At 44.7% G+C, this 142,122-nt stretch overlaps 7 protein-coding genes and 1 long non-coding RNA gene across 13 annotated transcripts; 4 read left to right on the plus strand and 4 right to left on the minus strand.

Moving 5' to 3' along the window:
• Positions 1-4,944: 4,944 nt before the first annotated feature.
• On the plus strand, positions 4,945-16,522 carry adra1ab (adrenoceptor alpha 1Ab). Its single transcript, XM_057019356.1, has 3 exons — positions 4,945-5,087; positions 8,629-9,876; positions 13,805-16,522. Exons 2-3 carry the CDS (start codon positions 8,958-8,960, stop codon positions 14,248-14,250), a joined length of 1,365 nt encoding a protein of 454 aa, XP_056875336.1. The 5' UTR covers positions 4,945-5,087; positions 8,629-8,957; the 3' UTR covers positions 14,251-16,522.
• A 6,113-nt stretch (positions 16,523-22,635) lies between these two features.
• dpysl2b (dihydropyrimidinase like 2b) lies at positions 22,636-45,589 on the minus strand. Of its 3 annotated transcripts, XM_057018868.1 has the most exons (15): positions 45,390-45,589; positions 44,763-45,036; positions 36,229-36,317; positions 35,323-35,507; positions 30,824-30,988; positions 30,618-30,679; positions 29,638-29,718; positions 29,482-29,550; positions 29,028-29,148; positions 28,759-28,915; positions 28,521-28,662; positions 28,114-28,284; positions 26,479-26,658; positions 26,218-26,383; positions 22,636-25,682 (listed from the first exon to the last, which is right to left on the minus strand). In XM_057018868.1, exons 2-15 carry the CDS (start codon positions 45,027-45,029, stop codon positions 25,591-25,593), a joined length of 1,947 nt encoding a protein of 648 aa, XP_056874848.1. In that variant the 5' UTR covers positions 45,030-45,036; positions 45,390-45,589; the 3' UTR covers positions 22,636-25,590. The 3 variants fall into 3 exon arrangements, with proteins under 3 accessions (XP_056874848.1, XP_056874847.1, XP_056874849.1); XM_057018867.1 differs by lacking the exon at positions 45,390-45,589 and having other exon boundaries at positions 44,763-45,315; XM_057018869.1 differs by lacking the exons at positions 44,763-45,036; positions 45,390-45,589 and adding an exon at positions 42,544-42,851.
• Positions 45,590-46,468: 879 nt separating this feature from the next.
• LOC130517169 (uncharacterized) lies at positions 46,469-47,603 on the plus strand. The gene is made up of 4 exons (XR_008947650.1): positions 46,469-46,545; positions 46,736-47,371; positions 47,443-47,471; positions 47,550-47,603. It is a non-coding gene; the product is annotated as an uncharacterized LOC130517169 (long non-coding RNA).
• Positions 47,604-49,944: 2,341 nt separating this feature from the next.
• bnip3lb (BCL2 interacting protein 3 like b) lies at positions 49,945-58,509 on the minus strand. The gene is made up of 6 exons (XM_057019854.1): positions 58,213-58,509; positions 54,754-54,985; positions 53,380-53,458; positions 53,082-53,185; positions 52,706-52,855; positions 49,945-52,078 (listed from the first exon to the last, which is right to left on the minus strand). The coding sequence occupies exons 1-6, from the start codon at positions 58,265-58,267 to the stop codon at positions 52,030-52,032; spliced, it is 669 nt and encodes a 222-aa protein (XP_056875834.1). The 5' UTR covers positions 58,268-58,509; the 3' UTR covers positions 49,945-52,029.
• Positions 58,510-58,873: 364 nt separating this feature from the next.
• ppp2r2ab (protein phosphatase 2, regulatory subunit B, alpha b) lies at positions 58,874-68,698 on the minus strand. Its single transcript, XM_057019851.1, has 10 exons — positions 68,406-68,698; positions 66,715-66,783; positions 64,908-65,005; positions 64,647-64,812; positions 64,343-64,455; positions 62,887-63,064; positions 62,469-62,633; positions 62,175-62,344; positions 61,457-61,548; positions 58,874-60,361 (listed from the first exon to the last, which is right to left on the minus strand). The coding sequence occupies exons 1-10, from the start codon at positions 68,410-68,412 to the stop codon at positions 60,082-60,084; spliced, it is 1,338 nt and encodes a 445-aa protein (XP_056875831.1). The 5' UTR covers positions 68,413-68,698; the 3' UTR covers positions 58,874-60,081.
• A 661-nt stretch (positions 68,699-69,359) lies between these two features.
• gsna (gelsolin a) lies at positions 69,360-81,305 on the plus strand. Of its 3 annotated transcripts, XM_057019848.1 has the most exons (17): positions 69,360-69,553; positions 73,544-73,744; positions 74,171-74,325; positions 74,430-74,591; positions 74,681-74,830; positions 74,900-74,989; positions 75,509-75,641; positions 75,739-76,043; positions 76,137-76,270; positions 76,397-76,487; positions 76,641-76,667; positions 77,716-77,886; positions 78,228-78,402; positions 79,863-79,984; positions 80,301-80,378; positions 80,466-80,526; positions 80,746-81,305. In XM_057019848.1, exons 2-17 carry the CDS (start codon positions 73,549-73,551, stop codon positions 80,913-80,915), a joined length of 2,220 nt encoding a protein of 739 aa, XP_056875828.1. In that variant the 5' UTR covers positions 69,360-69,553; positions 73,544-73,548; the 3' UTR covers positions 80,916-81,305. The 3 variants fall into 3 exon arrangements, with proteins under 3 accessions (XP_056875828.1, XP_056875830.1, XP_056875827.1); XM_057019850.1 differs by lacking the exon at positions 76,641-76,667; XM_057019847.1 differs by lacking the exon at positions 76,641-76,667 and having other exon boundaries at positions 80,301-80,526.
• A 51-nt stretch (positions 81,306-81,356) lies between these two features.
• Positions 81,357-88,500, minus strand: stom (stomatin). 2 transcript variants are annotated; one of them, XM_057019852.1, is made up of 8 exons: positions 88,283-88,500; positions 87,626-87,655; positions 86,482-86,591; positions 85,995-86,067; positions 84,411-84,493; positions 84,108-84,311; positions 82,893-83,027; positions 81,357-82,807 (listed from the first exon to the last, which is right to left on the minus strand). In XM_057019852.1, exons 1-8 carry the CDS (start codon positions 88,341-88,343, stop codon positions 82,619-82,621), a joined length of 885 nt encoding a protein of 294 aa, XP_056875832.1. In that variant the 5' UTR covers positions 88,344-88,500; the 3' UTR covers positions 81,357-82,618. The 2 variants fall into 2 exon arrangements, with proteins under 2 accessions (XP_056875832.1, XP_056875833.1); XM_057019853.1 differs by lacking the exon at positions 87,626-87,655 and having other exon boundaries at positions 88,283-88,489.
• Positions 88,501-116,606: 28,106 nt separating this feature from the next.
• On the plus strand, positions 116,607-122,117 carry barhl1b (BarH-like homeobox 1b). The gene is made up of 3 exons (XM_057019355.1): positions 116,607-117,827; positions 119,649-119,871; positions 120,634-122,117. The coding sequence occupies exons 1-3, from the start codon at positions 117,377-117,379 to the stop codon at positions 120,935-120,937; spliced, it is 978 nt and encodes a 325-aa protein (XP_056875335.1). The 5' UTR covers positions 116,607-117,376; the 3' UTR covers positions 120,938-122,117.
• Positions 122,118-142,122: the final 20,005 nt, after the last annotated feature.

Below are 142,122 nucleotides of genomic sequence, written 5' to 3' on the forward strand. Positions count from 1 at the left end.
CTATGGGGTCAGAGTGTAGCGTGTCAGCTGAACTAGATCCAAAAGGAAGCAACTGCAGCTGGTCATCAAGAGAGGTCAGTGGCTCTCCTCATTCCCAAGCCTTGTAGAGTTCTGCTGGAGCCAACTCAGGTCAAACCCTCCCACCCACACACTCTCTTTTCACCACTCTTCTATCTGGCAGACTCAGAATCATGTGAGCCTGCACCAACAGACTTATGAACACCCCCCCTATCCCCCAAGGACAGCTACAAGCAGCCTAGAAGGTAGAGTTGAAAGAGGAGTATTAGCAGATGACGGGATTTCACAATACATTGAAAACTGGGCGTCAAAAGTGTAAACCTGACTGAATTTCCCAAAACATGTAAACTGTTGCTTTTATTTGTGAAGAGGTTAGTGGATAGAGCCATAAGCATTAGTCTTTTCATTGCTGCAAATTCATGCATCAAGCAGCTCACTAAGTAGATCATAGTGACCTTGAGCTCGTCTGGTCTGACTCATGTGTGATCAATTTAAAAGGATTACAACTGTTTAATTGTAAAAGTAAAATCAAAGGTCTGCCTCCCTAATCACAGGAAGATCTTAATCAAATTTCACCCTCTTTTAATGAACGCTAGGCTGGGATCCAACCCAGAACTTTGTTGTAATTAGGCGATTGTGCCAGCTTAACCACACCACAGAGTGTTTGCAGGACAGAAAATGTAGCAAGTGTTGAGTAGTTTGAGGGGGTTTTAACCAAGTCACGTCCAAACTGTGATAATCTTATGGTGTTTACTGCAGCCAGCCACTAGAGGGAAGTCAATACTTTTAAGGACGTTATTACTGAAAGGCTTCATAAATTCGGTTTTGTAGAGGCACAATGTGAACTGAACAAGCGTGCTGAGTTCCTTGATAAGAATGTAAGATGAATTCCTGTGAAAGCTCTGCAAGATAACAGTGTTTTCTTAATTGCCAATAAAATGTTATTGGGTTTATCTTGCTGCCTAGCCACTGGTTGCCATGATACCATGTTGATGTTTAATTTTCTTTTAATTTCCCTAAGTTTCATTGATGTAAAATGTACAAAAAGACTGTCTATAGATTGCAAGTGTTGTGCCTCTTTTATAACATTATTGTAGAGCATACCCATGATGCTGGTGTTTAGCCATCCTCACTTTTGACTCCAAAACAGCCGAGCCTTTGAACAATAAGGCATGCTAATCTCAGGATGGCAAGCCTTTACCTCCCCATAAATAATTTATTGTTAAACCAACTCAAGCTGATGAAGTATTTCCCTCAGCCAAGCAGAGGCCGGAGCCGTGCTTCAGTCGTATACCTCTGGCTGTGGAAGGAAATCAGGGTTTAACCTAAAAGTGTAATCAGTTTTATGTTTAAAGTTTGTGACGTGGGACAACATCAGGAAGGGCGACAGAGAGCGATATTTGCCCAAAGCAAAGACCCAGCCTTTAAACCTTTGTTTTTGGAGAAAAAAAATAATGGGGTAAATAAGAAAAGCTGCAGGCAGAATTGCAGTGTTACATGAGAAAACAGCCCGAAGTATGATACTGGGAGATCAAATCCAGGTCAGACACTTTTTTTCTGTGTGAAATTTTAAAACCAAAAATGACTCCTCAGATCAGTGGATGATGGCACCCGGTGACAAGAACAAGAGCCACTTCTTGCTGTGAGGGCTAAAGAGAGACAGATTTGGAGGGTGAGTCCTTCGCTAACATTTGAAGGCAACTGTTGGGTTAATATTTCATGACAGCATTGGGAGATTTCTCAGCAAAACTCCTCCAAATCTGTGGCTGAACTTTGTATGGCCTTCACAAAACAGTGGACGGCTTCAGAATCTGGATATAAGGAATTTTCCCCATATTTCTCTTCTTACATCTTCATATACGGAATAAGTAGATAGCTACAGAATTTGAAGCATTTTGAGGTCAGCTTTTTATAGAAGACGTGATTCTGTACTGCAGTTGTAATAATTATTGATTCAGCTTCTAATTTTTAATTATGACTTTATTTTTATGATGTAAAATTAATCCTGCTCTGCATTAAATGTGCTCTCTTTAAGGACAATGCTTATTATTATAGGGTTTCTATTATTTAGGGTTTAAAGGATAAAAATACTTGAATAAATCCTTGAATGCACCCCACACACACAAACATTTTCTCCTGATTATTTTGGCCCGTTATCCATATGTTTACAGCAGTAAGTGTCACAAAAAGGGCAATTAAAAATGTTCATTGCATTTCAGATAGTGTGAACCTCATAGCTGACACGTTTGCCTCATTCTTCACGGAGAAGGTTGCAGCTACCATCTGCTGGTTGTCTGAGAATCCCAAGAGTCAAACATGTTGCCATCTACTGCATGCTCTCAGCCTTCTTCCCCTCCTTCCCTACATTCATCCCTCTCACATAGAGAGGTATCTAAACTCTTGACACGTAGCCGACTACATCATCACTAGACTCCAACCCAACCACTCTCCTACAGAGAGTAGCTGCCACCGTCACCCCAGTGATCATTCGCATGATCAACTCTTGTTTTCATTTTGCTGGACTCATCAGCTGCATTATACTTTCCTGGGCCTACGTGGGCGTCATTCAGGATGTCATGGCAAGGTCAGTTTTTGGCTCGTTACCAGCTCTCCACTTGGGTCCCCAACATCACTGCTAGGGGCAATTGCTCTTTGCCATATTCACAACCTCACTGGGACTGATCATCAAGTTGCATGGATTTTCGTACCCTTGCTATGCAGATGACACCCAGATATACCTGTCTTTTCCCCCAGATGAACCTTCAATCTCAAACCGTCTCTTGGGCATATCCGCATGGATGCAGAATCATTACCTCCAACTTAAAATTGGTAAAACCGAGCTCCTGCTTTTCCTGGCTAACCAATCCATTCATCACAACATTGAGACCTTGTCTCTTGCCAAGGTTGTTCAAAGTCTTGGAATCATGATTGATGATCAACTGTCTTTTTCTGATCATATAGCCTCAGGCTCCTAGTCATGCTGCTTTGCCTCACTCAACACCCAAAAAAATCAGACTATTTTCATATCTTGTTCCCCAAAGGTGAAAAGACCCCACAAGCTCTGTCAGATTAGGGGCGACCATCTCTTCCTTCAATAAGCTTTTGAAGCCACAGCTCTTCAGAGAGAACCTGCTCTCTTAACAGCACTTATTTCTTCTCACTGCCTCTCTCCTCTCCTGTTTATACCCTATTCACTCATTCTCTATAATTCTTAAATCTTAATATCACATCCAAGCGATGTTTCCATGTGGGTTAAGTGACCATCCATTTATGTAAAGCTGTGGAGAACAGTGAACTAACTACCTTTCAAGTGGCGATACATTGAGAGAACTTTTAAGGATTTAGCATTAAGAGATGAATCTTAAATTGTTACTGTCTGTTTACTTTTCACAGACAGAAACCCAAAAGAATCTTCAAGCAAAAAACTTGGAAAAGGATGAAAACAAAAGAAACATTTTAAAGGCATTACAAAGCCAATTTTTAACAATGGATGTAAATTCGGCTGTAGAAAACAAGACAGGCTGAGGACAAGTCCTCAAAGTTGCAATTTAAACTCATGGACTGAAAAAATCCATACGATGGATCGATACGCCCGGCGGCATCAGACTTATGAGATGGCTCTCTTGTCTGAAGATGAATGCGTCACCCCGGCATTTGAGACAGATTTGAGAAAAGTATAAAGTGGACGCAGCTGCCAGGGCCCTGAGCAGCATCTGACACCCGTGTGGTCAGGTTACCGAACCACCGCTTGAGTCATAAATAACTCAACTTGAGACAATAACCTGAAAAAGCCTATTTGTCATTGCCAGAGTTTGCAGCGTTACGGGAAATATCCTAAAGAAATTTTTCCCAGATGTAAAAGTTAATTAAAAAGTTATGAAACAAAGTGAACAACTGTTCAAGTTGAGAACTATGTCCTCTTTCAACATTCAAATTTCAAACTGGTGTTAATGTGGGGCAACTAAAACATTATGTTTGATCCTGGAGATGACGAACGTGACATTTTTCTGTCACCTGATTCTTTACAGCTTTAAAGATTACATATCTGACTGTGGCTTTATGTCTCTGTGGAGTGGTTTCTGAATGTTTGTGATGCTGTACAAATGAATAAGTGCCTGATGCTTTCCACTGAGGTGAAGCAGTCAGGAAAATGATGTCGAGATTTAGTGGAACCTGCCGTGTCACCTTGCAACTATCATCAAACGTGAACTGAGCTGATTGGACCAAAGCAAAACTTCAAAGTTTGATGCAACGCCTGATCTCACCTCAACATGGTGATGTGAAATTGTAGCTTCAGTCCCTACAGACTGCTGAAGGTATTTTTCTTCTCTGGGCAGTCACTTTACTGCGTAGTGATGTAAATCGCTGCTGACTTGACTTGTAATGTTTGTCAATACCATTTATGGTATATTTTCTATTTTTTTAAGGTGACTCAGTATTGCATGCATCACTGATATGTTTTTTTCTTCCTAAAATTAAATTTAGAAACAGGACAAAGAAGGTAATGGAAAAGGTTATCAGCACTTAATCTAAACAGACATTAATGGCAGTAATTTAAATGTCTTACAAACCTTTTGTGGGTTTGTAGATGCACGGAAGATAAAAAATATTCCTTTTGTCAACAAAACTCCAAATGAGAATGAAGGTGGTTTTGACCAACCTCCTGTAGACATTTAAAGTACAAAACTAATGGATTTTTGCTCACCTTAGTGGCAAACCTGCACTCGAACACAAAGAAGTGCAGTTTTGCTGTTGTTGACCTATTGTTATTAATGGCCTAATCAGTCAGCTTACACCAGGTGATGCTGTAAATTAATGGCTCGTGACCATCCCTTAATTACAGGGTCCATGCTGTCGGGGGGCGGTGAACGGGGGGTGGGCGGGGCCTGGCTGGAGCAGTTCGGACAGTCCTCAGTGTGACTTTCCTGCTCCGGCAGCTGGAGGAAAAAAGGAAGGAGAGGATGTCCGTCCTCAGTCTCTGTAGAGGAGAGAAGAATGACTGCCTGAGGAGCAAATAAGCCCCGCTCTTATCTCCTGCCTGAATGTTTATGAAGGGGCTTTGGGACAAGGTAGGTGTCTCCTCATCTCCTCTTCTAGCCATCTCAGAAGCATCCTTTTTGAGGCTGATTGACTTCTAATTTTCATAAAGGATCACTCTGGCTATTTTTGATCCACTCTAATTAGTTGCACTGTTGTTCCCTCTCACGGATCACTGTGAGATGCCAGCAGCAAAACATGGTGTTGTGTGCATCATCAGCTTGGATGTGAAGCAAATAGAGAGCAGAGTCTTATTCATATTTTCATTTCTCACCCAGCAGCTAGCTGCCCTGAATCTGAAGTAACCCAGAGAATATACAAATGCTAATAGAAAGAATGTGGATATAAATGTGAAGAACACATTAGAGTTAATGCAGCATTAAAAGGGCACAGGGTTTTCAACCTGCGATGTATGCTAAAATTACTCGAACGAGGAAGTGAAATCGTTCCAGGCTAATTTCGGTAATAAAGAAATAGGAATGTCAGGCAATTTTTTTCTAATGGAAAGTGCAGCCTACACAAAATGGTCCTTAAACATTCACTGGAGCATTGATCCAAAGAAACAGAGGAAAGTTGCTCATATTATAGTTTTCATGCATGATTTCTGCCGTGCTTTGCAGCAGAACATAATATCATGATGACAGGGGGAGGAGGGTGTTGAATGGACGTTGTGCTGCATATGTGGCTCAAAGAGGCCAATATCATTTCAAACCAGAGTTTATCAGAGTTGGATCCTATCACGCAATGCATGTTTTCAGTTGTTTTGCACATACCGACAAAGCTGGAAAATGTTCTCATATATTTGGGGGATCTCTGCTATTTATCCTACCCAAATGATGCTAAATGAGCTAATTCATTCGAATGTACTAGCACTTCAATGCTAAAGAGTCAGCACGATCAGAGGCATTAACTCAATTAGCCTCGTCTTTAAGAAGTGACTGAAGTCAACAACCCCAAAGTTCAAGGAAATTCAAGGAGATATTTTCAGTCTAGACCTCTCAGTGCTGAAGCCTGTATTTATTAAATCAAGCACACAGTCGTAGAGGGAGTGATGCTGTCGCTCCATTCATGAGGCTACATTAGGCATTTAATATGCTCGCTAATTAATCGCTTTCCTGAAACAAAATCATAATGAGTCCAATTAGAGTTCTGATTGGCTGACTTGCTCTAAGACTATAATGGACCCTCGGGCTGAGAGAATGACATCAGTAAGCTCCTTCAAGGACACGACACCATCTTTGTAGATCTAACGATGATGAGTGCTGCACCTTTGCAATTCAGATGTAAAATGGACTGCCGATTTGTTCCCTGATAGATTTTATTCGAGCAGCTTCACGGGGAGAAAGGAGGGATCGTGTGATCTCAGATGTAATACGCTGCCTCTTTTTATTGTCTTTCTGACTGATTTGCATGGCGTGAAACCTCAAGGCATTACATGAGAGGAATGGTATCGAGCTGAAATGATAATTTGAAGGAATATATCTGAGATAGTCCATTTGAAGTCATAAACATTCACAGCTTTCGGGAAAATCCTCTATCCAAGGAGGAGGAAATTATGATAAATAGAAACAAAAACACACAGGCTTTCTGGAGGGAGGGTGTGCATTCATAACATCTGCCTGAGATGACATTTAACGCATTATGCACTAGCAAATCATCATTTTATCTCAGCTCTTCCATCAGCCGCCCCTTCCATAATAATGCAGCCATGAATGAGACATAAAGTGAAAGGACAGGCTGTGGACTTTTAATTTTATGGCACACTCTGGGTTATGAGCCTGGAGCCAAGCACCAACCTCGCACATACGAATGAAGTGTGGGGTGTCAGACAAGCAGGTTCTGAACATAAAACTGTCACGTGTCCCAGTCTCGCTGGGTTTTAATTTCAGGAGGTTGATTTGCAGGTCAGAAAGGCAGCAATGAGAAATCTCAGACCCTCCATCAATAAACTAATTCTGGATTATACTTCTGGTTTAAGGCATCATTTTTTAATTCTGTGCCTCCTTCCAGAGGAAAGCTTGCCGAGCAGGTGAGTCTGGGATGGAAGCGATTGTGGAATCTTCCTCAATCTGGGGAGATAAGGCGGGCTGGCAGGAGGAGAGGCAGAGAGGGAGAGCAATTGTTTTTCGCCTGACCTTATCTCCCTTTGCAGCTTCTTCTGAACCGCCGCTGTAAATCCAGCATACCAGACAGTGATGAAATATGCCGACGTGCTCTTGATGTTCCGGCAGAGGAAGGTCGCTGCCAGCCTGGAACTGCGCCGGCAAGGGCCACTCGCTCGAGTCTGCGCGTCGTGTAGACTGTCAAAACAAAAGAGAGCGCTGAACCAAAACTGATTGTCAAGAGCTCAGAAGTCTGACAATCCTCTGTCCCACTTGGAGCACATTCAATCAAAGCCTGACTGGATTTAACAAGAGAAAACCAGCCAGAAAGCAGTTCTTGAAGTTTCCTGACTGGGGCTCGGACAAGCCTCGGTAAAAGTCATTCAGCACGTTTGCCTCCTCAGATGATGTGACGGATGCGAGATACACATAAAGACCCTTTAAGAAGAGCTCCAGATTCCCAGCCAGGTCCCCATTGTTGAACCTTCAGGAACCCCTTTTTGACTGACACCAACACAAATAATAGGCTAAAGTTATGCCAAGAAAGGGTCTGTCTAAAGAAATATAATCATCAACCACAGTTGGCCAGTGCATTCATCCTTACAAAATCTCCGAAAGAGCTCTGCATACTGCATCATGCTGCTTTTGAATCCTATCTCCAGCAACTATTTCCTTATTATTTCAACTCTCTTCATAGCTACTGATCCTGATGCGTTTGAAGCAGTGTTTGCTTTGGCAAATTTTGTTCCCCCTCGCCGTGGGACACGCGAGCAATCGCAAGCGTTTGATCCCACGTGAACGCGTGACAGGCATGACCGCTCTTCGGAGGCTTTATCTCTTTTATTCTTTTTCATCCTAGCCCATGTTTATCTCCCCACGCTGATATCCCGGATCTCCAACACGTACACCGTGAGTGGCGGTGAGTGGGACTATCAGGCAGAGGCAATTCGAGGTTCAATTCCCGGCCTGTCATCTAACAATTTGAGTTCAGCACAGCTTACAGACACAAAAACCTTAAAGGAAGTCATCATGAGCTCTGGCGGAATGTCATTTCTCAAGGAAAATGACCAATGCTTTCATTTATCTCCGTAATCCCTGCACGGCTGACTGCTTTTTCTCATAATGTCATAGCATTTTGCCTTTGCCCTGAATAAATTCACCATTAGATGAGAGCTGCATCCCCTCACAGTTTCTGGATATTGATTTTTTCTTTTCTTCAATTGATCTGCCCATGAAGATCTGTTACATGAAGGAGAACCAAAACCGGGTGTTTTCCTGTGATTGCAGTTGTGAGAGCCGACAACCATCTACCACCAGTGTGCTCTGATGCGTCTGTAATCAAAGACTGGTCAGAGGGCTTTGGAAATGAGGCTGAGCAATTTTCCCAGTGCGGCCACGCTTGTTATCATGTATTCCACGTGAGATGTTTTCTTCGGTCTATCTTAAATTGTTTTTTTTATTGTGTTTGCAGACCTCCAGCGGTAAACCTTCCGACATGGCTGACATCACTACCATCCAACAGCGACTGCCAGTTGCAATATGAATATGGAATGATGCCAGACTCCGCATGACACACTGTACGGCAGCGCTCTCTGTGGAAATAACGTTCTGTCAAGGAGCTCGGGCCATATGATTGGTGGAGTGCTGGCAAGAGTTACTGCATCAACAAATTGACTTTAAGGGCTACTTATGCGGCAGGAAAAGCTTTTCATGCCGTGCATTGAGGGGAGCAGAGAGGAGTTATTGCAGTTTGAGGAAGGGATGATGTATGATCCTCTGGGAGACTAGCACTCGCACAAAATGATGTTTCCTGCTGAGAACGTGAGCATATCCTCTGTGGAGGAACGCTGTCTCAACTGCAGCTCCACCGCCCACCCAGAGGTGGACGTCGTAAAGGCAGTGCTTCTGGGGCTGGTCCTGCTGGTGTTCGTGATCTTTGGGGTCTTTGGTAACATCCTGGTGATCCTGTCGGTGTTGTTCCACCACCACTGGCGCTCTGTGACGCACTACTTCATCGCCAACCTGGCGGCGGCGGACCTGCTGCTCAGCTCGGCGGTCCTGCCCTTCTCCGCGACCTCGGAAGCTCTGGGACGGTGGGTGTTTGGCCGACCCTTCTGCAGCGTCTGGGCCGCCCTGGACGTCCTGTGCTGCACCGCCTCCATCCTCAGCCTGTGCGTTATCTCGATCGACCGGTACTTGGCTGTCAGTTACCCGCTGCGCTACTCCGCAATCGCAACAGGGAGGCGAGGCTTGGCGGCGGTGGCAGCTCTCTGGGGTCTCTCGGCCGCCATATCCGTAGGCCCCCTGTTTGGCTGGAAGGAGCCAGACCCAGAAGATGAGTCGGTGTGTCGAATAACAGAGGAACCCGGCTATGCTTTGTTTTCAGCACTGGGGTCATTTTATATCCCGCTGGTCATCATCCTGGCCATGTACTGCCGCGTGTACACCGTGGCGAGGAGGGAGACCGCGACACTCAGAAAGGGCAATAAGGGAGATGGGGTTGAGACCGAAGGGGTGATGCTGAGGGTGCACAGAGGGAACGCCGCTCAAGCGGAGAAGCAGCAGGATGATAACATTAGCATGGGTCATAAACGCACCACCTTTTCCCTGCCAAGGCTGCTGAAGTTCACCAAAGAGGAAAAGGCAGCCAAGACTCTGGGTATTGTTGTTGGATGCTTCATTCTGTGCTGGCTTCCCTTTTTCCTAGTTTTACCCATTGGTACGTACCTGCTAACCTCTTTTACATTTTTAGGATTAATCTCACAGGACAATTATGTCTGCAGTACAATTAGATGATATGTAACGAGTGAAATTAATCAAAAAAATAAAATGACAGTTAATGAAGGATTTAACACCATATAGTGTTGTAAAGGTATTATAGCGCAATTGAGGCAAATTATATGAAGCAGAATTTATCCATTAATATACACAACTTTTTGTTCTCACCTTTTTAAATTATCAAGCAATACTGACTTTAAATCGTTGCTCTGTGAGTTTATGGCCATTTTGTGAGTTTTGTACCAATCACAAATTCTCTCATTAGAAACCCCCATAAAGGAGTGATGTACCTGCCAATTCCCAAAATAATGATAGCTAAGCAACCATAGACAACAATAAAATAAAAGGGAATGCAAAAGTGCAGGGAAATGTGCTATATGAATGTTAAGAGCTGTCAAATCTCAATAGCAGGACAGACTGTGCACCATTACTTTCTGATTTCAGGCTAAAGCCACATCCCAGATTTCTCAAGAGGTGAACAATGAGCTCAAAATGTAAAATTCCAAAATCATTTGGGGACTCTTCACGGCATCATAAATTAAGGGTTTCAGAAAACATTTATATCAAATGTTCATCTGCATGGGTCCTCAATTAATTAGGCTAGTTAGACAAAATCAAACATTAAGATCATGAAACAAGCTAATGTATACAGTGGAACCTCTACTTAAGAATGTCTCTACATGCGAAATTTTCAGGTTACGAAACGTCTCAACGGGAAAATATTTTCTCTTGTTACGAAAGAAATTTCAGGATACGAAAGGCAAAAATACGCTACCGCTGCTACTCGCAGCTCGCGGAGTTTAGCGAACGTAAACATGCTTGTAGCTGCTCTGCCATTGGCTATCGCCTAGCATCTTAGATGGCGGTGTTACAACAAGTGTTAACGTTCGTTGCTAGTAATGATGGCTAATGTAAGATTAGCCTGTAATAAAGTTCATTTTGTTCCTGGAGAAGCCTTGCACTGAATTCCTACATTTATTGTGCGGTAATTTAATTGTAACATGTATTTGTTACATGTTTTGATGCATTTTTATGATTTATAAAAAAAATAGGGCCGAATTTTTGGGGGCTTGGAACGAATTAGGGCATTTACATGGAAAACGCTTCTCTACTTTCGTAATTTTCAGGTTACGAAACAACTTCCAGAACCAATTAATTTCATAAGTAGAGGTCCCACTGTATTATGTTTACTTGTAATGATATTCTTATTTCTTGTTCCTTTTCATTGTCTAGAAATGTCCACAGGACTGAAGGAACGGTAGAAACAAATGAGGTCTGTTTGAATTTCTGTGGCGTTTTAGCTGAAAGAAAGCCAAATGTACGTGAATCAATTTTCTGCTGCTGTAGTCAAAACATCAACCTAGTGACAAGATTCAGAAAAATGAGCTGCTCAAAGCTCGATAAAATCCAGTCACACACATACGTATATTGGATCCTCATAGCTGATAAACTTCATCTACAGATTGTGATAACTGTTGTCAGGCCTGATCTTCAATCTTATTTGCTTTTGAAAAAACTCTTGTTGCATGTGAGTGCATGTAAATGTTGACTTGTGTATATTTTAGACGTATGCCAGCAGTCAGTGAAGATCAGATGGTGAGATTACGACCGAAAGGCCTGTTTGATTCCACAAACTCATTTTATTGAGGTCACAGAGCACCACGAAGTCGCGATAGGTGAAATATCCGTGCAGGTGTTGTCTTTCCTCTCTATTGTTCATATGTGGACATTAATAACCAGCTTTACTGAACAGTACAAAGGGTAATCCCTGCATAAACACAACGGTGCCTGTGAAATCCTCGCAGCTGTTGGCTGATTTTTATTGTTTTTAAGGTCTTTTGTTACAGGGATTCAAAAAGCAAAGTGGCAACAATCTTTTTAGTTGTAAATCTAACACAAACAATGACCCAAATTGACACTTTCTCCCAGTTTCCATCACATTGTTCCCCTAGTTAACTTGAACTTCTCATGGACTTTTTGATCCTTGTCCAATGTTTGTCCCGAAGGCAAACAGCAATCTTACTTTCTAGAACATGTTACTTTTTAAAGTAAAGATAACACTTCTGTCTGCAAATTCTATTGTAATCCTTTCCTGGTCTTTTCTCATGGGAATATCTCATTTAAATCAACAACAACTATGATGATGATGATGATGATAATAATAATAATAATACCGGTAATAATAATAATAATAATATAATAATAATAATAATAATAATAATAATATAATAACAATAATAATATTAATAATAGTTATCTACAAAGCACAGCACATTTAAATGGTATCATTAGCATTTAAAATACTAGTGTTATTATTCTAATGCTAATGCTAGCAAATCTCACTAAATCCAGGAGAAACTGTGCTTATACATCAAAGGTAGTTATGTAATGATAATAAATTGTTCTTATCACATCTCCAATTTATGCAGAAAGAATTCTTCGAATCACCAGTTTCCACTTTCCAAAGGTTGTCTGCAGTTGCAACTCTGGTTATTTGCTTATGTAACTGATATATAATTTGGTTTTGCTTTATCCTTTGCAGCCTGAACTGAAATTAGGATGTTAGAGTTGACTGAACTGACAAAATCTCCAATTTTGTAGTTTATAGATTTTTGTTCTTTTTTAAGTGCAAAAACAAATGATGCACTCAAACAAGAGAGAGAATATTCATGTATTTGATGGTCTGGTAGTTTTTTATTTGTTTGTTTTACCGTAAGTTGCCAAACTTAAAAAAAAACTTTAAAAAAAGTGCAGCAAATGGAGTTGTATAGTTTCAGAGCATCATCTCCATTGGTGATCTGTCTTGAAGCGTCTATTCAGATTCCTTGGAGGGGGCATCAGAAATTCAATTACAGCCAACCCAGATGACCAAGTAAAACACCACAGTGGTGCTGCAGCTGCAATTTAAAAATGAAATGAACCAAGATATTTACTGCCTCATATGAAAGCTATTATGGCTAACAAGTTCGCTGCTTAATGAGCCGTAATGCCAGGAGGCATATTCTGTCACCCAGGGGTCTCTGGAAGGGGGGGGGGGGGGTCAATCGGAGAATAGTTCTGCATTTTAGGAGAGACAGACCTTCATGGCTCACAGCTCAGCTCTCACTCAGCCTCTGAGACAATTTGATTTTCTCAGCCTGTTTTATCTGGCCTGTGTTCCTGCATTCGGGTCTTTTTTTGTGTTGGCTTGTATCCGGTGGGTTTTATCGCTGCAGCGGAATGAAGTCGCCGAGCTTATAAATAGACTCTTGCTCGTCGCTGGGTCCTGACCAAAGCCTGCTCGGAACAAATAGCAGAACTTACCTACAAACTGAATACTTTAGCACTTAATACAGGCCGAGATACATGAGAATTATGAGCGATTGGTGACCTGAGTTAAATATAAGAGTTTAGGTGAAGGGTATCATCCAAAAGTGTTTTGTCTCTTAAAGGCTACCCTCAATCAGGCCATTTCTCTGCATGAGCAGAAGACTAGACAAGGACAATCTAGAATGAATGATTGGAGTTTTATGTCCAGAGCCCAGAGTGGAGCGTAAGCACAATTGCTCCCTTTGTGACATCTGCAGCTTCCGCTGTTCATTTAGGACGCTAATCTGAGACAGTGCCTCACGTCTGTACTTGTACCGGACTTCAGCTCAATGAACCTTTTGGTCTGTGAACTGAGGAGCACAGAACCGCCAGTTCTTTACTCCCAGCTGAGCAGGAGCATTTGCTGAATTATTTACTCATTAAGCGAGTGAGCACAAGTGCAGATTTTTAACTAGTTGGCCATTAAAGAGAATCACCCCTGTGCACGTCCCAAACTGTTGATGGCGCATTTATTTTTAAAGCAGTCTTTGATTTTGGACGTGTGCTTGTTTATTTTCCAGGCTCTATCTTCCCATCCTATAAACCTTCTGAGACCATTTTTAAGATAAGCTTCTGGCTGGGCTACCTCAACAGCTGCATCAACCCCGTCATCTATCCCTGCTTCAGCCGTGAGTTCAAGAAAGCCTTTACCAGCGTGCTCCGCGGCCAGTGCCGGAGAACCGGTTCCCCGGCTGTCAAAACCCAAGGGCAGCCCCATTCATCCAACTCGGACTTAAAACCAAACACTTCTGACCTCTCAGCTGATAAGGCTGCATGTTGTTGGTGTCGCTGCCATAAAGGTTCCTCACCCGACGGCGGCCTGGATCAGACACAAATGCCGAGCAGGAGTCTGCTGAAGGAGTGGTGTTTCTCAGCAAGTCAGACCCCGATACCGCCGAGCCCCTCTGGTCACCGACCAACCAAGGTCTTGTGCCTTTCTCTTGGTGTTCCAGGTGAAGCAGTATAGTATAATGGATGTCTCGCTTCAGTATACCTTGAGCGCATGAATGCAAACAATTAACCTCGCTGTAAAGGACCCCTGCAAACAGCCGATAATGGCACAGATAAGGCAGGGGATAATGGTGTTCATGGTCAGCTTTATGGCGCTGAAAATGCCCAGAGTGTCAAATAAATGGGAGGAGATGATGAGTAGACGGTCCTTTACCGTCTGCAGCATTAGTGAGGACCGAAGCCACGAAGGCTGGAGAGAATTTAACATCTAAAAAATAGCGTTATACACAAAATATGGGAGGCGAGAATGCATTAGCAAGCATGTGCAAAGAGTTCGCACCTACCACTGCTTTAGTTTAATTGTAATCAGATGTGACGATCAAGCCAATGAAAGTGGATTTCTTCGAACTTGAGTGTTGTTACTGCAGATTTCTTAAAAGCTCTGGAGAGAAGCTTTTAAATTATCCGAGCACAATTACCATTCAGTGATGTAGAGGCTTTATTTAAACGTCCAACAAAAATGCATTGTCTATGATTGTATCTTGTGCTGTTAATAAAAACATATTTATTTCCTATAATTACTATTACATTCTTAATTTTACACATCCCCATACATTTAATTATTACCTTACATACACACACGCACATTCTCATATTCTTATCTTTGTGGGGACTTTGCTGGGTATAAATCATTACCTCTAACACTAACATCCCAACCTAAACCCTAATATAAACCCAGGTCTAAACTAAACCTCAAACCCATGTCTTAATGCTCAAACAGCATCCAAAATGCTCCCAGTTTGCATAAATGTCCACCTTTTGCTCGTAGAATGAGTATATTGGTGCTCACAGTGGATCACTACAAGAACACACATACGTATTAGTTGGTTCCCTCCCTCGTAAACAACACACAGACGCATTTTACTAAAACCATTTATTCAGCTCAATTTGCAGTTGGAATTAAATCAGACTGAAAATGTAGATAAGCTTCTCAGTAAAGTAGCCATATACATGGGAAACTGGAGCCATTTAGTGAACAAAAACAACACCCAATTTAATGATGTATCACACTGGAAAAGATAATTGGTTCGACCTTTTGCAGGGTTCAGACATTTTACTAGAAGCTCATGGGCCATTGAGGTTATGTATTTATTTAACATATTTATTTAAAAAGTTTTTTCCCCCTTATTTCTTTTGGGACCAGACTTAACCTAACCCAACCAGTAGGGGGCACAAAGCTTCACTTTAAGTTTGAACTTATCTTGGTGCTACGTCTTCACGTCCACTTCGTTTAGGCTCTGGTGCAGACTAAAGAAGGGAACTTTGGTCCACCTGTGGGTCTGGGTTCACTTAGAAGTGAACTCTGGAGCTTTTCGCTTACAATGGGAATGCAAACGGACTACCCAGCAAACCAAAGACGGGAACTTTCTGTAGTGTTCGGTAAGCTGCTGGAATGAGTTATGAGCTACTTTTCAAAAAAAAATCTAATCATGAACTCGATTTGTCCAGGGTGTGACCCGCCCCTCCCCTGAAGGCAGCTGCAGTGATATTTAGCTCCACGATAGACAATGTAACCCCATAACCTTTGGAAGATGGTTTATTTTATTGTGGCACATTCCATCAGATGGACCCCTGAATTTAAATCCTGCACGCAATGGTAGTCAATTTTACAGCCGGGAACTTAAATTCTATTATTCTTTATGATCCGTGGTATACCAACCTTAGCTTGAAATGAGACAATAAAGCATCTATGTCACGTAGAGTACAAAAATTGAATTAAATGAAATTAAAATCATCCCTGTCTGTTAATTGCTGCATGTTTCCATGTTTTTCTTCTCTGTTTTGACCCCATCTGACAATGAAAAACACCAAAAAAGGCTGGTCATTGCATCATGTTATAGGATTTAAACAGCGTTAAATGATGTGGTTATGGCTGGAAACTTTTTATTACTAAAGTCTCTCTGATAATAAATAAAACCACAGCGCAGAAGCATTTCCACCCCTCAGCCATGTTATGCTGCATTAGGCCAGACGTCGCTGAGAATGAGCTGTTGACCCCTTTCAGAGCAGCGTGACTAAAGAAAAGTGATGATTTGTGCAGCAACATTTCATGCTGATGCTGACAATCGCAGCTACGGGAGAGACAGAGACGTCGCCCACCCAGTGCCGGAGACCAATAAAATGTCACAGCAATTAAGTGTGTGAAAGTAAATGATGTACTGTCTGTTTAATGGCTAATTTTATTCCCATATGCAGCACTTGACATTAAAAACACTATTTTCGTATAATTGTTTGAATGTGACGAGTGTTTACACCCACACAAACACACCTTTTGTGTTCTAATCACACTTTTTTTACTTATATGGTGGCTAATGTTTGAAAAAAATATGCAGAAAGCCTAGGATGTGTGAGAAAATGTCAAACGCAAACCCCCCCGCAGCATAACATATGGGTGAAATAATCACAGTGACAGTGATCAGGGGACCATACATAGCTGAGAGGTTTAGAGCGGCCCTTTTTCCAATAATGTCAGTAATTAAAATGATTATAATCGTACTTTACTGTAATGTTGCCGGAATCACAATTAGATTGAAGGGAAATCTGAAAAAGACAGATATGATTTAAGCTCAAGACCAGCTTCATCTGAAAATATTTGCAGCGGAATTGAAGGTTTTTGTATGAAGTGACCAAAGTGTCACATTTCTGCCATGATGTGACCTTTTAAACTCACTGGAACTTTGTTGCTTGTGGATTAGAGTACACAAAAAAAATTGGGATCAAACATACGTCACCCTACATCTCAGCCCTTTATAACTGATAAATACCTAAATGATACAATGATGCATGTGATAGAACCAAATCCAAAAGTGTGGGGGGAAAGGAACAAATAAAGGCGTTGATGACATCTCAGCGTGGAAGCTCCTGCTCTGTGTTGGAGGTGCCAGGGGGTGTCTCAGAGGAACAAGGTCCCTGCTCTTATCTGGCTCCTTCCCTGAGGGAGATAAGAAGAAAGGCTCCTTCCTGGGTGGCTTGTGTCCATGACACAGTGTGGCTGCTTCCTGCGGAGCTCCTGTGGTCGAGCATTTTCACTCACCTCTTTGGGAAATTTACCGCTGACACGTTGCTAGAACCTTCTGACGTTTAAATAGAGCCTGATATTTCTTTAAGGCTTTTTTTTTAAAAAAAACACACAAAAAAAACATACATTCAAGACATTTTGGTGGTCTGGGCAAGAACGTGCATTTTTTAAAGAAAATAAATGAGTAATGTAGAACGGCTCTATGATACATGTTCTAAAGTTCTAAGGATTCAATTTTTACTGTCTATGTATTCATGGAACATATGGAGATGTTCTCTTCCCAAAGATAGTAACAAATAATAAAAGAGACATCATATACCAGGTGTATAGGTGAGGGGGTTGCTGGATGTGGCATCCTCGCCAGCAGGGGGCGCCCAAGTCGCACTGTTGCACAGTAAAAGCCTTTTCAGGTTTTGCTATCCAACAATGAATGAATTGACTGACTACTGACTCTTGAACAAGGGCTGAGACAACAGCCTTGAGGAACACCTAAAAAGGGATATCCTTTTATCTGTTATCAGCTGCGAAAAGAAAAGAATGTCAAGGTCACTCTGCTTGGATGCCATAAACAACATGTTTGTTTCAAGGGTTCTGAAAGGCTCTTTCTGCCCTCCAGATGTTTTCACACCAGTTATGAGCCAAGTGAAGCTTCTTCCACAGATGTATTCATGCAAGGCCACTGTAATGGAAATCCTCTCACCCACTGATGGAAAAGAGAAGACCTGTCATCCCTCTGATGAGATGGGGGCCATTTCTTGAGATCAGGCACCAGATTGCTTGAAAACTGTGAGGTGGAACCGCACAGAGTGACAGTGATGGATTAAAAATGTCTGACAACAGGAGAAAGCTGACTGTAGCAGGACATGAGAACCTACGCCACAGCAACTTTGTCTGCTTTTAATAGATTCAAACTTGTGGTCCCCAGAATCTCTAAAAGTAGAATAAGTTTCTAAGCATTTAGCTACCAGCCCCCCCTGCTATGGAACCAGCTCCCTGTCCAGGTAGGGGAGGCTGACTCCATCTCTACTTTTAAAATTAGACTTAAAACCTTCCTCTTTGAAAAAGCTTATTGTTACTAATTCTTTAATTTTAGTTATTATCCTAGACAAACAAATTATCATACTTAGGGGGTCGTCTAATCATTAGCTTAACATCTTAGTTATGCTGCTATAGGCCGAGGCTGCCTTGGTCCAGAAATATGATCACCTGACAGGCCTCTGTCACCCCACTGGGTCATGGTTTCCTCTCCTCTCCTCTCCTCTCCTCTCCTCTCCTCCTCTCCTCTCCTCTCCTCTCCTCCTCTCCTCTCCTCTCCTCTCTCCTCTCCTCTCCTCTCCTCTCCTCTCCTCTCCTCTCCTCTCCTCTCCTCTCCTCTCCTCTCCTATCCTCCTTTTTTTAACATCGTCCTTCATCTCAACAAAGTGATGGCTTCACCCTTAGAAATGGAAATCAGGATAAATGAAAACGTCCCTCATTGTTTGCCAATACTGACTGGAACTGGAAGACAGGCCTGATTTGTTCTTCCAGGAACCCCGACTGAGTCTCGGTGCTGTTCAGGGTCATGTGCTCTGGGTATCTGCACAAGTGCGCAACTCCTGCAGCCCCCGGGAGCAAAGAAGTGAAGCATTCTGACCTGGAGGTAGAAACTCAATTAGCTTTCAATTATTCCGTGATTAATGGAGAGAAACGAGGCTGCTGAAAACAACTTATTTCCAGGTTTCTTTGTTGAGTGGTGCACAGGGGGGGTTGTTCTATCTTTTATTAAAGCTTAAATGAACAAGTCAACCTTTTTACCATTAGCATCAGCTAACTCAAGCTGGTGTACATGATATCAAAGAGACACAGTTATGTAGAGACTCGTCAGTAACAGATTTCTCTTTTGTTTTAATTTTTAATTATGTTTAAAATTTAACATAATGGAAGCAATTATTTAGCACCATTACAGTAATTGGACTCTGTCATAGCAGCACATGACGGAAATCTGAGGGTGCCCATTTGCATGGATTAGTCTGATCTCTTCATTGGAGTTATGGGAACTGCCATTTTATTGCCCTCTTGCTTGACGCATGTCGAGCAATAAATTGACTATACGGAATCTTTCAAAGGCAAAAGTAACACAAAAAAGTTTTTCAAATGGCAAAATCTCAGACAGCCTTGAAGAGGATGAATGGATCCGTGGGGCCATGCAGCCCTGAAAAAAGCTATGTTTAAGCAACAAAAGGAAATGCTATGAATGCCCCTCAAGAAAAGTTACATTTTATCTAAATAAAACATTTGGCTTGACTCTAGTTGGACAGCCTTAAACAGTTTACTCTCAAACTAGCACGTTAGCACATAGAAGATTTTTAAAAAAGCAGCATATCTGGCAGCTGTTCCATTGAAGGGGAAGCAGACGCCGCATCGGTGTGTCATACCAGACCAAAACACCCACTGAACAGGAGTAATAATACGGTTCCCGAACATCAAGCAAATGAAGCCCTTGCTCATTTTAAATTAATACAAGGTTTCAGGAAGCAGAACGTCACCACAGAAGCAGACCTGCGTGAATGATTGGACACATTCACTCTAAACAGGATTATTGACCTGTTCGTAACATCTTTTAATGCTGGTCTTCTGCCCAAGACAAGACCTCCCCCTGCGCGTGCAGAAGAGCTATTAAGACATGGTATCGGCTAACTATCGTGAGGCTGGGACGTCTACTTATTCAGCTCCTCTCTAGGGGGTAATCATGATTTACAGTCTTTTTGCAGTCAGCAGCCAGCCACAAAACAGCTCACTAAACTGGTCATTTTAGTGGATTTATCTCGAAGCAGCATGCACAGAATCTGGACAGCTTCAAGTGACATAAACAGTGATTAAAACAAAGTCACAGCATCCCTGATAATGTGTGAGATTAATCAGGACTTCCTGGAGTTTGTTTCAGACCCCGGGGAGGGAGGAACAACAGGGAAAAGCTGTCAGATGAATAAACCTATGAGCCAATTTGGGGTTAGAGAACAAACAGGATTTAATGCAGACTCCATAGCTCTGGTAGAGGGAATATTCCCTTATGGGTGGACGACACTGCTGCGTTTCCACGTGGGTTTATCACAACACGTCTGCGGCGGAGGATTTCATTTTTGAGATCTTGATGAAGATGGTTGGGCTCAAAGGTCATGACCTTTTGATCTGTGCTTTGTCAGACTGAGACTCCCAGCAGTGAGTCGGTACTTTTCCCGGTTGGGGATGAACTCCATCAGTGCTGCGACATCACAGGTCTTCTGGACAGAACAGCTTTTGTATATGCAGTCAAGTGTTGGACGGTGTGAAATGGTCCCAACCCCAGCCTAAGGTCGTCCCCGGGGTGGCTGCGTTCACCCTCAGAGGCAAGAGGACCCTGTCCAAAGCCTGAGCAGCAGCTTACAATGAACCCGGGGTTTATTCAAGGATTTCTCACACGTGTCCTGAATGATTGTTCGAGTCAATAATGGATGTGTGGCATTCACTTGCTCTGCCTTGTATTCTTCAAGTATTCAAGAGTGAGTCTGCGCCGCTGTCAAGCACCGAAACAGTGATAACAGAAGGCTGAGCAAAAACCTTGTTTTTCTATGTGGGGCTCCATAAAATTCAATTTTTTAATAAAATAAAGTCTCTTTAGACAAAATGTCCTCGTAAAGTTCAGAATACTAACTTTAATAAACACCCTCCTATTGAGAGATCCAATTTAGACTTCAGTGTTTATGGCCTGTGGGAACATATTCGCGACAAGTAAAGATTTTATGTTGAGGTCATAACGATAGGCAGAAAGAGATTTAATTGAAAAAATCAAAGAAAGTTGTCAAAAGAAAGAGCCTGCACCACCAGAGTCAAAAAATGAACTTGGGCTTTGATTTGACCATTCAGTTTTGGGTTTTTTTGGTTTTTTAAAAAGACAGAATTAAAATTTAAAGGTGGCGATCAAAGTTCAGTCCTGAAGTTTAATTTCAGCTGAATCATCTTTTCTCCTATTTCTTTATGTTCCTGAGTGGAAGGTAGATGGGAAAAGGTTTATAAAATCAAAGAATGCATTCATTCAGGATTTAATTAATTCATTGTGGAGAAGGAAATTGTTCATTTTATCGTGGAACTTTAAGAAACATGTCCTGCTGCTTGGTTCCCACTTGCTATTGAAGATTTTAAATCTGTGAAGGGCAGTGACAATATGCTTTTAATTTATTAATATATTACAATGGTCAGCCAGTGGGTGCACATTCAAAAGGAAACAGCAGGAGCAGATGTGTCATAGACCATTTACCTGCTAAAATATTGAGACGAGACAGTCCCACAAGACACAAGTGCACAGGAGTGGCCATTAAGATGGCAACACTGCCCCCTAGTGTTTGAATGGTGAACATCCTCTGAACGATAATGAAACGCTTCCTGTATCAGTCTGATGATTCTTGATGTGCAGCCAGCAAGTATAAGGTTTAGAAAAGCAGTAAATACTACAATATCCTGTTGCAATTTTGTATTTTAAGACCTCAGTGTTTATCTGGAGTCGAGTGCAGAAAGAAAAGTTGGGCATGTCGGGTCTCTGAATAACAGTATGAACATTCCTATATAGTGTTTGAGCCCTTCCACTTTACCACAACAAGATCTTGAGTTCTAATACCAACCAGGTCATACAGAATTTACATGCAATCCAAAAGATGTGCAAACTTAATCAGACCAGATTTCTGGCATTTTCTACAAACTTTCCCAACCATTTTAATTAATGACTTAGTTCATCTTGATTAGGATGTCTCCAGTAAGTCTCATTACAGAAATATTCTTGGAATTTGGTCCTTTTTCTATAAATTGATTTAAAATAAAGAGTTCAACTCATGGCTAATGTCTTCTTTCTGTAGGAAAAAGGTCAAAAATGGAGGAAAATGAGTGCAGGCACGAAGGAGCCAATCATTGTAACATCTTTGCATGGATGAAAGTAAAACTCATCCTGCTACATCACATTTTTCTCCTGCAAACATGCCTCAACCACGAGGCATCATTGGATTTCATGGGATTATATACGTTGGTCCAAGACTCAAATTGTGAGAAAACAGTACAAGCTTAAAATGCAAACCTGGGGCCACTATGTAAACATGTCTTGATCCCCAGTCCAATTTTCTGCTATGTTTAATGATTACATGCAGCGTTATAGCCAAATCAAAATGTTTCTGTGTGTTTAATCTACTCTACAAGTTGGACCTGATATCTGCTCAGCTAGTTGCATAATTGATGTTCAGTTAGGTTTGGATTCATGAACATTTTGGTGTGTGTCAGAGTCACTTTGACTTTGTTCACCTCAAAACTCCCTGCAAGAGACCTTGTGCACTCTTTTATTCTGCAGACTTGCGGAGGAAATGAAAGAGATGTGAAAGACGGTCTTTTTTTTCTCTTTTTTTTAATTTTTCCTTTTTCAACATCACCATTCATAAGGACTGACACTTCTCCCACAGCATCCCAGAAATCCCCACGGTCACCAAGACAAAAACACCATTGCACAGTTTCAATTTCACAAGGGACGGGGGCCTACAAAGGTTGGGGGGGGGGGGGTTCAAAAGCATCAGCAACCCTCGGAAAGCTCAGCCTGAGGACATACGTATCACTCATGTTTTCACATAATGTGGCATTAAAAAATCCATCCAAGCTGACAGAGCATTAAAGGAGTACAAGTGAGTGTAAAATCGAGGCGGCGGGGGACACAGCGAGGACGCCGCGTTCAGTTCTTCAGGCGTGACAGCGGGCCTGTGTGCGAGACTGCGTCCAATTAAAGACCCTTTCTTTTGAAGCGGAGGCCAACCATACATGCGCGCTGGGACGGGGATGCGTTGCCATGACAAACATCAAGGAGAAACCCGCGAGGGTGGAAGGGGTTTGGCACCATGGCGACAGCTGCAAACAAATTTACGCATCAGGGATTGAAGAGGTGGCGGAGGGGAAAAGGGGGGCGGGGTTGGAGACGTGAGGTGGGATTAGTCACCATAGCGTGTTTTTAGCTACATTTACAGTAACAGCAGGGAGGAATGTCGCAGCCTATTGGCTGATGTCTGATCTCTTCGCCTTGGACAGCCCCCGCACAGTGTGGAACATATGGGACTTGGTCTGTGCGAGTCAGGTTTTTAAAGTCACACTCAAATTATACGACTAGGAAGAATAAATAAATCCACATAAGATAAATTTAACACTTGAATCTTATGGGGGACTATGCAGCAGGGCCCATGAGGGGAACGATGGCTCATATTGGGCCCTTCTAATATATCTTTACAGAGTTACTACCCATCCTAGAAGGGTCTTTGCTATTTTAAACTGATCCTCGGGTGTCTCGTTTGCCCACGGATATACTGTCGCTCCATCAGTGAACCTCGGATCATTAGTCTCAGCGCGGTCCTGACTGGTCTGCCCTTGACCCCCTCCCCTGCTTTTGGGCCTATTATGCAACACCATTGTCAGAATCACAAGATCACAGGTCAGGTTAGTCTCCATCAGCAACCAGTTGAGGTTTGAACACACCCCAGGGTTGTAAATAAAGCAACACATGCTGTGTGTATTACTATATTAACACTCTGTTAGGGAACTAACGCACAACTGCGACTACGAGCTCCTGATGTTCTATCGATTGGTGGATTTTGCTGCACAAAAAAGCCCCAAGAGCAGAAAATGAGAGTCAAGAAGACTTGGACAGATGGTTTGAGCAAGTTCCCAAATGTAGGACAGCCTTTAAGAGGGCGAGGGGCCGTTTTCAATGGGGGAAAACATTAATTCTGGATGTTTAAATATCTTCGCTGCCCCGCCCCCAAACACCTCTGTGTCCATCAGGAGATTATTTTCATTTTCTAATAGTGTGAACGGCCCAGCTGACCTCAGGCTACGTTCATTACCTCATCAGAGACTGTAAAACGAGTTGGTGGGCTGAGTGAAAAGAAGATCGGTGACCTGTGTCGCAGAGGAGGCCCCCCCCGGGCCGTGTCCCATCCCTCACACATCAACGCTGCACTACAGTCAGAAGAACATCAGCTCGTGTCTAGTTTCAAGCATAAATTAATAGTGTTCGGCCCATCGGCGCCTCTAGGTATAGAATGACACTAAAAAGCAGTTTGACAACAAGGTAAAAACTCTAACACATTAGAACATTTCGAGCATTTTTCACCTTTTACGAGGGTTCTGTCGACCCCATGAAAGCTCAAAATCTGGCACCTTTGAATCGGTTAATCCTGGCTATTTTACAGCTTGTTTTATATCTTACATCTTCCACTAAGCTCAATAACCAAAATGAGAAAAGTAAACTATCAGTACAACTTTTGTGAGTTCAGGCACATAAAGAGCAAAATAGGGAGGAAAAAAAAGAGGAACTTTTATGCGAGTAGGAAAAAAGAATCATTCGGTGTGTAAATGCACTGATCGGTGATGGACGGTGTCAGAGGAGTGAAGGTAGCTGCGGAGTGGAATGGTATCTCCCCTGCGCTGCAAGGAGGGCGAGGAAACGCGGAAACTTTCTCTTTTCGATCGCACCGACCGATCCGACGCCCGAAAATGAAGGTTCATCTACCAACGTTCCTTCAGCTACTCAGAACACGCAAAGCTGGAAGCCAAACAGGTGGGACGGTGCAGCAAGCGCTAAAATAAAACCCCAAAACAACAGCAACGTTGTTTAAGAGGCATTGGTTCATTCTCAAATCGCATCCCCCACTCACGATTGGTGACGGGGATCCGCAGCAGCGATCTGCTATCAGTGGAGGCTCAATTCAACGGGATGCAAAAACGGAACCCACCAAGACGAAGGATCAAAAGTTCACGACTTGAGTTACGCGTTAGCTTGTCGTTTTGCTCAATTTGCAGCAATCTTGACTGTTTTGGCCTCTTCAAACAATAGTGACGACGTCTGGTGTGCATGCTTCGTTCCGACGGTGCACGGAAGAGAAGAATAAAGGAAAATACAAGTTCCATGGTTTACCCTCATCTAGTCCCGCAGTTAAAATAACAAAAAACGTGAAAAATACGGGAGACAGAACGGTATAAAAAACAAACAAAATAATGCAGTTAAAAGTGCTCGAACAATGATTTTTTTTTCTCTTTTTTTATCACATGAGGCAGAGCATTTCATTTCTAACTGTGTCCTCTTGAAGAGTCGGGAGGAGGAATACGTGAGCAGGAGCCAAGGAGGAGGTGAAAGGTCGAAGGCCGGCGGACGCTGATGGCTGATCTCTGAGCCCGCGGCTCCTGCCGGCCGCCCCCGCTCGCATCTTTTGGCTTCCTCCTCGGAGGCCGGAGGTCGGAGGCCTAACCCAGGCTGGTGATGTTGGCCTTCCCACCCGGGGGTGCTACGATGCGCTGGGTGGGACGACGGGGAATGTTGTCGTCAACCTGCGCTCCTGTTGGGGCGATCGTATGAGACAGGCCGTAAAAAGGATTGTTTTAAAGTTTTAAAGACCTCAAACTGGAAAATTAGCAGCAGCGCCACTGGTTAACTGGTTTCATCTGAACCCAAACATCTGAAATAAAAAAGTATGCAAGTACGGACTTCAAAAGTACCAAGGACTTCCAAGTTCACAAGGACGTAGGTTCCAAAAATGGGACTAAGTGGAACAGCACTTGGGCGACGACTGATGTTGTTTCACAATAACAACACAACACAAGGCCCTGTAAGAGCTCTGACTTTAAGAAAATGACATTTGTGTTGTGGATTCTCTCATTTTACAAAGATCTATAAGATCGTAAAGTTCCAATCCAAGTGCGAGTAGCTATAGACGACCCCAGCTTAATGTTAGATGAGTGTTAGCTCAGCTAAAACTATAGCGTGGATCAACTTGTGATCATAAAGATACAGAATTCAATTCAATGTACGGAGCCGAAAGGAATTTATACAAGTAGAAATCATGTGACCAAGAAGTGTGTGGATAAACTGACCGGACAGGCTGAATCCAGACTGGTGCAGGTTGCGGACGGGCTGGTTGGGTTGTTTGGCAGGGGAGGTCTTGGCCGAGGAGGCGGGGGTCATGGCTTTGGGTGTGATTGACACCTCACAGACCGGCCCATCGTAGAGGCCTCTGGGGACCCCCCGGAGCTCAGCCAGCTGCGGGGAGAGACACCTCCTTTCAGCTTTCTGACGCTAAGCTAATGAGCTAAATGATTTTGAAACTTGGATGCGCCTCGAGACGGCTTGCCTACCCTGCTGCGAGCTTTTATCCTCTTGTAAACGTAGTCGGGGAAGGGTTTTCGGGGCACGAAGCGGCCCGAGCCCTCAGTGGCGTGAAGGGTCCCTTCCTCCAGGACGATCTTGCCCTGGCTGATCACGACCAGGGGCCCACCGCGGACCTCGGTGCCTTCGAAGATGTTGTACTCCACGCTCTGTCGGGAGAGGAACGGCATAAACCATAAAGATTTGTATAAAAGCCCAAATATAGAACAGCTGGTGCTGTAGGCAGGTATGAAACAGAAATGTCTGCTTATCATTATTATTTGAGGAAAGTGGAGGCTCTTGTCTCCCTCGATAACACAAATCATCACAGCCTCAAAGCAGTAACCCCCTTCCCTCCTGTTGATTAGATATGATGTAATGGGCCCTAATCACATGCGGGATCTGGACATTTTTATGCTTCAACTTCACAGATTTATGGAAAACCTCACTCATCCCCGCGCTGAAAAGCTGCCAGAGTGAGGCTGAGAGGAATTTGCGCTTATGTGAAGTAGCCGGGAAAAAAATGGCCAGAATGTTGGTGGATTAAAGTGCACTTGTGAACGTAGCTTAACTGGTTCCATTTATGTGCTGGTAAAAGTGTCCCCCCGGGCTTCAAAAGCTAAGAGCAAAGCTAAGCGGCGGGGCGGAACAACACAAGAGGAAGAATGAGGGCTCCGTTCTGTTGCAAAAGGAGCGCGAATGTGGTTTTTTGTGGTGGTTTTGGGGTGTTTACAGGGTCCTGCTGTTTGGGAAGGTTGCTGTGCTACGAATCTGGTGGCTGGATGGCTGCTCTCGCTGACTGCACCTAAAGCTGAGCTCATGGATACTTGGAGCACATGCATGAAATCACCAGGTTTGGCCTACTTTTATACCCTCTCACACACACACACACACACACACACACACACAGGCTCTCTTCTGAACAGTAGTCTTTTCTCTGACCAAGTGGTATAAAGACGCCAAAGAACCTGATGGGCTAAAATAAACAGAGCATAAGAACACACAGTAAGAAACTCACACTCTTTCAGACACACACACCCACATCCTGAGACATCTACCTTTGTGAGGACTTTCATAGATATAATGCATTATTTAGCTCCCTACCTGCCCAACTAACCCCTTAACCTGAACCCATGTACAAGAACACAAACACACACACACACACATACACACACACACTGATCTTTCACAGGTACAATATAACCTGAACCATAAAACCACGTCTTAACAGACCACCGACGGTGTGAGAACCAGCCAAAATGTCCTCACTTCCAAAGAGATGTTCTCACTTTAGTGGTAAAGTACATTTCTTTGGTATGTATCATGTACCACAACACACACTCAGAGCCATCTGTTCTGAGGATGTGACATCACCCCTCAGAGAGTGTGGGAGGACCACACCCAGTTCAACAGTTAAGGCAAAAAAGAGACCCAAAAACCAGGTTGTCATCTAACAGAAATCAGCTGTTCTCATCAGTCGTGACCACTCAGTGGTGTGTGGGTGTGTATCTGAGGTGTCTGTGATGTCCCTATACTTCGGCTTGTGTCCGTTAGGATGAGATCATCATACTACTACTGTCTCCTCGATGCAGTCAAGGCTGAACTGGTTTGTTACTGGTTTGTACCGAGTTGTGGCTCTTAGCCGAGATGATCTTGGTGGTGTCTGGGTCCCACAGCACCAGATCGGCGTCCGAGCCCACGGCGATGCGTCCTTTGCGAGGGTACAGGTTGAAGATCTTGGCGGCGTTGGTGCTGGTCACAGCAACAAACTGGTTTTCATCCATTTTTCCTGTCACCTGGAAGGACCCAGAACCAAGTCAGTCCCTTTGTTGCATGTATTAGTATAATTACTGGATTCCACGACCCAGCCTCTTGCCAGTGTGCCTGTTGCCATGTCGACTGTCTGCTTATTCATAAAAAATGAATTATGCTAACATTACTGCAGCCCAGTCTAAAGCTGGGAGCGACACTTAGCACATGTGCTAACCTGTGACCCCCCCTTTCTGCTTAATTCAAGGAATCTCCTGCGTACCACACACTTGTCCCAGATGATCGACATCCTCTCCTCGGTACCGTTGACGCCTTCAGGGATTAAGCTGAAGTCATCTTTGCCCACAGCACGCTGGGCGGTGTTGAAGGGACAGTGAGCACTTCCTGTCACCTGGAGGTCGCCACTACAGGAGAAAACAATAGTTTTGTTTCCCCATCTCACACACACAGTCTCACACACACAGTCCAGTATTGTCCAGGTAGGTGGATCGTTCTCTCACCAGGACAGCAGGGAGTTGAGATAGTCTGGCGTCGTTGGATCGGGGCTCAGAGGAGGGGAGGTGACGTAGGCAGCTGCCTTGGCCCAGTTCTTGCTCCAGTAGTGGGAACCATCAGTCCCTAAACTAGCAGTGATTGGCTCCCCATAGACCACCGTGCCTAAAATCAGGATTATAATAAACCCCCCAGTGAGTTCGATCCCCTTCAGTTGGATCTCAAATTACTCAGCATCTCTGTAATTTTCCCTTTCAGGGAAAACAGGCCGTCTCACCCTTCTTCCTGGCCTGAGCGATGACGTCGGCGGCACTCTTGCTCATCACCTTGGTGATGTAAAGGGGGCAGTTGGTCTGATTGGCCACGGTCACCGAGCGGTTCACAGCCTCCGCCTCCACCTACACAAGGAAGAGAGACGAATTTGAACTTTGAGGAACAATATTAAGATTTTTTTTTTACCTTTTACACATTTACATAGAAATATCGACCCAAGGAGGTGTTTTTTTCTAAGATTAAATTGTTAGCCTAGCCCAGCTGGCTAGGGTGTACCCACAGGGAGGCAGCAGGGATAGAGCCCTCCCCGCCCGCCTCGTACGGGAAAAGCAGAAACAGGATGACAGATGAAAATCTGTTCACAATTCACAGTTTTATTACTCTGCAACAGTCATTTTATTGCAAGTAAGAACTAAAACACCTCCTGATTTGCAGGAAATCGTCAGATCTGCTCTAACCTCCTCAGGATGACTCAGGACGTGTCCCTCTGGCCCAGTGATGCCCTGCTCCAAAATCCTGCGCTGCTCCTAAAAATGCCCATTTCTAATGTTAGTATCCATCTGATGGCGTTTTACCAACCAAACAAGAAGCAAAACAAAAAAGCGACAGCCTACCTCAGCAACAATGTCTCCGTTCTCAGCGTGGACCTGAGCAACGGCTCCGAGGTCACGGATCACACTGAACACCTCATATACCTGCAGAAATGAGGGGGAAATAATGCTTAAATAGACTTCCATATTTCTGGCCTCTTTCATAAGTCTGAAACAGCTTTTCCTTCGGTAATGTGAAGCAATTCCCAAGATAAGTTTATGTTCATTAGCTTTGGTTAGGTGATTAGTCAGCGACTCAGCTCAAACCAGACAGAAACAGAGAAAAAACTTTGGAAAGTTCACAGTCTGACCATTTTAGATTTTCCAGGGATATGTGATAATACTTACCACTGTTCAAAAATCAACCATGAATCTAGGAAACAAGCTAATGTGCTGAGTGTGCACACAGAAAAGCATTCATACTCTGCACTGCAAGCTTTTAGCCTTGACTAGACGATGCTGCTAACATGTCATTTGCATAAACAAAAAACACTGAAGTAAAAAAACTGATGGGAAAAAACATCCAGACACTATTCCTGACTTCAATAACGGTTTATTTTTGTGGTTAAATGAATCATGGCCTTGGAATAAATGTAGGTGAATCACCGTCTCCCGGCCGCTGTTTCCAATAATAACTGTTTAATACTCCGACATGTAAAAATCAATGATAAATTCTTCCACGGCTGCCAAAGGCAACACAGATCTGCTTCAAAAGCACTTTCAGGTGGGAGTAAATAACTTAACCAGGAGTCTGGAGGAGAATAGGAACGAGACCATTTTAACCTTTGGGAAGTTAAACATGTCAGCATGAAGAGAAGAGTCGCCAAGACAAAGAATCAAACTGTAGATCAGCAGCCAAAGTTAAGGTCAAAATGTAATACAAGACTTATTGTTGGCTGCCTGGCTGCAAGGTGGCTATTAGATTTGATCTTTTAACTCATTTGTTTTGATTATATTCAATCGGAGTCTCTGTACGGCTGCTACAAATAAGTGAAAAATCAAACCTGAGAATCGGTAAGCTGGAAAATATCTTTATAGGCCAGATAGACGAGGAAGGAGTTGACACCTGAAATTCAAATGAGAAAGAAGAAGAGAGAAATAGTTATAGAAAATAAGGCAAGCATGCATTCAGGGTATTAAGAACCTCGGTGCTTTTAGAGAAAGTCGCAGGTCGGGAATAACAACTAGAGAGGTAAACTTGTTCTGGTACCGTGATCCTTCACCAGCATCTCCATTTCCTCCTGGATGCCCTTGTGCCACTCGGTGATGTCGATGTGCAGCGAGTAGTCGCAGCAGGCTTTACTGTCGGCCCAGCCGCGCCACTGCTCAAAGGCCGACAGGAGGCTGACGCCGGGTTCAGGGACCACGTGGTCGACTGGAAAACACACACGCACAACGCCGTTTACAGAGGCGTCCAACAGGGCCCGACGCTGGGCTGCCGACAATAGGTGTGTGTTAGCTGCACTATACCTGAATACTGAAAGGAAGGAAATAAAAATTAAGGGTTACAAAGTTGATCCCATATTGATCTTAAATCCACAGCAAATTTTCTGGCTTATTAACGAACCACAAATACAGAAATTTGAGTTCAGCTCGATATGGGACACCCCCTACACCCTCTATAGGGCACTATCTTTGTTGGGGTCACCCTTTTGTTGAGGTTAAGTGAGCATCGCTGTATACTATTTAGTGCACTCAGCGTTTCCTATAGTGCACTGTGAAAAGTAGTGGTCAAACCAAGCAATACATCCCATCTTTCTTTGTGGTTGCACATGATGAGCTAGACATGATGTGCATTTTAATTAGTAATTAAGGTCACTATTAATAAACCACCAGTGTTGTTAATCCTCAAAAAAAGATAAAAAATGCTTCAGCAGATCTGACGTTGATCTGAGCGTCCAAAAGCAGAATTACAGCTTAAGTGTGACCTGTTGTCTCAGCTGAAAGACTTAAGGGCATTTTCACTTCAAAATATTTCACTTTTATTGGAGAAAATCATTATTTTAATCTGGAGGATGAAAGAGCCGCCGTTACATTTTATTTCACTTCTTGTTTAAACTGTTTGAAACTGTTTCCGAGGGTAAAAAGCTAAACTAGCGAAGTTACCTACACGCTCCCGTCCAAAGCAGACAGATATTAATATGAGTATAGCTGTTATGACCTGAAGAACCTGATTATACAGACCTGCGGCTCACTGACATAAACACAAAGGTACGTTATTTCCTATTATTATTTATGTCAACCTACTTTTTTTTAACATAGTCATACATTTGTTCTACAAAATCCTCTTATTTCCTGTTTCCTCTCCACAACCTACAGCTTCTCTAAAGGATGACGGACGCCTACACAACACTGAAACATCAGAGGAGGAAGATATCCGAGCCACGATTGCCCAGTCCGGTTATGATAAAGTAGTAGTAAACACTTCTCTTGTTGATTAAAGTCATATAGTCTCTTCATACATTAAATATATGATTAGAAATCAATAGAACTTGTTTTGACAGCAACTCTGAGAGGGGAGGCAAAATTGCCCCTCTTGACCACACCTGCGGGTGCGGACTGCCCGGTGAACACATTTGGGAGTGTCCTGTGGTAATTATCGTGTTGTTGCACCTAATCGTGACGGCATCACGTGCGAGGGGGCGACAGCGTTTGCTTCTCACGTGACTACGTGGCTTCGTTGTGATTGTGCGCGGTCGTCTGGCAGCTGGAGGCAATGTTGCACTTTCCAGCTTTGGTCTAATTTAAAACAGTCTTCTCAGGCATCAGGAATGCTTCATCAGTGGGGCGCACCTGCGTCACCCTGGCAACCAGCCCAGACTTTCCCCAGACAGCCTTAAAGACAACATGCGCTTCGATCGGCGCCAAGAGTTCTGATGAGTGTGAGTGTAGCCTGATACCCTCTAAGTAAATGCATCAAAAGACATTTGATTATGGAAGTATTAAGAAACTACAACGAAAATCCTCCTCGATCCTTTTACTGATTCCTGATTCTATCACAGCTGATCCAGTGACCCCCCCCCCCCTCCCTCCCCTCCCCTCTCGTCTCCTCTCCTCTCCTCTCCTCTCCTCCCCCTCTCCTCTCCTCTCCTCTGCTCTCCTCTCCTCTCCCTCACCTCTCCTCTCCTCTGCTCTCCTCTCCTCCCCCTCTCCTCTCCTCTCCTCTCCTCTCCTCTCCTCTGCTCTCCTCTCCTCTCCTCTCCTCTCCTCTCCTCCTCTCCTCTCCTCCTCTCCTCTCCTCCTCTCCTCTCCTCTCCTCCTCTCCTCTCCTCTCCTCTCCTCCTCTCCTCTCTCTCTACCCACCCCCCCATCAGCAGGAGGGTCCCCCTACATGAGCCTGGTCCTGCTCAAGGTTTCTTCCTGTTAAAGGGGAGTTTTTCCTGCCACTGTTGCTTGTCTGGGGTCAGGCCCTGGGATTCTGGAAAGCGCCTTGAAACAATTCTGATTGTAAAAGACGCTATATAAATAAAGATTGATTGACGGGGAATCACAGGTGAGCCCAGGTCCGACACTTCAACTCCACACCTTTGACAGTGTGTTAGAGGCAAATCTTGGGTTTTTAGTTTATTTTTAATTGGATGACAACAGTTGCTCTTCGTGGTCCTGCTCAAGGTTTCTTCCTGTTAAAAGGAAGATTTCCCAGAAGGTTTCTGTAGAGCACCTAGCAACCACTGGGATAGCAGTGTGAAAATGTGTCTTGTTATAAAATTTCTACCTTTCTTTGACAGAACAAAGATCAAAGTCCCGATTGCCTCCCACCCCATCAACTCTCACGTTAGAGAGTTATTTGCTTACAGCGGGTTGCTATGGCGACATTACAGGAATCTGCTCTGTGCCAAATGAAAAATGAAACATGTAGCAGCTAACAAACTCATAATCTGTTCCTGCAGCATTCCTGCCCCGCCCGCTACCCCCCACCCTGTACGACTTTCTCCCCACTGTGCTCCTTCTCGTGTAAACGTCCACTCTGGAAATCAAGGCGCCACGAGCGGCGCCACAGGCGTCCTCGTGCACCATCACCAAGATCAAGGTCACACCATAAGACCTCCAGACGGTACCACTCCCGTTCTCCCTTTAACCTAAACCAGAAGATGCTCCATGTCAAGAAATTTAAAAAATTTCTCATCTCGTCTCGTCTTCCACTTTATCCAGAACCGCGTCGCGGGGGCAGCAGCCTGAACAGAGATGCCCAGACTTCCCTCTCCCCAGACACTTTCTCCAGCTCTTGGGGGAGTATTCCGAGGTGCTCCCAGGCCAGCCTGAGAGACACAGTCTCACCAGCGCCTCCTGGGTCTGCCTCAGGGCCTCCTCCTGGTGGGACATGCCTGGAACACCACCATAGGGAGGCGTCCGGTGGGCATCTGAAACAGATGCCCGAGCCACCGCAGCTGACTCCTTTCAACGTGAAGGAGCAGCGGCTCTACTAGAGTGCCTGAGCTTCTCAGCCTCTCTTAGAGAGCGTTCAGCCACCCTGTAGAGGAAACTCATTTCAGCCGCTTGTACCCACAATCTCGTCCTTTCGGTCATTACCCAAAGATCATGTCCATTGGTGAGAGTAGGAGCGTTGTCTGGCTAATGAACGGATAAATCTCTTCACCGTGACAGTCCGATACACACGACTGCTTAACTGCAGAAGCTGCACCGATCCTCCATCCCTCATGAACCTAGAGAGGGCACACCACCCTTTTCCGGTCGAGAAACCATGGCCTCGGATTTGGAGGTGCTAATTTTCATCCCAGCTGCTTCGCACACGGCAGCAGACCGCCCCAGTACGACCTGGAGGTTCTGGTTTGAGGAGAACAACATGACATCATCTGCAAAAAGCATGGATGGAATCCTGCGGTTCCCAAACCGGACTCCCTCCGGCCCTTGGCTACGCCTGGAAATTCTGTCCATAAAGATTACGACCAGAACCAGTGACCAAGGACAGCCGTGCCGGAGTCCAACATGCACAGGAAATGGGTCTGACTTGCTGCCGGCAATGCAAACCAAGCTCGGACCCCATACTTATGGAGCACAACCCGAGGGACACGGTGGAATGTTGACCTGTTGGGGTAACTCCCATGAACCCTCGAGCACCCTGCGGAGGGTATAGAGCTGGTCCAGTGTGATCCCCCTCTAGTTGGAACACATGTGTGTGTAGCATATTTTTCACCAGAGAGCTGTTTAAACCTTTGCTAATTTTGTTTTATGGTTGTAAAGTAATAACGTTGCATGGGAATTTTGTAAGTTTGACTAGCTTACTAAGCTCCTTTGAAAATACGAACCACAAACCAAATGTTTAAATTCATACAGTGTCTGGGTTTTAATGCACAAACGTCCATATGAAGCAACAATAGCTCAGCCTTAATGGTTAATATACATTCTGAATTGAAAACGGTTCTGTCACTTTTTTTCCTTACAAATGTAGAAAAGCTCTGTTGAGTTTCATGCCAAATACAGTATAAAAGGTGTTTTAATGGAACAACTGATGATTCCACAGTGGTTACTGAAAGAAACCTTTCACCTTTGTTTTTGATTCTGCATTCATGACTTTCCACTCCACCTCAGTCCTCAAGTGTGCTCATCCATCAGTTGTTGGAAACTTAATTCCATTTCATTTTTTGCAAAATCATGCCAGAACTGCAGGCTCTCGACCGCCACCTAGCGGTCCAGCAAAATAGTGCAGCCCGCACCTGCAGTAAACTGATACAGAATGGTGTAACTCACTGATCATGGTGGTGCCTCCTGCCAGCGCTGCCTTGGTGCCCTGGTAGAAGTCATCCGCCGATGTCATGCCGCGATCTGGCATCTGGAAACGCGTGTGTACATCGATGCCGCCTGGCATCAGCATGCGACCGTGGGCATCGATGGTTTTCACCCCACCTGGCACGATGAGGTTTTCCCCAATTTGTCTGTGCAGAGAAATATGACGGACAATGAAACACAATCGGAATGGGAAAAAAAATGCGTATAAACGAACAGCTGCACTGATTCATGGAGCAGGGTCATATCCTTTTCCCCCGGTTGTGATACTTTAGTCTTTAATTTTGTAACTGGGGAAACAAGTTATAAAAACATACAAAACAGCAATTTATGATCAGTTAAACTGACAACAGTGTCAAGAGATTCATTCTTTACTTTGTAAAACTTTACATCATGGCCTTTGAGTCCATGATGGTGTTGCAATGTGCAGCTTCTGCCAGTAGGTGTCTCCTGGGCCTCATTTCCACCTAATGGTGCAGTTCAGTACAGTTCAGTGTTATTTGTACATCAGTCACTTATTTGTAAGAAGTTGGAAAGGGTTTCAAAAGAATAGCACCTTCTGTCACGCCACCGCTCAGCTAAAGGTTAAAACAACGGTCACAGAACCGTCGCTGCACAACAGGAAGCTAATGCAAACTAGCAAGATTGTAGCTTACCTGGTTTCTCTTTCTAACTGTTTACTTTCTACAATGAACTTTAAAAGTATTTCTGCTTGGGTAATTCATGTCTGTCATTTGTCACATTTTAAATGAGAGCTTTTTTGTTTTTAATGTTGTTGTATTCTGATTAATAGCTCCGCACGACCTGCGTCAACATCGTGCTCACTTTCTTTTATTTAGCCAAGCAGCTGAAAACATGGAGAGAACTCACTTGATGACTCCATCCTCCATGTAGATGTCCGCACAGAAGGACTGGTCATCGTTCACGATCTTGCCCCCTTTGATCAGGAGACGGTCGCTCTGCAAAGCAAGAAAGACGATTCATCTCTGCACTAACTTCACTCCAGTCGAAGCACGTTGACAGTGTAAGAAAACATTTTTTCAGGCGAAAATTCAATTTATACATGAAAAAAATGTGGGGAAAAAAGATGGGAACCAACACAAGCACCAATAAAATTTCTTTGGAGCCACAGTATGTAAACAATAGCCTCACTATGGCCTTTTTAGGATGCAGACTGATAAGGAACTTATGGCTGAAAAATGTCTTTCAACTCCCCACACACACACACACATACACACACACTTCTATCTTTGTTAGGACTGAGGCCCTCAACCCCAGGGGCCGGGAGGACCAGCCTAAAATGTCCCCACTTTGCTATAAAAGCACATTGTGTTACTCACTCGGGAACAAGAAAACACACATGCAGACTAATTATTTATTAATCCATCATCAAAGATCTTATATCATTATGATGTTTGGCTCAGTACCTTTGATGTCTGAAGAAGGATTACAAGATATGTTAAAAATATCCATTAATAAAAGAGATACAGAGAGAAGATTAAGGAAGAAGTTATGAAGGTTAGTTTAGTCTGGCCGAAAAATAAATAACACAAAGCGCTCACACAAAGTATATATATGGTCAGATGCAAAGACCTTCATCCTTTATCTCTCTTATGCGCCCTTTTCCTCATCAACATTTAGCTTCAGTTATGAATTCTAAGTTCAGAACGTGTAATTCAACAGGAAGGTTCAGTCCAATTCTTCACACGGGGTGTGCTTCAGTGTAAAATGTCCTGCTGAGCGCCGCGGCAACAAAGAGGCGCCCTCCTTCCTCCAGACACGCCCCCTCTGTCTCTCCTCATGTGGCCGTGTTGTCACGGCGATTACGCGAGGGCCAATGGGAGCGCCGGCTGTGTAATCAATCATCTACGCTCTTTCGCCGCCAATTGTCTCAGTACTGGAGAGGGTGGATGAGGGTGCATGGGAAGGGGAGGGAGAGCCAGGCCACATCCTCCCACCCAGTAAACCACTCCCACCCCCCCACCCCCACCCACCCATTTGGTCGCCCCCCTGGTTGTCTATCCAAAAAATGGGAGTGGTGGCAGTGGTCACAAGGACTGCAGCGTGCTCCGCTAACAAAGGCCGCTATGTTGGAGCTCCAGCAGCCAAACAGCTCTGACCCCCAAACACAACAGCGGTTGCTCGTGGCGACAGCACCGCCTTGCATCTGAACACACTCCTGATCAGGCCGCACGCGTTAAACAAAAGAAATCCGTCGGCACTTCAGCCACATATGCTACGTCTTTTTGGCCCGCGCAGCTGGTCGCAAGCAGAGAGGAGGAGGGGGCTCCACACCCCCAGATTACTGTCCCAAAATTAGCAGCCCTGTTCTCCAACTGTAGCTCGGTGGAAGCAGCTAATCTGGAAATGCTCGCAATAGCATGAAGAGAAAAGGACAGATTGATTAGCTCTAACGTGCAGATGTTTTAGGAGACTCCAACAGGCTTAAAAAACAAAATAGAGAAGTACTGATTTTATTACATTTCAACTCCGAAATAAAAAAATGATGAAGATGATGGTTGGTCTGAGCTCTCAGTGAGAGGCTGAAATAATAAAGTTATTTGTCTATATTGCTGCTGCATAGGAACCGCGTAAACAGACGGAACAGACAGATGTAATAAAGTTGAATCCTCTCTGTTCTTGGAGGGAAACTAAGTTGGCAGCTGCACACTTGTGGCTTTTCAATTAAAGGAAGACACACACGCTGTGTGCTGCAACACACTCCGGACCTCAGCTGAGTGCAGCAGGTTTGGAAAACGCCTCCTCGCCATTATCTGACAGCCCTGATGGGATCCGGCCAAAGAGGTTATGTGACGGAGAGTATCCGTGGCAGAGGGGTGCTAATGGCCTGTGTGTGTGCAGCAGGCTGCTGCGGTGGAGCGCTGGGCTCGCTCCAACCCACTGGGCCGCTTTCATCAATGTTGTGAAAGACGCCATTACATCATGCACCACTGCCGGTGTCAGGTTACCGAGCGGGGCCGCGACGAAACGACCTCGCTTTTCAACACCGGGCTAACACGAAACCAGGGAGGCTAAATGAGCGTTGCAGACACAGACGCAGCGCGAGAGAGTGGGTCGGAGCCCAAACATGACAGCGACCTTTCCTTCATGGAGGCCCCCAAACAGGAAGTGCACACAGGTTCGCTGGGTTCACAGCTGTGTTCAACTCTACTGCATTACTCAACCGCCGCTGATGTCATATATCCAATCTTTGGTGATTATTACTGAATCTAGACACAAAGAACCAGCCATCTTTCCTCTGAAGCGGACTTATGAATGAGTTTGGCTAATTTCCTTGAGCCTATTGTGATAGCAGAACCATGAGCCACATTGGAACTTTTATGAGGAACCTTCTGCAGCAGCCACGTTCTGGAGTGAGTTTGCTCATGTTCTAGAACTCATGGGTGCTCTTTATTTAAATCTGGAAATTTAAAACAGACAGACTACTCATAAGGAGCGTTTGTACCAGCTTTTTTGGAGGATTCTGAGAGAATTGTCAATGTTTATGATGTGAAAAAGCATCAGTGATGCTAGGATGCTACATCCAGATGGGGGAGTGTTAAAGGCCAGTAAAAACTTTGAATAAAATTGAGGGGATGAGTGGTCTGCATGAAGGTAACAAACATCTGATGACGGAATATTGCGTATTTGATCATTCTGTCCAGTTAGATCAATCTGTCCGAAACATTTCATAAAGAAAAAAAGATGAGTGGCGTCAGGGGAGGGATGAATTCAGGGCAAAAATCTATAAATGCCTCTGCCAATGTGTGATGTAACCTGGTAACGTCTATGTGTTGCTGTCCAGATGGAAAATATCCTGGGAACTTTTGTGAAGTCAGATAGAGCGCTGCCAAATTAGACAGGAGGATTTATTGTTTAGGCAAGGGATGATTAGAAGGCTAAATTCTGCTGTCAAAATCGCCTCTGTACGTGTTCGAGGCTCCCGTGCAAATTCAAACGCAGCCGAGACAGCTGGAAAAAACACACGCTGATTTATTTAAGTGTAAGTTGAAATGTGTAAACAGTGTAAATTTGAATGCAGACTAACTGCTGTGTATCCTCGTGTTAATAGAGCCAGAGCATATGAAGGGGACGTTTCAGGAATTAGCGGCTAAACAAAGCACAACACTGTTTACTGTAACAGGAACACGGCGCTGCCACTTTCAGCTGACTAGTAAAAGCTCATTGAGGGGCTTTTTCCTCCTTTTTTGCTTCAGGAAAACAAAGGAAAATAGTAAAAGGTTTGCATTTCAAGCAGGATTTGTTATTATTATTGATTGAATCCCAAAACTGAATGTGTGTGCTTTTAAAAGTATTTATTTTATTCATGCAAATACAAAAAAATACTTAATAAGAAAAGTAATATCACCAATTTGGGATAGTTTGAAATGCAATAGTGAAGGTTTTTTTTATATCGTTGCCTCAATTGCCAGCAGGGAAATGCTCCACTTCTGCGGCAACTTCGTTACCGTGGTAACGCATTCACTAAAGCTAACTATCTTTCTGCAAAGTCTGGGCATCACAATAACCTCTTTGTCCGTTCTTTCACTACTGATCTTAAATTGTGGCTGAATTCATTTGCATGGCTTCATGCAGGGTCAAACTTTACAGGGCCAGACACATCCTCTGTCCCGCCGTCCAACAGCAGCCACAGGAATGTTTGGATTAGTGGACACATTTTCAACAGGGATACAAACTTCCATATTTTATCACCGTTTGTGCCGCTGCTGTTGGAAATATAGGGAGTATTTCTCTTACTTACAGCACGTGTTGGACTGCAATCATGAATGCGGCCACTAGGCGGCGCGTACTTTTAGGGACATTCGAATAACCGATGGATCACTTTTTTAGAAATAATTTTATCTTTTATACAATTAAAAACTGTTTTCAACAGTGTGCTAATGTGGGAGGAGCTCCGGTTGCAGTGCACTGTGCGATAAGTCTAAAGGTGCTCACACATGTATACACTGACACACACACACATGCGTGCGTTGAGCAACTTGTAGCAACTACGTGCTACAGGCAAACGGCCAGATGATCTCTGATCCGCTGAGGATTGAACTCAGAGACTTTCTTCCTGGATGTTCTTTAAATATCCTCCCTCTGTTTTACATGCAAGAGCTCCAACATGAGCTTGCTCCATTTCACTTGCATCCAAATGTATATCCTTCATTAAAATTCAAAGGAACTGAGACAATCTGCTCCCATTTGAAAAAGCAAATGAAAAGTCAATATTTATATCATGTTAAAAATGCTTCATAAATGCTGGAATTGAGATCAAAACCATTTGAATGTCATCTTACTGATAACCTATAATGTAGAATTTGCTAAAAGTAAATGCAAATTTTAGGCAAAAATGCACTTTAATTATACAACCTCAAATACAGCCTCATGTATCACAGCAACAAAGCTCTTCTTACCCTAAACATGCATCTTACATACTCCCTGCAGCCTGAACTCTTCCGATTCACCAGAAGTTATCAGATGATGCAAAAGCTTAAAAAGCAGGTGGTGAGTTTGTGAAGGTTCATTCATATTTGATGAGTTCCGCCTTAAGTGCGCCCCAGCCTGACTCCATCTGTCCCAACCTAACCAGTTAGCCTAACCAGCACTCCGAAGAGACCGGACCCTGAAAGTCCGCTTGATGCATCATCTAACGTCTAAATTAGATTGGCTAGTGCGGAAGACGGCTCAGAATGCAGAGTTCCTCCATCACCGCTGTGGTTTTTCATTGAATAATGTCATTAGTTTCCTCTGTAGCCTCAGTTTGAATGAATTAAATCTGCTGGTCAGTGATGACGTCCAGCTCCGCCGTGGTTACAGTGTTACCTGGAGATGCAGCATTTGGACCGTCTGGAGAGGCCTGAAGTCCACAAAGCCACCGAGAAGCTCTCCTGTTCACCAGCTGCGTGAAAATACATCTCAAAGAACTCAATTCTGGACTGACCCACTTCTTTCCTTCAAGAATAGGACATCTATCCCTTTAGGTTGGGCTTAATCACTGATGGGACTCAAACACCTACTAATCCTCTGATCCCTCCACCAACCACGGCTGCAGCTCGAGGTTTCTTCTCATGAAACAAGATTGCGCCCAGAGATTTTGTTTCCTTCTAGGATTTTATGCCTGGTCGTACGGGAACCTGAACGTGCCGCCTGTTTTCTGCTGCACCTGCCGATATGAAAATGAACCAGCCTATCAGGTTGCGGCACCTGTATTCTGATAAACGGCCAACAATTTCACAGGCTGGTAAGAATCTACAGCTAAAATGTTTCCTTTTATCGCAGCTTTGCACCGACTTTAAGGTGCAGAAGGGCTGCACCTCCCCCACCCAAATCCTTTGATATATATCAGAGATATTTTTAGATTTTCCTTTTCTTCCATCCATGCAGACAGTGGCCTCCCTCCTCAGCTCTTCCCTTCATTACACCGCTGGGATGGAACGGGAATGACTGTCCTCTCTCCTCCCTGGCTCCCCCACCCATCTCCTCCCTCCTCCTCTCTCCACTTTCCATTCGCACACCATCATCAATGCAATCCCGGGGTAATTTGCGATCTGCCCCGGGGTGACACCGGCAGCGTGCTCTTATATGTTTCCGTGCCTCTAAAACACGTATATATACATATAGATTCTAAAGTAAAGCAAGAGGTTGGAAAAAAAATGCAGCCGGATGCAGGGGAGCATTTGTTCCACCAGTTGTTGTGCAGTGACACTGGGCTCCCAGACACACCGCCTAACAAAGACCACCGGCCTGGAGGCTCCGCTACAGACAGACCACGAACAAAACCTGACAGAAAGGTCGATAAATCTGCACCAGAAGTGACCAATAAATGTGAAAATGAAAAAAAATATACATTAGTTCCAGTCCTGGTTTCAGCACGGTCGTCAAGATGCTGCAGATGACCGTCAGATTTCGGCCTCAGCGCGCTACCGATGGGCTGGCTCGTTTCCAAAAGGTTTGGTCTCGCAAAAAAACAAATAAAAGAATGCATCTAATAATACACGAAGACAGCTGCTGGGTCAGCTGCAGCCCTTTCAGCTCCGAACTGAGAAGTGCCGAGGAGGGCAGCGGCGGATGAGGCCGAGGCGCATGGTCCTCGCCGCCCCGGTGACATCCGGCAGGCCCAGGCGACCAAATCGAGCACGACGATCGCCTCTGCAGCGTTTGAATGAACCCCAAACTCACCGTGATGCGGGGAATGTTCTTCTTGCCCTGATAACCAGACATCTTTGCCGTCTTGCTGTGCGCCGCCGGACCGCAATCAATGAATGGCACGCTGGATTGCCGCTAAAGCGAGGATGAGGAGGTGGGCGAAAAAAAATTGAGCGTGAAGAGCGGGGTGGTCGCAAATGAAAGAATAAACCCGTTTCTCAACTTCGGCTCGTGTCCCGGCTTCCTCCCGATGCACCAAAACCGTTCCTTTCCAGACAGAGTCCGACAACGGGGGAGGGAGGGACCGCTGGCGAGCCTCTTTCCCATGTAAAAGGAGCCCGACGGCGCATGCGCAAAGCCTCGCCCTGCTCCATTGACAGGAGAGAGCCATTAATGCCATCAATTGCTCTACGTGGATTAGTGAAGGCAGAGAGTGTACACACAGACAAACGGGGAAAAGAGCAAGCAGCCATTTTGGCTCTATTTTTTTATTTTTTTAATGTAGGGGCTCCAAATCTGAATGTAACTGCTGTGATTTATTTGTATTGACCTTATTCTTAGAGCATATGTGATGTCCAGATCAGGCATCTTCAATAATCCACCTTTGGCACACAGGAGATAGGGGTGGGGACGCCTCGTGGGTCCAGGAAGCTTTCGAGGATGGTTCCAAAGTGAAATAAATATAATTTGAGTTTTTGTTTAAACTGAATACCTGAAAATAATGAATCGAAGAACTTTTGCACTTATTCAGAGGTCATTTTTTTGGCCAGCGCATATTCAGTTGTCACCAACAGATGCTGCAACCATTCCGAAATCAGAGATCCTGCTTTAAATTATCCTTAAATTATTATTTCAAACCAATGGAAATACAATTCAAGACATCTGTAATATAATGTAATAAGTAATGCTTACCATTGCCAAAGATAGAGCTTATTCTCACCCAAGAGAAGATAAGATCAAAGAAGTTTAGAAAAGATCAAAGAAGTTAAGATAAAATAAGTTAAGATAAGCTCAAATAAGTTAAGATAAGATCAAAGTAGTTAAGATTAGATCAAAGAAGTTAAGATAAATCAGAGCTCTCCCTAAGGGCATACATACACCATTTCTTCCATGGCCACCAGCATCATATGCCTCTTCAGAATGACTCATTCTTCAGATCATGTGAGTGCACATGGAAATTTGATCCTTCACCACCCCCCCCCCCAAAAAAAAAGAAGGAAAAAAGGAAGAAAAAAGATTGACTCAAACACAAGGAATTTCTGCCAGTAGACAGGTTTCATTCTAACAAAGATTTACATTTTCTCCTTTTCTGGAAGATTAAACTGCCTTTTAATTGAAATAAACAACTTTCTTTCTCCTGAGCTTCCTGCATAGCAACATGGCAGCTGAGGTCGGGAAGAATTCCAATCCAACTCAGTCCATCTGGACCAATATCTGCCCCTTTACCTTACCTATCAGTGGTACTGGTAATTATCTCAGACATTACTGAATTATTCTACTGGTTAAAAGTGTTAAAACAGACAGAACAATTCTGCTTCCTGTGTTGGTTCTCTCATAGCAATTGTGTTTCTTTTGTGCTGTAAATGAAAACCTGGTTTTCCTGGACAGAGACAGTGTAAATATATGGTGAAGGGAGGCGTAATCCAGATTAAATTTAGATTTCAGTATTTCTGAAATAACCTGTTTGCCTTTGAAACACAGTCCTGGGCCACACAGATGATCAACATGTTACACATCTCAGCTGAACACGACCCTAAGCTTTTTACAACATCCAGACAACGGTTCTTTTCTGCTGAACCTAAACGCACCATCAGTAGACGTTGCATCATGTGTGACATGTTTAAACACTCATCGGACATGCCATTTAAAATCAAACTAAACCTAGTAGAAAATTTTGCAGTCTATTGAAGACTGTTGAAATCTACAGTGGATTGACCCAAACAGACTGAAAAAGCAGGGATGACAAGTGAAAATGTCAGGGGCCACTCCCTCAAACCGCAGCGCCGGGGAGTGGGCCGTCCACCACTATGTCATCTATTGTACTCCATTGCTTCCTGGGAAATGTAGGCCCGGTAAGTTGATTTCCATTCATCGCCTACAAGCTTAAATAAAGTCAAATCACTGTGCGTCTGGCTGCAGTTGGGACGAAAAATAGTGCGCATTGCTCTGATTTTTAAGGATAATCAGATTCCCAGTTTTGCAACTAAAAAAAGACAAATTAAAAACCGCATGCTATGAAGACAGACTGTTACCTTTTTATCGTCCAGATTCTGCAGCGCTTCCTTCCCGCTGCTCTCCCTGATCTCCACCTTCCTCGGCTTGGAGATGTCGGTCTGCCGGTCGATGACTCGCCCCTCACTCCGGCCCCTACACGCTGACAGCACGTCAAAGTCGAGCGTCTTGTTATCGGAGGAGCCTTCCACCGGGCAGAACACGCCGCAGAATTTCTGCCTCGGCCTGGCGGGGCTGTCGGAGCCCATGTTCTTGAAGAAGCCTGGTACTTCCCCGGTGGTAGACATGCCTTGTCTGGGTGGTCAGTGGGGGAAAAAAACGGAGTTCAGCCCCTACTTATTGTATCGGCTTGTGCAGCCGCCGCCTTTCAGAGCGCAGGTGGACGCACGACAGCGCAAAGGAAAAGCTCACGAATGCTGCAAAAACAGTCACTCTGTCATCTATCCGATAATATGGGCACAGCCTACTGTCTCTCCTGCCACAAGCAAACAGTTTGGAATTGCTTACTCATGAGTTTAACTGAGCCTGCAGCAAGCAGCTGATTTTACTCATCGGCAAATAAAGAGAGAGAGAGAGACCTCCTGTCTGTGGAAACAAAGATCCTCTATAGGCAACAGGAGGAGGATGTTTCCTGATGATGGGATTACCTCGGGAACACCCAGACGCCCTCTCTTGTTCAGGGTCAAGCCAGAGCTGTAGAAACATCAGGGGACAGATGTCGCACAGCTGTGTCTCCGCGATCTGACGGATGGGGCGTTTCTGACACCAAACTTTGAGGCGATTACGCAATCAGCACCAAGGAGAGTTCCACCAAAGTCACACCCATTCCGACGAAGAAGGGCGCTGTCCGTTCAGCACCACACCCTCCTCATCCTCTTCTGCTCATGCCAAAAATCCCCAACATTGATATGTGAGATGATACGTGAGAAAAGCTGATAACAATAAAGATCTAGGGTTATTTAGTGGCTTGATATGTTCCATTAATAGGCCCTGTTGCACATAAAGTTGACACAATCCATTTCTTATTCCTATGTTTATCAGTAATCACCTTTGAATAAGGTCGGTTAAGTTTTGAAATTGAGTTATAACATGTTTATGCAACAGTTGATTATACAGTTGATTAACACTGATTAGGGATTTAAAAAATATAATCTAACTTTGTCGCCAACCATTAGACACATGCTGCTGATTTCTGATTGGTCAGTTATTGTGCTAAAGCCAGGCCGTGTGATTCGTTTGATGCTGTTTGAATTTCGTGCCATTTACTCAAGTAGACGGTCTTTAATCGGCTGTTGAATGGTGCATGGCGTGGTCATGGCGTGGTCATGGCGTGGCCATGGCGTGGTCATGGCGTGGCCATGGCGTGGCCATGGCGTGGTCATGGCGTGGCCATGGCGTGGCCATGGCGTGGTCACAGTCAATCAGCTGAGAATTGTAGGAACAAATGAAATAAACTGTAGACATGACGCACTGTCTGCAAACGTTTCACCTTTCACCCCCCTTCCCTTCCCCCACAGATGGAAATGCTCAAGAACAAACTCCCATATGGTTTAAACTATCTGAATGCGATTCCACGCCGTTGTGCTCAGAACTCATCTGTCTTTCAGCCAGACATGTTTGAACCAGACGCAGATGCAAACATCACATAAGTGGTTTGATAATGTTTTAAAACTGTGACTTTTCCAGACTGTTATTATTGGCAGAATGATGAAAGAAGACCATAATCTTAAAACGTAAAGTATCATCATGATAACATGGTCAATAACAGGTCCAGCCCACAGAGACGCCCTGTTAGCAAATTGTGTTTCTTTAAATGTAATTTGCACTGTGAGGTATGTTACAGACACAAAGATATCCTTTAATTCTTAGATTTGAGAACAACCGTCTATTCTGGGGAGTGAGAATACTCTCTAATATGAGTATTTGGAAGTGTTCTCAAAAATACGCTATTTCTTGTCAAAACTGAATCTTTAAACTCTTCTCTAAGAAACAGGTAATCACACAAAGTTCTATTTATGTTTTAGTCAGAACTGAGTGATTTCAGTAAAATGAAAAACCCAGGAGCATAAAAACATGAAAACTTACTTAACTGTGGACATCAAACTGAGAGCATCTCATTTTGATTATTAGTCCTAAAATATGCACAAATACAGCTGAGTTGTTTTGAAATAAATGAGAGTGATCAATGACAACAAGTAGCCAACCTCTAAAACACCGGTTGTTTCTGACTGACAGTACAACAGGCAAAACCTGTCCTGTCCCAAGTATCCATGGGAAACGTGCACTGAAAGCACGAGCAGACAGTTTCCATAACAACGCACTGGGCAGCAAATGACTGCTGCTATTTCCTCTACCAAAGGGCTGGTGGAGCTCCTGTGTGTGTGTGTGTGTGTGTGTGTGTGTGTGTGTGTGTGTGGTGTGTGTGTGTGTGTGTGTGTGTGTGTGTGTGTGTGTGTGCGTGGGTGTGTGTGTGTGTGTGTGGTGTGGTGTGTGTGTGTGTGTGCGTCCTTTGTATTTGCCACATTTTAAGTACCAAGATACTCATTATACTAACAAAGGGAGGGTTGAGACATGGTTTTAAGGTTGATTTTAGAAATGGGCTTAGGTTAGGGTGAGGGTGAGGGTGAGGGTGAGCATTAGGGTGAGGGTTAGGGTGAGGGTGAGGTGAGGGTGAGAGCTTAGGGTGAGGGTTAGGGTTAGGGTAGGGATAGGGTGAGGGTGAGCGTTAGGTTCAGGGTGAGGGTGAGGGTGAGAGTGAGAGTGAGGGTGAGGGTTAGGGTGAGGATTAGGGTGAGAGTGAGCGTTAGGGTGAGGGTGAGGGTGAGGGTGAGGGTTAGGGTGAGAGTGAGCGTTAGGGTGAGGGTGGGGGGAGGGTGAGGGTTAGGGTTGAGAGTGAGGAGCGTTGGTGAGGGTGTGGGTGAGGGTTAGGGTGAGGGTGAGGGTTAGGGCGCTGGAGAATGCATTACGTCCATGGAAGACCGCACACTATAAATACAAGTGTGTGTGAGAGACAGATTGAGAGGGGGGGGGGGGCAAGAGCGCAAGAGAGGGAGGGAGAGAGAGAGCAAGAGAGAGAGAGGGAGGGAGAGAGAGAGCATGAGAGGGAGGGAAAGAGAGCAAGAGAGAGAGAGGGAGGGAGAGAGCAAGCAAGAGAGAGAGAGGGAGGGAGAGAGAGAGACTAATGTTTAAATGTTAGATAATTAGAGGGGAAAGTTGGCAGCGTGCCTGATAAACAGTTGGAGGTGGCAGAGGAGGCGTCTGGTCTGTGGACAGGAAGGGCACGGCTCTGGCAGGCAGGAGCAGATGTAAGACAAGTGAGATCAGGCGCTTCCGCCACGCGCGCGTGTGTGTGTTGTGTGTGTGTGTGTGTGGTGTGTTTGGAAAAGCGGGGGTCTAATCTGCTCCTCCACAGGAAAACATCCATTTTACTTTTTTTTTTTTCATGAATGAACCTGATCATGACACCAGACTGGGATCTTCTAAAGAACTCTGAACACACTTCCAAAATAAAGTCTTTTAAAAGATGGGAAGAAGACAGTTTCATCGTTTTATTGTAGTTGATATGGCAATCTGTCTGAAGATCCTCTGGAGCTCTGCGATTGGCCAGAGAGCCAGCCTGTCCGTGTTGAGCCAGGGGTCTGTACTGTTTCTGTTTTATCAATAGATCACCAAGAACACCACACCGTATCTACTGAAACTGTAATGACAAGTCTATAAATTATATCCTAAAAATCATAAAGATAACACAAGCAAAACATCTAAAAATAACATGGGGGAAAAAAATACTTTTCAGTTTGTGCTCTCACCTAAAAGAAAGGGAGAGGAATATTTTCTATACAGTCGCCCACCACCAGAGGGCGCCCAGGACGCTTTAGCGTGTGGAGAACTCTGATGTTATTTTAACTTTCTGATTACAACATAGAAGCAGCTTCTACAGTCTCATCAGCTAAAGTCCGAAATGATTGTATCAGCTTCATAGACATACTTTTTTGTGGACCTACATTAATCATGAGTGATTTCATTTGAATTTGAATTCCCTCCAGCAATCGTCTCACGTCCCTCTGTGACATGTCAACCACATTAGACACGCCCCTTGGACACGCCCCTGTACTGTAAAAACAGCTGTTTTCAAGTGCAAAAACAGCAGCCAGAGGTGGAAATCTGGCACTTGTGCATGCTGAAATGGTCAGGGTGTTTTTAATCGCATGATTTTGGGCATTGACTGCCCAGGGCAATGTCGTCAGCAGCAGAGGGAGGGGCTTAGCATCATGCTGTGTCCGGATTGGCCAAGAGCAGGTGAGCTGAGATTCCATAAAAGGACGAATGGAGAACAGGAAGTGAAGGAGATCAGGTTGGATAGGACTGAACTGCTTACAATAGGAATAATGATATCATGCAGCTTGATTTTTAAACTTTATATGAGTTGTAAGAATCAGACATTTTATTCTGTTAGCATTTTCTAGCTATTTTTGAGTGGAAAACATTCACTGCTGCTGAAGTATTGCTTTATGGTGGTAGAATATCAAGTAGATCTATTCTGGTTTCAACAATGATGCCCTGATTTAAAGATAAGATCGAATTATATTAATGCAATCACATATTTTGTGATGAATATAGAAGAAATAATGTTTCTGTGAGTGAGGCTGCAGACGAGGACAGAGGGAAGCCGAGGCCTTCAGATCTCTGAACTAGTTCTAATCACTGGCGCCACATCCAGCAGGACCCCCTTACCCCCAGGTGACTGAACCAAACACAATAGCTCTAAATGACAGAAGCATTCTGATTCATTTTTAAGCATTTGTGGAGTGGCTGACTTATATACTGTAAATCGCATTTAAATATTTTGAGGTTCTGGCAGTTTTCTATTCTAATACCAGGTTTAGGGAATAAACCTCTGAAGCAAAATGCTTCTTAAGTTAGTATTACATTTTAAATCCAGGATGCAGTCGTTTCTCAGTTCTAAATGGGGGTTTAAACACAATTGACTCTTTAGTAGGAATTACCGGAATATTACTATTTGCACATTTGTCAGGTGCACATTAATTCAATAAAATATATACAGCATTTACTAAGCATACAATAGTAACCATCTCTGTTAACTTGGCTGAAAACCACTCACTTTATATAATTAATGAAGACCCCCCCCACCTACATTTTACTTGATAAGAAACATCAAGAATAACTGAATCAAAAGTCAGAAAGTGGCCTTATTCAGTCAACTTTAATGCCATGTTTTGAATGTTTTTACCAATGTGGTGGGAAAAGAGAAATTAAAGCAAATGCATCATTACAAGAACTACTGTTAGAGCGTCACAGTCCAAAGAAAATCACTTTCCACATGGTCATTCACATTGGGACCTCCTGTCAACCGAAGGGGGCCATTTTCACCCCCCTTCCCTGTGTGCAATCACAATCTTTTTCGCGACATAATGGAGAAAAAAGCGCCGACTCAAAACAAGACGAGGCACCTAAAAACACAGGCAGGCAGAGACGTCTAAACAAGAAGTACCCCAAATGGAGATAACAACAACAACAACAACAGAGCTGGTGCTTCATGACTCCATTAGAACAGGTCAAAAAAAAAAGAAGAAGAAAGGCAGCACCTCCTGAGTCGACCTGCTGGGTCAGGTCGTGATTCATGGAGAAGCTCGATGTGTTAAAGTCAGCAAGAAACCAGTAAAAGCACTGAAAACACCCTGCAGCACCTACAGCAACTTCAGTCTTTGATGGATGACAGATTTTAGATCCATTCTTCTACATGTCCTGCAAACATGTTTTCTTTATGTCTCCATCACACCTTTATACTTGGCTTGTGGCAAAATACTGGTGGAGTGTTATAAAAAAGGTTTTGATTCAATACACACAGTTTCAGTAGTCAAACCTTCTCCAAGCAAAGCTCACTAAAAAAGCCACTATCAAATCCTAATCTTTTAAGCTTTTTTTGGTGACAAAGTCTGAGTGATTTCAGAGCAGCTGGGACTAAACCTTTTCCACCTCATGGTACCAGTTTGATGTGCTTTGGCGTGTCACAGCAAAGGTTTGGTGCCAGATGCTTTATTCAACTGATGCTAGCTGTAGAATACGTCATAATTGTCAAATTTCTGCCTTCACACACCCTCTCGCGCTCTCCAATCAGCATAAGAATCTCATCAAAAGATTAAGTCTAACACTAGACTTTAGCTTTACTAAAGTGCCCATAATACAGGAGGACATGAGCTAATATCAACATTAGCCATGGAAGTGAAGGTTCCCTCACTCTTCTGGTTCAGTGGTCTTGCCGTCTTCAGCTGCTTTCTAAACATAATTTGTCCCCTCAGTCTGGAAAGAGTCAACTAGCGACAGATGTTTTTGCCACTCGTTGCCAAAAATATGAGTAGGAACTGCAAATATCTGTCATGGAATGACAATCGCGCCCCCTACAGTTACGGGAGCAGGTACTGGGACAGAGCAGAGGAGCCCAGACCCAGTCCTCGAGGGTGGCAGTCCAGCCGGGCTTTCTGTCCTACCATGCAGAAAAGGCTCTTACCAAAGAAAATGGGATCTCAGGTGAAACCCAGCTGGATAGAGCCCTCCCCCAGGACTGGGTCTGGGCACCCCGCGTGTTACGCTGACCCTTCATCCTCCGCCCAACCACAACATACCTCCAGCGTCCAAACACCCTGCTTTGCAGTTATTGTCACTCGGAGAAAAAATGTTTTCAAATGCAGACGGAAAAAGTCCTGGTTTGAAACCAAAATCTGAGTTATCTGGTCATGATGGCAACTTTTCATTTACACAACTTCCTCTTTAACCATCACAGCTGCGAAATAAATAACTAAAATAAGAGAAAAAGGCGACCTAAAGGAAAAACAGAAGGCAAGACCAATATCACTGCTGCAGCAGAGCTAAATTTCTGTCTGAGATGGAGATTCTCATGTAGGTGGCACAATCTGACAATCCCTTGTTGTCAGGTGATCAAAAGCGGCAGAGGTTTGGTTCAATGCTGTGACCCTCCCTGAAAACCCACCCCTTACAAACGCAGAGGAAAAGACAGCATGTTAATATTCTTAAAGGCTTATAGAAATGAGAGGGGGGGATGCAGAGAGGGGATTATTTACAGACAGCAGGAGCACAATCAAGAAAGAGGAGGGTGGGGGGAGTTCTCCTGAGAACGTGTCATAACTCAGGTGGGGGGGGGGGGGGGGCAGGCGGGGCAGAGGGAGGAAAGACAGGCATTCATCACAACGGCCAAAACTTTCTCCGACAACTGCTGGCCACTTCTCAGGCACTTTTTCTTCAGGATGGGGCTCAGAAAGAGCTGGCGGGGGGCGTGGTCAGCCTCTTTCCAATGTAGACTCTGTCGAGACAAGAGAGTATCAGCTGACCTGGCAAGTCTGATGGCAGCAGAGCTGAGCATCAGCGGGCTACTGTCATATTAGTCAAACTGAGATTATCTTAGAATTAAAGCTGCGCTCATGTGCGAGATTACTCTTCTCAGGCTCACTTCCCTATCATTAGTTTAACTTGTGTCTACTGGTGTGTGTTTAAGCCTTTGGTTGCAGCACCCCTGGCATAAATTAGTTATGCAGCAGGTTACCATGGCAATGTAGCTGAACCGGTCTTTCAGTACTTTCAGACCCTGAAGATCTGCTTAGCAGCATTAATCCGGTAGAGGCTGTTGAATTGGATTTAGAGAATCTTTGTTGTCATCAACAGATGAGAGTAATGAGGAAATCCACATAAACTGTATTAATTCTTCAGTACAGATTGTGAACATAGAAGCCTGCTGGGAGTGTACAGGCTCCATCTACAGCGATCACTGAACTCATATTTGCTGTACGACTCCCCCTGCTGGGCCTTATATGCAACTGACATTTTTAGTCAAATTAAACCTTCTGGTAGTTTATTCCTGTCTTTTACATCGATGCACTAAGCACAGGTGAGTTCCTAAGAGCTTCAGGTTTGTGTTCTGTGATTTTCTTACCCCAGGCCCAGCGCAAGAATGTGTGATAGCACCAATGAGGGGATGAAGACTTTGAGGAACTCAGCAGAGAAGATGCCTCCTTTCTTCATGGCGCCAGTCTTCCTCATGCTGAGCATCACAGAGCGACGAGGGTGGCGGAAATTAAACTCCCTGCGTGAAGCGCAGTGATACACCGTTACCAGGTGGCAGCTGCCAATCGCGCTGTGGCTGTTTCATTAGCTTATTGCTTCCAATAAAACCTTATGAGTCAATTTTGAGCATGAGGTTCGCAGCGATTGGCTGAACTAAACTCTACTTTTAACAAAATATTGAAAAATAGAAGGGTTACAGTTAGTTGCCCTGAAAAAGTGCTGATGCTTGCTGACTTGACACTTACTTGGGTGGGATGTTTTCTGGCCGACTGGACCAGTCAGCAACCCAATCGGCATCCTTCATCAAGATGTCCATGTCCCTCTCCTTGTCCACCACCTCCTCTTCTGACTAAAAAACACCCCACACACATTGATCATCAACATCCTACAGAAAAACACTATAATAGATTAAAGATTACTATGACAAAAGTCTGATTAATGAAATAAATTCATGGTATTCGAGAGCTGCCGGGTGGGGCGAAAGTTGCAATGTCCACACAGAAGCTCGGTCCCAGCAGTTGCCATGGCAACAGGCGGGCTTACTTGGCTGTCTCTTCTGCCTGCAACATCCACGTGAAAGATGAGCTGTCCCTCATCCTGGGGGCTGTGGGGCCGTGGTGGGCTGCAGATGGACACAGATGAGAGTCAGACATCTCAATTTTGACCACATGCCGGGGAAAAAAAAACTCACTCAAAATTCTTCCGATCCTGTCAAAGAGCCACTGCTGGTAAAATGTTGAACCCTGATCACAACTATGTGCTTAGAAGATATCAGCAAGTCACCATCACAACAGTGTTTTGGGTTAGGCTGTGTCAAAGCAGCTTATTTTGCCCTTAAGCCGTCCCTAAAAGCTTGTGTGGGTTTCATTTCCAGCATATTTGATTTGGCCCTTCGTTAAAAATGTATCGTTTTGGTGAAGCAGACAGCATTTTAATATTTGTCTTATCTGATATCACAACAGTTTTCAGTGTTGTATGGATGGAAAATTACCAGTAATAATGGAAAGTGCACCCCCCCCTTCCTAGAAAGACTTTTAGGAACTAAATAGGGAAAATGTGATAAATTTCATCAGCTGAAAATCCTGGAAGAAAATCCCCAATCAGGAATTAGCACGTCATCACGTGTCATGTTACACAGCTTTGGCCTTATTTGTGTGAGGCAGCATATGACTCCCCATGCTGGATTTTCTTGTTGTTTGTTTCAGCATGTGTTCACAGTAGATTCTAAAACTCTGAAGCAGCCAACAGTGTCAACAAGAAGGAGCACCGTCCAGCTGTTTCACGATCGTAAATGAAGTCCTGATAAACATCCTCGAGTGACTCAGAGACGGCTGACCGCCTGGCTCGCCCACTATCACCCGGGAGGAGAGAACACGCGCACCTGATGTAACCAAGTGTGGAAAGTTCACTGTTTCTTTCTTTATTTATCGGGGTGCCTTCAATTAAACATCTTTTCCCCCTAGATTAACTAGCACAATAATGGGAGTTGAAGAGAAACCAGTCATAGACGTGTGTTGTTCTTTTAGTTTAGATAAATATTTGGGCCTAAATTTTAATCCAACAGCTTTGTGGCAATATGCACTCTCAAGTATTATGGCGCTGGAAAGCTAGTTGACTAAATTGCAGTGACAACTTAATCACACAACACGGTTTAATCCCCGGCTTTTGTTCGGTGACACATAAGGCTGAACCTCACGTCACATTAGCTCAGGCCTCCTGGGTTTCAGAGACAATTGCAACAATGTCGAAGAAACAATGACTGAAATGGAGTCTGAGCTCTGCACTGAGAGGAGCTCAGACTGTTCAGATTCAGGGTGTGAGCTCAGATGTTGCCCCGCTCGGCCAAAAACAGGCTCATTCATCCACAGGTTATTTTTGACCTGTGTCGAGGTGGAGCAGACAGTAGCCGACTCCTACCTGTCGCAGGACGAGTTGCTGCGGCTCGACTCGTGCTGAGCGTCCAGCAGGATCTTCTCCATGTCTCCATTGTGGATTGAGGATGATGAAGGAACGTGCTCCAGGCCCCCGACCATGGCCTCCTCTTCCTCAACCTGAGGCAGGGGTAGCAGGACAGCAGCAGGGCCAGTCGTGGAGGTGGACTGGACCGATCCAGCTGCGCCTCTGTTCATCTCTAACTCCACCCAGGAACCTGAACCAGACAAGCAAAAAAGTCTTAATAGTTGTAAATGCTTAACAAAATTATTTCAAAATGAATTGGTTCAACGTGTCAGGATTTCAGGAGAGTGAAATCATCATATTGGTGCAACACAGTGAAAAATTCCAGACCCTCAAATACCAGCTTACTCAGACCACGGCTAGGAAAAGCCTCACACTGCAAAAGTGGAGCAGAAAGTTTGGATGACATTTAATTATGGCCTACACTGACTGCTACAACAGAAGACGTTGCCTTTAATCGAATGTTGAGCTGGATTTAGGTGCAGCTGGACAGTTATCAGTGTTCTCCCGTTAAGTCGTGCAAAGCTAAAAAATCCAATATTATCTATATGCTTCTCAAGAACAGCCTCCAGTCCTCTTGGGTATGCTATAAACCTAGACTGTGCCATTCTTCTCTGGAGATCCTTTCAGATGTGGGGGGGATTCTAAGTGGACAGGACATAGAGGTCGATGGGTATTTTTCATATCAGGGCTCTGGCTGGTTCACTCAAGGACGCTCATTGACTCCTCTCCTGTGCTGTTTTGGATGTGTGTTAGGGTCTTTGCCTTGTTAGCTAGGTTTGAGGACCTGAGCACTAACACCCCCACATCATGTCCGTCCCGCCACCACGATGCATCGATGGGAGGCCAAAAATGTAATCTTGTTTTGAATTACATCAGAGAATTGTGTTTCTCACAAGAGGGCACTTTAGCTGCTTCCCTGCATCTTTCACTGATGAGAGGCTTTGGTCTGGACAAACTTGGCCTTGGGGAACCTTCTTCCACCTGTACGGAGGAACTCTGGTGCTCAGTGACCTTTGGGTTCTTGATCACACCTCTTACAGAGAGCCTTCTCCCTCCAGGTACCTCAGTTTGGTCAGACAGGCAGACCTTCGCACAATCTGAGCTTGTGTTTCTTTCCACCGATGTGTGTAATGAGCCACGAGGCCTAACGTAGACAGGCGTGTTGCTTAGCAAATCACTACGGTAGAGAAACCTCTCAAAGGTGATGGAGGCAAAAAGGAAGGTCCACAGAGCCACAGTGCAAGTGTCATAGCGGAGGGTCTTCAAACTCATGGAACAACATATCCAACATTCGGCTTTTACCTCATCAGTATTTAGCGATCCACTCGAGCCGGCATCATCCTCAGTACTCTCAAGTGTGCTTAATCCTCCTCCATAAAGTTACACAAGGCAACGGTGTTTAAATAAGGAATGTTTTCCAAAAAATATTGGCTGCTGTGTTGATTCAAGTCACCATGAAACAGCAAAAAGAGAAAACCCAACAATTATCACAGAAACAAGTTGTACCTGTGTTTTTGTGATACATTGTTGTGATGGGTGCAGTGGAAAATCCAGATTTTTAATAATAACCGAAACAAGAAGGGTCGTTATTAGGCACCCCCAGAGAGACCCACAGCCGGGTGGGTGTAATTTCACTTATCAGCGTTCTGTTAATCCCAAACCAGGAGGCCAGAAGTTTGGCTGATGGCTCGGCAAACATCACTAAGGACATGGACCACGAGTGACTTAATAAAAGCTGTTTGCTCACAAGAATACAGAAATAGACAGAGGCCGAAAACGCTTTCCTCATCCTAAACTGACACGACAAAGGGCCGAGGTAGTAAAGTAGTTCAGGGCTCAAGGGTCTATTTACTGCTATACAATGAAAAGGCAGTAAATACCTGCCTATGCATGCTGTGATTTATGATGCTGTTTGGACATACAGTAAGCTCTGGTGTGCACAGAACGCAAGAGTTGGGTTACAGATATTAGCGAGAAAGCAGCCGAGCCTGAGCGGCATGGTAAAAACAGCTATGCCGTTTATGCAGGTAGAAAACACCTCGTCAAATCAACAGCCGGTAAACACAGAGTTCAACTGCGCTTTAGGGGTCAGGCCAGTGATGGGTTCAGTTATTCCAACTCGATTCAATTGATATACCCCTCCCCCTCTTAAAGAAGCCTAGAGTCAGCACTGGTCTGACAGATTACACAGTGGACTGAGCCAAGCTGGACCCAACACAGGACCACACCACCAACACTCCTGAACATTCGGCCCCCGGTTATAGTCGTGGGGCTTTAGGAGTGAGCAGCTATGATCCGACTCCATTGATGCTTACAGCCTGTTGGGGAAGAGAGGGGTCATAGAGGGGATCTGGGGTATTAGATGAGATGTTTATGACTGATGTGACAGCTCCAGAAATAACAGTGTCTGATAACACAGCTGGCATCTCCTAAGAAAGGTTCTGCTGTCAACGTTTGCTGTTGTTGTATGGAAGTGTTGGTTCTTTTTAAAGGGTTTTCACATCATCACTGTCCAAATCCTCTTTTAATCGCCCCCAACTGTGATAATACTCAAACATGGGTGCCTGGCAGATATTTAGATCTTAAAATTTCAGGAAAAAAAACCCCATTGGTACCCAGTAAAACCTTTGCTCAACTATAAAGGACAACTTCTAAAAGCATCATATTTACTTTAAAAAGATTTTTATGGTTGATTTCTGCCCCAGTTGTGCTACTAAACACCCCACCCAGCCGCGTTCCGAGTCTGCTGTGCAATGCAACACTTTCTCCAGTTTACTCACGTCTAAAACGTCTGTCCAGTGTCACTGGCCATAAATAGCACGCAAAGTCATGGCCTCCCATAGTGTGGTAAAACATAAACCACGGACTGGCCCCTGAGAATAAACACGGCTTTGTTTGCCCCTCTAATGTAAGGAAAAAAGGTCTTTGCCTATTCTATTTCATCTATTGAATGTCCATCCAATACATTATCTCACACTTATGAAGTGATAATCCTGCAGAATTATGCTCCGTTGGAGCGGTCAACATACGAACGAAAGAGCCATTTTTATATTTGCCTTGAATAAGACTTAACAAGACCACCAAGTAATAAGGTGTCAGTTTGTCTTCACCGATTTTTGCCCATTCTTGACTTCTTCCATTTCGTCTTGTTGACAAGCCTTTGGCCCGCCTCCTCCCCTCCGCTCGAATCGCTCATTAGCTAAATTACCTGTCAATCAAAGGTGCGGATACGCGATTGGCGCGACTCGTGTCGCTAAACACAACTTACTTCCTCTAAAAAATGTAGCTTCACGATGGAAAAAAAAAACCGCCCAGAATCGACAACCATAACATAACAATAAAACGTGAAAGAGGCGATAGTCATACAATTTTCTAGAAAGAGTGCAACTACAATCAACTGGGTAATATTTACCGTACCGTTTAGCCCGGCGTCTCCATTGTTGTCTGTAGTACTGTTAGCAGCCTCGGACATTATTGTGTCTAGTGAGCTAAGTGGGTTGCATAAAAGGCTAGTCTAGTGCAAAACGTGCACTAGTCTATCTGCACACATTCAGGCGTGCGACACCTCAAATAACTAGTCTCTTCACAGCGGTTGTTCCAATTGAAACTGAAATTAAGCGGAGCTGCGGCTTGTTTACCGTCCTCTAGCTAATCTGGAAGCGCCAGCCGCGAGCTGTGCTGGACCCCCGCCCGCGTGAGCTGGACGATCACGTCACCGTCCCAATGATAAACAAACCGGAGCGGAAGTCCAATCACGCAACGTGATAAAAACACAGCCGTGCGGGGGTGATCGGCTTTGGAGCCGACACAGAAGCGACTTCAGCGCGGTTCAGTTCGGCCACGTGTAACCGCGATCATAAGGAGGTTGGCGAGCGAAAGGCGGTGACTGTTGGGTTCGGTTGTGTTGCTGAAGCACAGAGGCAACGACTTAAAAACGGGCTCCTCCATCTGCAGGCACTCGAATTTGTGACATCTGCTGTTCTAGCAACCTTCTAAATGATGTAACCTTCGGGGTCAAAGTCAGCAGGTAGCAGCAAGAGCACAATGTTCCCATCAAACCATGAGACCATGACAGAGCTGCAAAAAGTAGTTCCTTTATTGTCTTCACTGTCATAGATTAAAACTGTATTTATACATTACTGGAGGCATCAATATAGTCTGGACTGGACCACATTTTAAACATGTCGTGGAGATAACTGCAAACCTTTGTGAAGCTTATTGAACCACAACACACAGTAGTACTTATTTATATCTGCAGTAGTTCATACACTTAAAGATGTAATTGACATAATGCCTCAAATAATGTACTTCCCCCCCCTGCATTATAACACATCCACATACTAGTTGGTAGAAAATAAGAAGTCCAGTGTCTAATCCGGTTCAGTTCAGCGTTGAGGCTGCATTTAGGCTGTGGGAGGACAATAATTCAGGTAATTCCTAAACATGTATATGATCCAGCTTCATTTCACAAAATAGGACAGAACAATTTCTGGTGACATTTGAACTCTCTTTAATATAAATATGACAATCATAATTATTATCTTTGAATAGGCTATCTCTTATACCTGACTATTGCTATACAGGAAGGAAGAAGAACCAAAGCAGAGATGTGAGATCCAAATTTAAAAAAAAAAAACAGTTCCTCAATAGTCTGCCCACCCAAGGTCTGGGGCATGTTAATAATGAGTGGGGCCAGTGTGCGTGTGTAAAAAAACCAAACTGTGTACATTGGTGAACGTCCAGTGTGCTTGTGATTTAAGGGGGAGACATGTGAACAGACTCACTATGACAGTATAACAGATGAATTAAAAAAAAAAAGGTGTACACACAAAATACCTGTTTTCTTGCAAAAATGAACACTTGAATGGCACCGGACAATAATGAAACCTACTTTTGTATTTTCTACCACAGAGCCATTGGGGAAAGTTATAAAAATAAGTGTGTCTGTATTTTTCAGTTTAAGGAAGCTAACTTGGTTTACCCCAGTTTACCCAAGGCAAGAGAATGGACCATTGGGTGACAAAAATAAGGAGTGGGAGGAATTGGCACGACACTTAAACGACAAGGCGGGTGTTACTCTGCCACAGACGGGTTGACGATGGGCCAGAGTAAGGCTTCCTCTGTCCACACCCAGAACAAAGTGGCAAAGACTGGTCACCCAGAACTGACGGACAGGGATGCCGTTCTAAACGGCGTTACCACAGATCGGCCTGGGTAAGGCTGTGACGCTTGGGGTGGGACGTGTCAAGCCGCCCACGCCAGATCCCACAGGAGCTCACCCTGGAATTAGTTCACTTTATCCTGGAATATGTAGAGGTTGTTGGTTGTTGCGACTGCGATGATGTTGTCCTGGGGGTGCCACGCAGTGTGAAGGATCTTCTTGTTGAAGTCCAAACTGTCCACGCTGATTTCGTCCTTCTTGCGCTTGCCGCCTGCGGACACTTTGCGGGGCTTTAGGACTTGCATGGGCTTGCTGTTTTCTCGGGAAGCTTCCAAAGTTAAATCCCGCCTTTGGCTTCGGTCAAACATGCGGAAGAAGTTGTTGTATGAGCCGGTCATCACCACGCTGAGGGGAGGAAGAATCAGTGTGAAAGCTCTTCCCAAGTACAGTGTTTGCAATAAATGTTGTTGTTCTGCTTGTCAATTACCGTAATTCCCGGACTATAAGCCGCTACTTTTTTCCTACACGTTAAACACTGCGGCTTATTCTACGCTGCTTATGGGTTTTTTTTCGTGGCGCACTATCACAACTATTGTGAATCAGTCATTTTTACTAACCCTCATCAACGTGGAAAATACTAGAAGAAAAGCATATGATGCGACGTTTAAGTTAAAGCGATCACTCTGGCGGTCAAAGAAGGAAATCGAGCTGCCGCGCGTAATCTTGGCATTATGGTAATCAATGGCGAGAAGGTGGAGACGCCAGCCTGAAGAACTGATCCAAAGCAAAAAGACAAAAGCTTTTAGACGTAAACATTGCAGGTGGCCCGAGCTTGAAAACGTTCTGGAAGACTGGGTCAACACAGAGAGCAGGCGGCCGCGGTGTTTCCGCTGTACAAACCAGACGGAAGGCAAAAGCAATCGCCACCGCCATGAAAATAGAAGATTTTAGAGGTGGGCCATCGGGGAGGTTTAGATTGTTCATTGTTTGAGTAAAAAAGCATAAACAACGTAATTTGTGTGTAGCTGATACAAACGTATATTTCACGGTAGCTGCATTACAGACACCGTTAGAAAAAAAAACATTTACCGGTAGAATATATTTGTTTATGTTGCTAAGCGGATTAAAAGAAAAGTTAAAAAATCCCGACGTGATAAAAATTGGATTTAAGGTCTCTGTATAAACATACAAGTGAAAAGAGTAGCTGTTGTTTCTTACCTGTCTGTCACTCGTCAGTGACGTCTCTTACGGTAATAAAAACATACCGGTACTGAATGTTTTTGATCTAATTTTTCATATTACTACGTGGGATACCTGCGGCTTAAAATCCGGTGCGGTTTGTATAAGTAGAAAATTGATTTTCTTTCTAAAATTAGATTATGCGGCTTATAATCAGGTGTGCTCTATAGTCCGGACATTAGGGTAGATGCTGTAACCATTAGACTGACATTCAATCATGTGATCGTACTAAAGGAACGTGTTACATCATTATATTGGTACCTGTCATTGCCATTCCAGCAGCACTCAAACTTGTCAAAAATGCAGTCGTTCTCATAGAGTGAGCACAGCTTACTCCTCAGGTACTCGTGGACCTGGACGGGTCAGATTGAAAGAGGTTCAGACTTAAACCCACACAAAAGCAAACAACCTGAATTTCCCTTCAGCCAGCAACTTTAAAAATGTCGCCACCTAGTGGTTCACGTCTGAATTGACGAGGAGTTGAACCATGCAGGTTAGATGTGAAGCTAAACACCCATTTTTAGCAAAAAAAAAAAAAAAATCATCTCGTCTCTGTGGTCTGAATATTAAAGATGGTATTAAACCACACTATATAGTGACTAGAATACTGAAGTCACAAAAGCTACCAAAGGCTAAATATATTGGACCTCACCAGTGGAGAACTTATCTCTTCTGAACACATTTCCTCACAGGAACAATTGCACAAAAACGAAGTGGTGTCAAAAGATAAATGTTCGTTTACATCTGCTGCTTTGCCCCAATTTGAGCCTGCTTAAATATTAGGAATAACTTTAATATCGTGGTTAGACATCCGAACAGTTGAAGCTACATGAAGCCTCAGTTACTCCCTCAAGGGTTCTAAAAACGAATAAATTTGATGATGAGAATTATGCTGCTGAACATCTTGGCACTGGAATTCTACAGTTTTCTGCTGAATCTCATGGAGCTTTTGGATTTTCTGCCATTCAATGCGACTCACCTGATAGGTCTCCACTGGTCTGTTCTCCATATTTAAATCCCAAATCTTTACAGACAAGTAGTCTCTGGTCATCATATAGCGTCCGTTGTGACTGAACTTGACATCTGAGATGGAGGATATGATCTCAGAGAAGAACGAGCGATTGCTGGGATCTTCTGGCTCCTCGAAGACTAAAGTGAACGAGCGGGAAAAAGAAAACACGTATAGTATAAAGACATGAAATTCAGTTTCCAATCAGTTCCTGTTGTCATTTAGTAGCGGAGGCAACGTCAAATCTGACTGAAGGACTCTCACGTTTGGAGTGTTGGTCGCACAGCGCGGAACTCCTCATGTCACACAGACGGATGGTTCCTTTGCTGCTGCTGTACACAAAGGTGTTACACTGGTATGGATGGAACTCTGCTGCTGTGATCACCTCCGTTAGCTCCTCCATGTTGGCAGGCTTGATGTCAACAATGTCTGATTGTCAAACAAGTTAAAGGAGAACTGAAGGCTTAAAGTGAGAAATAACCAGCAGCCTGGGGGCTAAAACAAAACCAGGGAGCCAATAAGCATGCAGTATGCTGAGGCTACTGTTTTAGCCACGCCAAGACATCAGACTGATGGTGCACAACCCCAAAACCCAATATATTAGTAGGCCAAAACAATGTGAGTGCGAGGAGACGCTGCTTCTCAGGGCTGGGGGGGGGTGGTCAAGCGTATTCAAGGATACTGAAGCTGCGGTCGGTGATCTCCAGGTGCCAAAGGTTGATGCGGAGGTCGTCTGCAGACAGATACGTCTCGTTGTCGCTGTTGACCGAGACGGAGTTGATGTGGTAGGTGTGAGCGTTGGCAAACACCCTCCTGGGACTGGCTTCCACCATCAGGTCCATGGGTATTAACACCGGCACCTGAGATCAGGCAGAAATAGGGCAGCGTTTAATCCCTTTAAATGCCCAAATTAATTCCAAAGCTTTTGCATTTTTTAATTCATCAAAAAGCCCCACAGCTTTTAAATTCCCCAGCAACTTTTACAACAAGAGACAAACAGTTTTACTCCTTTAAACCGGTGTGCTTGGGGAGAATAAGTGTATAATCACACCCAGGGGGAATCATTTAAACATCCTTAAAAGCTAAACTGCAGTCGTTTGCGTTTGTAACCGAGAGCTCGTCGACATTTCTGCCCCAGAGGGAAGATTCCTGTGACAGAGCCTCACCAGTAGTTCAGGGAGCAGCTGCACTAATCTTTGCCGTTAACGGCACAAAGGAAGTTAAACCAGCCGTCCTGGAAGATTTCCATGACAGCTGAAGAAAGCTTTGTGCTCATGGAGAGGTTGGAAATAAAGGGACTGTTACAAGTTAGACACAATTGTTTAAACTGTTCAAATGATTTAAGGCTCAGCTGTTTAAAGTCTGCAGACGCCACCAGACCTCTCCTGACCGTCTGCTCGTCTCCACGCTGTTCAGGCGTCCGAGGTTCACCTCCATGAGTCCTTTCTCTTATTCTTTTCATTGGCTTTAGAGTTTAAATAGTCCCCGACTGCTAATGAGCAGGATACGTGTTGGAAAATGACACAAGCAATTTCCCTCGGTTGTTATTAGCGTATAATAAACAGATGACAGCAGAAGGAAGGAAAAACCAAGATTAAACAGTGAATTCAGCTTCTCCAAACACAGACTGGATCTTTATGGTTAAAATGATGAATATAAAGTTTCCTCAACTAACTGAAGAACCATTTTGCCAGCAGGATTATTTATGATCTGGCGTGAACCAAGCGTGCCAGGTTAACCCTTCATAGGCCGCACGTGAAACACCAGGAAACGGGAAGGTAAAGTTTCAATCACGCCAGGACCAGACGGCGCTCATTGCTGCCATTACAGGATGTCGTCTGGGAAATCTGGGGTGTTTATACCTCGGGGGATGGGGGGGGTTGTTCTGGACATGAACAGGGGTTACAGAGCACGACCATCTGCCCAGTTCTGGTGATTTCTGCATTATTTCCCTCAATCAGGGCCTGTGGCACATTTTAGCTCACAGCAGGATGGAGGTATGTGTCTCTCCTGATGGAGAAGAACAAACTGTACATGGATCAAATAAACATTTAGACTATTTCCAGTTCTGTGTGGAAACCCTAGCAGGGCCCGGTAATCCCCACCTCCTAAAATACACATGTGACTGGAGGACTGACCCGCAGGGATGTGATGTTGTTGGGGTCTTTGTAGCGTCCATCCTCCTCCTTCAGGTTGTAGCCCTCGGGTCTCTTATCCCGCTCACTGATTTTCCACAGCTTGATGGTTTTATCTGTTGAAGGATTGAGAAATATAGAAACGATGCTTCAGGTTTAGGTGCGAAGAACAGCCGACAACACCACAGCCATCACTTGATGATCACATGGGTGTTGGTTATCAGAAAAATGTAGACATCTCCTACGTTTATTGGCTTAAACACTTGACTGTGACTCATGTGACCACAGGAATCAGCAAGAAACTCACCATTAGTTGATAACAAGAACTGAGCAGCGTTCTTCTGAGGAAGCCAGCGGATCTTGTTGATCTTTTCTTCTATTTCTAAACTCTTTAAGTAGTCAAACTCGGGCTCGTGGCTCTGGAAAGTGCTGTAAACGTTGTATTCGCTCCGGAACTGAGGCTGATTCTTGTTCTGTGGACAGAATTAGACAGTGGCGATTGCTTCCAAGCTGGCTCTAATCACAGAGAAGCTACGGTCACATTTAGTCGGCTGACTGGCGCCTGTACCTCTATTTCCTGCTGGAAAATGACCACGCGCCCCCCCTTGTCTCCAGTGGCCAACAGCTCCCCGGTGTGATTGAACTCCACGGTTGATATGATGTCGGCTGCAAGCGCACAAACAAAACATGTCAAGAGCAAGTCGGGCCTCTAAAATGCATCCAGCAGCAACTGCGCCTCAGAAGAGCTGGAATGGAGGAGTGTGAGGATGAAGGTGGCCACAAACGCCAGGCGCTTGAGTTCAACGCCAGCTCAAACCCTTCAGTTTGGGTTTTCACCATGAGCCTGCAAAAACCTGCACATGATTTCCAATAGAGGAGGACAGTTATCATCCTACTTCCTGGTTTAGGTGTGGGTTGAATGGATCGATGGTGACGTTAAAAAAAAGAAGCTAAAACAGGAAAGACATCTGGGATGTGCTGGCAGTGTGTCCGGAAAAGCCTGAGAATCCATCTGATAAGATGAATGAACCCAGTGACACTTACAACACAGGATGGGGCCGATTTCTCTCATCTGGCCAGAGAAGCACAAAGATGACAGCGAGTGGAAAATGTCCAGTAACCCAGCCCCCCCCCTCCTTTTTTCTCTCCCACATGCTGCATTTCTCCAGTAGCAATAGGCTGCTCTCCCTCTCTTCTCTCTTGCTTAACTCTTTGTATTCCACTGGAGCAGAAACACAATGCAGCAGGGGGTGGGGGGGGGCTTCTTTTTGTGAATGATGCTGCCTGGGGCCACGTGTGTGGGGGCCAACACTCCTCAACTAGAGGATGTTTACGGGCGGAGCAGTGGAAGTGATGCGTTTACTTGCAGTCAGCCATCACTGACATCGTGTGGAACCCTGAACCCAAGCCTGGTCGTAACCCCCGCCCCCCCCCCCAATAATGCAGACACACATTTGCCGTTACTGTGAGCGTTTTCCCGATGTATCGGCGCAGGAGTGCGCTCGACGGAAATAGACTAAAACATGAGTGAATGCAGCAGAGGATGAACTCACCGACACAGATGAGTCACGGTTAAACTCAAGAACTGCAGCAAAAAATAGGCTTTGATTAAGGCTGTGTGTGTGAGTGTGTGTGTGTGTGAGTGTGTGTGTGTGTGTTATTAGATTATGTGTGATCTGCAGGGCACAAGAGCACCTTTCAGAGTCAGGTAGCATCTTCTAAAAATGGCTATTTTTGAATATTTGTGGCAACGGTAGCACAGTCGTCTCCACACCAGCCAATCACACAACTGTTACCTGCAGATTATTCCATTTCACACCCCCCCAGGTGTCTAAAAACAACCCCATCAGTCTTCATGCTGCTGTGCTCCCCAGCACGTGTAAACTTGGGCAGTGAATTAAAGAGGCGCTCCTTTTAAGACAGAATCGCGCCGCAGCAACACGCAGGGGTCGCAATAGGAGCCAGATGTTCAGATGTTTGCAGTGTAGCACGCATCCGATCTGCAGGAGTGCATAATTATTTGGACAGCTACGCGTCACCGTAGCTGATTTAAAACTCATTCATTTGGGACTTTCAGCCTTTAAAGGGGTAAAAACCTTACAGACTTTTAACTTTGGTTTTTCCTCTTTTTTTCTAAATTGTGTTTCACAACTAATTTACAAGAACACCTCATCTTTGTTATTCCAAAAAACAAAAAAAGTGCCATATTATTTTATACGAGTGGTCATTGTGTCATCACAAAACATCTTTGAAGGATTCTCTCTTTTTAGGAATGCAAAAAAACTCAACAACTGTCTTTTTAGCAGGTGATGCTGCAACTGAAGAGGTCAATCATGGGACCTGTTTGATGCTCGTTAACCTTTCTGAGCTCTTACCTTCGGCAACATCGTCATCGATGGCTCCTTTAACCTGAGAGAAGCACCACTGCATGTCACCTCCAGGTCCTGCAAAGATGAAGGAAGGAGAAAAATAAAGAAAAGTGCAGGTTTACAGGGTCCGATATGTCAACGCGCTGCTCCCCGACCTTTAACGCAACAGTCCTGACCCACTTTTGGAAGCGGATGAACATAAACAGCCCAAGCTAAACACAAGAATAAGTCCTGATTCATGACATCTGGTGTTTTCAGCCACACGGCGTTCTCGCCTCATCTGCTCCAACACTCGATGTCCACCTGCAGAAGCTCCCGATCGCATCGCGTCCTAGTGTTGCGTCACGTTAATAACCTTCCCCACTTGTAGCTTTTTGCATAGTTCCATTTTAAGCTTCCGTCATCCACCTGGGAGGGGAACCGAGGAGGTATGGGGCCTAAATCCACAGCAGGAAATGCAGATATTTGTGTCCACACCCTCTCTCTCATGCATCCGAGAGGCTCGTGCACCACTGGGAGCATCACGGGATGCTGTGACTTCAACAGGTTCACCTGGGGTTGCTTTCTGAATCCTGCATATTTGCACAGATACTCATGAACCTGCTCCAGAATGAGAACTGGTCTGGTTTGTCGGTAACGGCTCCCCTAGAACAATCAAGGGCAGTTATGAGTCACGGCGGCTCCACGTACACCCAGGGTTTTTGGAATGAACATAAGCTAGAGGATAATGCAATGACGGGGCTGGTCCTGGCTGGGACATTAAACTGTGAAAGTCCATTATTTTCAACATAATCTGTCGTTTATAACATCAAACATTCAAATTATAACATCAGGTCGACAAGCGGATGTTGCGCAATCCCCCCGGCGAGAGAATAGCGCCACTTCCCCACCCGAAATAGCCAAATATTTGCCCTATTATTCATGCCATTAATCCAAAAGGAACGAATAATACCACTGCATTACAGAAAATTCGCATCGGTGTTTTAATATGAAATTGAATGAACAATGAACAAATGAATGAACTGCCAGATGCTAATATAGATCCACGCACAGCGATAGTTGGGTGTTTGATATTTTCCATTTTAGAATTACAAACTTGCTGCTCGGATCCGATAATCATACCTGAGGGAAAATGCATGAGGATATATTTGACAACTTGGACAAAACCCAGCAGGCCCGAGGAACTGGCGTTAGCCTGCATGTGGGCAATGTCAAAGTTTGAGCTAACGTTAGTTAGCCTCGTTTGACAAGCCAGCCACGGCATGCTAACCATGTCCGGGTTGACTTAAGCAGATTTTACTGCTGCAGTTGGTTCTTCCCGTTTCATAATATCCGCAGATGTATCCGTTTCTGTACTGTGCACACATCTGAGAAGCAGCCAATACGGCTAAGTCAATTAATATCGCCTATAGCTCTGTTTGGCTAACCCAGTATGTAGGCTAGTCCCGGGCCGGTGATAATGGTAAACAGCTATTGCTTTCTAGCAGCAAGAGGCTAGTGTGCAAGCTAGCATCAGCCGGTACATTGTCACTCGGGAGAGCACGCTGGCTAACGTTAGCACTTGCTACGCTGCGCTAGCTCCCCACCGTTAGCAAGCCAGGCTTCGGTTGGCGAAACGATTCAAACGGAGCAGAGAGTCCCCTGGAACTCCGAGGCGTCGTCCGGAGATGCTCGGGTAAAGCCCCGCGGTTCCTTACCTGCCATGACGAGCCAGCCCGTGGAGCTCTCCTCAGTCAGTCACGATCCTGCTTCCCACTCCCACGCGTTGCTTTGTGGGAGCTCAACTTCTCTTCTTCTTCTTCGTCCTCGTCTTCTTCTTCGAATGAATCTGCGCTTCCTGCGCAAACCTCGATGCCGGGAGTTGAACGACGGGGGTTTTAGTAGTTCTCCCGACGGTGCCGCTCCTCTCCGAGGGTGACTCGCTGAAGCCCCGTGCGTCCTGCAACGCACGCCACGGTTGCTGGTTCCCCTCCCCTCCGCTCCGCAGCCTTTTCTCCTCTGTCTGTGCCGGAGCCAAAAGGCGCACACGGCGAGAAAAAGGCGCGCACATCACTGACAATTCCTTCAATAAATAACAAACTACACAGCACATGCCGAGTGAAAGAACTCCGGAACGAACTTTGGCAACGGGCGGGTTATTTTCTGGTCATTTAAGCTGCAATTAGGCGGGTTTTTAGACACAATTGTGGGTAAAGTAGCAAATTAATAGTTGAGTTCGTGAATATTTCCCTCTATTGGCACACCTATCTGCTGAGATGTGGACTCTGGATATCCGCGCACCCTGGCTGAATCGTGGCATAAAATCATTTAATATTAATTAATTGGTGTCTATATGTGACCCTGAATTAATGCTCCAGGCCCAGACTGGTCCAATAATCCCCAGTGATGAGGGCTTAAAACATTATATAAGGCTGAGACGGACTCTTCAACAGCATGAAAGCACACGTGGGTTTTATGTGCGCTTTTAAATACTCGCATTGATTAATAAGACAGTAATTACGGCAAATTAATCAATAAATGGAGGAATATCGCCTTTATTCAGTTTATTTCTGAGTTACAAACAACCTATAGATAGATAGATAGATAGATAGATAGATAGATAGATAGATAGATAGATAGATAGATAGATAGATGCCACATGTGCGCCGCCCTGTGGTGGATGGCGGTACCGCAGGGGGTGGGAGCGTCAGGTCGGGGAGTGTCCCGGATCACCAGCATGAATAGCAGCACTGCCCTCCACCGTCCTGCCGACTCGACGCCTCTGTTGTCCCGCTGCAGCTAGGAGTGTCCACCGAGAATCAGAGCCGCTCCAATCCTTCCATCCGATCACTTTCCACGGGTCCAGGTACGTAGTTCCTCCGCGGCACGTCGCACAGATAACGCGCTCCAAGTCCCATTTAGTGGGGAATAAAAGGTCCAGAACCAATCTGAGATTGAGATTTGTGTGTGTGTGTGTCCTGTTGCTGTCTGTCCTCCACGGAATTGGGTTTTTGTAGCCGTGACCTTTGGTGCTTTGTGGTTAAAAGTGTGAAGAGTTCGGAAAAGAGCCGCATTTCTGCCTCCAAATAAGGGCAGGCGGTGGGCCCTCAGGGATGAGGGCTCAATCCCAGTGGTTCCTCTCAAAGCAGCTGAAATCGGACACCTTCCCCCGCACATTTCAGGCTGCATATTTCTTTGTGCACACCTGAGCAAACGCATGGCGTCATCCGCTTTATTGCATTTCCCTGGTTGCCACAGCAACAGCCTGGCAAATATTATGATTGTTCACTGAGGAAGTTTGTCACCGGGGTGGAGGGGGGCAGGGGCGTCAAACCAGGCCTCTGTCGGCTGGTTACAGGGCGCTGCGTCAGATCCACGCTCGATTATGGGATGCCCGGAGTCAACAACTGCGCTGCGAAGCATCCGCTGGCGATTTGAACCCGGAGCGTCTCCGCGGCGCTTTGCAGGCTATTGAAACTTTTCATGATTAAAATAAAGATTGAAAACTGTGACTATGGGCGAAAACGGAACACGAGGTTATTGTCTTGCACTGTGCACTGTTATAACACGTGTAATAAGCTCGGTAATAATGGCTTTCAGACTTTAGACCCAGCATCTTTTTTTCCCCCACAACTTTAACAGAAAACTCTTTAAACTGGGGAATGTAAACATCTACACAACGCCGCCGCTGTAAACTCTCCAAAAAAAGTCTTTTTAGAGATTTGATAGGGTGGAACAGCAGGTTTCAGCCATATCTCATAATCATAAACTGGTTAAATCTGTCAAGCAGAGGTGGTTGTGGAGCTTTAGAGCAGCTCCTGTGGAGAATCTGCGTCACCAGGAGCCCCCTCCCCCCTTGTTTTTGAAGAGGAAACTCTGGACAGACGTGCAAATAGACTGAGATGTTGATTTCATGGTCCCGCCAGTTGGAAATCTCAAGGGCTTCTGGCGTCGCCATGGTGCGTAGACGCGTGGGAGTGGATCCCAAGACTGAGGTCTGAACCTGTTTAAGATGCTCTCGCTATCCTGCAGCCAAGGAAAACCTCCCCATCGGATCGGATTGATGACTCAGCGGTTATTTTGCTGATGGTGATAGATGGTGGGAATGGGATGCACGGCTCGGGGGTCACGAGTTCATTTACCTCGCTCTCGTTTTGCTCTCAGACTTCACATTTGCACTTAGCTTTAGCGGCTAATCTGGTTGCTGGAGTCTGTCCCAGGAGGCAGGAACTGGCCAGGTCACCTGGACACACACACACACACACACACACAGATTCAGTTTAGAGATAAACATGCTTTGCTGTACTTTCCACACGCTGTGAATTAATTTATACACAATGACATCATCGTGATTGCGTAATAGCTGCAGGCCCGCCACCCTCAGTGGGTGTCACGGTCAGCGTCCTGGAGGTAAAACCCATCATTTCCCATAATTGTCACCTTCACACGTGCATTTCAGAGGACTGGCAGGAAGTCACAAGAGTTTTCTCCACATCTGTCACACATGCAACACAAATCAAGAGTCTCGGGGTCAGAAGATCTCAGTGTTGGAGATCATCTGTGTGGTTTGAGTTGTAATCTGGGATGTGATCGTGTCCATACAGCGTTTCTGCTGCCGCCCGGCCCGCCGTGCATTGTTCCCTCAACTTTCCCTCTGCTCCAGTTAGCCTGCAGTGACTCAGATAACGTGTCTTAATCTCGCTCCTCGAGCCGAAGGATGAAAACGCAGATCTTCAGGAGTCGGATATTTCCAGCGTGTTCTGCCGCTCCGCTGCATGAAAAAGGCTTTTTTTCTGAACAGAGTTGACTTTTCAGGTTCCCTCTTTTCTATTTTCAACAGCTGTGACTCTGGAGGTTTGCCGCTGGGATGGAGAGCGCCTTTATGGCGCGACTACAGTACATAGAAGCACTCGTGTAAGAGTTCACTTGTCCCAGCTGAAGACTGAAGCCTCTGTGTTTGTCAAACAGGCTTCTGTCACTCTGGGTGCGGCAGCTCAGATAATGAATGAGGGGAACTTACGGATCGGTTGCTCACAAACATCCATTCACCTAATTTATGGTGCTCACGGCCGTGGTTATATTTAGATCCCCGGGTGTGGTCGACAAATTATTTCAAAGTGTTTGGATCAACTCTCGTTGAAGGATTTCAGTCTCGAGTTAGTTAGTGGGGAAGCGACATAGCTTAGCATTGCTAATCTGGAATATCTATAGCTGGAAAGGGATGCAGATTATTACTTGTGCTTATTACTTGTGCTTATTACTTGCAAATATTGAGCTGAATATTCCAGGACTGACTTGTCCTCCACTTCCACAGCAGCAATCTCACCTCACCTCTGAGCTTTTTAGTCTGCTTAAATAAAGATATTGACGGATCTATCAGCAGACAGGCGGGCGGATAGATTGGTGACATTCTGTCCACTCAGTCATGTGATTATCCGTCATCACCAGCCCTTCCTCATCTCTCTTCCTCATCCCTTTTCTGTCTACCAGTGCAACATTAGCGGCTGTTATTTTATCATCAGCTCGTTTGTTTTCACAATAGACAAAAGTCCTTCTCGAGACTCGGACTTGTGAACTTCTGGTGTACTTTGAAGTGTGTACTTGCTGCTGCTGCGAATTGCACCGAGGAGGAGCCGTCCCGAGTCCACACGAGTCACATCTGATGCAAGTACGCACCCGGAGCGTACTTGCGTGCTTAGGATCGGAACAGTACTTGGGCGGGGCCGGTGAGTTTCACAAGTACGCGAGAATGCAAAGGATCAACACTTCCATGGACTCTCCATGTGACCACAGACTTTGTTTGTGTAGGACATTGTGGGAAACCTCCCGAGCCAGCCAGAAACAGGCGGTGCAGTGTTGCGGAAGCTCAGGTGGTGCGTGGCCTAATGTGACCCCGGTTGTTGTGGTTACCAGCTTGCTGTTTTGACTCCATCTTTTTAGACCGAATCATCGCCCCTAAGTGCTGACTTGATGGAGTGAACTGATCATGAGGGGTGCGAAAACATTTCTGTATATTGGGTCTGTTGCGTAACAGGAGAGGCAGAAATGGGGGGGGGGTGGGGGGACAAACCTCACATTTATCGCTTCGGTTACATAAACTCAGAACCGTTTCCCTCTCTGGGAGCGCCGGGAGAAGATTCCTGCCGTGTTTGTGGGCAGCGTGCCGCTGCGGGGAACGGGCCACTCTTGCCCCGATGCAGTCTGGGTGAAGCGTGAGAGGCGGCCCGGTCCGGTTGCAGCAGCATTCCTGTGGAAAAACCGGAGCCCGGATCCACTTTGGACCGCCTGAACCGCGCGTGGCGCAGCTGATGAATTCAATTCAATGTGCTGCAACCACAGACAACTTTAGCGGGTAAATGAAATCAGAAATGCGTCACTTCCAGTAAACGCGAGGCTCTAATTTAAGAGCAGCTCAGTGAATTAGTTTTCAGCCGCTCTGCAGGACTTCTGTTGAACTTTAATTACATTTTAAATGTTTATTTCCCGGCGTGCTTTGCTCTGTGTATGCTTGAATGTTTGCAGCATTTTGCTAGCTAGGCTAAAGCCTGGTGCCGAGACATCGGGTGTGCACGATATGATGCACAGCCGCACATATTCCAGATCCAGCAGCTGGTTTAATAGTTAAGGAAGAAACTGGCAGGGTTTTCCTGTGTATAATTTTAGACAGGGACAGTTGAAGTCTCTGATTCATGACATGCAGGACATCCTGGTTTTAGGGGAAACACATTGGGAACCAGTGAGTCATCTTGCTGGGATTTATCATGCGACTGTTAATCATGGCTTCATCTCAGTCTCCAGGGAGGCGCCATTTTCCACAGCAAACATCTCACAGTCCCTTCTCGCTGTTTTTCTGCAGGCAACATGGCAGTGCAACACCCAGAGTTCGAACGGGCCGGGCAGAAACAGGGTCTCCAGGTGTGGAGGGTGGAGAACTTCGACCTGGTGCCCGTGCCTGAGAACCTGTACGGGGGGTTCTACAGCGGCGACGCCTATCTGATCCTCAATACCATCAAACAGCGCTCCGGGAACCTGCAGTATGACCTGCACTTCTGGCTGGGTGAGAGCACTGACGTGGCCTTTTAGCCAAATTAGCCAGAAACATTTTAATGAGGCACAAATATAAACAGCATAACTTTTATTTCTTTGGCTATTAATAGCAAACTAGCTGGTTAGTACCGTGGCATTTCCCTGACAGGACTTTATCCCTGCTCATAAAGTTTTATGCCCATTTCCCTCAGATGATTAAGCAGTTGGAGCGTTTTATTGTCTGTCTGTTAAGAAAGCCAGCGAGAAGCTGAGGCTGCCGGTTGCATCGTTCCGTGTGCTTCCAGTCAATATAATTGATCATAGATACGGGGACTGCAAATGTATTAGTGTGCCGGGTCTGGGTCGACCTCCCCTCGCTCTGCGAGCGGGTTTGTCGGGCAGGACTGTGGAACGAGCATTATCACGACGGAACGGGTCCGTCTTTCCTCCGGCACAGGCGATGCCTGCAGCCAGGACGAGAGCGGCTCGGCGGCCATCTTCACGGTCCAGATGGACGACCACCTGGGGGGGAAGCCCATCCAGTACCGGGAGGTGCAGGGACACGAGTCCAAAACCTTCCTAGGCTACTTCAAGTCAGGAATCAAATACATGGTAAGATAATTGCATATTTGACCCTGTTCTGTATCATAGTTTAGGCTACGTATATTCAGGTGGCGTTGGCGAGTGTTAACAAGTAACTGTTCCTGGCTTTTCAGAAAGGGGGCGTGGCCTCTGGGTTCAAGCACGTCGTGACTAATGAGGTAGAAGTCCAGCGGCTCCTCCATGTCAAAGGTCGCCGTTCTGTCCGGGCGTTCGAGGTGGCGGTCAGCTGGGACAGCTTCAACCAGGGAGACTGTTTCATCCTGGATCTGGGGAATGTGGGTCAAACTCAGCGGGCGCCAGTGTCACGTGACTTCTCCGTGGTGAAGGTGCGGCGCTTTACCAGCTCCGATTTGTCCCCGCACAGGAGATCTACCAGTGGTTCGGCTCGGACAGCAACCGCTTTGAGAAGTACAAGGCGACGCAGGTCGCCATAGGCATCCGCGACAACGAGCGCAGCGGGCGGGCGAAGATCTACGTCTGCGAGGAGGGTACAGAGAGGGAGAAGATGTTAGAGGTGAGGAGAGGAAGGTGCCGATGAGGTCTCAGGGAGACCCCGGTGCTAATATGGCCATTTTCTCCTCAGGTACTGGGTCCCAAACCAGATCTACCTGCAGGGGGCGCTGATGACATCAAAGCTGATGCTTCAAACAGGAAGAGGGCCAAACTGTACAAGGTGAGAGAACAAGTTCAGTCCGACACGTCTTAAAGGCTCTTTAACTACTCAGGACTCCAACAATGGTGAAATAAAGGTGCAAAATATATAACTGCCTGGTCAGGGGTCTTTTCCAGGACCTGATGAATACTCGAAAGTCCAAAATGTCTAAATTATGTTATTATAATTATGATATTGTGCTTCTGAACAAAATGCTACAGAAATGCTTTTATTTTTATCTTCTTTATGCAGATATGGATTATGACTGGGCAGCATTTTGTTTACTTTGTGACTATTTTCAACGAATTTCAGGCTTTCAGAGATAAAAACAGAAGGATTCACTTCCTCTCCGTTAGTCGGCCTCAGAGCAACCGTCTACAAATATCAAGAACATAAGGAAATTTGATCTGGAGGCAAAAAAATAAGATGCTTTCTGATCTTTCAGGTGTTTCCCCACAATATGTGTCAGTGCAGCGGGATGATTAGACAAAACTGCCAAAATAAAGAAAAGTGCCTCATTTCATTGTCGCGCTCGTGCAGGTTTCCAACGCCAGCGGCGCCATGGCCGTCACGCTCATAGCAGGAGAGAACCCGTTCTCTCAGAGCGCCCTGGAGTCCGGCGACTGCTTCATCCTGGACCACGGCCCCGACGGGAAGATCTTTGTCTGGAAAGGTCAGGGTTGCCAGGATGCCACGCAAGCTAGCTGCTGGCTTTAGCGCGACACTCACGACGCCGGCGCTCGATGTTTGACGGGTCCTCCTCTCTCCAGGCAAAGACGCCAACATCGACGAGCGCAAGGTGGCGATGAAGGCGGCTGTAGAGTTCATCGCGAAGATGAACTACCCCAAACACACCCAGGTGCAGATCCTGCCGGAGATGGGGGAGACGCCGCTCTTCAAGCAGTTCTTCAAGAACTGGCGGGACAGAGATCAGACCGAGGGCCTGGGCGTGGCCTACATCGCCAACAGCATCGCCAAGATCGAGAAGGTGGCCTTCGACGCCGCCACCCTCCACAGCTCTTCGGCCATGGCCGCCCAGCACGGCATGGTGGACGACGGCAGCGGCGAGAAGCAGGTGAGGAGCCTTGAGATGGTGGAGGACCTCCTCCTTTTTTTCTCTGTACTCAGCCATCGTTTAAGGATTTGCTTGCTTGTCCGATCTGGCCAGATTTGGCGTATTGAGGGATCGGACAAAGTGCCCGTGGATCCGTCCACGTATGGACAGTTCTACGGAGGCGACAGCTACATCATCCTCTACAACTACCAGCACGGGGGACGTCAGGGACACATCATCTACATGTGGTGAGTTTGAGCTTTTCGTGTCATTTGAGGGGGCTTTGTTTACTTTGTCTTTGTTGTTTCATTCGGATGGAATTATTGCACAGTGGAGTCCAACACGGCTGTTTCCTGGTTTCTGTGTGTCCCCAGGCAGGGCGTGGACTCCAGCCAGGATGAAATCGGGGCCTCGGCGATCCTCGCCGCTCAGCTGGACGAAGAGCTCGGCGGCGGTCCCGTGCAGGTAAAATCCATTTTTCCTCTACTCTGTTTTTGCTTTTCTTCATCTCCTCCCTGTCCTCCATTCTGGACTCCTCCTCCTTAAACCTTGTGTGTTACCTTTAACTTCCCTCATGCTGCTGCTGTCCTTGGCTCCTGACCTTTACTCTGTCTTCAGGTTATTGGTGCTCCTATCACCACTCAGGTATTTCTCCCCCCCCCTCTTTACCTCCCAGGACGACTCACATGACCTCTCCAGGGTCGCCACAAGAGAACCACTGAGGATATTTAGAAAACATAGTTGTTTACGTCACGTTAATGAGTTTAATGATTTAATGAATTCACATTGAAACCAAGCACAGGGTATTCTGATGTGGATGTTGATAGCGAGGGCCCCCCCCCCATATAATAGCCAAATTGTTGCAATAACCCAGAAATCTTTATAGAGTGAGTGAGTCCAGGCTCTGTGTTCATGTGAGTCTCCATTCATTTGTATTTGTGTACACGCCTTCACCCTGCACCCCCTCCTGCTCATGTCGTGTGCAGTGTGAAGCATGTCTTTGTTTGTCAGAAGTTGCACTTTTACAGGAGTTTTCTGGATTTAGTATTCACCTACAACACTCTAACATAACTTTTAGAAGTCAGCATGACCTACGGGCGAAAAAGACCATCCTTTTATATCCTTTAAGAAACATAAGCCTGGTTTGGTTTGTCTAGCAGCTTCCAGTTCCAGGTGGAAAAATTGCTTTCACAAATGTCCCAGTGCCACCTTAAACTTTTAACCACCTTATATTTAGTGCTGCTTTTAGGCGGATCCTGACAGTGGAGGAACAACGTGGAAAAGCTAATATTTTAAAATAATTAAATTTTGGCAAATATTGGCATAGAGGTGTTAAATAAAGACTCTGAAAAATGCTCAACAGTGTTATGAGAATTAAAAATGTAGTTAGCATGTGCATGAATGCGATCTCACTGCCTAACTCTGTGAAGTACTGGATAAACTAGTAATTCAGTTTCCGAAGAACTTTTTAAACATTAATTGCTACTTCATTTTTAAAGTTATAAACCTTTTATACACGGAGCTCGGCTCTATGCTGCCATCTGCTGTCTACAAGTGGAACTGCAGCATTCCAATCTGCCCCTGTTGCGTGTTCCAAGATCTCACATGCAAAATGAGCCTGGGGTTTTATTTGCATCACAAAACACACGATGTGACAGTGGCAGAGTTTTGATATTTGATGTTTGCATACCAGGTGAGGGTGGTACAGGGCAAGGAGCCAGCCCATCTGATGAGTCTGTTCAGAACACAGCCCATGGTGGTGTACAGGGGGGGCACATCCAGGGAGGGAGGTCAGTCTGCACCTGCAGAGACACGACTCTTCCAGGTGCGCTCCAACTCTGCAGGACACACCCGTGCCGTGGAGGTAAGACAGTTTTTAACTTCCTTTCTTCCAGTTTTTACTTCCTATTTTTACTTCCTGCCTTCTGATGCTTTACAGCAAAATCTCAGGATACACTATTATTAATTCTGCTGTTTTGTTTGTTTGTTCCTCTCTATCTATGAACCATTATTAGTTTTGTTTTCAGTGTTAACATTGTTGTTCATTGTAGCGTAGTAAGTAGAATTATTGTCTGATGGAAAAATGGGAAAGTAAATTCCAAATGCTTGAATTGAACTTGTATACTTGAGTATTTAGCAACTCTATGTAATTTATGTGAAAATAAAAGTGCAGTTTTATTCATTGGGATTATTATGCCTCCACAGCTTGAAGCCGTGTCGTCCCAGCTGAACTCCAACGATGCTTTTATTCTGGTGACCCCCGGTGGCTCCTTCCTGTGGGTGGGCATGGGCGCCAGTGACACGGAGAAACAGGGGGCTCAGCAGCTGTGCGACATCCTGGGAGTGTCGGCGTCTGAGCTGTCAGAGGGAGGCGAGACGGGTGAGCGCCTGATGATAACTGCGGTCAAGCTGCGCACGTCTGCCTTCACCGCGCGGCTTAAGCGGTTGTCGTTTTGTATTCCGAAGTCGGCGCTCGTGTTCATGGATATTTGAACAAGGGCACCGTGATTGCGTCAGCCTTTCAGTCAGCGGTAATCTGATTCAACTTCAAAGGCAAATAAAAGGATTCTCTGCCAGCAGTTTAAACAGGAAACCTCAGGCTAATACAGTCCATTTTTTATTAGTTCATTTTCTTCAGAAATTTCACCTCAAAGTCATGAACAGACTAAAAAAACAGGAATGCTTCACTTTTGACAAATAGCTTAAACACTAAAGAATTCCTACAAATAGCGTTGAGAGGAGCCAGATGAGGTGGCCTGGGCATCTAGTCAGGATGCCCCCTGGACGCCTCCCTGGTGAGGTGTTCAGGGCATGTCCCTCCGGTAGGAGACCCCCGGGAAGACCCAGGACACGTGGGAGAGACTATGTCTCTTGACTGGTCTGGGAACGCCTGGGGATCCCTCCGGATGAGCTCGGAGGTAGCTGGGGAGAGGGAAGTCTGGGCTTCTCTTCTTAGGCTGCTGCCCCCGCGACCCGACCCCGGATAAGCAGTCGAGGATGGATGGATGGATGGATGGATGGATGGATGGATGGATGGATGGATGTTCAGACATGGTGACTGTGTACGATAATGAGCTTTATTATCATCATTATTATTCTTAAAATGACAGAAAAGCACTTAACTTAATACAGAAACGTATGATTTTGTTTTTGTGCGCATACATAATTGTACGTATGTTCACAAAATAAGACATTTCAACAGTGGGAAGTCGACCACTATGGCTGACACCTTCTGTCCTCCTCACGTGGGGCATCGTCTCCTTATTCAGGTCATTAGCAACCTAAATTCCGGGTGAGCAGAGGGGACATTCTCACCGCTCCACGACTGTTGTCTGTCACAGCCTTTCCAATGGATTCGCTCTTCTTTCCAGCGCTTGAGGATTTCGGAGCTGTTAGAGAACCTTCTTCACCCAGCCACACGTGCTGCCTGTTGACCTCTGTTCGACTCGGAAGAGGCGACGAGTGCTCGCCTCTCGCTGCCGTTTTAACGCTCGCTTGAACTGATTTGCACGTCAGGCGCTCGGCTTCAACTGGTCCACGAACCGAGACGAAAACATGGAATTTTTTTTAACCCGTCTGAACTTACGCTCACCTTTTGGCGCAGCTGCACATGAGATGCAGAGCTTTAACAGAAGGCTCTGTGAACCCGGGCATTTCATCGCTGTAAACACCTTCGAGGCTCTAGGAGAAGAAAAGTAGAAATTTCCACCATTTTTAGGCACCATAAAGACGAGTCCAGGCAGAGCAGGACCTCTGGTCACCCCATTGTAGCTGCAAGCCAACAGGCTGGTGGTTTATACCCATTATCTTGGTAACATCACTCTGTCAATGTGTCCTCAGATGAGTTCTGGAACGCTCTCGGCGGAAAGGCAGAGTACCGCACGTCCGTCAGGCTCAGAGACAAGATGGACACCCACCCGCCCAGACTCTTCGCCTGCTCCAACAAGACTGGAAACTTCATCGTGAGTCCGGTTTAGGCTTCGTCAGACAGCAACTGCTCTGAATACCAGCCAACGTACAGTGGAAAGCTCAAAAGCTGCTGTTCACCTATGGGCTGTTCAGGTTGATTTCACAGACGGAGCCCCTTCAGGCAGCTGCTGTTAGATTTTATAAAAGTTGGAGGCTTTTTTTTTAACATCTGTAGCTTAAGCGAATCAGACCGGGTATGAGGCGCGCTGTCTCCAAAATGTAAATTGTGTCGCTTTCTGAAAGCTTCAAAGCCGTTTGAGCCCGCGGTGCGTCGGCGCAGCTCCTCTAAATCCCCTCTCTTCCCTCCAGATCGAGGAGGTTCCGGGGGAGTTGACCCAAGACGATCTCGCCACCGATGATGTCATGATCCTCGACACCTGGGAGCAGGTAAAGGAACCGGAGCGCCGAGTGCTTTACGCCTCACCCTGCGGATTTCGAGTGCGCGCGTCTGATGTTAATTCTCCTCTTTTCCAGGTGTTCGTCTGGATCGGAAACGAGGCCCAGGAGGAGGAGAAGACTGAGGCGATGCCGTCGGGTGAGGAACGGTGCTAAAATGAGAGGGATCCGGTTAAATCTTTTTAACAGGATCCGGCGGCGCTGATATTTCTGAATGTATTTGTGGTAGGATGAGGTGCAGCGGCCGCTGAAATCGGAGTTTTTGGAACGATGACTTTGGCTAACTTGAGCTAATGATGGTGTCACGCTCCCACTCCTCTGGTTGCCACTAATTCCTAAATGTCCCCGTCTTCCCCAGCGGTCCGTTACATCGAGACCGACCCGGCCAACAGGGACCACAGGACGCCCATCGTCAGAATCAAGCAGGGCTACGAGCCGCCCACCTTTACCGGATGGTTCCTGGGCTGGGACCACGAGTACTGGACCAGCGACCCCTTGGAGCGCGCCATGGCCGAACTGGCAATCTGAGGCCTCCACAGCACCCCCCGTCCCCCCGATTCTACGCTCGTCATCTTATAAAGCCGGCGCTCTCGATATTTTTATTTACATTGTCATTTGATCTCATTGTCCGACTCATTTGTCTAAAGATTTCGTGGAAATTTCTGTTCCGAAGGAAATTATTTCATTGTTTCAAAGTCAGAGCCAAGAAACCTGCTGAGGAAGCAGGACAACCGGTGCCTTGATATCCTTCCCTTCACAGTAAAGCCAGTCTCCTCCAGGAAGACACCCAACCTATTTATTCTTTTTTTTTTAAACGCTCGTGCCCAGAAACACGATGCTGCAACGCTGAGCGAAACCGTGCCGCTTCTATCCGGATTCAAGCGCGATCTCTTCAATAAAGCTACATTTCAACACCGACTGCGTGTCTCCATGACGATGCTGATCTGAAAACAAACACGTGGACACAAATGGTGGTCGATACAATCTTTATTTAAATGCTGTACTTGGACAGAAAAGAACGGGGATCCACTTCTGGGGTGAGCGTAAACCAAAAATGTTTTTCAGAACAGCAGCAATCAGCTAAAACTACTTCCACTCAACAACATATATCTCTATAACATAGTTTCAACCTCTTCTGACCACCTCTAGTCACTAAGCTACACAGGACTGTATAATTCATATATAATGTAACAGTAGTAAGCCACAGACAACATATAGGAACTCTACTGAAAGAACACAGGAACAGTATGATAAAAAAAGACAAGTCCTTTTTGTCTACACTCAGAATGACAGCAGAGTAGGAAATAAAAGAAATCAGGTAACTAAACCCTTTGTTTTCCTTTTGAAGTGCATAGAAATGAACAGATGGCAGTGACTTAAGGCGTCTGGCAGAAACGTTTGCTGTTTCTGTGCAACAGTTCCTGCTGCTGAGCAGCAGAGCCAAACACGGTGGACTAAATGACGGCATACGCCGTACACGTGTACGCATTAGTGTTCATTGGTCTTGTTTTTACTGTTCCGAGGCTCTGACCAAATTATTTAAGTGTAAAAGTAGGATACTGTAAACACGTGGAGGTAACCAGCTGTCTGTCACGACAAATAAAAGGCATTTACATGGCAGTGTGTGTATACTGTCTCACACTCTAAAGGGACTTTTCCCAGATGGCTTCCAACCTGTCATGCTGGTTAATAATGTGGTTTTAAAAGTAAAAATCCCATAAACTTCATTAAAGCTGAACACTAAACTTGCCTGGACTCGCATATTGGCCGTGGCCAAAGCCTTACAGCAACAGCAATAACTCACTAATCACTAACTAATAAGTACAAGCTGTAATTTGGGTGTGTGTGTGCGCACGTGTGTGTGTGTGTGTGTGTGTGTGTTAAAGGCCACAGGTCTAGCAGGCACTTCATTTAATTGCCTGTAAATCCAGAAGTTGATCGTTTTGTTGCCTTGATATCTGCTACAGTTGTCTAATTCATCCAAAAGGCAACATTCTGTTACAGAAATAGTTTCTCACTACACAAACATGCATATCTGCTCTTTTCTCTAGTCCCAAATATAAAGAGACTTTGTAAACAATGGAAGATGAAAGCTTCCGGTTGAATAAATAAACCGACTGAATAGTGAACCTTTGGAATTGTGGAAAAGGAGCGAGTGAGATGTTCTTCACATGTGGCCTATATGTGTGTGTGAGCGTCTGTTTGTGAAGGGCTGCGACCCCTCCCCCTCCTCAGCCTTTTAGGAAACCTTGCAATATGTCGAGTGGCAACGGGAAAATGATGGTGGAGTTCTTCTCAGCAGCGATGGTGTTGAGGGTCTGAAGGTAACGCAGCTGCAGGGCCGAGGGGGACTCGGCGATCACCAGAGAGGCCTCCTTCAGTGCCCGTGATGCTTTCATCTCACCCTCCGCTGCGATCACCTTGAATAGGAAAAGAACAGGAAGTGGGTCCGGCTGGCGTCGCTCGAGACGCATTTACGGCGATGGGTCTACGTGGTCGGCTCACCTTGGCTCTGGCCTCACGGCTGGCCTCAGCCTCTGCGGCCATGGCTCTCTGGAGCTGAGTTGGCAGCTTAACGTCTTTGATCTCCACCCGCTCCACCTTGATGCCCCAGTCATCTGTAGCGTCGTCCAGACTGCTCTAAAAAGAGAAGAAAAAGGGCTTTAAAACTTTGTTCTTAATGCAATGCTTGGTCAGAGTCTTATTTACCAAACTTTTTTATATTTTGGCCAAGCTTTTCCCAGTAAAAAAATGATTAATGTGAGTAGAAATGGCACTTCCCAAAGCAAGCGGCTGCTTTTTGCCAGACACTCCAGCAGGGGGCGCTCTACCAGGAGCCGTTTTTCACATTTCCTCCTTTGTTTATTTTTAACTTTGCTTTTCTCATTAAAAAAGAATACATCACTACTGGAAACTCACTCTGCTTCTGACATAAATAAACCACTGGGTGATCAGCGACTGATCCTCCAACTGCGCGTGTTTCAAAAATAAATATTTCACCCATTACAGAATCGCTGCATCAACTGGGAGTGAAAGTTTAATGAGTGAGTAAATAATTGAAATCAAAGGCAAACTAACAGCTGCTCCATGCTCAGAACACAGGATTACTTAATGTTTTCTTAGTTTACAGCCAGTGCGCATTTTAACCGCAGTTTGTTAGCTTAACTCACAGTTCAGGCAAACACGGCTCTTAGCAAGGTGGCACCATAATCCTCCATTCTGTTTTCTATACCAGTCAGTCTGTCCTACTGGGGCCTCTTATTATTGCCTGCATTTATTTTTCTCACTGCACAACAGATTTTCTGCATAATTGCTGGTTGTCAACGACGGCTGAATATGGCCAGTGCTTGTCAGCTTTTTCCAAACCAATCTATTCATTAATAAACATTGTGCAAATGGTTTATGATGTCATCTGCTGGTGTCTGATCTGATTTAAAAGGAACTGTGAGCATCTGTTCAACTGAATTTGCTCAATCTCTCATTAATGAGTTTGAAAATGAATTGTAGTTATTAAAAAACATAAGTGAAAAGTGGAAAATAGGAGCTCTCTCTGCTGGTTTGCTGGCCAATCCACAAACACACCAAAAACTGGCATCTTGTTCTCTTTGTATAAATAAAAATGTCAAATAAAAGGAGTCAGACACAAGTGCGTAGAGTCTAAGTCAGCGTACCACTGAGCTACCATTGATACTAACGCCGAACACTAACGTGCTGATTTACCTGCATACTGTGGGCGATTTCCTCACGGTCCGACAGGATCTCCGCCAGGCTCTTGGTTCCCAGGACGTTCCTCAGGGTGGTCTGCGCTAAAAGCCGGGTGGCGGCATCTGCGTTGGTGATGTTAGCCACAGCCAGAATAGCGTTTTGCACCCGGTAATACACCACGCCATCGACGCTGACAGTCACGGAATCTTTGGTCAGCACCTGACAGCAGAACGGTGGAAAGATGATACTTTCAAACCTCAACGTGGATCAACGGGACAGAAAAGATGTTTGACGCCATTGGGAACGAGCGAGTCGTACCTCCTGTGGTGGGATGTCGAAGGTGATGGTGCGCATGTCCACGTTAATAAAGCTGTCTGTGCACGGCAGGATGAAGAAGAGCCCTGCAGAATCACAAGGAGGCAAATAGTTTAAACAAAGGCTCTGCGAACGCCGTCAGGAGGAGGCGTCTCCGCAAATGTTTGAAAATGCCAGGATGAAGGAAAGGCGGGCGAGGGGCCAAGTGGAGCTCTCTTTATCGGGCTGCAGCTGTGCCGACAGCGTGGCAAAGCCGTGGATATTCGCAGCTTTCGTGGGCTCGTTCCAAGCCAGTGATTGAATTAGCGCCTAAAACGAGCACGTTCCTGAACGAAACGGACGTGCGGAAGGTGTGCGATCGTTTAACAAACACAATGGACTTGGGTTTCCTGCCGGGCTAGTGTGTATGCGCGGGATCTTTCTCGCAGGCATCTTTACGGGAAGGGAAAAGTAACCAGCATGCCAGCCGTCTTGTGACGTCGTGGAAAATTCCGCTGATAAACAGCCCAAATAAAGGCTCTCTTCATGAATAAACAGAGCGGCAGAAACGCAGCATATACAGATGTCAAATGTTCGTAAACACACCATCGACCGCTCCCCTGAAAAATCACTGTTTCGCAGCAGCTGTTGTAGACAAGAGTGGGAATATGAGGGTCAGGGGTATCAGGGGAACCCTGATACTGAATTCAACTGTGGCGAAGGCTGCTCCTGCCCCTCAAGAATGTGACAGTCGCTGGCAGAGAGCTATTATTACCCCATACTGTCACAAATAGGCTCCCTCGTCGCCCGAGGAGTCGCGTTTCAGCATTTTAAAAATGCCACAGCCTGGTTTTTAGATCCAATGAAACAAGAAATCAAACATGAAGAGACAATGATTTATGAGATGTATGCAAATGATTCCTCGCGGGAGGCTGCCTTTTTCTCCCCGTTCGAGTTAAACAAATACAACGCCTCTCAAAACAGGAACCACATCACTGAGAATAGAGGGATTCGGTTAGTCAGACGGTAAACAGACACGTGATTTGCTGACTGTTCCGATGGTTCTGTGGATAAACGGGGCCGAGAACAACTGGCGAACATCGAGGCTGAAATTGGGGAGGAGGTTCTGTCTCCCACCTCAAGCTTACGTATTCTTCCACTGTATTGGTGGTTCTGTAAATCCCCTTTTTTCCACCTGGAGCAATGTGAGGACGTATTTATGTGTTGAATGTACAGTATCTAAAAGTAGGGGCCTTCGATATTCACTAAACCGTAGGTTTCCGATACCAAAATCAACTGAGATGTGTGTGTGTTTGTGTGTGTGTGTGTGTTGGAAATCCTCATACAAACCAAAGCATGACCATTACTATTGTGGAATTAACACTTTACACGTACTTTTGACAATAAAAGCATGTATAATGTGTTAGACACAGAAATATCATTTAAACTACACATCACGTTAAATATGCATAAAAGGCGTGTCGTTATAAAAGTAATCATTTCCAATATCTCATTTTACTGCCAATACAGGCCGATAACATTGGTAGCCCGGTAATGTTGGACACCTCTAGTTAAAAGCATACGTAGAGTCTGTAAATCATGACTAACCTGGTCCTTTGGCTCCCCCTCGCAAGATCCGCCCCAGGCGAAAGATGATGGCGCGCTCGTACTCCTTCACGATCTGTGGAGGGAAAGAAAAGCACGTCGACGGCTGCTTTATAGAATGTAAAGGTACCCCAGCAGTAACTAGGCAGAAAGGTATATTCATGGATGCTAATATGAAGGATTATTCTGCTGGCTGAGAAGATCTCCCTCATCTGCTAACGAACCACACCTCAAATACTTGGATCACGCAGGGTTTAAAACAGGAGGGAACTCTAAAACAAGTTTATTTATCAAAGAAATGGCTGGAACAACTTCGGTGGTTTCAGGATCAACAAAATTGTGACGGCCAATGAGGATCCATGTAAATCTGCAAGTTAATCAGTGAAGGATCAGACATTCCCGGTTGTGATTGGGATTGATCCTGTAATCTAGGCTCTGTCCGAATTATTTGCTGGGGAAAAATAAACAGAGACTTCAGCCGGATGCTGACCTTAGTGCACATCCATATGGAGACAGGCAGCGTAATCACCGTGAGAATCAGGGACAGCAAAACCAAGAGCCAGCCGCAAATGCCGAGGTTGTAGTCCACGTTCTGTAAAGCTGGGAAAAGAAATACACATGCAGAAATAGAAAACACGTACGCAGCGGTGCACGAACCCATGCCCTACATCCTTGGTAACCAAGCAATGATGACAGACGCAACGTTTGTGAGTGAGTTATTAGTCGGCTTTACACACAGCATCATCATCCATCCTGCCAGCAGATCAAGGCCGTTTCTCAATATGTGCACTTCCTGGTTGGGATCAATCACCGTACGCATTTATTAAGTACACCCGAGACGTGACCTGGGCGCATTTGAGCCAGCAGCGATGGTGGAAGTGTGTACGTCAACACACAGTACGCCCACGTACGTACCGAGACCGAGAGGGCGTACCGTGAATTAAGAAACAGCCGAACTGCAGTTAAATAGGAATATTTTTGGTGGAGCTCTTCCATGTGAAGTCGATTACAATTATGCCCCAAAACAATCTAATATTAACAGCTGGTTGGATAATAGTGCTCTGTGAAATCCAAACCTAAATAGCTCATTGCACAAAACAAAGCTGAAAACAAATGAGGCGCCCCCTTGTGTTAATGTCACATGACCTGTGACGGGACCGGGCCTGCTCGGGCTGCTGGATCGGATCGGGGGTCATACGCAGGCGACATCGTGCACATTCTTCATTGGAGAATGTAATTTGGTTGTACTTTAACGCTAATACAGCGCCCCAGATGTGCCCTTAGAGCCAATCTGGCGCCCTGAGCAGATCTGGTACCGACGCACTCGGTTCGGGGCGATTATGTTCCTCAGGAGACAAATGCAGTGATGCTGATTGGATAAATTTACGCTGCTATGTGCAAATCTCTACACTGACTGGGCCCTTTTAAAATGATGCTTCACTGTATATATCCATATATGTTAAATATATGCCAGGCTGCAAATGTAAACGCTTGATTTACTTGATTATTGTTCATTTTAACTTCTATTTTTAAGATCATCAAAACACCAGGGGGTTGGGGGGAGGGGCGCCCTATCGGCCTCTATCAACTGGCCTGCAAAAAGGCACATGCAACGTTGCGGTGACGGGGATTACCTTCATTATAAGACTCTTTTTTGCTTGAACCTACAAACAGAGTTACACATTACGTGCAATAACAGTGCAGATGCATGTGCATGAATAGCGATTATGTTGTTTACTTGCTGAATAGATCTGTACTGAACAAGGTTTCTAAGAAACGTCGTCGAGCTTTACAAAGTGGTCACGCCCCAATTCGATGAAGCCAAGCAGTTCATCACTTCGGGTATAAATGGGCATTTAATTTACCCCTCTGGATGAATAGCGTGTTTTAGCATTCTATATGCTGTTTATATGCTACGCAACGTAAACATCAGCCACAAAAACTAAAGTAAACGCCTCAGAAACCTTGACGAGACGTATCAATAAGGCTCGTTTAGTTGATAATCATTCTGATTTCTCATTCAACGTTGGAGGGAAACGTTTAAACGTTAACGTTAAACGATGCAGTGACCTTTGCGTTATTACAATAGCGATAGCATTAGCCTAGCATCACCGTAGGTTCTAAACTGATTATGCTAATTAGCGTAAACAAACCAATGGCGTCATATTTGTAATCCACACGATTTCCACGCCGAGGAAAGAAATTAAAAGCGATTTTAACTTGTGTGTAATAGATACTAAAGGCGAGCTCTGATTTACTTGATGTGTAACGGACTTTAAAGAAAGCCTTACCCGTTTGACGTTCTAATCTTTGAGGTTTGTTCATCGCAACTTCTTCGTTGTCCCGATGCATGGCTGCTTTGTCTTATTTCACAGCAGAAAGCAGACGCCGTGTGTTTACTGTGCTGAAGGGAGAACAAGCGCTGGTCGTGCCTGCAGACTGTCCGAGGGAGGATACTCTGGCTGGGCTGCAAACTCTTCGCTCGCACTGGTGTCGACTCTTCAATAACGAGGCTCCCTATTGGCTGTGACTGAATGACGTCACCAAGTGGCATAAATATTAGTGACGGCGACAATAAGTTGGAAGCACTTGCTTAAGTACGTTTTGAACTGCAAGTGATGTATTTTAAAATACATTTATTTTAATAGATTACTGACCTAATTGCTTTACATAAATCCGCATAAATTATTTTGGTCCTGTTTAGCCAAATGTTTGATCAAATTGAATTTTTAAAAAGGGCTGCCCTTTTAGCAGAGGATAAAATATTACTTTAGATTCAGATCTGTATGTCCTACTACCCACATTAGGAAAATTCCTCATTAACATGTTTTCTGCATTTCATTTAAGATAATTTGACTTGTTTTATCCTATTTTTTTGGGACGATTTTAGCGTTGGAGGGGGAACATGTGTGACCCTGCTAAAGCCTGTCCCATTCTTTCGTATGGACCCGTAATACAGACACCATTTACACCTTAGCCATTGGAATAGCTAAACATAGTAAATGCTTTATATAAACCCACATAAATCCCATTTGTCCTTTTTACTAAACTTACAAGAAAGTGTGGGGCGGGATTTGCTAGCGGCTAGCTACACCCAACCTTTATGCAGGCTTTTTTTTGTCCTGGCCCATCCCCCCCTTCAGTACATATGTTCAGTAGCCCCCTTCCTCACCCAACCACACAAAATGGTGCAGCACCAGCAATTATTAAACATCATATCAACATTTAGTTTGTCCTTCCTCCTTGCAGTTCAGCAGTCTAGAACACTATTTTAGATGTCACATTCACAACTGTAAATCCTGCTAGAGCAGAAAATAACATCATTGAGTAACATGTTGTGTGTGTTGTGTTGCATTTTAAGCGGACGCACACAGAATCGACTGTCTCGCTTTTAAAATCTTACCTTGTATTCAATATTTCTATAGCTTCTGATTGTTGTTGAATTAATGTCAGTTGTAGAGAGGGCGGCTGTAATACAATGTAACAGTTATAATATTGTAGGCTACCTTAAATCAAAGCTTACCTTTATGCTTTGAAAAATCACATCATCACTTCTTTGCTCCTTTAAAGAATAAAGGATAACAAATTGACCTCCTAAGCCTTTTCTTTCTATTGCATTTGTGATATCATGAACACCATTGTCACGTTAACAAAAGTACAAGAGCCCAAACATGCTATTCCCGATCAAGCCACATGTTTTAGTGCATTCTCCCTGCATGAAAAACGATGATAACTGGTAAGAGGCGCTTATCTTTCACGCCAGTCTCCAAAAAGAGCAGTCTCCAACCGGACCAGAAAAAGTCAGAGTTGTGGATAGCCAGTTGCCTACAGGCGACTTCTCCTGAACAGCTTTCTGTAGTCCTACTACACTTGATCAAGTCCAATCATGTTTTATTTATTTATGTTTTGCAAAAGCTTTTATCTGTTTGATGTATCCAGAAACGCCAAGATTGCCAGTGTACTGACGTCTGTCACGGTACGGATTTATCAAAGCATTGTTAAAGATACCAGGATGGAATCTGAGTCACAAGTTGTGCAGCAGCAGAAGGAAAGTCCCCTCTGAGTGTGGAGACCACGAGTAGACACCAGCTGTGATGCTACAACCATGCATATTTATAGACCAATCGATATTTATAAGCCCATTTAGTTCCTGCCACAGCTATTTCTATTTGTAGGGGAGTTCAGGTGGTGCCCTGCACAGAACAGTAGGGCAATTTTAGTAAGTGTGATTATCTCAGAGGAGCTCAGGGAGTGGTGGGCATGCATGTCGGAGTGGTCGACACCCCCTAATCCTCTTTTAATTAGGGTGAGATGAAATATGGGACTCCTCCTGGATTAGTCACAGCACATTGAGAAAACACCAAGCTGGGACCAACGTGCAGGACGGGTGGCCATTGTGACCAGTCAGGTCCCCCTCAAAGATGAGGAAAATAATGCTCTGAGGACTGCAGGTACCTGGTCCTCTTGGTGCCACCAGATTACATTTAGTCTCTGGTGCATTTTGGGATAAGTAACAGCACATGATCAACATTTTTCACCATCTCCTGATAAGCTTCTTCCTCTCTGTGGACACGCTTTCTCCCTATTATCCACCCTCTTTGCTAATCCTACAGGGTACTTTACCCTTCTTGTTATCTCTGCCTTCACTATCTGTCTTCACGCTCTGTCCATTTCATCCTCCCATTTTTCTCTTATTTCTTGCTCAATAATGGAAGTTAAGCCTTGCGCTGATGGAGATTAACAGCAGCAAAAGTGAAATGTGAGTCAGCACGATCATGAGAGGAAAGAATCAAACCCTGACAACCTAAAAATGATGTAACAGTACATTTAGATGTGCAGCCAGTGTAATTTTTATGCTCAATTTCCAATAATTATTTCAAGCGCTTGCACACTGAAGTGGTTAATCTGTTTATTAATATTAACTACATTAATTTAGACCTTGTGCAGATTTACACACATTACACAGTCTTTGCGTGCATTCAGCATTTTTCCACGGGGTCAGAATTTCTAAAGAATGTTCCCTAGTAATTTGATCCCAATGGTGTGATTCCATTTCACAATGAGCAGCAGTAGCACAACAGCAACAGCAATGAACAGCACAATCAAGCAAATGAAATAGTGCCAAACTATTAGTGTGAATTATTTTAACCAGAAGGCCAATATTAGTCCGGAGAGCGGGGCCATTCTTCAGGGACCTGACCTTACACAGCTCATGTAGGCGGGTCAAGGTCACGCCTGCAGCCTTAATGAGACCCTACGAGCAGCTCCATGAAAGCTTCAGCCCAGATATTACAAAACAAGTCAAGCTTTTCTATAAATTAGGATGTTTCTCTTGTTTGCGTTGCATTTGATGTCATATTCTGAACCCTGCTGAGAACAGACCCTGTGTTGAAGGCCACCACTTTATGGACAAAGATCAGATCACCTGCACACATAAAGTGGTTAAAGATTTTGACACTGACCTGACTTCTGCGTCACAGCTGTTCAGGGGCCTGGATCACTCATCTATATATAAATGAAAAAGAAAGGGAGACAAAATACCTAAATGCCGCTGAATTCAGCAGAGAAACGACTACCCTAGTTCACACACTCTTTGATAGGTGTATCAAAAAGCCTGGATTCTGATTAAAGATTTAGGAGCCCTTCTGTTCTGTAAATTTTTACAATTGGTCCATCATGCTATTATGCCTATTCCATAAATCTAAAATTTCAGTGTGCCATGTTTTGTTTTAAAACCAAATTGGCTTTCTTCAGGAGGAACTGCCCCAACAATTCAAAATAGTCTGATCCAAGATATAATTCTGGCCAGGGCTTTTCATCGACGGCTGTCTGAACTGTTCAGTATGCCAGACTTGTCCTCAAAAATAGGCACTAATAAAACTCGTTAGGACCAACCCTGCAAGCATCAGGCTTTTATTGGCAACTGTCTGACTCTCTTCCGACAGATAAAGAACTCTGGAGGCTGAACTATCTCATCTTCAAGTGTTCTGAGCTGACTTCAGATATCCTGCCCCCATGTGGCAAAACTCAAAAACAATAAGTAAATAAATAAAATGGTAGCGTTCATCTCCTTTAAGATACTTCAAGTTTCCATAAACCCCGAACTCTTTTGGAAATGATTTCCCACTAAAAGCTCCAAGCAGCGGCACATCCCACCTCCTCCAACTGAAGTTTTTTTTATTACTTTAAATTGTTGTAAACATCATTATAAATTAGTTTGGGATCTCTGGGCTTTGCGGAGACTTTGAATATGCCAGGCTGTCTGCCTGGAGAATATTTATTCATCTTTCTATTTTTAACTTTCAAAGAATTCCCCGGCATCACTGTTTTGCTGTGAAGTTTTCATTGTCAGATGAACAGTTGCTTTAGCCAGATTTACATAAAACTAGACAAAGCCAAAAGCTCGATGGCTGCGTACAATGACTAAAACCTTACAAATGCTAATGGGGCAGCGACACGTTTACATTTAAAAAAATTAAATATTCCTTTGGCTGATAAAATTAAAAGGCAGAGAGGGGTCAAATTTGTTGCATTTGCCAACAAATATGCTAATCATTCCTTATAAGGTTATTGTGCATCATAATTGTCATGCTAACTGCAGTGTTAAAAGCCGATAAAATGAAGAGTGAGGCAAATATCTCACTTTCACCAGTCATGTGCCGCACACCAAATTCCACCACCAGATTGAAGGTTTTGTGTGGAGGATTTGGCAGCACCTTGTGGTGATAATACAGATTGCAGTTCATAAATCTATGCACCCATCTTCTCCCTTTCTTAAACACAAACAGCATTTATGGTGGCTGACAGGAGGGATATTTTCCGTCACCTCTGCAGGGTTTTGTTGAGGGAGGTATATTAGTAAAAGCACAACACCTGACAATAATATTTGAAAATGTTACAAACTGGATCTTCGGTGTTACATTTTCTTGAGTTTATTAGTGAGTGAGTGAGTGAGTCAGTCAGTCAGTGAGTCAGTCAGTCAGTCAGTCAGTCAGTGAGTGCACATATTCGGCAGCCTTTAACAGCGGCGTTTGCATGGCAAGTACTAGATGATGCTCAGTATGAAGAGCATCATCTAGTACTCCATAACGACAGCATTACTCTTTAAGGTAAACTACGTTGTTGCTGGTCAGTAAAGTCTGCTACTTCAGTGAGATGATGTTTCCAGCCGCAGATCTGCAGCCCAGACACCTTGTCTCCAAATGTTTTTGACGATAGTCGATGAAGTATTAAAAAATGTACGTGCTAAACATCATGCGGCCAATAGGGGCGCTAATCAGTACAGCATTCGGGAGGAGGCAAGCAAACAATGTAAATGATTTTTTGTAGAGGAAAATGCTACTCATGACATCAGTTTACATGCATTTATGTGTCCTTATGGGTCATCATACGTGTTTCCTATGTATATGAACGCTATGCCTAAAATTTAAAATGGACATTAAAAGGCACTATATCTTATTCCCCCTCCAGCAGAGTTAAAATTCTTTGATTAGGTTTTGCTCAGACTGAACAACGATAAAGTAACCGGGCTAAGACGCGGTCAAACGTCAGAAAACATCTTCCACTAACACAGTCTGTGACACTGGGTGGCAGTATGTCCCTCTAAAAAAAGTTCAATTCCCGTTTCCTGCAACATAGATGATGACCTCGGCTGACCATTTATTTATTTATTTATTTATTTATTTATTTATTTATTTGTGAGAACATACAGTTTTCTTTTGAATACCAGCTGTGTAAAGTTCATATTAGCTTAATGTTTAAGGTAAAAACCGTTTATCAAACCTAAATAGTGAGGATGTGAGAACATAATTGTGCTAGTTCAGTAGTTTTGAAGTGTTTTCTAAAGGAAGTGTCCACTTTGAATGGTGTCACAAATAATTCCTGTCAGGCCCGATTTCTATTAATTTGCTGCAATCACAAAAATGAAAAAACAATTCATTTTTTGGCGGAGATAAAACGTCAAAAAAGAGCAACACAGAACAGGAGATAATTTTCATTTTACAAAATATTTGCAAAGCTAAAGGCTCTCTCGGTGCCTGATTTAGCAGGATTAAGGATCCATTGGGTCAATTAAAAAACTCTATTACGCAGGTAAAATGAGTGCAAAATATACCTTTCTTTAAAAAAAAAAAAAACCCAATTCCCATTGTGATTTTTAAAATCAGATTATCCTGAAAAAATAGTGCGCAGCAACAAGAAAGTCTCCGTGTTGATTTGACTGCAGAAGTTGACAGTAAAGATTGGGGGGGGGGTCACGGCGCGCATAAAATGAGAACTTGTAAATCCTGTCAATCTGTTTTCAAATTACCGCCGTGGCAGCGTGCGAGGTGTTGTCTCCGTGTATTATGGTAATGTAATAGCTGAGGCAGGGCCTTGGTCTGCAGCTCCTGTTTGTTCGCAGGTGCGTTTGGCATTCTGCTCCACTTCTCCCACTGAAATGAGTTCTCTCTCTCTCTCTCTGTCTCCGGCTGTCTCTCTCTCCCTCTAAACTTCCAGAGGATGCGGCGCCCACACAGCTGTTCTCCCCTGAGCTGGCGTACATAAAACATAAAAGGCGACTCTATATGAAAAATGCACAGAGCGGTGGAATATAATGTGCTTGATACCCCGCTGCTGTCGGGCAGGCGGGAGATAAAGAGAAAGGCCTGCCCTGGATACATCCCCTTCTTCTGCAGGATTCTTTTGACTGCAGACTTGGATGGTTGCCTGAGCAAACATTTACTCACTGCGCTCCATCCGCGGATCGCATTACAAAGATTGATTGTTCACTTGCCTCTCACCCTGCGCTGTTTCATTGGCCAATATAAAATCAAATAAGGAATCATGAAAGTGCTCCAATCTGAGGGGTGTACTTGTTACGCGCGAGTCTTTTCCGGCAAATTCCTCCCGTGTTCTCGCGCATCCGAGATGAATTGCGTGGCTGAGTGGCAGACACGTGAAAACAAATCAAAATGATTGTTACAGATGAAAGGGTGCCACGCTGCGCCCTCTCCTCTCATATCGCCATGTAAATCAGCCCGAGTCGCCCTGTGAACTTGGCGAGGCAATTAATTGGCGACACACAGGTGCTTCGCTACCCACCGCCGCGTAATTGCAAAGTTCACACGCACGCACGCGCGCGCACAAACACGCCAAGCGAAATTGAACAAGGCAAACAGCGGATTGCGTACGCGCTCTTTGGAGAATTTGTCCAATTAAAGAGCAAGCGTAGTGGTGGTGCCAAACTCCGGCTCATAATCATCATTTCAGCTCGAGTAATTGGCAAATATTTACTCAGTTGTTTGGAGTTGTGGGTACTGTTTCAACGACCCTGAGCGAGGGGGTGGGGGGGATCGTTAAGGAGAGAAATATCTGCGGTTTCTTGCTGCAAGGAAGATCGAAAACTTCAAGGTGACCCTCGGCTTTTACCCCCAGTCATTTCCGACCAACTACACCAACCATCGAGAATCCATCCGCGGCACGGAGATCTCTGCAGCGGGCACCCCGGCCTCCTTCCTCTCATGGTGTAATCAATACAAAAAAATGAGGGAGAGGCGGTAAAAGTGGGAGCAGACAAGGCCAGAGAGGTGGAAGTAAAGAGCTGATATCAATCACTTTGAACTCCCCAGTGTCGGGGGTCACAGAAGGTCAGCAGACACGGGTGCGAGACCTTCTCCTCAGATAACCCGCTTTCAAAATAACCAAACTGCGTCCACAGACCCCCAGCAGCAACAGATTAGCCCCCCTCTCCGATCCTCCCTGCAGAACACCTTATCCCCTCCCCTCGTCGTTGTCCTCCCCTTCTCTCTCGTTAGCATTTAGATAGTTGAGAGCAGAGGAGCTTGGGTAATAGGCTTCCATCCATCCAACCATCCATCTAGCCAGCCAGCACAGCTTTCCCCTCTTGCTCAAATCAGCTGAAGTAAGAGGGATTAAATCAAAAGAACAACAGCAATGATTAGAGCAATGGCAGGAGGGGGGGGGGGGGGGGGGGCTGTGTTACGCTCCATCGGCTGCGAGCTCATTAACCCAGGCCCTGGCAGAATTGATGTTAGAGGTGATTGAAGATTATCACATTTAGGAGATACTTCATCCCCTGGCCTCCCTTGCCCCCCCCTCCCCTCCCCTCCACTGGATTTCATCCAGGTCAGCTGTCTCTGGTTCCATTCCCACCGGTGTGGACACCATCGGCGGCGGTGGCAGCGGCTCCCACGTCCGCTTGATCTCCTAATTCTGCTTCATTTAAACTTCATCAACTGTTCCACTGGACCGGAAGCACAGAAGAATGAAAACAGCTTATAGGGGAAACAGCTTTCTCTCCCTCGATTCTCTTTTGTTGTTTCCATCTGATGTGACATTCCCCAAAGACAAACACACACACACACACACACACACACACACACACACACACACACACACACACACACACACACACACACACGATGGTGAGCAGTCGTCACTCCAACCTTCACCATCACCAAATGCAAAGCCTAAAACAAAGGCTCTACCCTCCCAAAGCTCTTTGAGTTGAAAATTCTTCCCGTGCCATTCTGAAACTACACGCGGACGAAATCTAAACAGAGATTTCAAATTCTGCAGTCCAACAACATGGACGGTCAAAGTCAAATTGTCTTCATGGATGTCTAAATTAGTCATTTTATGAAGATCAGCGTCTTATTCTGGCTTGAAAGCTTTATTAAACATCTATTTAAGTATTCTTCTATTATAATTGTGATCACAACTGTCAAATAAAACATGTTCTATAAAAGTAGATAATCTAGAATGGCTCCAATTTGATCACCGTTTGGATTTATACACTCATTTTTGTGGCCTCAGCTGAACTATTATATCAGTCATTTATCATCTTAAATGAAAAATGTTTTTGTTTTGAATGCCAGTAACTAGAATGCAAAAATATCTATTTGAATAAAGATTTTTTTTATTAAGTTATAGTACTACCTTGGGCAGTTTGTTACCCAAATACAATTAATTAACACAATAATTAAAATCTTCTCTCAGTCATGCATGATCATAGTGCTGTTGCTCTATATTTGAAGTGGGATTTTTTTCAAGACCAAGTGGGTTTTTTTGGCATCATTAAAGATTTATCATCATTAGCATCATGTCACTGTTAATACTATGTTCTTACATAATATCATTTAAAAGTCAGCACAATACTGAAGCACGACATTAGAAAAGCCACATAAATGTGATTAGCTGGGCTCTGAAACTATAAGTGATGTGTTTCAGAAGTCATTTCACGACTGAGCCGTGCACAGACTGGTGAGTAAATATGGTGGTGCGGAACAGGGTGGGACGCTTTGCTCACTCTTAAGCATGTCTTCTGCCTCCTCAGAAATTTGCATCTGATTTACAGAAAAGAAAAGACAGGAATTTGGCCAGATTAGACACCGAGGACTAAACAGCAGACAAAAATTACCTGGTAAAACTGATTTTTCCCCCCACTGTGGCGCTGTTATAAATCCAAACTCAGACACCCTTGCCGATTGGGGCAAATTGCTAATCCTGCATGCGTTGGACGCCGTGTACACCCCTCCCTCCTTCTGTCATACTGGGAAATTTAGCGTGCCCCGTCGGCTGAGGCAGAAAATGAGATTACTGTATTTAAATGACTATGGTAATGGCGAGCATGCTGCCGGGCCCCTGTAGGATAAGGGATTTCTCCTGTGCTCATTGTTAGCAGTTTTGCAAAGTGCCATCGTCCTGCTCTGCCTCACAATGGGGATGTCATTTAAAAGACATTTCTCTTTCTTTCTCCCCCCCTTGGTTCTTTTTAGGCCCCTCTGTTCTCTCCATCGGCTCCGTGTAGCAGTCCCCATGAGGGCCCAGCCTGCGAGTGTGTCAGTCTTCCCGGTGCACCGGTCCAGACATAAGATGGATATTCTGCATTCAAAGGCACGCTGGAGTGATTGGACACGGTCAGTCTGTTTGAAACGACATAATCCAATCTATGTTTGTAATGAAGTTTACTCTCTGAGGACTCACCCCATGTGTTCCTGGTAGAACGCCGAGGACAGGTGGCCGGTGGGTCAAGTGCTCGGTCGTACCCCCAAGAACAGGATGTCCTGTGCATTCATCTTTGTGCTGAGATGTCTGGTTATAATCTCTAAATGCTGCATGGTTATTGTTGATTTTTATCTTAACAATAATTATCTTTAATAACAATAAAGTGTGGGAGGCTTTTTCGTATTTATTTGTGTTTTTTTTGCCCACATGCTAAATAACATTTGATTAATGTATAAATGATAAATGAGCAGTAATTGATTGTATTGTGTCAACATGCTACATCAATAAAAATTTTATATTTTAAATGAGCCTTTAATCAAGACGACTTGCTTGGTTATGATATTTTGGGCTAGGAATCAGGATTTAATGTCAATGTGCATCGCTCCAGCCTTCTGGTGAAATAGAGCAAAGGTTGAAGCAAATCTGAGAACCAAAGAGCGAATAAGTTGGGACATAAATCAGCAGAACTGTCGTTACACTTATTCAAATAAATGCAGAGAGTAAAACGTAAAATGAATTATGAAATATTTAAATCGCCCCCTAGTGGCAGACTGCAGCATGGACGTTAGTCCCACCTGCTGAACTCTGCAGATCCGTTGGTGAAAACTTGACCTTATGACAAAATTTATCCGGACTCTTTCCCCAAATGAAACAGCAAGCGTGCTCCAGACTGTCTTCGAGTGGTCACGGATGCTTATAACTCACCTGATCCTCAATCAGAAAATGTTTGTCTCTTCTCCTAAATGCCACAAAATGTTTGTGGAAGTTTGCGCTCTGCAAACCATATGTCACAATATGTTACACACCTAATTATGTAGAAAAAGATCTACACAGCTGTGGGGAGTGAGCCCTGCCAAGCTGTTGCTGATTTATTTCAATTTTTTACCCTAAAAAGCCATATATTTGGTCATGTTTGGAGGCATTCTTAAACGAGGCTCACAAGAACCAGTGGAAGGCAAAAAAAAAGTTAACCTTACTAAAAAGTGTCCTTGATTCCGTCTACAATTAGAACAGGTAGATGAAGCGGCGTCTGTCACAGTCGTTTGTCTGGACTGTCGTCTTTGTGTTTCTGCTGTTTGGTAGCAGAAAAGCGTTTGATGACTTTTGTTTGCGGTACCTGCCGCATTTACCCCCACAGTCATGTAGAAGATCACAGAAGTGTCTCGCACGTTCTTCATCAACGCTTTGTCACGGTTGAGGCGCGTGTCCCTGTTTTTTTCCCAGCCGTAGACAAAAAATGTGACTTGGGTGACCTCGGCTTGCCTTTGACAACTGGCGAGGAAGAGTTACGGCCATCTGGATAAAAGAGACTGGTTGGATTTTCCTTTTCTCCTGCACAGTCAAGGTCCCGTTTACCTTTTGTGTTCATCATCTGTATCTTGGCTGCAGCCCATTTTCAGGCCTGAATCCACTGAACGCCTTTCAAGCTGATTGTGAAAACGATCCGCGTGCTAATATTGCTTTTTCAGTACTAATAGAGTGAGACAGAAATGCTTTAACATGGGAGGAGGGAGGGGGGGATTCATATATATAACAGATGATCCTGGCAGAGACAGGAAGGAGGACGCTGGAGAGAGAGCGGCATAGAGATGGGGGAGAGGAAAAGAGAAGAATGTGCACAGGGGGACGGCGGAATGCCAACTGTGAGCTCTAATGTTGCTGTTGCTTTTTCTGTGCATTGCAGAGCACTTCATCATAGGTGGGTTTTTCTGCCCGTCCCCGCCTTTATAGCCCCGCTCCCATCCCCTGTCCCTCTCTGCCTTCCTGGGCCCCCTGCTGCAAGCCTGATCTATTGGTTTTCAACCGCATCCCCAGCGATAAATCATAGGAATGGGGGCCGGCGATGATTAGGTTGCGGAGCGCGGAGAGACGGGCGGAAGAGAAAGGGGAGAATGGATAAATTGGAGGAGGAGGAGGAGGAGAAGGAGGGTGAAGGTGGGCCGGGCAGCCTTTCCGTACAGCAGACAGGTTACTGATGGGTGTTTGTTTCTCTTCCCGTACCTGCGCAAGGGGCACGTTCTCCTGGGTGTTGCATAAAGGAATTATGGGTCTTCTGGAGCGGTGACGTAGCCTAGAGGACATATGATCCGTACCGGAATAACGTAGGAACCGCGATATATGTGGGCCCGGCTGAGCCTACTGCATCAGCGCCCTGCTCCCCAGATGAGGAGGAGGAGATGGGAGAGGGAGGAGCCCATGGGACAAGAAAATGTAGATTAAAACCGCTGCATATTTTACACCAATTAAAAATTCATTTGTGTAAATGTGTCCGTTAGCCTCTTTTAATCCGTGGCAGCGTTCTAAAAATGAATGATGGCTCATCCTGATGTCAGCATTGAATACTGGTCAGAGACCAACAGTTACACGTAGACGTTGATTCTGATGATCTTTTCTAAATTTGCCACTTATTATTGGACACTTGGAAGAGCCAATCATATATCATCTATATCATCAGGGACCATATATCATCTATTCGCTCTGTTTGGCCTGTCATGTTTACATGCTGCTTATGAAAGTTCCCAAATGAGCTTATTGGGGGATTTCTAACGGTGCGTGATCCAGTATGGTGACACCAGGATGTTTTCATACTGTATCAGTACTGGGAAAGGTGCCGCTCTAATAATATGGATTTCTAGCACTGTCAGAGGTGTCAGCAAGGAGTTTAAATTAATGCTTATTATCATTTACTGAAAATGTGATTATTATTTATTTTCTTTTGCTCTAAAGTGATCCAGATTCAACCAAATCAGAGAACCTGTACAGGCCTGGAAAATGAGGATTAACAAGCTCATTGGGAAACAAACAAACAAACAAACTGGGTTTACACCTTGTTCAACCAAATAGCTCAATGAGCTCCCCGCCAATTATCGATGCACCAATCTAATCTTATCACGTAATTATAAAGGGGAAATGTAGATTAGGTCTGTCTGGACCCCGAGAAAACTGAAAATGTCTGCTAGACGGAGAGGAATTTGGCCGTCGAAGACAATTCAGTCTCTCACCTTTCCTCAGGTAACAAATCCCTCAAAATGCACCCAACCTCCATTTCTGGAACTGCAGGGTTGGAAAAACAAAAACACAAACAAGGATGATAATGAACAAGCTTGCATACAACAACCCCCCCACCCCCCACCCTGTCCCTCCACCCATTTGTCATATTGTACAGCCGTGTTTTAGCGCGTGCCCATTTAATGGCTGCTCTCTGTTACCGTATGTTTCATCAGCGGCGCAGGGTGACAGGTGGGAGGGATTCCTGCTTTGGAGGAGCAGAACAAGGCTTTGTTTGTTTGAGTTTACATGCTCGCGCGTTGTTTGCTGCGTGTTCGCCGCGCCAGCTCTCCGCCGCCGCTCCTGCCATCATTGAGCGTGACAGCGCCGTGGCCATGTTTGTGAAAGGCAGACGAAGGAGTGAAGGATACAGATTGCTGTGAGAGAGGAAGAAAAGGTATCCGGATGCTTGCTTTAACCTCACCTGCCAAGATCTAACGTGCAGATTCCCCTTTCAGGATCTCTGGCGCTAGGTGCAGGGTGAAGCTACAGAAGGCACCTTTAGTGCTAATGCGGGTGATTCTTCTTGTGAAGAAGAGGGGGTGGCTGGGATTACAGAGATGATCCTGCCATTCATCCCAGCTCTAAAGAGAACCCCATCTTCCCTCCCCAAACCCTGCTAATTCCCTTTTGATGAGGCATGCTAAATAAATCCCATTTCCACGGCTTTATTCCCCACCGACTCCTGGAAGCGTAGATCAGGGATGCAGATTTTAGGGGCTTCTGCTGCCGTTTGGGACCCACAATGTAGCCTGTCTGAATGACCGTCCCACTTTGTCCAGTCAAGCTCATTGTTCTTTCACCTCACCACATGTTCAGCAAACACACACTAACACATTCAGATGGACAGTATTTTTTACAATACAAAGAAAAAATGCCGCGAAAATAGCAATTTAGGAAAATAAAATAGGAATCTTGTTTCGTTTGAGAACCTTGCATCTCTCCACAGCTGCTACTGCTATGATTGCAAAAAACCTTCTTACTGAGAGCGCTTTAGCATGCTAGCATCGCTTCCTAAGCTAAAGTCCTCAATCAGTCAATCAGTATACTTAATCTATATGCAGGAGCATATTATTAATTTCACAATTCATGTTACAGATGGTTATTTGCGGGCCACTGTAAGAAATAGTAGTTGCACATGCTCAGCACTCAAAAACAAAATCCATCAATTTCAGTTTCAGTTTTTCAGGATGAATGAGTATTAATATATAAATATTAAAACAGTCAACAATCCAGTGATAAATGGTGGATATTATGTTGGATATTATGTTTCAGTGTAAGAACACACTCCAGGTGAGTGTGTATACGCCTCGGAGTAGATCTCCCTCCTGTCCTGCACCTTCCACTCTCACATGCTGAGCCCCCGTGCTCTGCTGTGAAGTTAACAAGCTCCTCCGTCGCTGCTGCTCCGTCTACACCAGGGCCTTGTTATTAATGGGGACCAGCTGGGAGTGGTGAAGGTACATGCACAGCCAGACAAAGCCCCATATATAATCATAAAGTCATAACAAACGACCTAATGTAAATGAGGATGGGGGTGTTCAGACTGGAAGCTGGGGTTTGGGAGAGAGGAGCCAGCCACGGATGCAGAGCTGCATTAAATGGTGAGTCGGGGTGTCATCTGACATCAGGCTGACACCAAAACTACCGGTGCCCTTTTAGTGGCTGGCAAAGAGCTGCTTACTTGAACTTTGACCACACCACTGGACGCAGCGGACTAGGGGTCAAACCATGAGAGGCAGCGTTGAGTACCTCTCTGACGGCTCAGTTGTCTGCTGATGGGCCAGTTAGCCTGAGAAGAATACTGCCCGTGCGCGTGTCCCCGCAAACAAAAGACAGATTTCTGCACTTCTGAACTCAATCCTTGGCCTTTTTTGACACGTAGCATCACTGTAGCAAGCTGCAGTCTGCAGAGTTTCAGGGTTATTTTTATACTCAGCTAAAATGATGACTATGATGTTACATTACACGCAGTGAGGATTCTGGCCTGCTCATTTGCAGTGTGTTCACATTGGTGGGGCTTACTCAGACACATGCTTCCAATTAGCCAGGCTTCTTCATGTAAATGCTTCATAAATTATCCCCCCTGCACTGGGATTAGGTGCTCATAAAAGAGAGTTAGCATCTCCATAAACAGCAAAGGTTGTGTATAGAGAGCAAATCAAAGCGACAACAGGATGGTAAAAGAAGGAGAAATGGCTAAAGCCTAAACTCCAAAACCCTAATAGTGTAGTAATACAATCTTTTTCAACATTGTGTACCTAAATCCTTTTTTCAGTTAAATGAAAAAGACTGATGGTCTTCAAGTGGAAAAGTTCTGTGTTTTAGATAATTACATCTGTAAAATGAATTTAAAGCTCTAATTCTAAAGTGACATTATGTCTAGTAATACATAGTCAAACGCAAACAAATTAATAGCTCACAATATTAGCGTGCAATATTACTTTTTACAGTCCTGTCAATAGCATAATGTCTGTATTAAAGGGAATAAACTGTGCAAACTCAGTTGGAAAATGAAAGTAGATTTAATTTAATAGATATTATGTGTACAGTAGTGTTTAATGTACATAAAAAAAACTTATCTGAATGCTCCTTTTGGCACATTTGAAGCTTCTAAACCTCAAAAAATGTTATATTTCATGACCAGTGGCTCTACAGCTAAAGGAATCAGTGTGTTTCGTCTACGGCCTTTTGAAAGGATGCCAACTCTAAAAAAAGACAGAAATACTTTAAAACACACCCAACGCTGTTTGGTTTGTGCAAAGGTGCCGGGAGAGTGAGTGCGTGCGTGTGTGTGTGTGTGTGAGTGTGGGTGTGGGTGTGTGTGGGGTACGGGTGTCTTAAAAAATCTGACGGGAACGCAAAGCGTCTGTAAACACGGAGCACAAAGACTCTTAATGCACTAAACCTCGGGCCACACCGGCCACACAATAGACTGTCGTATTGAATTGGCCGAGAGCTGCAGGAGAGAGGCTGTTTAAGAAGACGCAGGGTGGGAGTTAAGCCGAGAAAGGGCCCAGCGTGACAGACACTTGTCCATGTAACAGCACTGCAGAAGCTCACGCCGGGCTCTCAACAGCACTCTGCCTCTCTGTCGATCAGCGAGACGTTCTGCAGCACCTGCTGTCACCGATACATGTCATTTAAACGCAACGCACATTTCCGTCTGATATATATCGACTATCTCAGAGAGGCAGACAGACACTGACACACATGCACGCTCACTTTTTGAGTACAGCCCCATACAGACAGTCAATAACAGAATGGAGTGTGAGATTAAGCCTAAGCCCACCTTCTTTTTATGAGGCAGAGCAGCCGCTGCCCCAAGATCTGGCACCAGATGGCGCTGTGCAGGTCGGTGCCAGGAGATAATCGGGACAGATCGGGCAGCATTACTACCCATTATCTTCTAATTATTCTTGTGTGGAGCGCTGATCCTGCCGTTTGTGTAAGTGGATGGCACAGAGAGCCTGTCGCCCCCGGCAGCGTGGAAATCCTCCCCACTTTCCTCCCCCTCTCTGGGGATGGAGGGAGGGATAAACTGGGGGAGTACAGAAAGAAAAGGAGGAGTTGGTGGATAAGGTAACCAACATGATGGCAGGGAGATGTCATATTCGTGGGACACAAGGCACCCAGACTTCCTACCTGTGTCACCTGTGTCTGACTGCGAAGCCCCTGCTAACCTTTGACCTTTGCGTTACTGTCATGTAAAGCAACGTCTTACTTCCTGGCAAAGGAGAGGAGAGGCAGCATCTGACGACTCTATAATAACGTAATAAGGATACAGTTCATGCCTCCTAGGCTCCATTCGTGAAGAGCGGAGTCAGCCCCCCACCCCCCCAAAAGGATAGCTCTCACTGCTCTGAGGCATATGGCTTACCATGTGCTGGGTCCCACGTGCACACTCTTAAGCACGATTCTACCCAGAACATCTTCGCTTAATTATCGGCATTTTGTTCAGCTTCTGCCTATTTTGCATATTAATATCTGTCAGCTCAGTGTGTAATAAGAAGAGATGGAGGCTTAGGCTACGCTAAAATACCACAGTAAATGCAGCCTTCGTCGGGAATGTGCGCGCTCGACTCCCGTAGGGGCCGCCGTCTGAGGTCGATGTGTGTGTTTTATCATTTAGCCACGTCTCCAATGTGCACGCATGTAAGTGTGGAAGTACACGACATAGGCGTGTACACCTGCTCGCTCGCACTCACGTTCATGTGGACGCGTTGCATGTGGCGCTCAGACTTCAGGCTGGCGTGTAGTAAACCAGGGAATTGTTGATCAATCTCAGCTGCCCAGAGGCCGCACAGCGAGGGCATGTAGATGCAAATGAGCGGAGCTAAATGCCACTGAGGCGGTGAGAGAGGGAGGCGATCGCATCAGCTGACAAACTGCTGGGAGGAAGAGCAAAAGCTGGGAGACCTGATATCCAGGGGGATATCTTTAATGCAGACTGATCCATGGGAAATAAATACGACAGGATTAATTACGGGAGGCGCCATCAGAGAGGGGTTTATCTTCCCTATTGTGGAAGAGTGCAGGTTAAAGAGAACCAGCGCATCACTGCTGGGCTGATCAGGTTGCGGTTTGTTTGGTGGTTCTGTGTGTGGCAGCAATAGAATAAAAACAGAGGCCTGATTAAAATGGAAGAGAGGCTGCAGCTGAGACCCAGAGCCATTCTCTGTTGAGCCGGAGGGTCAGGTCAACCGATCTGGGGGCCACTTGGGCAAATCCCAAACACAAACACGACGAAAGAAAGGCAGAAAGCGCGAGGAGGCCGCTGGTGAAATAGACTGCCAGGACGTGTCCATGGGAAGATGAACAGACAGAGAGATCATGAAGGGAGAGCTGATTAACAGTCTGTTAGATCTCTGGGAAATATCGGAGGGATTGTCCCTCTGGCTTGGTAAATCCTGACCCTTAATGCTGATTCTATCAACCCCGGGAGCCCCGGTGCGACAATGAGAAGTCTATAAGCTTCTCCGAGCTGCTCCATTGACGGTTCATTAAGCGACAATGAGAGCAGATAACTGCTGTACTGCTGTACTGGTGGCTTTCGCTTTGCACTGATAGAGTCCTTTTAGCTTACGTCACTCCAGCTTTGATGCGGAGGGCATTCCTCTTGTGCTAAGCCCCAGTGATGCATTCAAGAGCTATCGGGCACAGCACGAAGGAGGCATTTTGATCCTCACTTGCAGGGACGCTCTCGAACCATCAAACATGACATTGCCAATCTGGTTTTTTTAAAAAATCTCCCTTTGAGAGTGAAACGGCCGGACCAGAGCTGAATATGAAAGTTGGGGCCCGGGGGCTTCATCCTGCTTCAGAGGGACTTTTCCCTGATCAGGGATGGAGAGAGGGAGGTCAAGGATCAGAGAGCAGCTGGGTAGAATACTGGTTAAGCAGAAAATGTCCTGTATATATAGGTATTGATCGCTGCTGCAGCTGGCACCTGTCGGAGGCTGCTGTTGAAGAGCCTCTGTGTCATTTACGGGCTGGAGCAAGAGTCGAAACTAGTGACCATGTCAGTAGTTAAGTTAGTCCCTATAAATGGAAACACAAATTATTACTTTTATTCTTTACATTAGTGGCCCTAATCTGAAGGAGCTCTCTGAAGGCTCTGGCTCTGTTAAGCAGGCAAATACTTCATGATCATAGAGTCCTTCAGACTAAGACAATAAAATGTTAAATAAACACTAGTTTAAGAGGAAAAAGAAGAAGAAAGAAGAGTATTGAAAGTTATATTTACAGATATATGCTTAAGGAATAACAATTAAATATAGAAGGATTCATTAAAAATCAAATATTCTGTGTTGGTTCTGGAAAAAGAAGCATCATATCAGTTAACTTGCATAGTAGAAGTACCAGAAATAAAAATGCATGCAGAATATAAACACTTTGTACTTGAAATATACAGTATATAAAAAATATATGAAACATATAATAAATATACTTAGTCACTTTCTATATGCTCAAACATGTTCCTGGTGTTACTGTGACTCCCCTGTGAACACGTATGTCATCATCATACAGTGTGTTACACCCTCTGCTCTTTGAGTCCACACAGACACACAACCGTCTGTGATAATCCACCTGCGTGTTCGCTGACAGCAGAGGCGCCCAAACCTTCCCGTAACCCTGCCGCGTTTGCTCTCAGATCGCCAGGAGCAGCCGGGTCCACCTTTGCAATGTAAGGCATAAAAAAAATCACTTTTTTCTTGTCACGCGTCAGTCATGGGCGAGTTGCGACCTGCGGGGCAGCAATCAAAGTGAATCGAAGAGTGAGCCAGGTGGTAATTGTATATTATTCAACTTAGCTTAGCCTGTTGATCGCTTATGTATAATGTAAAGCAATCTGCACCTATATTATAAATGAACAAGGTTTGTGAAGTGGCAAATAGAGTGCAATTAATGTCTTAAAGCGCAGAGAGTTCAAATTGACTCTCTTAAGCCTATTTTCGCTGCATATTTTCTTCTTCATCTCCCTTCCTTTTCTTTTACTCCCCCCACCCCGATTCCCCAACCTCTGTTGCCTCCCTCTTTCTCTGGGAGTCAACTTTATAAAGGAGTGCGAGTGAGAGCGAGCGAGTGAGTGAGCACTCTGGAGGCAGTCAATAACTTATCAACTCCTGCCGAACGCTGACACCTTGACGTCCTTGACAGCAAATTATTACTTTTTCATGACGCAACCAGGTGCAATTACAGCAACATCTTTGTGCTATATCCTGCTGTTACTGCAACTGTCAAAAGGCGTTCCTGGTGGAATGCTGGAGGAGCTGAGACATCAGTCCTTCAGTCCCTCCCAGATCTCTGCGGAGACAGACTGACAGACAGGAGCTGAGTGGGGGGTGGGGGGTGGCGGGGAGCAAATAGAAGATAGTTGGAGCCATTCAAACATGCCCAAAGATTTGGTAAATAGTTGCATTCGCTTCAAATTCCTTTCTCTGGCACTGCTAAGACGTTTGTTTAGAGCGGTGTTGACTGACAGCGAGAATGTAGTAGAACGTTGTTGTTGTTGTTCACCAGATGCAGCTACCGAGCTAGCTGCTGCTAGCAGCCCAGTAAACAACCGTATTTGTAATGTCATCACACCCTTCTCTTCCTCGCCTCACACTTGAAACCCTGTAGGCTTGATTATAAAGTTTAACCACACTTTAAAACTCAACAACAGGGAGGAAGAAAACACCCGGTAAACCTCAATTAAGACTTCAGAGTGTCACTTTCTCCCTGTAGCGCAGCAGCAGAATAAGAGAACACAAAGAGCCCACAAGCCTGTGATGCCACCCCTGTGGATATGAAGATGCTGGGTGGTGGGGTAGAAACTTTGCCATCCTGGAGGTGGATGTTGCCTCATGTCTCTTTGTGCGTTTGGTGTGTCCCCTGGTTAGAAGCTGTGTGTGTGCTGGGGCGGGGGAGTGGGGGGTGCGCGCGCGTGTGTATGTGTTTTGCATATGTGTGTCACGCCTTCTATTTTGCCTTTAATTCAGATTCTACACACAGCTGCTGGATTAAGGAGAACACATTTAGATTTTTTTTATACATTGATTAAACTTCAACTTGAAAAATTAGCAGGGTTATTTACACAGATTTTAGGAAAACATATAATTACCATTTATACCAACAATAGGTTTGAACACTACTATTTGCTAGTCTCTGTGGCCCTAATCATTCAAGTTGCATTTTCCAGCCTTTTTATAATTTACCCTAAGCAAAATAAAGACACACATTCCTCCTGTATTTCCTGTTTCCCCCTTTTCATAAATATATGTACATATTACACTTATATGGGTAATGACATCTCAGCGAGCTATTGTTTTTTCCTCATCCCTCTGTGTGTTTTTCACCTCTTGTCCTGTGCCCCCCCATCTCTTCTTCAAGCACTGCTCTCTCCTTTACTCCCCCAGGCCTCCCTCTTCCTCCTACTCCCATCTTCTTCTCTTTTCCTGTCGTGTCAGAAACAGATTTATTCTGCCTGTGATGCGTGTAGAGCAGAGGAGTGTAAGTGAGCATGTGTGTGTGTGTGTTGAGGGGGTGTAGGGTCAGCGGGGAGGGGAGGTGTGTGTGTACAATAAGAGATAAGATCATGGCTCCCCAGGGGCTTGTTTGGCCCTGTACCCGATCCATCAAACGGCAGCTCCAAGTGCCAAGGTCAACTCTAATGAGCATTTTCTGGGGTCTTATTTTCCACACTGAACACACATACACACACACACACACACACACACACACCTTGGACTTACCTGCTTCACTGTATGGTTTGTTGTGACAGCAGATATACCGTCCGTGCATGCTTCTCAACAGGTATCTTACTCACAAATGGGACATTGCTGCAAGACAGGTAGAGGAAAAAGAATCAGATGAGTTGACCGATCCACGTCAGGTGACGGCACAACCTTGATATTTTTAAGAGCATCAGCCATTGACGTAAACAAATGTGGACAATGTACCATCACGATGAAGAAAGCCAAAGCCATCGGTCCTCAGAACAATGCTCTTGTCGTGATCATTTTATTTCCATTCCCATTTACATCTGCCTACCCATGAAACAAATTGACCTGCCAAAATTACATCATTATTGGCATTATTGTAGGTGTCAAATACAAATGAAAACAGATCGATATGAGTTTTGATCTTAAAAAGGGGGACTGTCACCAGAGGGTGGTGAAAATCCTTTGAATTGACCTGTATAGCGCTCCTAAGTGAGGGTCAGCAACCTCTGGTGTGCATCCCACTAACAGCACACCACCTCATAGCCACCGGCCAAAAGAGTTTCCAACAAAATGTCCCTGATTTCTGCCTGACTAATATTTCCAGGGGCCGCAGATCTGCAAAAGTACCGAGCACCTCTGAAGTCTTTGGCCCCACCCAAATCCTTCCACCGAAGCTGTCTAACCATCTCGTTGCTCGAGGAATGCCAAACATGCGAGATCGTTTAGTACAGTGAGAAATGTTTTGCCAGTTGTTCGTGTTTCAAGGTCGTGAGCAAAGCATCGATGAAGTAAGTGAAAATGTCACGCCGCAGCAGACACATCTGGGTGTGGAGATGTTTTGGCATTTACCAGTGCACTTGAAATGAGAAAACATGAGCACGCCCAGACAAACAAACAAACAAACAAATAGATAGATAAATAAATAAATAAATAGGAAATGTCAGCTAAGCAACATCACATTCACATGTGCAGCTTTTTGCGTCTTAAAAATGTGAATATGGATAGTTTTTGTTGTTGTAAATTTCCAGATGTACCGATCTAATTTTGCTGATGCTGTGTTAATTTCACGTGTAATTTAAAATGCATTTCTTCGTACTGATTGTGTCACATTCAGGGAAACTGACACGCCGAGCCTGGCTCAGCAACAATGGACTAGATTGGACTACATCATAGCATAACTTCAAATGGATTTTTACAAAGTCAATACCAGTGCAAAATAATTGAATATTGCAATAGTAAATAAGAGATTATGGCATTTATATCCATAAGTAGATTATTCAATTTTTTTAAATTGTCCTATCAGCTTGGTGCGCCGGTTTACTATTTACTTTTTTCATCCTAATGTGTGTTTGACATGGAAAAGCATAAAGTCCAAAGAAGCAGGCCGGTGAGGAAGTCCCCCATCATTCCCTCATCAAGTACTCATCTGCCAAAAGGCGTTATGGTTTGAAGGCTCTCTGAGCGGGCGCCACGTCACGTGGAGCATACTAATGAAGCAATAAAAGTCACGGCAGGATGGGTGAGGATGGCAGAGGGGGGTGCAAGCATGTTGGAGGGGAAGGTGGTGGCAAGCTGGGGATTGAGCCGCCGACAGGAGGCGTGATAATTGAGATGTTGCGACCCCACATATTACCTGCGTATTGGCCAAATTAAGTGGGAGGTAGTTCAAAACAGAAAGGTTGGTGCCCCCTCGCCACATTGTGTTTGTGTGTGTGTGAGAGGAAATTAAACAGACAAACTGCACAAACTACACACACACAGAAGGTGAAGGTCCTGGATCATTGTGGTCTCCCCAGGCAGTGGGGAGAGTGGAGTGTAGGTGGATTGAACCCATGGCCTGGGCCCCTGTCTGGAGGTAGAGGAGCTGAAGGGGGATGTCTCCACACCATCCACCAGCTTGAGTGTGTCTCCCTGTGGCAGCTGCAGCCCCCTCTCCGGTGCAATGAGCCCACAAACACACCATCGCTCAAGGGGTCTACGTGACAGGTTAACATTGAACCATAACAACATGTGACTTTGACATCCTAATGCAGATCTTGCTTTTGGAATGAACCATTATTAGGTTTTATTTCTCATGTTTATTAAATGAGGCTTAGAATAGTATTAACTTACAATGATAGAACACATTCCCACTAAATGTTTGACTGCCTTATTGACAGCAATTTCAGCCTATTTCACTTTTAATTAACAATAAATAACAATTTCATGGGGTGTTATCCCCTCAAATGTTGTCCCTAAAACATTTTCTAAAACAGGGGCTGCAATATGGGGTAGATACTATAGAGTTTGTACTAAAAGTTTAAAATTGTTTTTTGAGCTGAACTTCACAATCTCAATGTCCCCAGTAATACAGAACAAGCAATGATGAACATTTCCAAACTCCAGTCTTGTCCCAGTACTTCAGTGGACACAACAGACAATTAGAATGAGGTGAAATAATTCAACTAATTTAATTTCCCAGTGGTTCTAATAATCGTCTCCATTAAGGTCCAGTTGGGGAAAGGTCAGGGAAAGTATTGTTGGCAGTAGTTTGAAGGAGCTACCTTCCCTCATGAGGGACAGTTGTGATGAATGGCCGCAGGTCCTCGTCCTCCGCCTGCTCACACCCCTCTCCATTGGCTCCTCACTCACCTCTCTGCCTCTTGGCACCATCCCACCGTCCCCTCTTATCCTCTGACCAGATGTGTTCGTTGAACTCTGTCAAAAATAATAAAACGCTGGCTATAAAAGTGTGCTCGCCAGCCAGGTAGGTGCATATTCACACGCATGTGACAACGGGCCATTACGCAATATTCACAGATTAATCAGGAATAAGAACCCCAAGCGGTGCATGCTTATTATAATTAAAAGATAATTATGGTGTTTATGTTTGAAACTGATGCCAAAAAGAGTACTTAAATGCACCATCAGCGCATTGCAGTGCAGATTATTTATCCTCAGGTTTAAGGCATTATTAATGGCCAAACATTTGTAGGCACAGAATTATTGAACTCCAGCTTTGTCATCAATAACTTCATTCTTGAGGAATCCCGTTTTTGGGAGTTGGCTTTGGAAATTTGGTCTGTGTGAGAAATCAAGAGAGACTGTCGATTTTCTTTAAACTGGAAAAATCAGTTGGGAGGCTTCCGGCACCAAAGACTGTTTTATGCTGTTTTATGTGCTGTGATATATATATTAGCCTACATCACTTCATATAACATCCTTCCTATTTCTTTATCCAAGGTCAAATTGACAAAAGTTGTTTCATGAGATAAACTCTAGACATTTGCAAAAGTGAGGATTTATGTTGTCGATGACTGAAGGGAAGGTAAAATCATATAACACACACACACACACACTCACACACACACATATAATGTTCTCTTCTCTGAATGGGTCTGGTTGCTTTGTTTTAATATCCCATAAGCAGTAAAAGACAGAAGGCCACAAAGGAATTACTATTTATATAGAAATAATCAAAAAAGCCAGGAGCACCACATGTTTTAAGGATTTGATTTAAGGGGTTTAAGTTGATGACAAACACTGGCTGGAAAAAGTAACTTTGTTGGTGTTCAAGATGTTGAGATGTTGAGAGGATTTCAAGGATTTCCAAACTGCACCCAGAACCATGAAAGGAATTCTGGACCCAAACCTTTGGTACTAAATTTCCCACAACCTTAACAGACAGGAAAGTTTATGGAGAAAAAGGCCGGATAAAAGAAAAAGGAGAGACTGTCTCTGTTTCCCCCCTTTGGCCTCTGGAGACAGAATCAAAACATGTCTCCTCTGAAATCCTCTCACCACCGGCGACCGGCGACCGCATTGGACCCCTGGAAGGAGAAGGAGAGGAGGAAGAGGAGGAAAAGTGAGCGAGAGTGGCATGAGGATGAAGGCAGGGCGAGCACATTGATGGCTCCAGTGATGATTTTCTTCAGGCGCAGACACAAATGCCCCCCCCCACCCTACTCATCCTTCTACCTCCCAGTGGCCCTGGCCCTGCAGGCACCACACATGTGTCCTACCACACACACACACACACACACACACACCATGGTTAGGCCTCCAATTAAATCAAAAGTGGTTTGTTTTTATTGGTCTTTTGCGCTGACAAGTGGGCTATCATTCTGACGGCTCTACCTGTCAGCGAGCAGCTGAAAACTCTCCGTTGACAATGCCCAATGCTTCCAATTAGGGGAGAATCAGACTCCTGGTGTGCTAGCCATCTTTCCACCCCCGCCCCCACCCGAGCCCACCTTCCCTCCCTCTTTTCCTCCGCAAGCCCGCTCCACGATCCTCCGCCGCCTTCTTCTCTTGCCTTTCACTCTCCTCCCTCCTGCAGGAGAAGGCGGTCTGCCTCCGCTGCAAATTACCCACACAAAACGAAGGTGGTGGCGGCGCTGGCGCTCGGAGCTGCCGGTCCAGGGCCCTGTCAGCATTAATGAGACGATGAAGGTTTATTTCGCCCGCATGCATGTGCTAAATTCTTTCTTGTGTGACAGCTGACTGGGAAATGTGAGTGTTAACCTTATAAAAGATTCAGCGGGTTCTCATTATTTTCTGTCAACTCCGGTACCTGATGGCGTAAAGGTGCATCATTTGCATCCCTGACTGGTCCAGGGTGAAGCGCCAGCTCCGCGGCAAACATCTTCCTGCCTTTTCCTCCCCCCTTGAAAAGTATATATCTGTTTGTTTGTTGAGAGGAGTCATCTTTTTTCTTTTTTTTAAATACAAATATTCTCTTGGAAAGACAAGCGCTACTCGACGTTCCAAAACGAAAGAGGTGCCAAAGTTTATTCAAAGGCGACACACATTTTTTTTTTTACAAAACAGATCGAGGTATCCGTTTAACACACCTGCTCAAATGAATAAGAAAAAAACAAAAAAAAACCGTTTTGATCCCACCCCAAAACAAAATCCCAGCAAGCTGACGAGGCCCAGCAGACGTTATTAGAGCTAAATCTTATGGGCTGCATTCCAAATCATGCAGATAAAAAAATAAAAACAAAGCAAAGCACATGTCCAGAGATAGATTAACAACGCAGTCAGGCACTATTACAATCAAACTGAATTTTGTGCCAGTTTAGTAATTAGCAATGCTTCAAAAACTAATAGCCTGATTAGACTTAAATATGTTTCGCGAGTATGTGCGGCTGAATTAAACTGTTCAGCTGTCAGTGCAGAAAGAGAGCTGAAATGGCTCAGAGGTGTCTGTTTAGTCCCCTTTGAAAGGTGAATGAGGACATGTGAGAATTTTACTGGGGATCAATAAGAAACTATTATTCATCTGTCTGGGAAAAAGCAGATGTGGGAGAAGTGGAGACGGATTCACTATGACAATTTCCTTGAAACGCTCCTCTAATGCGTCAATGCGGATCGATAATGCTCCTGTTAAAGCATGTGTGCGTGCGCGCGCGCGCGTGCGAGGTGGGGTAGGGGTGGTGTATCATAGCAGTTGCACTGGCCCTCAAACAACAGTATAAAGTGAGACTTGACCAGAGAGACACATCCAAAATCAGCAGTGCGAGCCAAATCATTACCATACACTGCACACGCACGCGCACGCACACACATTGATGCTGTAGGAGGATATTATTGCATTTGGCTGCACTGCCTTTTTGTCTAATTTTTTTTAGTGCTTAGTGTTTGTTTGCTTTTATTGCATTAAATTGGACAGTTTATTGACACTTTATTTCGTCTATCTGTATTATTGACTGGGAGAGCTATTTTATTAATGTAGATTATCATATTGAACAAACCTGAAACTGTTTTAAAGCCTTAAATTATCCGCCGTTTTAATTTGGGCAAAATCTAACTTTCTTTTTTTGGACACATGACGTCACAAAGACGTGGGTTTTTTCATCGAGTTGATCTTTCTACCGTTTTAAAGTGAACAAGACCCAGAGACAAAAATAAGTCATATATTACGTCCACATGTTGTAGATGCAGTATTATATAAAAAAATCTTTATTTTGTACGTTTTTTTTCTGTTCAATAAAATGATTTAGTTTGTTTTAGATTCTAAACCTTACGTTTCTTAAGAGGTCCTGCCAAAATAAATAAAAAAAATAAAGGAAATACTTACACTAGTTTGATCAATAATACGTTTAAATCCTATGCTTTAATACAGAAATAAAATGCATTCGACTTCTCTATCCTTTTCACAGACACAACGCCACAAAGTTGGTTTAATCACCTTATGATTTATTTACTACAACACTAATGGAGTCAGTGACCAAGATCTCGGATAAAGACCCCGAGACAAAACAACACAGTGAGAGGAGGCTTCAAACCACAGCTCCTTTTCATGCACCAGCAGAGGAGAAAGAAACAGCCAAGTCAGGGTGGGTGTGTGGTGCCTTATATCTGTGTCGTCCCCGCCTCACATGTGACAGCTTGCAGCCGTGATGGAACCCCATGGGAGCCGGGAGAGGATTCACTAACCTGCCGGTGTCTGAGACCGACGTGCGCCTCCAATCTGGTGGTCACATGGGGTGGAGGAAGATTGAGTGTGTGTATGTGTTAATGGGGGGTCGATAACGATGATTATGAAAAGAGGTTACTTAGATTATGAGAGGGCAAACTTGTGTGCAGAGTGGACCTAAAAGTGCACACAATGGCATTTCACGCATGTTATCAGGCGAAACGTGCGCACAATGACGCGGCTGGAAGTTTCTTGTCACGCTGTTTGGTCCAAATTGAAGTTACAATTACGGGCGACCATCAGACAGTTGTTATAGTCCAACTCCGACGACGAGACGTGCATAAAAAAAAACAAAGAAACTAGAATCATTTATTTAATCCATTTCACAAACAGCAACAACAAAACAATTTAAAAAAAAAAATTGCCGGTCGTGAATTTCCCTTAAAATTAAAAATTCCCTTAAAAAGAATTAAATCACAATTTTGATAGTGAAAAACCACGACTTTGATAATAATAATAATAACAATAACAACAACAACAACAATAATAATAATAATAATAGTAATAATAATAATAATAGTCGTAGTAATAATAATAGTCGAGTTAGTGGGGGGAGCCTCGCGCTTTAAAAACGAGAAGGGAGCTGCGAAGGTGGGAAGCCAATGAGCAAAAACACGGAGCTGCTCCACATAATAACCCCATTATGAGGCTCATCAATGATGTAATGAAAGCAAACAGTGTGAAAATTGCCTGTAAACAGTTGGAACCTAGTCTCCTGATGAATTCAGTGTCTCTTTTATCAAAGTAAGGATGAGCCAGAGAGGAGCGGGCGGCGAGGAGAGGAGAGGAGAGGAGAGGAGAGGGTGGGAGGCAGCGTCAGTGGGCGTGTAGGGAGGTCCACTTCCAGCTCCTCTCAACCAATGGAGGCTTGTCACAGGGGACTCACGTGGACGAGGCGCTCTTAAAACCTAGCTCCTGACTTTTCTTCAAGTTCAATTTTTTTGGGATTCCCTCCCTCCCCGCCGCATCCCATCCTTTTACTCGTGACTATTTAACCCAGTTTACCTCATCGTTTTTCCGCCTCTGCGGCGCGCATCATCATCTCGCGTCCTCCGCTTCTTCCTCTTTCCGCAGCAGCTCCCAGACGTTTCACTCTGCTGTCCCGGGCTCCACTCTAGTATTTGCTGTTTTTTCCGGTTTAGAAGAATGCTAATAGTTCCCAGTCGTCGTCCATTTGGCCAGGTAACGTCGTCCCATCGCGCTGTCCTCTGACGCGCCAGAACCTGTCCATGGTGCTGAAACGCCTCACCGACAACACCGGCGTGCTGCTCTCACACATCCCAAAATAATCTTTACTTCTGTGTCCTGCCGTGGTCCGCGAGTGAGATCTTCCGGTCGACTTCCAGAAACAACCCAGAAGGAGCTGCTACAAAAAGAAGCCGGAAGATTCGATGGTGACGCTCCAAAAAGAGCCTTCAGCGGTTCTTCCAGGAGGATTTCGGGACCAAACAAGAGAACAAATCGGATTCATTGATCGCTGTAACGAAGCGTAGCCTGGAGATATTCTGTCACTGAAGCAGTAGTTTGGGAACTGGAATGAGCGCACAAAGAGAGGGCGTCTATTCCTAACCGGATCAGCTGAGACTTTTACACCTGTCTTCCATATATAAATAAAACTTGTTCTGAATACCAAATGGTTGTTTAAAGAGGCCTCGATCAAGAAAATGGATGCGTCCGCCAACGGTTCCAGTTTTGGCATCGACTCGCTGCTGTCTCACCGGCCTGGAAGTCCAGTGTCCAAAGGGGACAGTCTTACGGGGGAGTGCCGCTCGCCTCTGGAGTTCAGCCCGAGATCAGACGTGGAGAGCGGCTGTTCGTCGCCTCCGTCGCCAAGGAGAGAGTGCGTGGAGGAAGTGGCCCAGAGACAGGGTCACGGCATCGGCCTGCCAGCGCACCTGCAACACGCACAGATATCGGCGGGGTCCCAGCAGAGGACCGTGACCTCGTCGTTCCTCATTAGAGATATTCTTGCGGACTGTAAGCCCCTGGCCGCCTGCGCGCCCTATTCCAGCAATGGACAACCGACCCAGGAGGCAGGCAGGCTGGCCTCGAAGATAGCCGACGACTTTATGGAGAAGATCCACAGCAATTCGTCGTCAGACAGTGAATATAAAGGTGAGTGGAGGAAAATGTGGCTGCTGCTTTCACACAAGCTGCCGGAAATAAACCCGCGTTTGTCCTTGATTTTGCTGGTGCATTAAAAGTCGTTTTAATTGTGAAACAAATCCTTATAAAATCAAACTGAGTTAAAAAATAATGATAAATGAAGGGTCACATAGAGACTTAAATTTAATGTGTCAAAAATGAATAAAGAACAAAAAATAGCTCACATTTCACTGGAGTAAAGAAAAACTATGCGATAAAATATTATCAGGTAATACAACACTTACTACTACATATAATAATAATAATAATATAATAATAATAATAATAATAATATAACTATAATTTGTAATAATAATAATAATAGTCTGTTTCTATTAATTTGGGGGATAACCCTCAAAAATATGGGAGCATAATTTAATTAGGACAGTTTACAATAATATTAATTATTATTATAAAGATGAGCATAACCATATGCCACTTTCAAACTCACCATCATCAGAACATCCAGAAAGCATCTGTTGATGTGAGAGAATTGAAAAGAGGACAGCGTCTTCTCGAGATGAATGCCATCAAGGGCCCCTGGGTTTCCAGTCATGTCAGAAACAACAGACATGTCACATGCGTTGACAGTTTAATGAAGCGTTGGTGGAGAAATCAATAATAATAATAATACAGATATTTATTATTATTATTATTTATTATTATTATTATTATTATTATTATTATTATTATTATTATTATTATTATTATTATTATTATTATTATTATTATTATTATTATTATTGCCGTCAACCTGCAGAACAAATTCCGTGCGTGTGCGTGCGTCACAGCCTGCTCGGTGATGATTGATTGAAGAAGCCGCGGGGCCCACTGAGCGCCTGTATGGTGGCTTTGATTTGCGCGGATTCGCCTCCTATTACATTTGAGGGATTTGACGCAATTTGTCCCCTCCGCTAATCAGATTTGTAAGCGCGCACGGCCGCGCGGCTCTTGATTTCCACTCATTTCCACGCTCCTGTGAAGTTTCTCCGGTCGCGGTTGAAAGGCTCGTCCTTCCCTCGTGGCTCAATTAGGCGGATTATTGTGCTTCTTGAGACGACTCAACTATTCAACTACCGAGATCTCTCCCCTCACTCGCTTCTCCCTCCTTCCCCCACCCCCCCATTCTCTTTTTCCCAGAGATTTGACTATAAGGAGCGTATATCAATGCTCGCCCTGACATGACACCACGCAGAACGAGAACAAAGACCGACTGCGCGGAAATCACATCGGAAATGTGGATATCGGAAGAGCTTTTCATAACGATTTAAGACGAAATCAAAAAAGTGCATATAGCCTATAGGCAGTGTTGCCAACAGCGTGATTTCGCAGCTCGGTAGGCTGGTGGTTATTTTGCCAGAGAGAATAATGGGAAATCCTGTAAGAACATTAAAACATTAGTCGTGATCCACTTAATAAGCACACTATATTAAACTAAAATCTAAAATGATGCCCCATCACGTCGAGCAACCTTGTAAGCATGTAGTTTGCATACATGCACATGTATGTAATTTAATATTAGAATTTTCGTTTTACGTGATTTTCTTTAATCCACTTTTTAAAATTAGTAATCATGAAGAGTTACAAAATCTTCTGACTGAACGTGCTATAAAACCAAACAAAACTGTACAAACCAAAATGCAATTAAAATGTGTTTCAAAAGTTTAAATCATTCAATTTTTAAAGGCTTTTTACACCTGCGCGAGGGGAGGTTTCCACTCAAAAATAGTTGTTGACTGAGTTATTATGGCGGACTCCCATCTCATTCTGTGCTCTTTTTCTGCTCGCCAGTAAAAGAGGAGGGGGACAGGGAGATCTCCAGCAGCAGAGACAGTCCGCAGGTCCGGCTCAAGAAGCCCAGGAAGGCCCGGACGGCCTTTACAGACCATCAACTGGCGCAACTAGAGCGCAGCTTCGAGCGCCAGAAGTACCTAAGCGTCCAGGACCGTATGGAACTGGCGGCTTCCCTCAACCTCACTGACACGCAGGTCAAGACCTGGTACCAGAACCGGAGGTAAGGACGCAGGCTCAAAGTAGTGGGTGGGGTGGAGGGGAGTGGATGTCAATCGGTTTTCTCACGGCTCATATGGACGCATGGGAGGCCATGTTTTCCTTATGTCGTTACCGTAAACACGGGGTCATCAGTGGGTACGCACAAAGATCATCACCTTAGTAGCGCAGAAGTGGTTCAAAATGGACCCTAAAATAAGAAGAATTCATCAATTTTGTCCAAATCGGCTTAACTAGAAGCAAATCTGCGCATTTGATCAAATTTAACAACATAGTTGACAGCTTTCGCAGTCAAACCTACATTCTGGACGCATTCTGGTCTTGACATAACACGACTATTTTCAGGTTCCGATCTGATTCCAATCACACTGAAAGCAAGGACTGCTTGTGAATAATCAAACGCCTCCAACGATCCTGTTCGGTACGCGCATCAACTTTAACATTTAGAACCACACTTTAGGATCTCCCGCAGATAAACAGCAGAAATAAATTTAAAAGCACACAACACTTTGGAGTATGAATAATGCAGCATTGCATGTGTGCGTATCAATAATTCAAACAAACCACTATATCTACTCAATTATCTTGATTATGAATTATTCACCTGGATGCAGCATGTTTGGCTGTAAAAACGGCTGCTGGGTTTTTTGGACACACACTGATTAACCCGTGGATCTTCCCGGGAAACAGATGTGTTTGTGTGTCAGGTGTATTTACACGTAAACACACCGCTGAAGGCAAAAAATGTTTTTTTGGTCTCTTGCAGGACAAAGTGGAAGAGACAGACAGCAGTGGGGCTGGAGCTGCTGGCGGAAACTGGGAATTACGCGGCCCTGCAGAGGATGTTCCCGTCCCCTTACTTCTATCCGCAGAGCCTGGTGTCGAACCTCGATCCCGGCGCGGCTCTCTACCTCTACAGGGGGCCCTCCGCGCCCCCGCCGGCCTTGCAGAGACCCCTGGTCCCGCGGATCCTGCTGCACGGGCTGCAGGGGGGCAGCGATCCTCCCCCGCCACCACCCCCGCCTCTGCCTCCCATGTCGGGCGGGCTTTCCCGGCCCTCCCAGCGGTGAGCGGACCTCTTTTTGGGGTCTTACACCTCTGCCGAGTTGAACTCAGAGTAAAAGGAGAAACAGACAGAGACGTGACGAACACGACAAAAATGATTCCAGGCCTTTGTCTGGCGCGGAATCGGCTGAACCTGGAAGGTTTTTCCCCCCGTTTTTTTTTCCTCGGGAAATGAGCTTTATTTATTATTTATTTATTTTTCCTGAGTAAAGCAAAGCATCTATGTATTTATTTGATCAGATATTCAGTATTTTTTAGTGATTTACCCAAAAATAGAAAAAGCTGGTGAGCTCAAGTCCAATGCCAATTAGATTATTATTATTATTATTATTATTATTATTATATTATTATTATTATTATTATTATTATTATTATTATTATTATTACGCGGGCTTTCGTTGTGGCAAAGGCAGAAATGAACCATGTAATTTATTGTAGTTAGGGAACCCAAAGGAACTATTAGTTTTGTTGTTTTTTCCTCATGTAAGCAACCTGATGAGTCATAAACTTGTAAATAAGAATATTTTGCATTTTATTCAAAAGAGACTGGTTTTAAAATAGCTTTTTTCTGAATTTGTTTCATCTGACCACGGTGATCCAGTTAAACAGAATAGGATAGATTATCCAGCAGAAAATACAGAGGCGCGACAATAATACAGGTAAATATGATTCATCTGAGAAAAGACAAAGAAGTTTCTGCTTTCAGGCGTAGACATCCGCGTTAAAACAGATGTGTGGGGTCTTCTTGTAAGTTGTAGAGGATTATTTATATATATATAAAAAATATCTCTACAGAGTGGGGTCGCATCCCCTCAGCAACGCTCTTTTTTTTACGTTTTCGATGAATCGATCGGACTCAGGTGTACCCGCCTGTTGATTTGATGTATTTGAACAGACGTTGTGCATAACTTAGTCATATGAAGCCGTGATAACCCTTGTTATTACTCTCCTTTGGTGAAAATGTATATTACAAATATCAAACTTGTGGAGTGATTCTCGTATTTCCTGGATCGTTTTTATTAGGCCGACCTCTTTTTTTTCATTTTCTTCCTCCCTCGAACTCTTTCCCCATTTCGTGGAGTTAATTTCTTTGTAAAAGTCACAAAAAGATGGACTGAAAAATGGGTTATTTGATGTAAAAGAGACTTAATTTTATAAATGTGGAAATAAAGGTCTTTCATTAAATGACGTGGGTTGCTTGAATGTGTGGAAAGAAACGACAAGGAGAGCGACGGCACTAGGTTGAAATAGGTTGAAATGTCACTTTTCTGTTTGTATTACAGACTATTAGTCTTTTGGAAACATTTGCGCAATTTTACGCGTGACATAAAAAGCCCCAAAATGCGTTATGAAAGCATTATAAAATGACCCGTGCTACTGGGAATAGCTTATTTACATTTGAAATGGCGCATCACGTTGTAGTTTCGCCGTTAGACAGGGAAAAGTTCAAAAATGAGTTTAGAAATGTTTAAATTTATCGAATGCCTCATACTGCTTTCATATAAAATGTGGGTTCCACTGTAAAATCCCTTGATAAATAATGCAGAAAGTTGAACGGAAGTGTCACCAATGACAGTGAACAAAGGTTGGAAATAGGGGTGCCTAATTAAACATTTCTCCGCTCCTGGAAAGAGCGCCCAAATAAACACAATTTGAAGGGATCACTGTTATTTTACCAGGCGATAGCGTGTTTGAGTAGATTTGAACATGTCTGTCAAACGACTCTTCCCTCTGCTGTTTGGTTTAGAGTCGTTGATTTAATTTGTTTAATGTCGAGATGAGAGGGAAAAGTTAATAAGCGGAAGAGGTACTTTAACACTCGTTTCTTAACCTTTTCGAAAGAAGAGCAGAGAGATTTGCGCAAAGATCTGACGTTTTGAGTTCGGCTTTAATTACAAATTTTTCTTCTTGAAAAAAATGACGGGAGAAAAGTTTGAATCCAAGTCTCTTGCACGCAACCGTACAGTAAAAATACCGTCAAGATCAATTTTGGCTAATGTCGTTAGAGCCAAAAAACAGAGGGCCTCCACCCTCCCTTCACCTTCCCCACTTTCTTAATTTAAAAGCCGCATCTCCCATTCTTTTCCATAAACAATGCAGGAGATGAAATATTAATGATATGTGCGCAATTGTTTAAGTGCCCTAAATGATCCCATTTGGAAATTGATTGTTTCCATTCTTCCTCTCCTTGAGGGTGCTGGATGCTGGCTCCTTTGCCAAACAGCTCCAACAGCTGGTAACCGGGCTGGAGCTGACTACAGACCGGGGATCAGCGTGGGGACAGCTGGTCAGCGCGGCCCCAGCGCCGCCACCCCTCCCTCCGTCAAACAAATTTCGGCCAAGAACCAACCACTGCCACTCTCTCTCTCTTTCTCTTCCCCTCTTTCTCCCGTGACGATGGACGTCATCCGCCAAGTTGGGGGGTTAAAGGAGTTCAGGCTGACGGACAAGTCCTGACGTGTAGGATGTTAACGATTAGACAAAAGACTTTAATAGGTTTTAATTGAAAGTCGATAATGGGTTTGATAGCCGCCCCCCGCTGTCACCCACGCATGGCACCTGTTATCTGGGGCCTCCACTTAGTGGCTGACCACGCCGTGAAATATCAGTCTGACTGGCGCGTTTATGGTGCGTAAAATTGCATTAAAAATACAGAAGGTCGAGAGGAGTTTGGACACCGAAAAGAGGAAAGGGCGCAAATCAGACAACTTGCCAACGGATCATTATAGTCCCATCATGGGGGTCCGTGACCGATTCAGATAACGACGACCCTTTCTGATGAAAAGGGGGTTATTCTTGCAAAGTGCACAGCTGATTATAGAATGAAAAGCTCCCGTGTGTCTTGTTGGATGACTCTGGGATTTTTCCCCCCACGTTCTTTGCATGTGAAAGGCTGCAGCTAAATCCCCCGACTCTTACCGAGGATTGTCCCCGGCTCAGGGTTAATGAAGTGCGGATGGAGTCTCGTTGAGCTCCCGACAGACAAAAAAAGGGCTAAGACCCAGAGGATCAGTGACTCCGCTTAATCCTAGAGAACTATAATTATATTAATAATATTCAAAAGAATGGGAAAAAAAGTTTTCGTGAATTAAGAGTAAATCAAAGCGCAATTTGCATCATGGAAGCTTTGTTATTTTTCTTCGTTCCTGTACCAGAGGAGTAATAAAGCAATTTTGCATCTGTGACACTAAGACTTTTAATATAAAACCAATGATTTGTTGGGGGAAAACCCCACGGGGAGATGAAAAATAGATCAATTAAAATGTTGAAGAAAGGCATGGCCTATTTTGCCGTTTTACCCAAGCAACAATGGCCGTAAAACGATAAGAACTAATCTCACCCTTTGCGCGCAAAAGAGAAATACGGAATTACATCCTGCCGCTATTTCATCTGCTGTTATTCTGAAAGGACCTCGCACCAATATATTCCCACATGTCTACCCAACATCCCACATAGGCCTAGAACTATTTGAAATAACCCCTGGATCCCTCAGATCACACTGAAATGATTCTGAACAGCGCGAAATCCCTTTTACGCACATATCCTCATGCGCAATACTCCCAATAAAGTGTTTGACTTTGGTTCATAGAAAAAGAAACAAAGCTAAAGGGTTTACATTTCACATGATTTAATATATGTTATAACATAGACGTTAATAGTAGTAGATGTAACTAAAATATGATGGAAATATGCAGTATTTCCTTAAAATTAAAATAGGAGCTAACTTATTTATTCTGTAGTATAGTAGTTGAAAATATAGATGATAAAAATGAGTAGTTGGATTCATTCTGACTCAGCGAGGAAGTGAGACCTTAAATAGATCATGAATAGCATCTCTAAAAAGACAGAGGATGGCAAAGTAAAAGAGCACAGCGCAGCCTCCTGGTTAGACATCCTCTCATCGCCTGGAGGTACAGGGGCGTGCTCGTGAGGAGGAATAAAGGCCCCTCCAAATGGAGGGGAGATAACCGCTAACACTAATCATTTTCCCAATAAGAACGGCAGAGAACGACAAACTTGGGTCAGGGGCGCGAGGATTGACATCCCAATCTCAGCAAATAATGAAAGCTTTCCTCTCAGATCAGAAGACGTGGGGGGGGGGGGGGGGGGGGTGCAGGGAAAGGACCAGAGAAGGGGAGAAAAGGGGGGATGGATGGGGAGGGGGGGGACTGGTGCTCCACAACCCTACATACGCTACAATGGAAAGCTATCGTTCGTTATTCTCCACACAGGAAGGCACTATCCAGAGTGAGCACCGCCAGTTATACTCCATCATCTCAGACTTTATCGGACTGAACCATTCCTGTTTGACTTGACGTCAGAATGTTTGCTTTATTCACAGGAGTTATCCATCAGCTGTAGTATTTATGCAGATCATGCCAAAAACATACTTCAGGAGGGAACATTCCCAATTTTATAGCAATTACAACATAAAAAAAGACTCTGATCTGGGCGACCACCACTGAATTATCGGCACACATGCTGAATATACTGTACTGTTCAACACACTCGATGGCAACGTTTGTGTATTGCTTTGTCAACATAAATATTGTACAGACCGTGACAGCCCTACAATGTTGACACAAATAGGCGTCAGGCAGGATGCAGTCATACAGTCTTACAGTTGTGAGAATAAGGATCAGCTGATTGATGCGGAAGTGGGATGCACACTTGAACACATCATAAATAAAACTGCTTGTCGAGGCAGCATATCCGCAAAAGCTGGATCATTATTATTGATATTACTTTTAAATTGAATGTCAAATAAGTTTACAGCTGTTTTCCAACATTTATTTCTTTTTCATGCAGCTTACTCCAAAATCTTTAATCAAATGCCTTTTACTCAGTGAAACTACATAATGATCAAACGTTCAATGAGAGCTAATTAACCGCTGTGTTAAAATACATAGTCATGCATTTAATGACCTCTTCACCACTGCTGTGGTTCATCCGCAGCTTCTATGACATGACAGACAAATGGCTTTCTGAAATCTGCCTTCACCATTCACCGAACAAAACATCAGGCAATGAAAGGCTGGAAAGTCTTTAGTTATACTTGTGGCTAATCTGAGGTCATTAAACGCAACATAAGGGATCACAATCTGGCCCACGCTGAACAAAAAGAGATCCAACTGCAGCCAACGCTAACCTGGATAGCCCAAAGTTATTTACATTAAAATGACAAAATATTAAAAGCATGTGGCAATTTTGGTCTTCACCTAATTAGGAGGTTGATGTGGTATAGTCAGTATTACTCTGGCAAATTCTTAATATTCATGCCTTTCATCTATGCATTTTTTTTTTAATGGGCGGTGGAAAGCGGTGCCGTGCTGCTAGCAGCAGGGGGTCAGTGTAAGCCACATTACTCTCGGATGACACAGAGATTATTCAATCAATATCTTGTTCTGTTATGCAGGCGAGGAATGGATTCCCAGCAGCCACTACAGCAGCTGACATGGCTAAATAAAAAAACACAAAAAAGCGACAACACCCTGAGGCCCAGACCCCCACTGGCTGACCAGAAATGCCTCTGGGACCAAACAACAACCTGGAGGATGAGTAAATCTCACACTGAAGCAAAACTAGCCATAAAATCCCACCACCGACCTCATGGCCCTACCCCCCCCACCCCCTTCCATCATCTCCGAATGAAAACGTAAAATTATTCATCTGCGGCAGAAACGTGTGATAAATTTACCACGAGCAAAACAAGAAAGAATAGAGAGACTGAAAAACAACCCTTGTGTGTGAAGTCAGCCTGTTTGATGTACACATGTGAGTTGACATCCATCTTGTGATTCACAGGAATGATAAATGTGTCCATTAAACAACAGGAGGCATTTCCCTGCATCTTAATTGTCACGTCTGTCGTTTCTCCCCGTGGTTACATGGTCTCTAATAGGTGTAAAGAACAAGTGAAGGACTATCTAAACATTTATTTTAATCTCATTAGTCATCCAAGGGCACCGGTCTCGCAACAAAGCTATTTCTCCACCTTGAACAACTTCTGCTTTCAACACATCAGCAGTTTAATATATATAAGCGATCCACACTTAAACATGTGGAAGTGTGTCCGTGATCTGGTTCCCTTTGAAAGTGGGATAAATTAAAAGGCAACGGGCAGTTTCTTGGACACCGCAGAGGACCCTGGGGGGTCACTGGCCGGGGCCATGGGGAGGCATCTCACTTCATAAACATAAAGGGAGGAGAGAGCATCAATAAATGATGAGGAGTGGTATACATGTATTTTTAACAGCGCCTGTGTGTGATGTCTGGCAGCTCTCTCGCATGCTGTCTCCTGGTGGAGGGCAGAGAGCAAAGCACGGCCACGCAATCCTGAATGAGACCTTCCTCCCTCGCCCTCTTACCGCCGGGGTGAGGAAGTGAGAGAGAGAAATGGGTGGAAAAGGTGGGGGGCAGGGTGGTGAGTAGGGCAGGTGCTCTTTGTGCAGGGGGGGCATCAAAAAGGTTATGATGGCCAACAGGTTACTGCTTTTGCCTGCCGGGTCACGGCTGCTGGGTCGATGTGCGGGTGAGCGTGATGATGAGGAAACATTGGATATGGCATGTTGGGGAAGGGGGGGGGGGCGCACCTGCACCTATCTGGATTATATAACTAAGACAAAGTGATCTGCATGAGTCAAATCAATATCACTGTCTCTTTTGGGGCAGACAGAAACACCCCCAAGTGATTATCATACATCAGTCATTAGCCTGCCATGCTTCTTCTGGCTCATTAAAATGAGCTCACAATGAGTTTCAGGGCTGCACGTCTCCCATAATGCTGCTGGATATTGTACCAGGATTATTAGCAAACTATTTGTTATGCCACAAATTGTCCTCATGCAGTCGAAACTTTGTAAAAAAAATCAAACGCGCGAATGAAAAATAGGCTGTTGGGTTGCATGATAATAACGTAATTCAAAGGAAAGTTATTGTTGGAATGCTTTCCTGTTTGAGTTTCAGCAAACAATTTTCTGAACATGATCCTCAATAATCTTTTTCTTATATAATTTTAATGTAGGAGGAATTCTAGCCTTAGACAAAAGTGGGAGAAAAGTTGCAGAAACACCGAGGGAGCAACACCGCGGCTTCTAATAAGAAGGCAAAATGACTGATGTTGCTTGTTGCCTCCAGGGGGGCGAGCAGGCAAGAGGCAATTGATTCAATCAGTTGACAACTGGCAGGAATAACAGCACAGAGCTGAGTACATTTGAAAGAGCTCACTGAATTATTGTAATCGTCCAACATGTACCAATGTATGTGTAGCTGCCACCACAGTGGCCTGGCTACCTGCAACTGTAAACACCCTGATGATTTACAACTGTTGGAGCTTTAATCACAGCCGAAGACACATCAAATCCATCACAAAACCCCAAAACTGCATCAGCTCCGTGACAAAATGGTGGCAGCTGTTTGTGTGTTTGTGAGGAAACAGGTGCTGTTTATTTTTTATTTGCTAGATTTAGAAGAACCCTGGGATACAGATCAAGGTGCGCTGTTTGAGAGGGATCATGGAGGAGGTTTTCCCAGAATATATTTATTCTCCTGAGTCATGAATATGTCTAAAGTTAGACATGGCATCAAGAACAGAACAGAACCCACGATCTACAGGTCGTTTCCCCAATTTAAGGAGATCTAAGTGTAGCTGAAAGTCCCGGCCCGAGGCCTACCTAGTTCAGGTGGATCCGTTCATCTTTTTTTTTGTTGTTTAAAGTTTGTAATAATAACAGTGCAATGGTTTTCACTGCTATATCGTTATTACTATCTATAATTACGGGACTTCCTGATTAATTTGCTTTTACTTCAGTCAACATTTGATTTAAATATTATTATCACATCTAAATGCCATCTATTGGTCAATTCTGATCTCAAAAAGGCTGAAAATTGTCAAGAAGTCAACATGATTCATATTCAAGTTTGAGTTTTGAGTGGTAATTATACATTAAGGAGTGAAAAGGTGTTTATATAGCTTTATATACATACATACAAATATATATACACACACTCATGGGTGTGTGTGTGTGTGTATGTGTGTGTGTGTGTGTGTGTGTGTGTGTGTGTGTGTGTGTGTGTGTGTGTGTGTGTGTAATGCTAAACAGTTATTTATGGGTACCTTTGCACTTCCAGGGCGTCAGGTGTGGTCGTCTTGGGCCCACAGATGTTGGAGAATCAGTCAAGGGTGGATGGGTAGAGACTTAAAATGGGGCTTAACCCCCCTAATTGGACAAGTGAGACCGGTGGTGGTTTGGCCGACTGGGGTGGGGGGGGGACAATCTACCACAGTGACCAATCCTTGACATGCCATTTGCCTCTGAGGACCCCCAGGGCTGGCTGAGCAGCTGCCCGACAGAGCAATAACTCCAGGCCGAGACGAAGACCTCGGGCTAACAAGCCGATAACGCAGGAATGGCAACGTGTGTGTATGTGTGTGTGTTTGCGTGTCTACACCGAGTGTGTGACAGAGTGCAGTGGAGCAAAAGCAGGAATAGTCCAAGAAGTCAAGGAAAAGCACAGATGTGCCGAAGTGCTTTTCTGCTCACGGAAACTTTATTCTCTAACATGCAGGAGCCAAAGATCTCACGGTGCTGAGAAGATGGCTTTAATCGGGAACGGAGCGGCGGGGTTTCCTCGCGTTGCTGCAGATCCTAATGCTCATTTCATCATCACACAAGCTGACACCGATGTATATTTACACAGAGCTGGAATGGCAGAGGAATTTGGAGCCATGTTGCCTAGAAGATCAGAGGCCTGGTTTATAGAATGGAAGAGCCACAAACAAACAACGGAACAGGTCCCTGACTCTTCACACTCACGCACACGTGCACACACAGACGCCCACAGACACCCACACCTTTACGCACCTGAGTGCTGCAGAAACACACTCTCCCAGGTTTGAAGTCTGTTTGCAGTGGCAAGCCGAATAAAGCGTGTGAAGCGTGATGCCAGGTAGGGGAGAAAACCAGCTTCAAACGGTTATCAATACAATTGGCTGTGCCAGGCGCGGCAGTTTAACCTCTTTAGCGTGCCGGATGTGTGTTAACTGGATGTGACGCATTCTCTGGAAGGCGCCTTCTGCGGCGTCGATGTTCACAAAGACTCCCAGGGTCCTGATGGGTACTGAGAGTCCCAGTTTAAACAAGTCCCTTTGACAGTCCCCAGACTCGACGGTAATAACGCCCCAAGAAAACACAACAAATTCTCCCACTTGGTGGAGAATAATAATAATAAAAAAAAGATGGAAACCCGTTTGTGATGTGTAGTGGAAATTTGCGAAACAGTAGACAACGATTCAAGCGTCTCCCGCAACAGATGTCTCAAGTTAGCCTGTTTATGGGAATCAACTTTTGCCGACTGCTCTCACAACACTTTTCCTAAGAATATCAACATCCTCTTACACACAGTAAAGGACAAACACGGCGAGCCATATGAAATAATTCTAACATATTTGTAAACATTGACACAAGTACAAAGATAAACAGGCTCCCCATAAAAATCCAGCACATCAAATATTTGACTACACAGCACTGAAGTTGTGTTGTTCTCTGCAACCACATCTCACATTAATAAAATAAAATGAAATTTGCAATTATTTTTAATTGCGCACAGTCATATTCAGAGTAGGGGGGGGGGGGGGGGGGGGCAATTATGGCCATAAATATCCACCATGATTAGATTCAGTAAAATATAGTTGTGATTTCATGCACAATTATTCATTCTTGTAACGTTTTTATACTATTTGCATTTGCATACTTCATTTACATTTGGCTGTTGCTCTTTAACTAATATTGATATAAATTTTGTGTTGTGTTTAGGTACAAACTAACATCTGCAGTGTTGTGTAGCAGTTGCTGCACAAGATTTAAATCCCATGTTACCCTTTGGGTTAGGCAAGGCTAAGTCATTTTTAAAAAAAATTATGAATAAACTTCTGCTCATTAGTCTGTTGCTGCCATCAATTTATAGTGTTATAAGGTCGTTTGAAGTTGGCAAACTGAGTGAAGCATCATATTAGTTTATTTTCACATTTCCTCCAAAATTAAAACCCATTTTCAAGAAGAAATTCTCAGATATCGGCTGTGCCTGAATTTTCCTTTAATGCTTTGATAAAAGCTGCATGAGCAGATGCCCCTGTGCCAAGTAAAGCTACGAGAAACTGACAGCATGAGTCAGGAACTACGATAGCGAATCAGTGAGCCAAACACAGTCATTCCAAATGTTGATATCCAACTTCAGTTTCTGCAGCAGTTTCTGGAAAGCACTCAAGGGCCCAACGTCTTCTAAACGGTGTCCTTTGTCTCTGAGAGAATAGGAACAAAATAAATAAAAACTTGAGAAAAAGGATCACATATAATGTGCAGAGATGCACAGCAGGCACACACACACACACACCACACACACACACAGAAGTTGGTATCAGCAGACCAATGGGTATTGAGAAACCCTCATCCAAGACCCTGAACCCGCCGCCTCCACATGGACTTGGGAAAACAACAGTGGGGGAGATGCACATGCTCCTTCAGCATGTAGATGCACAAATGTCTTTTGAACTCACACACAGACAGACACACACACCCATGACAGGCCCTATACAAATGTAACAGATAAAAATGACATTGCCACCCTACACTGCTGCCTAACTCACATCCCAAGTCATAATGAACTAGAGGCGCAGAGCATTCATTCCTTCTTCTGGGATCCTCGCTGACAATTTGTAGACTCCTTCTGGCTCCAGGAGGCATTCTGACCCCTGCGAAGAGAAAGAAGAGACAAAGGAAAATGGGAACGAGGCTGAGACAATAAGAGTGGCTGGGTGTAGATGGCACATTGATAAGGATGGAGAGAAGCGTCACTCTGTTTCCAGGCTCTCCATTTTAGCGCCACGCCAGCGCGCCACCCTGCAGAGATGCAGTCCCCTTCAATTAGGCCTGGGAGAGGATTAGCAGCACGGGGGAGAGGTAGAGGAGATAGAGTAATCGGTTCAGCTAACGCAGTATTAAGGAGAGGGAGGATAAGTCATAAGATGCAGCGGAGGGAAAGGTGAAGAGTCAGTGGCGAGGGGTAGGGGGTGGGGGGGGCGGAGATGGTATGAAGACCCATGTAGACACATGCGCATGCACAATAAATGAGTAACGATGGCTCCACTCTTGCTGCGGCTCCTATAGAAAACTGACAGGGTGTTTACATAGTTTACTGGTTGATAACAACAGATGCAAAAATAGAATTTGGCTGTCACAAGGAGGATGCACAATGTTGGACATAAAGTTGGAAGAAAATATATTTTTTTACCTCTATAATGGGATTTATTCTTGATTGGTAAAACGTATAGCCTCTCAGAACCGCACCGATTAATATCAAATGTTATTAATCGGTGTCAAAGGTTATTACCTGGTGTAGATGTCAATAAAAAGAGGAACTATTCCATAATTACAGTGTAGTTGATGAAGCTCTGGCATATAATAACTTTGTTTTGTCATGTGGCTGGAAAAAAGCACTGCATTTTTAATTTTTTTAACATATGAATTCCTTCTTTTTTCAAGCCCAATGACTTGAATAATTACTGCAATAACGCTACAGAGGTTTAGTTTGACCATTTTTTCTGACAGAGAGGGCAATTGGGACACCAAAACTGATTGCGGATGGCTTTGTGAATTTTGAAGGATTAAGAAAATGGATGCGATGTTTCGCTGGTGCCACTGGTGGTTGTGGGGGGCAGGGGGTGATATTTTTGTGTGAGAGGACATGTGTGAGCGGAGCAGCAGAGTTCCTATTGTGCTGGAGAACAGCTCAGTTGAAGATGGTTTCCAAGCATGTGACATGACGTAATATTAGAAAACCCTTTTGATTGATGATAACAATAGTTTTGCAGTTTTTTTAAGCTATACAATCAGGCAGAAGCTGTATAAACTCCACTCTGGAATCTCAACTCAGCAACAAGACAGGGTATTGCTTTGCTCCAGCTCATCTCCATTTTAACTGGATGAAGATCACCGACAGGGGAGCACTCTGACGCCACGGGTCCCGACAGAAACTGGGGCGGCAGGAAGCTCGAGCAGCTGGTGAGGGCGAATGAGCGGAGGGAAGGCAATGAAAAACCCACATTGTGCATCCACGTACACACAGTTAAATCAAATGCTGCTTTTCATATTGGGTACTTTTATCACTTTGGATCACTCACCTGAGCTCCCCTCAACGCCATTAATTTTAAGCCGCAAAGTTTACTGCCTCTTCTTCGCCTTATATTTCCAGCTCTGCTGCAGGAGGGGGAAAAAAGAAGGCAAAGAGTAAGTTATTGTTTTTATATGAGATCCATTCCCCCGGTGTTCGGGTCAATAATGACTTGATATATCAGTGACTGCCTTGCTATTTGCACTGTTTTCGTCGTGTTGTCTCTGCCTGTGATTGAGCGGAGCTATTTTCACGCGTGGAGAGAGGTGCTTGAGGACCAGGGAGGCTAACGTCTGTTTGATCAAAGTTTATGTGAAATTTCCCGGGGCCACCGGGGGAGTCGCTGTTTATGAACTGTAATAAAAAGAGTCATTTTGACAGCGTGACCCCGGTGCATAGGCATGGAGGGGAGGGAGAGGTGGGGGGAAGAGCCTGGGTGGGGTGGGGTGGAGTTCACCGTGTCTCTGTTTGCAGGGGTGCGAGGCTCTGGCTGCCGTTAAGGAAAAGATGTGGAAAATCGCAGAGGTGAGAGGCAAAGGGAAGGACAAAATGGATAGAAAGAGTATTTGCAAATAAAAAATGGAAAGAAAAGATAAAATTAAAGGAAGTGTGGCTGGAGATGAAGATGGAGAGAGTGTTTCATTAAGAGCCGCTAATGAAACACTCTGGTTTGCTTCCTGATTCAGCTGATTAGCTTTATCTATCTATCTATCTATCTATCTATCTATCTATCTATCTATCTATCTATCTATCTATCTATCTATCTATCTATCTATCTATCTATCTATCTATCTATCTATCTGTCTGTCTGTCTGTCTGTCTGTCTGTCTGTCTGTCTGTCTGTCTGTCTGTCTGTCTGTCTGTCTGTCTGTCTGTCTGCTTGAGCATGTTATGAGAAAACGTCAGTCAATAAATGCGTATAAATAGTAACCTTTGTAAAAATCAAATAGTGTTGACCTTTCTCCATGTCAACAGTGTAATCCTCTGTGCTTCTGGTTGCCTGCAGAGACACTTGAACAGTATCACACTTTTAATGAACAGATGATTGGTCTCCAGGTTGAGAAGCTTACAGCCTGCGCTCTCCTAACGCATACTAAATGCCAGGTTAATGGTCACATTTGCTGCTCCACATCAAACTACTAAACTAAAACATATTAGAATAAGCAAGACTCCCTTTGGCTTGTTTATAGATACACACATATATAGATGCCTTTAAAATTAGTGAAAATAATCAATGATTATTCTAATTGAATTGATTAATAGCCTGACTCCCATCTTTGAGCTGCTACTCAGGGAAGGGTGAGTTTAATTATAAAATATATGACAGCAGATATAATTAAAACACTAAGAGATGACACCTTACAGCAGCACTTTGCACCTCTTCTCTAAATAAACCACTGCGGGTCGATGAAGCTGCGGCAGGAATCACTGTGTGATGCAGGAAGCTTTGCTGTGACAACGCCACCATCTCGTTCCCGTCTGCGCTTTATCAGAGGTTTTGAACAAAAAAAAAAAAAACAAAAGCGAGAGAGAGAAAAGAAAATCAATGCTGCTCAGTGTAAGGAAGATCACAGCGAACACTTGAGAGCCATCAGCGTTAATAGCCATCCCGACATGGGCGGGAGGGAAAAAAAGTGATTTTCACATGCTGCGAATAACAGAGAAAAGACATGAGACAATGAGTTGGAATATATGTTAGGTGTCACTTTATGATGGGGCTCTTTGGGTGTGAAGGTCTACAATGTTAGAATATAAATATGCAAAAGAAGAATCTTTGGAATTATGGAACCAAGACAAGATTTTTTGATGCATCTTGATGATTAAAATTGAGAGGTTTGTGTCCTGGACTTCATACTATCCCAAATACAGGCAGCACACATCCATCACACAGCGCCAGCATGATACACACACTTGCACACACGTGCGCGTGCATGCACGGAGGCAGCCAGGCAGAGGATTATTGAGGTAGTATCAAACAGGAATAATAAAGCAGGTTCTTAAGATTTTAATAAGAATAAAATGAAACAGTAACCACCGAGGGGCCAGCAGGGTTAATCCCTTCTATATTACTGAAAATAAAAAAAGGATAAAAACAGACAGGAGGGCAGATCTGGAGCAGGAGGAGAGAGAGGAGAGTGTGTGTGAGAGAGGGGGAGATAGGACTGTGGAGATGGAATATAATAGTTGTCATCTGCTATTAAAAGTAAAGCCCTTTAAAAGGGATTGAAATTAACAAGCGGATTTAAAATAGCATAAACATGCTTCTAATTTTCCTGCCTGGAGTTTATTTTGTCACACACGCGCGCACACATACACACACGCAGATGACACTGTTTGACTGTGTTTAGACTTGATGAAAGCTCGGTTCATTCCCCGCGCGTTGTCAGTTCAGCAGCATATTTCCAATGTCAAAACACGGCAGCAGATGGCATGAAACAGTTGGCAGCAGTGAGCGAGCGTGAATATCTGTTTACTAATAACCCTTTAATTACTTCAGATGGGCAATGGGATCAAACATCCACATCCACACAGGAATTAGCCTTAAATGAGACTGAGAGTGAGAATCGCGGCGGACCCTAGATGTTATTGTAAAAGACCTTTGGAGAAAGACAGGAAATGGAACATTCCATTAGGTTTTTCCACATTTTTTAATTATTTTAACATTAATGCATGCTTACTTAGCTGTCAAAAAAACAACATATCCCCATGCATGTAATACCCAACAAGAAGAATTAATGTAAGGAAGTCAGTTAGGACACAAGCTTATTACAACAATGCCTAATCATTATAACAGAACACATGCTAATCGTTATAAATTCTGACTCATTGTTTGTTTGTGCACGCTTATGCATCTGTGATCCCCTACCCCCCCCCCCCACTTCCGGGCTGCGATCGCAGCAAATTAAGCAGGTGGTGTCACTTCTAAAGTGTGTACAGCTTCCTCGGAGTGTGTGCTTACTGGAACAAGGAGGTACTTTTAATATTTTGTACACTTAATGCATATGCCACCGTTCATATTCGGAACAGTCGGGTGTTATGAGAGTGCTCCCAGGGAGAAAATCCCTGCTGCTTGTAAATGTCATGAAAAATTCCTTCATCTGCCAGAATAATGTTAACCTTCTCCATTTTGCTCCGCTGTAGCCACCTCTCGTGCAAATGCGTTACAAAGATGCAGGCGTCAGTGGAACGCCACCTTCTTTCTTTCATTACGTGAACAGGGAGTGAATGCAGCTCTCCTGCTGCCCTTTTCTCCTGCATTGAGGAGAGGAGGGATACATTTTAATGACAGAACCTTTACTTTAGTATAACAGGGAGGAGGGAGGAAAATAAATTGCTGTTCAAATGGAGATAATACTCTTGGCATTGTGGGATTGCCAAGAATTGGGCAGCTGTGTGGTGATGACCCCTGTGCTGAGACCAGCCTGTATAAATTAAGATATAAATAGCCTCATCTAGAGTAGTATTACCAGGGGTGTGCTTGAGTGCTTGAGCACATGCTTAATGTATGCATATAGGTGTGTGTGTGTGTGTGTGTGTGTGTGAGTGAGAAAGAGAGACAGAGAGTGAAATGAAGCCAGATTGATTTGTATGCTCTTTTTTCTTTGCTTTCTTTCCAATACACACATACTCTCTCTCTCTCTCTCTCTCTCTCTCTCTCACACACACACACACACACACACACACACACACACACACACACACACACATGCTCTACTGAGTGCTAGGGAAACCTAAATCCAGCTCAAGTGTAAGGCAAACAGTGGTGGGAGTGTGTAGTTATTGTATTTTCTTTGCTTGGATCCTGGTAAACACCCCCCAGGCCTGCCTGCCTCGCCTTCCTGCGTGCCTGCCTGTCATCACTGCCATCCCCACTTCAACGGCCAGCTTCATACTGCAGCCAGAGCCCTGGCACAGGCCCCACGAGGAAATTAAAAGGGGATTAAGCCTGGGCGACACTGTGGCTGATTATTTATTTATTTTTGTGTGGGTGCTTGTGTGTGTTATTATTATTGGATGACAGGGTGGGACAGCATCTTATTTTGGCCTGAGCAGGGTCTCTGGGTCAGAAATTGTAATTTTAAAGTCTGGAGGTGCTGAGGTGTGATAGATAATCTGACACTAGCATTGTTCCGAAATGTTCCTTTGATATCAAGTAATCCAGTCACCTCAAGAAAATTTACATTTTGATTCTCATTATTTTCTTTTATATTTTTTTATGCCTTAATTTGGTTGAAGGACATAAAAAATGGTTTTAAAAAGGTTTTGGTTTACAGAGCAAAAATGTTGACAAGCAAAACTGCAAATATGAAATGGTGCTAAAATATGGTGCTTTATTATAACAAAATTTCAAACTGCTGCTGCTTTAAATGAGGAATAGTTTTAAAATCTCATCAAATGCAGATTTAAAAAGTTCACCTCATTACGAAAGCGCTCTGTCCTTTCCTTTTTTTCCACCCCATTTGATGCCTGATGGTGGCTCCAAACACGCAGAGCAGCCGGTCTCTTTTGATTGTAGCGGGCGTCAGACTGCTTAAGTTCGCTGCCTCTTTGTGTTAGAACTCAGTATCATCGCTGCAGGGAAAACAAACTGTACAGATGCCAGTGTTTGGTCTGCTAATTAGCAGTTTGTATTAGTAATTAATAGGCATTACCAGTCAACCGGGCTCCTGCTCAGCAGCCTCCAACAGCCTGTGAAGGAGATCCAGGCAGCGCGTTCCCCCTGCAGCGCTGCAGCTCAGGAGAAATATTAGCATCAGTCACTCTTTAATTCAGGGTGAGAAAGAGATGCAACTGTCATTTGACATTGGGTTATATTGTTGGAGGCTTTGACAACAGTATCATAGAAAGAACAATGCTTTTTTATTTCTGGAAGAGCATTGATCACAGAAGGTGTGACACGAGTCACAATATACATATGTATATTTATATATATATTACAGGGGAGCTGTTTGGCAAGCTTTAAAATCTGTATCGTAATGTGAGCGATTCTTGTATGGGTAGATGATGATGATGATGTGGGCACGGGGTGAAGCGAGGTATGGTGGAGCAGCAAAGTTATCAATTATCCAGAGCACAGTGGCCCTCTGGCTTCCTCCAGATCTGGTGTTAAATTAAGTTGTCAGGGCTGTCTCTCCAATTTCCCCCATCACACAAGCACGAGGTGATAGCATGTGACGGCCCGCTTGCTGGAGCTCCTTACCGGTTGCCGCTCCGCATCTCGCTTGTAATTCATCAGCTCCGGAGCCCGGCCTTGGCCGCGCCAGCGCGCGCCGTGTTGCATCGGAGCCAGCCAGCGCGCCAACGGCAGTGGCAGAGGAAAGAAGATGGGATCACCTTCCAAAACCTGCCATAGAGGACGGGGGCGAGGTGGACTTTTGCCCCTGTAATTCGGCAGGGGTGGACTTAAACATCAATTATGCCTTTGTGGGTGGCTTTTGGTGTAAAACGAAATGAAAAATGTCCAAGTGGAGCAGGAGCAGGGCATTTTCTAGGAAATTGCACACTTTGGAAAATATAGTCTCTGGCCTGTGAGGGGGAGGCCTCAGGTGAGGGCAAAGAATATGGGACACAACCCAGGGAGGCTTGGCACGAGGGCACCAGCTACCAACTCCCCCCAGAACACTACTGAGTTGAAGGGCACCACAACATTCAGTCACTCAAGGTAAAGCAGCAGTGAGGGGAGGCAGGAAAAGGACAAACAGGTGACAGAAATAACTGATAACTGTAAGACAGCAGGGTGCTAAGCTCTCAGTGCTTAAGTATTTATTTGTGATGAATAGTAATGACGGCACACTTACAAAGCACTTGTTTAATACAGAGGGGCTTGAGAGGGGAGAGATAATTCCCAAGCCCCTGTAACAGGGCAAGCATGCTCTGAGGCTACCACGGGGACATGCCAAACCATGCCCGGCCCTCCACCTCCCATCTGCATTCAAAAACACTTGCCGTCCCTCAAAAGTATCCGAGCCTCAGCGCTGAATAAAACATTAAAACATGAGTCTGAGATATTAACCTACTTATTGAAAAAAGAAAAAGTCAGTGATTTATGTCGATTTGGTTGGCTTTCAATGCTGCCCAGCTGTCACAGTCGAGCCTGTAACCTAAATTATCCAGCGATGCTCTTTCACTCCAGTTAAGGGAATAAACACCCCTTTAGCACTTCAAAAAAGCCTGGCTGTGCTAACTTGTTTTATTTTTCACGCACTTCTTAAGCTCAGTAATTATTCAATCTGGGTGATAATGAGCGTATACTTGACCTTGTGGGTAAAAAAGTATGCCTTTTATGTTTGCGCTTCATGTTTTCCAGGCTAATTTAAGAAAACAGTGCTTAATCTTTCACCAAAGGCAGCAAAACACCGAGCCTTCAGATCCTTTGTGGCTCAGTGGGAGGACCCCTTCAGTTAATAAGCAGCATCCAGGCCCCGGTGTATAGCTGGCAATGGTTTCTGTAGCCATGGATCAAACAGTCATAACCTCCTGCTCCAAAGGTAAGCTGCTATCAGACTGGCAGGGGATCTTTTACCATGGAGGGAAGTGTGTTTGTGCGAAAAACGAGGCTGAACAGACGGGGGAAGTAAGCATGAAAAAGAATCAGAGGGTGGGAGGAATGTGTGAGTGTGCAGGGTTCGCAGTAACGGCAGCAGCCTGCTCATCAGCGACGTGCCTGAACGGAACTCAGGCGGGGGGCCCGGACCGATGGCCTGCGCTTAATTGGACACTCAAATGTTACCAGGTCCCTTCCTAAAATGACTCGGAGGGGACACATGGTGAAGTACGGGAGAAGAGCGGAGCTTGTGGAGAGAGGAAATGGAGCAGAGGGTTTAGCACCTCCCGTGGCCAAATTTTGTTTTTTGCCTTTTCGGTCCCTTTGGGGATGGCAGAGAATCGGAGTGATACTGCATTTGGCCTCTTGCTGTGCCAAAGCATGACAGAGCAAATTTAACCCCTCTGTGGTGGCCACAGATGGACATTAGGCAAACTTTAATGTCGGTTTTGCATTTGTAATAGGCGGGACGTTGTGCATCTGTTGCATCGCCTCGTAAATTTGGTTGGATTACGAATTTCAGTACTTTCAGACTGAGTACAGACTGAAATCCATCCATCCAATGGGGGGAAAAAAACCCAGAAGGACCTTCGCTGCAGTTTTCTTTTAAGACCAGGATTTCAAACATGCAATCGAGCAAACATGGAACAAATTCATAATTTTTTTCCAGTTCATCAAAGCCTATGTCGACTAATCCCTTTCTTATATAAATAGCTCTTTTGGTTGAGAGGGTAGCTGCGGCATACAGCTCTAACCCTTCTGTCCCTGAAGCTACAGCCAGGATAAGCTGTGTGTTGGATTGGCACGTTGGGCTGCCCGGGGCCTGCTGCTGCGCTGGCGGCCAGTACAGATGGAGGGCAGGGCTGGGCAATGCCAGCTTGTCAGTCGGATTAAAACGACTCATTTATTCGCTGAAGTATCGCGTAAAGCGACTGGGCCAAAGTGGGGTGAGGTGATAGAGGGAGAGGAGGGCTGAGATAGGGGCATCCTAGAAATGAGAGAGGGTCCACTTGTCTATGGCCCCTGTCCCTCCCTCCCTACTCATACCGCTCTCCTGGTTTTGGGGTTTTTTTGCCCGTTACTTATCTTTCCAGGGCTGCCAGAAGCCATTACCGCGGTGTACGGAAGGTAGTCGGCAGGGTGGCATCTCCCAGTGCCCGAGTGACAGATTGCTGCTCGGTGTTGGTGGTGGAGGAGGTAAGGAGTGTATAAGTGATCGTCTCTGTTGGTCAGGAAGTGGGCACCAAGGGCTGGTGAAGGAGGTGGAGGTGGGCAGTGAGTCAGGGAGAGGATGACAAGACCCGTCTGCGTGACCTTTGGTGTAGCGCAAGTTGCTTAAAGGGGCGCGGGCCTCGCAATAAAGAGCATGCTCGGCAGTGGTGACCGCCATGTGGATGCAGGTCGAACATGGATGCCAGGCCAAGAGAAGGTGGCCCGATGCTGACTTCTGTGGTTGCGACCCGGACCCCGCTGTCCATGCAGAAACCTCGGCGAGGATAAATAGAGGACAACCCGACTGTCTGCAGATTAATCCAAGATAGTTCACTGCTGACAGGCTAACCTTTGTGACACCTAAGATCTGCTGCCAACATCAATCTTAGTGTCCTTAAAGGCATCAAGTGTTTTGACTCAAAAGAGGGATGACTAAATCAAAGGAAGGCCCCATATTTTACAGACAACAAGACAAATGTAAATGCTCCAAATGCCAAAGATAATTTAAAGAACTGTCAATTTGAAATGACAGTCCAAAGAGCTCAGATGCCCTTTTTCTGAAAATGGCACAAACTGTGGTCTCTGACTGGTCAGAGTTTTGTGCGCGCCCATGTGTGTCAAGAGGGGTGAATCTTGGAAGGGTTTTATCGGGTCTAATTACTCCCGATAGCTGTAATTTACAGGTTGACAGCAGGGAGAAACCGGCAAGATTCACACTTCCGTGGGTCAGCATCTGTCGCCATTACCGCGCCGCACACGCCACCGGCCGGTCGGCGAGCGGGAGGAAACAGTAAACAACAAACGCCGTGTGACAGATTAGCAGCACGGGCTAAAGGACCTTCCACTGACACATCATTTCTCTCACTCTGCGACTTTGTTTAGCAGCAGCTGTCACCAATAAAACAGAAAAGCAGGAGATGGGGAGGGGGGCTGGTGGTGGAGGCGGCCGCAGAGATGGCTTTTGTTCCACGTCCATAGAGGTGGGTGGTGGAGGAAGGAGGTGGATGAAGATAACACGCAGGGGGACAGAAGAAAAAAAAGATAAGTAGGCCTAAGTCATGCTGATCTGTGTTAAACATCTAACCTCACTTCTGTAATTTACAATTTGACTTGACGTTATTACCTGCATGTGTCAGCCCAACAGGGTTTTTATAATAATTATGATAAGCATCAAGGAGAGCAGGTTTGTTTTGGAGAATAAGCATTATTTCAGCAGATATAGTACCAGAAAAAGATGGGTTCGCCCTGCAGCACTGCAGACCAGTC

The sequence above is a fragment of the Takifugu flavidus genome, chromosome 20 (assembly GCF_003711565.1).
Source record: "Takifugu flavidus isolate HTHZ2018 chromosome 20, ASM371156v2, whole genome shotgun sequence".
Classification (NCBI taxonomy): domain Eukaryota; kingdom Metazoa; phylum Chordata; class Actinopteri; order Tetraodontiformes; family Tetraodontidae; genus Takifugu; species Takifugu flavidus.

Coding starts and splice junctions, on each gene's coding strand:
- bnip3lb (XM_057019854.1), bottom strand. CDS start 58,267: ATGTCCGAGGCTGCTAACAGTACTACAGACAACAATGGAGACGCCGGG. Junction 53,186..53,379: donor CAGGCAGAAGAGACAGCCAA/GTAAGCCCGCCT, acceptor GGTGTTTTTTAG/TCAGAAGAGGAGGTGGTGGA. Junction 52,856..53,081: donor CCAGAAAACATCCCACCCAA/GTAAGTGTCAAG, acceptor CGCTTCACGCAG/GGAGTTTAATTTCCGCCACC.
- dpysl2b (XM_057018868.1), bottom strand. CDS start 45,029: ATGTCTACCACCGGGGAAGTACCAGGCTTCTTCAAGAACATGGGCTCC. Junction 26,659..28,113: donor CGGCTAAGAGCCACAACTCG/GTACAAACCAGT, acceptor CTCTCCCGACAG/AGCGTGGAGTACAACATCTT. Junction 25,683..26,217: donor GTCTGGATTCAGCCTGTCCG/GTCAGTTTATCC, acceptor TCGCCCCAACAG/GAGCGCAGGTTGACGACAAC.
- barhl1b (XM_057019355.1), top strand. CDS start 117,377: ATGGATGCGTCCGCCAACGGTTCCAGTTTTGGCATCGACTCGCTGCTG. Junction 117,828..119,648: donor GTCAGACAGTGAATATAAAG/GTGAGTGGAGGA, acceptor TCTGCTCGCCAG/TAAAAGAGGAGGGGGACAGG. Junction 119,872..120,633: donor ACCTGGTACCAGAACCGGAG/GTAAGGACGCAG, acceptor GGTCTCTTGCAG/GACAAAGTGGAAGAGACAGA.
- stom (XM_057019852.1), bottom strand. CDS start 88,343: ATGCATCGGGACAACGAAGAAGTTGCGATGAACAAACCTCAAAGATTA. Junction 86,592..87,625: donor AAAAGAGTCTTATAATGAAG/GTAATCCCCGTC, acceptor TTCTTTTCCCAG/CTTTACAGAACGTGGACTAC. Junction 82,808..82,892: donor GCCGTGAGGCCAGAGCCAAG/GTGAGCCGACCA, acceptor TTCCTATTCAAG/GTGATCGCAGCGGAGGGTGA.
- gsna (XM_057019847.1), top strand. CDS start 73,549: ATGGCAGTGCAACACCCAGAGTTCGAACGGGCCGGGCAGAAACAGGGT. Junction 76,044..76,136: donor ACGGCAGCGGCGAGAAGCAG/GTGAGGAGCCTT, acceptor CGATCTGGCCAG/ATTTGGCGTATTGAGGGATC. Junction 76,488..77,715: donor TCGGCGGCGGTCCCGTGCAG/GTAAAATCCATT, acceptor TTTGCATACCAG/GTGAGGGTGGTACAGGGCAA.
- ppp2r2ab (XM_057019851.1), bottom strand. Junction 63,065..64,342: donor ACAACATCACATCCCTGCGG/GTCAGTCCTCCA, acceptor GCCTGATCTCAG/GTGCCGGTGTTAATACCCAT. Junction 62,634..62,886: donor GATCACCGACCGCAGCTTCA/GTATCCTTGAAT, acceptor TTTGACAATCAG/ACATTGTTGACATCAAGCCT.
- adra1ab (XM_057019356.1), top strand. CDS start 8,958: ATGATGTTTCCTGCTGAGAACGTGAGCATATCCTCTGTGGAGGAACGC. Junction 9,877..13,804: donor TTTCCTAGTTTTACCCATTG/GTACGTACCTGC, acceptor TTTATTTTCCAG/GCTCTATCTTCCCATCCTAT.